Source organism: Brachyhypopomus gauderio, chromosome 1 (genome assembly GCF_052324685.1).
Source record: "Brachyhypopomus gauderio isolate BG-103 chromosome 1, BGAUD_0.2, whole genome shotgun sequence".
NCBI lineage: Eukaryota > Metazoa > Chordata > Actinopteri > Gymnotiformes > Hypopomidae > Brachyhypopomus > Brachyhypopomus gauderio.
Window position 1 is genome coordinate 29,210,082 of NC_135211.1, and position 122,958 is coordinate 29,333,039.

Genomic DNA, 122,958 nt, shown 5'->3' on the forward strand with positions numbered 1-122,958 from the left:
TCGATATTCAGAGTTTATATAATCTTTGTATGGATTTAATGACAATTCAAATTGGCGCTCATATGGATTTATTTTATATTTTTAGAAATGCGTACTGGTGTGGTCGAAGCAGTCTGATTGGTGTGAAGTGTCACAGGGAGGCAGAGGTGGAGCACACTGTATGTGGACACCCTGAAAAGAGTTTCTACCATTGATGGGTATTTTCAGTCTGCTTCCATCTCTTCTTCATTTGGTGTCATTTTAGAATTCGAATCACAAACACTAGCTACTCTTTAACTGGCCTCCACGGACTGCATTTAACCATAAGGCACAAGTCTTTGTTTATGAAGGCACATTAATGACTAAATATACCATTGATCTGGACTTTAATAATTTATAAATAACTGCACATTTTTCAACTGTTGTTGCAAAACCCTTTTGTGTCTAATAGGCACTCACAATGTCTTTATTTTAGATTAGACACCCTAAGAACAAAAACAGAAAGAAAGAAATTAAGAAACTCAAAACTTTTCTTTGTAGTTTATGTCCCAGGACTGAAAGGTTCGCTATCAGGATTCAAATATCACTGTGGCTGCTTTAGTACTTAAATATAAGTCTATAAATGTTGGCCATTAAATTTTTCATCGGTGGTTTGCCTCTGAACTTACTGAAGAAAGAAACGTGGCATAACAGCTAGCACAAAAATAGACACGTAAACAAATACAGGGGACATGGGTGTGAAGCAGCTGCAATGAGCTTGGGGCTTCTGGGATATTTGGAAGTCTAGCAGAAGTTGTTTGAGTTGTTTTGCTACTATGACGCTACACATACTAACAGAATGGCATGATGAGCATGGTTCACTCTTCCCTGCTTCAGCGAGTTTGGAGTAGATTTATTTGTTACCAATAACAAGCAATTGTTGTGTATGGAAGCAATTGTCCCTGCTTTCATTGGTCTGAAGGGGGCGGTGGGGGCATATCTGCTCCGGCTATGAGAACAGTCGTAATGACAGTCTTCCAGCCAGCCAGCCTCTGGAAGGACCGAAGAGAAATCGATAACAGTTTACAATCTGGGAGTATCGTCTACTGTGCGCTAAAACACTGTACAAGCCATCACCACAAGGTTTCTGAATCCCTAGCAACCGTTTCAAATGAATCCAGAAGGAATCGTTTTCTCAAAAAGACCTCAACCACATGAGAACTTGAAAAACCCACAACCACATTAGACATCAGTTTGTAAGAGGTGCCTGTAAGCGTGTAAGGGACAAATTTGGAAATTGGCCACATATATTTGCCCAGGCCCTGGAACTACTGTCTGTAATCGGCGCCTGGAGCATCTGGGCCAGTTTACAGAGGGTGGAGCCATAGGTCTTCACGTCATAACCCACATCTTTAATTTAGGTCGCATGTGGGAGAGATATGCCACCATAACCATGGCCCCACGTCTACACTGATGGCCTCTCCACCCTGCCTCCCTGCATCAGCCACTACAGCTTTCCTGGTGATGAAGCTTCTCCACCCTGAGCAGGCTGGATGCTACACAGAACACAGCCATGAGGGGGACAAATACACACCATACACTATGTCAGAATGTTATCAAGTGAGGAACCTTGTTCACTAGCTGCGATTTCTAGTGACAACGTTCATCTTGATGTAGATTAGAAGCTACATGTGAATGAGAAGGTTGTATTCCATATTTACTTCATTTCAATGTTGTGAATGAAGTTATTCATGTGATGCTGAGCTGAAGGCCAAGAAAAAATATCTTCCTATGGCACTGAATCAGGGAACAGTAATAATTACCAGTCTGTGAGCTTCAAGAGCAGTAGAATGGAGCACCAGACAAAAAGAGGAAGTGGGCAGCTCCCTCGTTTCACTGTCTGCTCTCTCTGCACAGCTCAAAGCTGCTCATTTGCATCTCATTTAGACTTTCAAAGTAACAAGCAGTATCAATTTGTATTGCAGGTTTTGAAGGAGTGGGAGAGGGTGGAGAAGGTCACAGACCTCTGTATAATTGCTGGAGGCTCTTTTGAGTACACCTAATGTCTGAGATTTACACACAAGTTTGAGAAACTGCACATCTCTCCTGCATGTCCACATGGCCACCAGATCATTCTTAGATGCTATGATTCATAAGTGGTGTGCTATATATACATATATGCCATAAAGTGTGGCATTCTGGGTTTTGTAGTTCATATATTGGTCTGCAGCAAAGGGGAAGGTGCGTTTGCATTTACCACATTTGACCATGCTTTCATCTAGAGCACAGGTGTCAAACTTAAGGCCCGCGGGCCAAATGTGGCCTGTCGCGTCATTTTATGTGGCCCGTAAGAGCTTAAAAAGCCAAATGTCCAAAAAAAAAAAAAAAGAAGTAGAAGTGAGCAAAAACTATATTTCCCACAATTATGTTACCCGCGAAGTGACGGAATCTAGACACTGCAGAGTTTCCATATCGATGCAAAGTGTAATTGAGAAATACAAATAATGATCCCAAAATGTTCAGGAAGAGAAACATTGATGCAGATAGAAGTGTGTTTCAAGAAAGATGGGAAAGCGATGTTTGCGCTTCAAGGCATTTTGCGACCAAACACAAAGCTAAGTATGCCAAAATTAGCCATCAATAAAAATGACAAATTGTCAAAGAATTAAAAAGCAAACTGTGATCGCAATAGAATGTTTTCACAACCACAAACGAAACGGTAGGCTAGCTTTGTTGTGGCTAAAGAAATCGCCGTGCTTCAGTCTTTTTCAGAGGGAGCATTTTTGACGCACAATTCCTATTTTCACAGTTATTTGATATTTCAAGCTTTGAACAAAATACATGTGATATATTTGATCAATTTTTCTTTATTCACTTGGATAGTTTGATTGTTGATTGAAGGAGTAATGTGGGTTTCATAACCTAACAAATTTAAAGGATTTATGTTATAACAAAGCAACAAGCAAACTTTTTTTTTTACATTTACGCAAATATATCTGTAATATTTGTAACTTGAATAAGTAATAAATTAAGAGGTATTTAACCTTAAGGAGTAGGTACATTTATAAGTTACATATGGCCCTCCGTGGGTAACGATTAGGCTGATGTGACCCGCGGTGAAAATGAGTTTGACACCCCTGAGATCAACTTTGATAAAGGTGAAATTTAAGTGAAATCTTTCCATGTCATTCTATAGCAGGGGTGGCCAACCCGTCAGAGACCAAGAGCCACTTTTTTTACTGTGTTACAGCAAAGAACCACAACATACACATGGGCATGCTTGAACATCACTCATCCCTTCCCCACCCACCCACTCACTCACTCACTCACCCACTCACCCACTCACCCACACACCCACAATGTGGGGGCAGTCAAAGTTTGGTGGTTACGGAACCGGTTTTGTGACCAGAGGTTCCTGGGTACGATTCCCAGGCCTGAGGCCATGACTGAGGTGCCCTTGAGCAAGGCACCTAACCCCAACTGCTCCCTGGGTGCTGGGCTAGTGCTGCCTACTCTGTTAAAAACGTCCTCTGTTCATCTTCAAATTTTTGTTTTGCTGTACATTTTCCCCTGCCATTTAGAGAGTAAATTTGACACAAATTGTTTATTGGAATCATCTTGTCCTGGAAGCGGTGTTTTCATCTCACGCACATGCGCGTTTGACGAAAATACTGGGGTGAACTCAAGCTAAGCGAACAGCACATTAAAAAAACAAACACAAACTTTGATAGAAACATAAGGCGTGATATGCTTCAGGACAGAGATGGGGACTCGAGTTTGGGACTCGAGTCGCACTCAAGTCGCATATACAGTGACTTCAGACTAGACTTAGACTTGCATTCAAAAGACTTCCAACGCGATTTGGACTCATGATTTGAGACTCGTGATTTGAGACTCGTGAACAATCTTTTATTTGTAATGTTGTTTTGTGTTTCATTTGATAATCTCTTCTCCGCCTGTCTATGCTTTTCACTTCCCGCTGACGTAACATTTTCGGCAAACCTTCACGATCATGGCGGCGCTGGTGAGGACACTTACTTCTGTTCCACCATTCATAATAAGTTTTTGCGTACAAAAACTTCACACAAGTAGCAAATATAAGAGCAGCAAACTGCAGCGTGTGTGACATAAAAATACAGGACGCTGGTTCCACCACATCTAATTTTATTTGCCACCTGAAAACCCACCCGGAAAGGTTAGTCACTGCCTGAAAAGTTATTAGCATCTGCTACAAACAAACTTAGTGTCACAGTTAGTGTGTTACTTATAACAATCTAATGTTTACCCAGTTAGCTTGGTATTGACTTGCTACCAGTGCACCAGTAGAGAGGGTGTTCAGTCATGGAGGCCTCATAATGCGCCCTCACCGAGCCAGGATAAGTGCAAGTACCCTGTCAAACCTGATCTTTTTTAAAATGTAATGCGTTAGTTGCATAAACATTTTCCTTATATTGGGACACTGAAAAACACCTTGAAGTTCAAATAGATTGTGTTTGATCCAGTTCATTAGGAGACAAAAAGTTGTTGCTGCAGGGCTTTTAATGTCAGAATCATTATTATTGTTTTTAATTTTTATTTTATAATCACTCATTTGGTTGCTATTTTCTTTATATGCAGAACTTTCATATAGGCCCTATAGTAAAAAAAATGTGATCGTTAGAAAGATTTTGATTTTTTATTTCACAGCCCTTCTTTATCTTTTAGAACAAAATATAGCAGCTGTTCTACTGAAAGAGGAGAATATTGTATCCAGAAAAATGTCAGTTTTGTAAGACAAATACAGATACAAAATTTATCTGGAAAACATTTGTGTGTGCACGTGCTTTTTTAAATTGTATTTTTTCATTTACCAGTTTAAGCTTATACATCAGAAGTGTCATAAAAGACCGTTACAACTATAAAGTGATTTGCGACTGCAGTGTCACTCAAATATTTGGGACTTGACTTGGACTTGAGACCAAAGACTTGAGACTTGACTTGGACTTGAGATCAAAGACTTGAGACTTGACTTGGACTTGAGACCAAAGACTTGAGACTTGACTTGGACTTGAGATCAAAGACTTGAGACTTGACTTGGACTTGAGATCAAAGACTTGAGACTTGACATGGACTTGGCAAAAAATGACATGTGAGCATCTCTGCTTTAGGACTTTGGCACGGTTGGAGGAGGTGGGCCACAGCACGGCGAGGTTGCTCATGCAGGTGTGCAGGCACACTATAAGCTCTGTTATGTACACAACTGTTGTTTTCTAGGTGGATAAACTCCGTTATCAACACTTGTTACAATGCTACTGACCTGCGATCACTTTTAAGAAGAAGAGAACAGACAGCAGCAGTAGTTTTGAAGCCTCCCTCAGTCGTCTACGGTGCCTTTGCTGCACCTCGTATGTGGTTTATTCCAAAACGTGTGACAGAAGACCATGTCTCACTCAAAGCAGAATCACAATAGCACAGATACTTCATGCCGCTAGTCTCCCATGTTCCAGTACACCGATTTTAAAAGTGTTAGTGGCTCGCTAGGCTTGTAAACAAACTACACATCACGAAGATGTAGCAGTCTGTCGCCCTCAAAGCTGATGAGGTAACCGGGCCACGGCACAGATCGTTAGTGCAGGTGAAAGCGCGAGCCGGCTGGGGAGCCACATGAAAACAGGCAAAGAGCCGCAAAGTTGGCCACTCCTGTTCTATAGTCTTTCGTTCTATAGTCTTTCATTTCTCAAATCTCAAATTTCTCAAATACATGTCTCACAGGGTTCCACACGGTGCCACTAGGGTGCACACACCAGTGTATTTTAGTGCCGGTCCCAAGCCCGGATAAATAGGGAGGGTTGCGTCAGGAAGAGCATCCGGTTTAAAAACTGCACCAAATCAAATGATGCGGATCAAAAACAGAAATTCCATACCGGATCGGTCGAGGCCCGGGTTAACAACGACCGCCACTGGTGCTGTTGTCCAACAGGGCATTAGCGGAAATCGGACTACTGTTGGGACAAGGAGGAGGAGGAGAGGGGGGAAGCTGAACAAGAGGAGGCATAGCAGGAAGGTGGAGGTTAGAGTTGGTATGTTGAATGTGGGCTCTATGACAAGGGAAGAGAGCTAGCTGATGCGACGGAGAGGAGGAAGATAGATACAGTGTGTGTACAGGAGACCAAGTGGAAGGGGAGCAAGGCCAGGAGCATTGGTGGTGGCTTCAAACTCTTCTATCATGGTGTAGACAGGAAGAGAAATGGAGTAGGGGTAATCCTGAAGGATGAGTTTAGTAAGAGTGTAGTGGAGGTAAAGCGAGTAAGTGACAGGGTGATCTGTGTAAAGTTAGAGATTGATGGGAGTGATCATTAATGTCATCAGTGCTTATGCTCCTCAGGTAGGTTGTGATGTGGAGGAGAAAGAAGAATTCTGGAGAGAGTTAGATGAAGTTGTTTTGCAGGTTCCTAAAGAAGAGAGAGTGGTTATTGGAGCAGATTTAAATGGACATGTTGGTGGAGGGAACAGTGGTGATGAAGAGGTGTTGGGTAGATATGGTGTTAAAGAAAAGAATACAGAAGGACAAATGGTGGTAGATTTTGCTAAAAGGATAAAGATGGCTGTAGTTAACACTTACTTTAAGAAAAAGAAAGAGCACAGGGTAACATATAAGAGTGGGGGAAGATGCACACAGGTTGACTATATCCTCTGTAGGATACAAAATCTGAAAGAGGTTAGTGATTGCAAGGTGTTACCAGGGGAGAGTGTAGCTAAACAGCATAGGATAGTGATATGTAGGATGGTTTTGGAGCTGAAGAAGAGGAAGAGAGTGAGAGTGGAACCTAAGATCAGGTGGTGGAAGTTAAAGGATGAGGACTGTGGTTTCAGGGATGAGGTGAGGCAGGTACTGGGTAATAGTGGTGGTGGTGTTCTGGATACCTGAGATGAGACTTCAAATGCAGTGAGGGATGTGGCTAGGAAGGTACTTGGTGTGACCTCAGGACAGGGCCGGCGCCAGGATATATACAGTGGGAGGGCATCAGAAAATGTCGGGGTGGCGAACGTAAATTGTTGACGGGGGGGGGGGGGGGGGGGGGATCGATCGCCAGTGGTTGGCCCCACAGCGAACTAGTAACTCATTGAATCATAAATATAGATCAGAGGTAAATAAGCCCTGAACCCTGAATAATTGGGTCTTATTATTAAGGGGGTGGAACACTTCGCCTGAGGGCCCTTTCGCCCCCCGTGGCGCCGGCCCTGCCTCAGGACAGAGGAAGATAGACAAGGAGTTTATCAAGGAGGTGGTGGAATGAGGAAGTTCAGGAAAAGTTGAGAGGAAAGCAGTTGGCTAAAAAGAATTGGGATTTTCAGCGAGATGAAGAAAGTAGACAGAGGTACAAAGAGATGAGTCGTAAGGCAAAGAGAGCAGTGGCAGAAGCTAAAGAGAAGGCATATAGCAAGCTATATGAGAAGTTGGACACTAAGGAAGGGGAAAAGGATCTATACAGATTGGACACAGACAGAGAAACCATGATGGGCAGGATGTGCAGCGGGTTAGGATGATAAAGGATAAAGATGGAAATGTGTTGTCTAGTGAGGAGAGTGTCTTGGGAATGTGGAAGGTGTATTTTGAGGAACTGATGAATCAAGAGAATGAAATGGAAAGAAAGTTAGAAGAGGTAGAGGTTGTGAATCAGGAAGTGCCTCAGGTGAGCAAGGAGGAAGTAAGGGCTGCAATTCGAAAAATGAAGTGTGGTAAGGCAGTTGGACCAGATGATATTCCAGTGGAGGCATGGAAATGTTTGGGAGAGACAGCAGTGGAGTTTTTGACTGGGTTATTTAACAGAATCTTGGAAGGTCAGAAGTAGGGCTGCGAATCTTTGGGAATCCCACAATTCGATTCAGAATCGATTCTCAATTTTTCCCGATTCTTTCAGATCCCAACAATTATTTTCCGATTCAAAAATTTTATTATACAAAAATACTGCTCTTTCTGTAAAAACAACAAATTGCTTCGTACAAGAATTAGGTTTAGGCTGACTGCCTATTTCTGAGAACATGCAACTTCCAGAAACAAGATTACACGTTTTTCCTTAACAAATCACAAAAATAAAAAATATATAAGTGCTTCCAAAAATAAAAGTGCTGTTACATTAATAAAATCGGTAGGCTTACGTTAGCTGCCAGAACTTCCACTTCACAGATGAAAAAAAAATATATATATACCGTATTTTCTAAAAGCCGCATATATCTACTGAACTGAACACATTTAACTGAACTGATCAGTTTCTGAACGGTGTCTGTAGCATTTCATGTGCGACAGATTTTGCTTGTGTGTTGTGGCGAATTCAGACTCCCCTCGTTTATCCACATAAAGACGCTACAGAATATATTGCTGATTTATGTTTCTATGTGTGACGGGTAGGGTGAGCGAAAATAAATGGAAGCGATCACGCCAAGTCTCAGGGAAAATGGATGGTTTAATATGTAAAGTGCGCAAACCAAAACCCGTGAACTGATCCGAATTAAGGATATAATAACCAGCGGTCAACTGGTACAAAGACAAGACATATATAGACAAACAAACGACCCTCAGGTGAGACGGATCGCGGGCTCCGCACACCTGAGGGACGAACACAACACCACACCCACAGGACAAGCTGCTGCTGTAGATGGGGGCGACCAGTAGGGGGGCGCCGTACCGTGACAGATCCCCCCTCCAAGCCGCACTCCCCTCCACTGGCTGTGCGGCCTACAGCGGCAGCACACAAAACAAAGGGGCAGGAAGGCAGGGACAAGGGACACACCACCTGTAGTCCCGGAGCTGAAACACAAACAAACACACATTAGCTCACCTACCTGGGCAGGACCCTGGACCAATTGGGCCGTCAACAAGACAAAACCACGCCTCGGTCGGTCACAGGCCCCTCACGCCCTAAACGGCATTAAGCCGCTTAGCCCCACAGGTGCGAGGACGACGGGCTACAGCTCCTTGTCCATCCGGGGTGTATGTGTGCAGGTTACCTCCCTGGGGCGTGGCTACGTCACCCCCAGGACCCCGTGGAAGGGTCTCCGTCTTGTGCAGGAGCTCTTCAGACCGGAGCCCCATGGTCCCCAAACATCCGGGGGCCCCAACCCTCTAGGGAGGGGCTCTAAGACCGGGCTCTGGTCACCCCACAACATAAGGGGGCTCCTGCCAGGTGGAGACCTTCACAAGGCCCAGGAATGCCACGATCCACCGCCAGGAAGAAGCACCTGCACATAAAACACAAATGCACACACACACCAACACAAAACACATACGCGCACTACCCTGATCCCCCCTAAAAAGGGGGGGAAGGGTCTCCCCCAAATCAAGAGAACCCCCCACTTATCTGGTCAGGGCCGCCCTCAGGAGCGACGCCCTCCATGCCACTCCCCACACACTTAAGGGGAGGAGCATGCGTGGAATTACATACAACATTCCACAGGCACGCGAGGACAACACACACGCAAAGACTAGACAAACAAAAAACAGTGTACGAACAATGAACGAACGGGACTCTTACATGCGCGCTCTGTAATATTGTGATGTGCCACTCAGGTTCGCAGTCGCTCCCCCACAAAAAACACAAGACGACAGGGGAGCGAGGCGACAGTGACGAGCGGCACCCGCGTCACACACGAAACACTAAACATATAACACCACGAGCACGCACACTGATCCACATGCCCATTCACATGTACACTTTACCCACACAACATGAAGAGTACTCCAGGGAAGACACCCTGGTCCTCGCCGTGCCACACACAACACTAACGCACGGCGAAACTCTTCAGACAAACAAACAATGGACATGAAGAGCTCTCCCAGGGCAGACTGCCCTGGTCCTCGCTGTGCTACACAAACACACACAAAACACATAAGTACGGCGGAGCTCTTCACACAAAACACCACGCAGACAAACACATACCACGAGACATGACCACGAACGAAGGAGAAAGAAAAAGAGACTGGCGGCTTCCGAAGGGTGGCTGGTTATTCTGTAACGGGTAGGGTGAGTGAAAATAAATGGAAGCGATCACGCCAAGTCTCGCCCACCTGAGGGATGAACACAACACCACACCCACAGGACAAGCTGCTGCTGTAGACGGGGGCGACCAGTAGGGGGCCGCCGTACCGTGACACTATGCATAAATAAAAGCTAAACTTTCATTATCCTTCACAGCAAACTGCATTATCTATGTCCAAAGTGTCACATCAGACAACCAAGCGGACTCTAATACCCAGAATTCCTCACTCTCCCCAGCCCGAAAAGCCATAATAAGATCATCATCACCGGATTATTGATTTCACCTGCATGTCTGTTATTTAAGCCCATTTCCCTTTCTGTTTGTTGCAAAGTATTGCCTCATTATTATGTGTGCTTACCAAGCGTTTCCACAGCTACAATTCTGGTTCCGACTTCTGCTTCTGTCCTGGTTTTTCGTCCCTAGCCTGCTCCCATGGGTTTGGTTACCTGATTACACCTGCCATTTACTCCTGCCTGCTCCCGGAGTTCTCTGTCTTCAGCTCTTCTCTACATTTCTGTGTTCCGATTAAAGACCCTTTAATCTGCACGCGTCTCTCTGACTCTGTATCGTTACACAAAGACACAGTGGCTCAATGGTGTTAATTATTTTAAATAAAATACACACCCACTATACCGAAGTTCACCTTTGACCATGACTTCGCAGTATTACAGCAATATTATGTCTGAATATCTAGTTAGGACAAAACTAGAGTGAACTAAGTTATTTTTATTTTTTATTTTAACTTTATTTTACCAGGAGTTATAATCATTGTAACTCCTGAATATCATCTGTAGCGTCTTTATGCGTGTGCAAACGATCAAGCCCATTCTAACCCGGGCCAGGTTGACGGTAAAATCTAAAGTGTTTCCAAATGGTTGCTTTCAAAGACCGCGTAGCCAATTGGACTTCATACTTTAGTGGCGCAACAACAAATACCGTATACTACACAACCCTCTGTAGCTTTACTAGCATGCCTGCACATAGTCAAAGCTGTTTCCTTGTTTTGCCTAGCACTACGGTGGCTGAGAAGGCACACACGCACCCAAAAAAAAAGAAAAACAATTAAAAAAAAATGAGAATCGATTCTCAATCGTTCAATGTTAGAAACGAATCGATTTTTTCCTGCACCCCTAGTCAGAAGATGCCTGAGGAGTGGAGATGAAAATGGTGCCAATTTTCAAGAATAAGGCTGACGTTCAGAGCTGTTGTAATTACAGGGGAATAAAGTTGATCAGTCACAGCCTGAAAATCTGGGAAAGAGTAGTGGAAGCTAGGCTTAGAGGAGAGGTAGAGATCTGTGAGCAGCAGGATGGTTTCATGCCAGCTAAGTGCACCACAGATGCAGTGTTTGCTTTGAGAGTGTTAATGGAGAAGTATAGGAAAGGACAGAAGGAGTTACATTGTGTGTTTGTTGACTTAGAGAAAGCTTATGATAGAGTACCGAGACAGGAGCTGTGGTATTGTATGAGGAAGTCAGGAGTAGCAGAAAAGTATGTGAGGGTAGTGCAGGATATGTATGAGAACAGTGTGACAGCAGTGAGATGTGCAGTAGGAATGACAGATGGGTTTAAAGTTGGGGTAGGACTACATCAGGGATCAGCCCTGAGTCCCTTCCTGTTCGCAATTGTCATGGACAGACTGACGGACGAGGTTAGGCAGGAGTCCCCTTGGACTAAGATGTTTGCTGATGACATCGTGATCTGTAGTGAGAGTAGGGAGCAGGTGGAGGTGAGCTTGGAAAGATGGAGATATGCTTTAGAGAGCATGGGAATCAAAGTGAGCAGGAGTAAAACAGAGTACATGTGTGTGAATAAGAGGGCAGATGGTGGACAGGTCCAGTTACAAGGAGTTGATTTGGTGAAGGTTGACGAGTTTGCCTACTCAAGGGTACAGAGTAATGGAGGAAGTGAAAGAGAGGTAAAGAAGAGAGTGCAGACAGGGTGGTGTGGATGGCATAAAGTGTCTGGGGTGATATGTGATAGAAGAGTGTTGGCTAGAATAAAAGGAAAGATCTATAGGACAGTGGTGAGACCTGCTATGTTGTATGGACTGGAGCAGGGCCGGCGCCAGAACATATACAGTAAGGGGGCGTCAGTAAATTTCGGGGTGGCGAACGTAAGTTGTTGAGGGGGGGGGGACGTAAGTTGTTGAGCGGGGGGGGGGGGGGGGGGGGGGGGGCGCGAACGTAAGTTGTTTGTTGAACGGGGGGTGGCGTGTAACGATTGATGAGCGGCCGAGGGGGTGCCATGTAGTGATTGCTGTAAAATAAATGGGTCTTATTATTTACATTGAGGGGGCGGGACACCTCGCCTGAGGGGGCGACGCCCCCATTCGCCCCCCCGTGGCGCCGGCCCTGGACTGGAGACAGTGGCACTGACAATGACACAGGTGAGAGAGATGGAGGTGTCTGAGATGAAGATGTTCTGATTCTCATTTGGAGCGACGAGGAAGGATAGGATCAGAAATTAGTTTATTAGAGGATCAGCACATGTAGCATGTTTTGGAGATAAAGTTAAAGAAGCGAGATTGAGATGGTTTGGACATATACAGAGGAGGGAGGAGAGGTATATTGGTAGGAGGGTCTTGAGGATGGAACTTCCAGGCAAGAGGAGGAGAGGTAGACCTAAGAGGAGGTTTATGGATGCAGTGGTAGAGGATATGAGAGTGGCTGGTGTATCAGTGGAGGACACTCAGGACAGGGCCAGATGGAGAAGTTTGATCCGCTGTGGCGACCCCTAAACGGGAATTGCCGAAAGAAGAAGAAAACGATGTCTCACAGGGTTATCCACATGTTTTTCTGTGACTTAAGATTCAAGGTGTCAGTTCTTTTTATCCATTTGTATCCAAGGCCTAGCTGTGGTAAAATGCAGTGCTGAATCAGGTGGACCGACAAGAGCTTGAGTCTGAGTTGTAGCCAACTGCTCACGGAAGCCATCAAACCATATCAGTTTCCCCACATCCATCCATCCTTATCCTACTCACAAGAGTGAATTATCCAAAGAAATAATTAAATAAATACTAAATACTGAGCTGTCTACCATTTGATCAGCAAAGCAGGTGAAAGGAGGGTGTGTTGTTAGTTCAGAAGTGAGGGTGGATTTATCCAGGAGTTTAGAAGTGAGGGTGGATTTATCCAGGAATTTTGAAGTGAAGGCGGATTTATCCATTTTAAAAGTGGTATTAAAGGTAAAAAGACAAAGGTCTGAGGTGTGCTAAATGGGTACAGCTCACAAGAATATTTTACATTTAAAATGATTGTTAATGTAAATAATTTCAATTATTTAAAATTTTTTATTGATTTTAGACATGAAAAGTCTGTAAAAATAAGATATTGCATTTGTCGCCATTTAAATGTAAGTATTATTATAAAGAGCTCATCTGATTGAAATTACTTATGATAATACAATCTTCAGTGCTGTGCTCTTATACAACAGTTTTGCAAAGTAAGAAAAGCAACTGAATATTGCATTAGGTATGTACAGCAGAGACCTCACCTGAAGCCCTCGATGACTCCATAGGGACCCACATTGGATGACACAAGTTAACATTATAGTAATTGTGCTCCAAATGTGTGATGCAAGCTGACATTCTAGTGAGTGATGGGCTGATATTTGGGCCCCCTTTGCATAACCCATATGGGCCCTATAAAGATTTTCCCATGGGCCCCTAATGGGGCTGAAGCGGGTGTCTGCTGTTAACCATGAGGGCCCTACTTGTTGCCCACACTGGCCCCGTCATTATCTCACACAAACAAGGGGCCCATGTAGGGCCAGTGAATCATTGCTCATACGGGGCCCACCTGAGGGCCACATTGACCCCAATATTGGCCCACATGGGCTAACACACATGGTGCCCATGTGGAGCCGATGGACAAATCTTTGTGGGCCCCAGCTGGGTTGCCCAAAAAGGGCCCATGTGCCAGCCCATTTCAAACCCATGTGGGGCCCGCATGGACATGTTGACTGGGTTAAAGCCTGGTTTAATGCGTTTATACTTTCCGCGTGCAGTGTTCTCCAAAACGATATGTATAAAAGAATATATAAAATATATGGTAGTATAAAAGAAACACCCCTCAACAACAGGGGAAGGAACATTTACCTGACAAACTTTAATGTTGCTTGTAACTGTCACGTTGAGGACCCCGGCCCCTCCCTTTTGGGCGTGTGTATACGTAGTCCACGTGCTTTGTCTGCGTCAGTGTATATTCGGGGTTGGGGGTTATGTCGTGTGATTAATAAGTATCACCTGTGACTTGTCTCGTAATCACATGGGGTTAGTGTGGTTTGTCTATTTAATGTGCGCTCGCGCAGTGTCCTGTGCTCGTCGTTGTCTAAGTCTACACGTTGTGTGTATCTGTTTAGTGTTCGTGCGCCTATTGCGCATTAATTGTAAAATAAAAGTGACGTCTGTTCCGAAACGCAAGGATCCCGTGTCTCATCCTTCGCCACGAGCCGCGCGTCACAGAACGACGAGCCGACAAGAGACACCGAAATGCCAGGCTACGCCACCAGGCCAAAGAAGGCACTTCGCTCCAGCAAGCGACACCACCGCTCTTCCTCCTCTCCCCCGCGCCGCGTAACCTCGCCAACGCAGGAACAGTTGGAGAGGGACCCGGTATGCGCTCTCCAGCTGGCCTCAGCCCAGAGGGTCGAGGAGAGAGACCCCGAGCTGGCGGAGATCTTCCGCCAGGGAGCGGTCAGGATTTGGAGGGAGCGACACTGCCCTCCATCCCACGCCCTCGCGCCGACGGAGAATCCCGGTGTGATTTGCGTCGCGGACTCAACCCCGGAGGCAGAGTTTGGGGAGGGAGACTCCGAGGAGGAGGAGGAGCAGGTCGAAGAGGAGGGGGCATATCCTCCTTCGTTGTGTGATGCCTCCACCGTGAACTACGGTGAGGAAGAGGAGGAGGAGCAGGACGAAGAGGAGGGGGCATACCCTCCTTCGTTGTGTGATGCCTCCACCGTGAACTACGGTGAGGAAGAGGAGGAGGTCTACCCCCCCTCGCTGGACGACGCGTCCACCATATACTACGGGGAGGAGGAGGAGGAGTCAGAGGAAGAGGACTACCTCCCACCGCCCGTAGGTCCCTCTTCTGTAGTAGAGGAGGGGGAGGTGGAGGACGAGGAGGACTACCCGCCGTCAGAGCGCTCCACATACCCCTCCGATTATGGTGAGGACGAGGAAGATCGTCCCCTGTCCGTGCACTCGGGCATTTCGGAGTGCACGGACAGCGAGCGTTACTCGGGGGAGGAGGGTAGTCCCCCCCCCTCTGAGTGTTCGGCTGGGACTGTGAAGGGGAGGTGGAGACCAGAGGCGGGCCCATCCTTCGTTCACTCTGGAGAGGAGAAGATGGAGTGCTCCCGGGGTGGCAGCCCGGAGCAGTCCATGGAGTGGAACCAGAGCGAGGAAGAGGAGGACATGGAGACCGAAGAGGTTTCCCCAAGTGGCCCGTATAGGGAGTCCGCCGACCGCGCTGCTCCGGGCGCCCACGCCGACCGCGCTGCTCCGGGCGCCCACGCCGACCGCGCTGCTCCGGGCGCCCACGCCGACCGCGCTGCTCCGGGTGCCCACGCCGACCGCGCTGCTCCGGGCGCCCACGCCAGACGCGCTGCTCCGGGCGCCCACGCCGGACGCGCGGCTCCGGGCGCCCACGCCGGACGCGCTGCTCCGGGCGCCCACGCCGGGCGTCCTGCACCTGGCACGTCCGCCGCAGCCCCGGCGGCCCCCGGTCTTCCTCCACTCCTAGCTCTTCTCCTGGCGCGTAGTCTGGCGCCCGTTACGTGTATGTTTGTTCCAGTGTTTGTAAGTCTACCCGTATGTTTACCAAACCCCTTTTTCCCTCTCGTTCCTCTCTGTGTTAATGTGCCCGTGTGTGTGTTCGTGTCCGTTCTGTTTAATGTGTCAAACGTTTTTTCCCCGGTCTTCCCAGGGGGGGTGTGCTAGGCGATTCGGGACGGACGCTTCACCAAGGGCAGTCACCTCCCAGACGCAGGACTGAGCGCGTCGGATCCGCCCATCGTCGTGGGTTCGGGGCACTCGGTCCTGTTGGCACCCCGGGACGGGTAGTGCCCTTGGAGGGGGCGTCTGTCACGTTGAGGACCCCGGCCCCTCCCTTTTGGGCGTGTGTATACGTAGTCCACGTGCTTTGTCTGCGTCAGTGTATATTCGGGGTTGGGGGTTATGTCGTGTGATTAATAAGTATCACCTGTGACTTGTCTCGTAATCACATGGGGTTAGTGTGGTTTGTCTATTTAATGTGCGCTCGCGCAGTGTCCTATGCTCGTCGTTGTCTAAGTCTACACGTTGTGTGTATCTGTTTAGTGTTCGTGCGCCTATTGCGCATTAATTGTAAAATAAAAGTGACGTCTGTTCCGAAACGCAAGGATCCCGTGTCTCATCCTTCGCCACGAGCCGCGCGTCACAGTAACTCGTTTCCCAACACATATCTGTCTGACTGAACAGTTCTCTTGTATTACGTTAACAAATACGAGCCTCTTGTAATTCCAGGATGAAACATGAGAGAACGTGAAGACGTTAAGATTGGGCATTTTGAAAATAAATAACCATTAAATAATGTGATAAAAAGCGAATTATTTCGAATTATTTCGAGTATATGTATAAAGTTACAAAATTCGAGAGGTGCACGACCTCGCAAATCGACAGCGCGCGAGGCCCTCACGCACGGGCGGAGCCACAGCGATTGCGTCATTTTTGCCGCCCGGACCCTCAAGTATAAACCAGGCTTAATAAACGAGGCTGTAGTAGTGATGGGATTTTCGGCTCTATTTTGAGATGCGGCTCTAATGGCTCTTCTTACTGTGGAGAGCCGGCTATTTCAGCTCCCAAACGGCTCCCCATATATATATTTTTACATTATGATTTAATTAATAGCTTAAACCTAATTTTATAACATTTTGTTTTATTATTGACATTAAGCACTTGTGATGAGTAAAAATGCTGCATAACAATCCTTTATAAATAAAACTTTTATTATAACCAATTATTAAATTACCACAAAATAGCACCAAAATAGAACGCAATAGTGGAGATAACCTTTTTTCTCAGTGTTTTCCCACCACATTATTAATTGAAAGCTGCGTGTGATTGGTCAGATGTGTGGAGCACACGCTTGACATGCGGGCAGTGGAGACATTCTTTGCAGTGTTCTTCGAAACGATATGTGGTAGTATAAAAGAAACACCCTCTAAAAACAGGGGAAGGAACATTTACCTGACGAATTTTAATGTTGCATTGTGTTCCTGGTTTGAAAAGTGCTAAAGTGGGCTAATGTACTTGAAAATGCTTGAAAATGTAACTGTATATCGTTTCACAACAAATAACTATCTGACTGAATCGATGTGATAAAAAAGCGAATTATTTCGAATCATTTTGAGTATATGTATAAATGTTTAACACTGGGGTGGCCATACCTTAGCCAAAAGGCTATCATCCCTGCCACGTACCAGAGCTTAGCCAGAAGGCTAGGGTTGGGAGGTGTGATAAGCCCTTCTTACCTCCAGTGTTATGTAAATGAGGCGTGTCTCAGGTGTAGCTGGTGGCTGCTTCAATACACACCTTTGGCTGCCTGCCACAATAGACTGCAAGCTCTCTTGCAAGTCACAAAGTGAGAAGAAGTCAGAAGTCACAAACATAATATTTGAATTATAGTGACATATAAGTGGCATTTTGATTATTCTAAATGGCACAGATTTTTTTTTACCTTATTTTCAGTAGTTTTAGTCTTTTGAAAAACTGCCAATAGGTAAAGATATTTTTACAAAAATTTATACAAAAAACCCTCAGCTACTTGAAATAGAATAATAATCTTGAGTAATTTTAACTTATCAAGATGGTACTTTTTAGTGTGTCTCTTCCAAAAACACAACAACAATCTTACCAGAAGAGATTTCAGAGTCACTACTCTCTTTTTTTTGCCCCCCCATCTTTGAAGGACAACTTTATTTTTATGTAAGAATCAAAAGAAAACAATTCTGTAAAATACAGTACAATAGTAATAAAAATAATTGGGGTTAGGTGGGCCATACAGAGAAAAGAGGAGGAGAGAAAAGAGGGTCAGTGTTCAGTGTTCATGGTCAGCCACTGGTCAGTGTTCATCCACACCGTCCCCTCAAAAGCCCTCAATGTCTAAAATACAGTAAAGAGTACAGGAGGAGGTGCCTTACACAATCACCGACTATAAGAGCCTAAAATGTGGTGCCCCACCACCCCCACTGCAGAGAGTAACCTGTTCTGCCAACCACCACCCCCCCCAAAAAAGTCAACATTGCCAGAAATTTAGATTAAAGTTAGATTTATTGATATATGCACAGTAAAGAAATGTAACTCTGTAATAAAATAATAAAGATGATAAAGTAATAATAAAGTTAAAATGTAATAAAATATAAAATAGGCATGCAACAATATAACAAGAAACATAACAATATAACAGAAACAAACTACAGACTCAGCATCAGCATCAGCACATTTATAATTGCTCTGCACACACCTGGCACTGCCATATCATCTCATTTCTACATTTGCCACATGTGAACTTACAACAAGAAATACAACGCTTAGTGGCATGGTTGTTCTTGCACCCACACTTGACTTGGCAAAATGCCCTTTTCCCTGTGTCAGGTGTGGGTGGTTGCTGCTGCTGAATCAGTTTCTGTTCTTTGGCCACCTCCTTGGCTGCCAAATGAGCCTGTGACAGTTCTCCTGCAAGCTTCATCAAGAAGTCTGCCCGTCTTTCTTTTACACCTGTGCATGCCTGAAAAAGCACATAGGCATTCAGGCATGAAATGTCAATCATGTTGTAAAACACAGCGACTGGCCAACGCCGTGTTCCTGATCGTACGGTGTACTTTCATACCATCTGGTCCATGATATCAACACCACATTTTAGGCTGTTGTAGTCTGTGACTGTGTTGGGCTTTTTTTTCGCGTGTCCGCAGTCTCCACCATACTGTGCATGCTGCTAAGGATACATACAGTCTTTCTCCGTTTTGGCGCGTAGACCGTCAGTGTGGCATCAGAGGATGAATACACCTGGGTGCTGAATTCTTCACGGTCCAAATTCTTTTTGGCAGAGTCTGGAAGCTCACGACGAATCCTGTTTACTGTGCCAAGGAGGGTGGTCTTCCGGCCCAGCAATCGTTTTGCTGGTGACAGTGAGGTGAAAAAATTGTCTGTGGTAACAGTTCTTCCTTGGTCCATAAATGGTTCCATGAGCTTCATCACCACATTTTCTGACAGTCTTTCCCCTGTGGGACGACTGGAGTCTTTACCAAGGTATGGGATTATGTTGGACACATACTTAGATTTCAGGTCACATGCCACCCAGAACTTTATCCCAAACTTGTCAGGTGTAGTTGCATGATGTCCTGGAACTGGTATCGCTGCATAATCTTCATGATGGAGGGCTGCTGCATTGCTGGATGGGGATGGCAATGAAAGCCATTAGTTCAGGGAGGGCCATGAACCAGTTTTCATGCTGTGTCGTCTGGTGTGCATGCTGAACAGTCCACTCCTGTGTGGTCCGAAGCATTTCCAGAGAGATGAAACAGAGGAAACTCTGTAAGCGACTCAACACTTTACTTCTGGCAAAAGTTTAAGTCTAAGTTTAAGGTGCTGGGAAATATTGAAAATGGACCTTGAAAGTGACATACAATTGATTGAATTCCACCTAATAAAGGTGTGAACCCTGGCTGCATACATAACTTTGTTCATTGTGCTGGAGAGGCAGAGACAGCGAGGCACCGAAGGACAAATAAAAACGACGTTGGAAAAAAACTGGCACTGTGGCACTTGCAGAGCACAAGCGCAACAACAGGGAGGTGGAGAGACAGTGAGATACCGAAGGAAAAAAACGGCTCCCATTGTGGAGCCGGTTCCAATCGTTCAATTCAAAGAGCTGGCTCTTAGAGCCGGATCGTTCGCGAACGACACGTCACTAGGCTGTAGCGCCCTTCGTTGAAATGTTCCGAAAGCACCGCTTGCAAACTGGCTTGTTCATGTCCTTCGGTTTTCCATCTGTATCTGCTTCGAATCCAAAGTATTTACACACAGCACTTCTGATGCTTTTCTTGTTTATTAAGACGAGCTGCGAACACACTGTGTTTGATTTAGCTGCCATTAGCATTACAAATTGTTCTGTGCATTACGGCAGCTTGGGTGGGTCAAACGAAAGCGCATTTTATGTAAAAAAAAATCGATTGGCTCCTTTGGTTGGTACAGCTTTAAAGCACCGTTTGCAGACCAGTTTTGATGTGACTGTCTGAAATGTATGCAAAATAATTCCATATTTCGCTTCGTGTGTGTATTTTTTAAACAAGCTGAGGACGGTTCGCAATATTGCTTGTATTAGCAGATGTGACTACCCGATCCGTACACCCTGCCCGATCCGTACCGAGCATGCGCGAGAAAATGTGCGCATGCGCGTTGCGATTGGCCCAGGCACGTATCGGGCAGATATTTTGCGCATGCGTTAACACTTTACGACACTACCGTTACATTTTACGACACCTTTGTAAACAGTTAAAAATAATAATAGTAGTAATAATAATGAAATAATAATAGTAATAAAATAATAATAAATTATATTTATTATAATTGTAAGTGCGGATATATACATACACATATATTATAATATGTATATATATGAGAGATAGATTTATACATTGGTTACATTGGGGAGAACATTCGTTTGGGGTGCAAGAAGTGTAATAAAATAATGAAGGATTTCAGATTTTATGGCGAGTTAAAGGAGTAGATCTCCCACGGTTTATTCAAACCGACTTGTGACAAAAATATGCGATGCGAAATTCGTCGTGTATCTGAAAACTTTATAGTTAAAGGTAAGTTAAATTCAAACCATGTTCCTAAGAACAGTCGGTCCTGTCGTGGAATATAAAGTTAATAACTATGGTGGAATGTTTTCTTTTTATGTTTAGATAACCGAATGTTTTACATCGGACCAAACAAAAGGTAGGCCAAAAGTAACCGGCAATAACCCTGTCTCTAGTGCGTCGTACACCATGATGGTTACCGGTGCCAGGGTTATTATGACACTCGATCAGAGCAGACCTCTTTTCCTCTTCAGTCAACATAACCAAACGCATATAATTTTTGTTTGGTCCGATGTAAAACATTCGGTTATCTTAACATAAAAAGAAAATGTTCCACCATTGTTATTTATAAACATATTTATAAGAACTTTATATTCCACGACAGGACCGTTACCTAGGAACTTACCTTCAACTATAAAGTTTTCAGATACACGACGAATTTCACGTCGCATATTTTTATCACAAGTCGATTTGAATAAACCGTGGGAGATTTACTCCTTTAACTCGCCATAAAATCTGAAATCCTTCATTTATTACAACGCTTCTCGTACGATCACACACTCCGTTCACTACTTCGCATCTAGTAGTGTCGTAAAGTGTTAACGCATGCGCAAAATATCTGCCCGATACGTGCCTGGGCCAATCGCAACGCGCATGCGCACATTTTCTCGTGCATGCTCGGTACGGATCGGGCAGGGTGTACGGATCGGGTAGTCACAGCAGACATCCTACACGGTTTCTTCTTATTCTGCAGTGTAGGCAAGCGCTGCACTGCTGTACACGCACACTGCCCCCGTGTGGCACTCTTTGGAAATACTGCTCTTTAAATAAAAAAACGCACTCAGCCCTATAGCACTGATACTAAGCAAATTGGGTATTGTACCGTTTTTAATGACGAAGTATCGCGATACTACTCTAGTATCGGTATACCGTGCAACACTAGTACACATGCGCACATACACATTGGCATTGGTCACATTAATCATTATGAAAGCAGGGACCCCCCACCCCCATGCCATCGTCTTTGAGGGTGCTTTACAGACTGTAGCTGGGTTATTCTCCAGAGTCAAAACTTCACCTCCTGTTTCTAGACACTGTGAGGAAATGACAGCTGGTGTGGCCAGTGAGACCGGACACGTCGGGGAACCACGGGTATTAAAGAAGTAGCCAGCAAACCAGTGACGTAATGCCCACAGCTTGCCACTCTCCCTCTCTCTGGGGAAGACAAGAGAGCGGGAGAAACAGAGAGAGAGAGAGAGAGAGAGAGAGAGAGAAAGGGAGAGTGTTGGGGGGGGGGGGGTGCAACAGCTGCAGGTTCCCAGTTCTCAAGCTCTTATTCTTAGAATGAAGCGCTTAGTTCCTCCCCAGCCCAGCACCTGTGAGCTGTGACTGCTAGCTTTACAAATCCGCATGGACAAGCTGTGCTTTTAGTTGGCAAGCACAGTCAATGACTAACCATTACTAGTCATTACTAACCTTCAGAAGAAGTTAAATATACGGGGTGCTAATGCTATTGGTGAGGACATGGGGTCAGTGACACTGATGTATGCATCTTTTCTATTAGTCACAGGGAATATACACACATTTAAACAAATATATATGTAATATACAAAACTGTAATATATATATATAGTCTCAAAAATGTCTTTTGCTTTTGTGTGATGGCACAAACCCAAAGGTGTCAAAGGGTTTCTTTGAAGTGCTGAAACACATTTTGATTCAAAATTGCATCAGGAGATGAATCTTTTGTGGCAGAGCTGAGTGGAAGTAGACATCGCTGTTATGACAACTAGAGTGTAACGATCTGCGCTGGGCAGAACATGGAGACGGACACAAACGCGGAGGAGAGCGAGATTTAATACAGGAAATTCCAAAAGCAGAGTCGTAGTGGCAGGCAGGGGTCATAACGGGAAGGCAGTCCATACAAGAAATAACAACAGACATACTCGGACAGATAAACCAAACACGACGGGGATACACGGAACAGGCAGGAATGCAGGCAGCGGAAACAATACTCACAACCAACAGGCAACAAAGCACAAGGCACGAAGTAGACAAAATCACGGATCACACGACTGGGGAATGACGGGACTTTATACATAGAAACTAACTAGGGACAGGTGATGGCAATGACACTGGGCGTGGTAACAAACAAGGAAACACGAAGACAAACGAGCAGGGCGGGACAAACAGGCAGGGAACACGGACATGAGGGAACCCAGAGTGACAGCTACGAGAGGGGGCGTTGCCCTACGTGACAGAACCCCCCCTCAAAGCGTGCCACTCCGGGGCACGCAAGGGCAGACAGGACAGGGACAGCGGACACAGGACAGACCGGAGGGACAGGACCAGACAAAATAGGACGGGGGACCTGGGACACGGCAGGGACTGGAGACAGGGAGACAGGCCAAGAGCTGGGCCGGGACACGGCATGACACGGGACACAGGGGGGCAGGACAGGGCCAGGGCGAGGCACAGGAGCAGGACTGGACCGGACAGGACTGGGGACAGACACTGGAGCGGGGCCAGGGGACAGGGCAGAGGTAAACACTGAGGCAAACACGGCTTGGACGATGGCGACGGGGACAGGAACAAGGTGGGTAACAACTTGGGGAACAGACACGGGGACCGGGACAGAGACGACACCACAGGAAACAGACACAGGAACAGGAACATGGACACGAACAGACACAACCACGGGGACAGGGACCAAAACAAAACCAGGGACGGGACCAGGGAGCAAGGGGAACACGGGCAACGGAACATAGGAGGTACATGGCGGAGCAGGGGGAACACAAAGTCCATGCCCAACAGGGGGCAGCACAGTCTCTTGGGGCACAGGCGCGGCCGGGCGGCGGGCAGCGGGCACAGGCGCGGCCGGGCGGCGGGCAGCGGGCACAGGCGCGGCCGGGCGGCGGGCAGCGGGCACAGGCGCGGCCGGGCGGCGGGCAGCGGGCACAGGCGCGGCCGGGCGGCGGGCAGCGGGCACAGGCGGAGCCGGGCGGCGGGCAGCGGGCACAGGCGGAGCCGGGCGGCGGGCAGCGGGCACAGGCAGGGTCCGCTGGCGGGCAGCGGGAACAGGCAGGGTCCGCTGGCGGGCAGCGGGAACAGGCAGGGTCCGCTGGCGGGCAGCGGGAACAGGAACCGGCGTGGACGACCCCTCCTGGGTCGCGGGGACAGGAACCGGCGTGGACGACCCCTCCTGGGTCGCGGGGACAGGAACCGGCGTGGACGACCCCTCCTGGGTCGCGGGGACAGGAACCGGCGTGAACGACCCCTCCTGGGTCGCGGGGACAGGAACCGGCGTGAACGACCTCTCCTGGGTCGCGGGGTCAGGAACAGGCACGGACTGCCGACGGGCAGCAGGGACAGGAACCGGCGTGGACGACCTCTCCTGGGTCGCAGGGACAGGAACCGGCGTGGACGACCTCTCCTGGGTTGCGGGGACAGGAACAGGCACGAACTGCCTACGGGCAGCGGGGACAGGAATCCGAGGTGAGGAGATGCACTCGGGGGGCGGAGCCACCAAGCCGACGTTCTCGGGGGGCGGAACCGCCATGCTGACGTCCTCGGGGGGCGGAACCGCCATGCTGACGTCCTCGGGGGGCGGAACCGCCAAGCCGACGTCCTCGGGGGGCGGAACCGCCAAGCCGACGTCCTCGGGGGGCGGAACCGCCAAGCCGACGTCCTCGGGGGGCGGAACCGCCAAGCCGACGTCCTCGGGGGGCGGAACCGCCAAGCCGACGTCCTCGGGGGGCGGAACCGCCAAGCCGACGTCCTCGGGGGGCGGAGCCACTATACTGACGTCATCGGGGGGCGTGTCCGCCAAGCCGACGTCCTCGGGGGGCGGAGCCACCATACTGACGTCATCGGGGGGCGTGTCCGCCAAGCCGACGTGGCTTGTACTCCCCCCCAAAAAATACTTGGGGGTGTCGTGATGTATAGCTGGCGGGGTCAGCGGCGGTAGGTCCTCCTCCTCAGGGTCCTGGGTGAGCCTGGAAGAATACACAGACACAGAAGCCCCTCGGCGGCTCTCTCTGCGACGGCTCCGCCTCCTCTGAGGCGTCGGGAGCTCGCAGACGCCATCGAGAGCCAACCGAGGGTTAAGCAAATGCCAGTCTGTGCACTCAATCCGTCTGCCTGCGACTTGTACTATAGGTTTCTCCTCCCTATAGTGATCAAGCCGGGCAGACACGTAGCGCTCAACAGGAGTCTCGACGCGAAAGCCAGTCGAAACCGAAAGTGACTGGGCTTTCGTTGGTGCGCGTCGAGACTTCCGTGTTCCCACAGCGCCAGGGGAATTTCTGTCTCTGGTTCGTTCACGCTGCGATATCGGAGAGTTGAACTGGACCGAACCAGTCAACATCTCATCACCGCGATTAAACTCACCAGAGTCTCGCTCCCTCGCTGTGTCCTTGTAAGATCCGTGATTATGTAACGATCTGCGCTGGGCAGAACATGGAGACGGACACAAACGCGGAGGAGAGCGAGATTTAATACAGGAAATTCCAAAAGCAGAGTCGTAGTGGCAGGCAGGGGTCATAACGGGAAGGCAGTCCATACAAGAAATAACAACAGACATACTCGGACAGATAAACCAAACACGACGGGGATACACGGAACAGGCAGGAATGCAGGCAGCGGAAACAATACTCACAACCAACAGGCAACAAAGCACAAGGCACGAAGTAGACAAAATCACGGATCACACGACTGGGGAATGACGGGACTTTATACATAGAAACTAACTAGGGACAGGTGATGGCAATGACACTGGGCGTGGTAACAAACAAGGAAACACGAAGACAAACGAGCAGGGCGGGACAAACAGGCAGGGAACACGGACATGAGGGAACCCAGAGTGACAGCTACGAGAGGGGGCGTTGCCCTACGTGACATAGAGAGTATCATGATACTGAAAGTATTTCACCATACGCATCGTATATGACCATACGCATCCTTTTTAGTACAACAGCAAGTACATTAGCAAATCATATCAACTACCTGTGTCCATACTGACTTACTTTGCAGTGTAAATTTGCACTGATCAGTTTGGAAAGGGATCCAACTCTTCAATTGAAACAAAGTCTGAGGCCTTTACACACAGCAATGGGATAAAAGGTTTTTATAACGCATCATGGTGATGTGGGCGTAAGTAGAACTGCTGGTCTCCTTGTGTAGGTCAGGGGAGCAGCTGATTCAGTAATGCATATGCAGTACGGGAAAAAGGATTTCAAGTCTGTTCAACATTTGACCTACTCATATAGCATTATAATTCATCTGGGACCTCTTTATTGAAATAGTGGCTTGTGAAAGCACTCAGAATGCAGCTGTAATGAGCAGGTGCCTCAAAAGTCATTAAGAATAACACATAGCATATACCACACAAAATCACACACAACAGATTTCACAAAACAGCATTTCATTTTATGGAGCTGGGGACCAAAATCTGGTTATTATTTCCAAAGCAGTAATAAAAACATAAAAAAAAACATTTATGAACAAAAAAGTAAAAAAAAAACAAGCAATCACTATGGTTTACACGTGTCTTTCTTGGGCTCTGTACAATCGGCTCTCTCAGAGAGGCTATGATACTTAGGTTAGCTTTGCCCAACAAAATTCAACTTTAACCTACAAATCTTACTTGGAGATTACATACTACATATGAAACAGAACTGTTCAGCGAGTTCGTTATAAACCTCAGACTGGCTTGTTTTGGAATTTAACAGTTTTGGACATGTTTGTGTCATGATTTCTAACACTTTGTGTTTGACTACAAAATCCATCATTGCCATCATTACTTTAGCTGCAAACAAGCAGAACCCACTCAAATATTTTGGTGAACGTTCTGAAATGATATGCATTCGTGATACAAACCAAAGATACCATTTTGAAGAATATGATTAATTATAGCCATTTTTGTATTATCATGTTACCTCTGCTGACTGAGAAGTAAAGACTAACCTAATATTCACTAGACTGTCGGCTATTAGGATAGAAAATATATATAATGTATGATTATAGTGTCATCAGGTGTTATGTTGTTGTGAAATGGTTCATAATCTGTTTTTAGACAGATTACAGTAAATCACAGGCTTTCTTCACAGCATAAATGCTGTTAAGATTGGTTTTGCTGATTTGCAGGATCATGTGGTCTAATGTAAGATCACTTCTGCTTCCTCCTCTGTCCTTATCATCGCGTGCGCCCGTGGCATGACAAAGATAGCATTTACCGTCAATTAAGAGGTGGTTTGACAGCCTCTCTTGGAGCCTTCAGGTACTGAAGGCAAAGACTTGTAAACTCGTGAAGACAGATGTTGCTGAAATGTCTCTCTTTCTCACCACAGTGTGCGCTGCAACCTCAGGAAACAGACCTAACGTGAGGCAAACGTGAGCCCAGCAGTTTTATGGTCCTAGCCAGAAGTAACTTCTTACAATATCAAGACCTCTGTACTTAATTTTCAGAGAGATAACAATGGTGGTAAGACAAGAAACAGAAAACACCATGTTGTTGAAGATCAGCTAAATACTAAGTTCAACCTGTAGTGGAGAGAAAAAACTAGGTCAGGTGATTATGAATTAGAGAAAGAAAATCAAAGCAAACAACTGGAAACGATAACTCAACGAGTGCTAGGTGTTTGCATTCTCACTTTTTTCCCTGTGTTTTCCCCCCATGTTCAACTCGTGTCTGCAACACAGGTCTGCATCATGGGTCTGACCTCTGTCACACGACTGTGACACCAAGCGGTTATTCTGCGATCAGCCATTTTCACACAGACCCAGTAGTGCCACTGCATTGTGTTTTTTCTCCTGTCTTGCTATGACTGTCACACAGCCTATAACTCTGTTGTTCTGATAGGGCTGCCTCCTCCTTCATAACAGCTGGGCTTCCTAGAACTGCAGTGCATTTGTGTGTGACCAGTCACGGGAACATTGGCACACTGTAGCACCATGTGCATTAAAATCAACTTGTGTATTCAGCAGTTTCTGCCAGTTTTAAGCCAATTTGGATAATAGCATATGCCAAATGTATAAATGTAAATGTAATTTCTTTTAAAACACAATCAAGTTACATTTAAACGTTACATTTAAATATGATTCTTGAAAAAAATCTTGAATAGACTAGCTACAAAGCCAGCCTGCAGAATTAACAATAACCGTTGCCAGTGATCAAATTACATTAGCCATGTAGCTAACCCCAGGTCCCACATGGCTTTGTGCCCAGATCATAGACTCTTTCATAACAACTCTTTTACACCAGTGATTGGGTCAGTTTTACAGGATTATTCATGACAAAGCCTCCGTTTAACTTAGGTTGCAAACCTGACATAAAAGGGCTAATAGTTAAATTACTTAAATAGTAATTACTTAATAATTACTTCCTATTAGTTAAAATATACAAACAGTTGGTATCCATGAGAGGAAGAACTACTTTCACACCCTGAGAGCTCTATCAGATTGTCAGGTATAAATTTCAAATTAAAATTTGATCTTCACACAATCTTTAGCCATTTTTCAATGCTCGAGATTAGCCACGCCAGTGGTTCTCAAACTTCTTAGACAAAGTACCACCAACTGTCAAACGAAAAACCTCCACGTACCACCTACTACCCCCCCCCCCCCCCCCCCCCCCCCCCCCCCAAAAAAAAAAAAAGAAAAAGCTGTTTGGCAAGTTTAAGTTGTTGACGGGGGGGCGGGGGGGGCGAATGTAAATTGTTACCGGGAGGATGTAAAATAGACACGAATTAAGTATTAGGCTATATCACGATGGTTGGCGCCAGAGCGAACTAGTAACTCATTGAATCATAGATGTGGATCAGAGGTTTATAAACTAGATTTTTTTTGTCGACGTGAGAAATCGGATGTGTGGCGTGTGAAGACGGTCAAATGCGTGTGTCTCACGCATTTGGCAACCCTGCTCATTACACACATATGTTATAATGTAGTTCTCCTGTAGTTCGTGTTGGTAGTGGTTGGTACAGCACAAAAATTCTTCGTGCGACATGCCCTCATACGCATATCGCACGTAAACGAGCAAGTTGTCTAAATCTGCGACATCTAGGGATTTATCTAACTGCAGTGAGAAGCATTTACTCATTTTAATTATCTCGGTCAATGTTTGTCTGACGTTGTCCACCATTTCATCAATTCTGCGAGTGACCGTGTCGTTTGAAAGATGCACCAGGTCGAACTGTTTAGCGACATTTTCTCCGCACATAATACGAGTAATCCCTTTTAGTTTCTGAATTTCAGGACTTGTCATAATTCTGTTTTAATAAAAAAAAATGTGTTGTGTAAAAAAAAAAAAACCTCAAAGCATCTTTTATTTTCCGAGTTCATCTGGCGTACCACCGCGGGGTGCTTTGCGTACCACCAGTGGTACGCGTACCACAGTTTGAGAACCACTGAGCCACGCTAATCCCAAACAGCTGTGTTATAGTCAAACATAGGCTGGACCTTTTCCACAGATTCTCCAAGTTTACCATCTATGAAAAGCTCTAAGAAGCGTGTTTTCTCATCTGGTGGCTGAGGGAAGGTGCTGCCCTTTGCTTGCTCATGCCCTGACCAGAACGGCAAGTAGAAGCCGCCCTTTGTCTTGGCTGCTTTCTTGGGACGTTTGAAGAGCTCTGCCTCTCGTTTGTGGCCTGGTGACATCCAGCCTGTTTTCTCCTTCAGCAGTTTCTCCCGATCGGGCCTCACGCTACGCAGCAGTTTCTTGAAGAGGTTCCCAGTCAGCGAGAACCTCCTGCTGGCCTCCTGCAGTTGGCCCGAGTGGAGAGAGCAAGTCGAACCCTCTGATTCGCAGAGTCCAAACCTGCCTTCTTTCTCCAGGTCGGGGAGGTCCAGCCAGTTTCCCACAAGGTCAGCAAGCACGTTGTCTCCCAGCACCAGAGGCTGCCGATTACGGCTGTGGCTCATGAGGGTAGAGGTCCAGTCACCGGACTCGTCGAAGCTGTCCTCTGTGTAATCACTGTCCAGCGACGGGCCCTCTCGGGACAGGCTGTGCAGGATGCTGGGCAGATCAGCTTGTGATAGTTGTGATGGTGGGGTTGAGCGCTGTCCTTCAGGCTGCTGGCCCATGAGAGGTTGGTGTAGGTTGAGGCTGCAGGTTTCCTCCCGTTGACGGACATTTCCTGAGACTCGACGGCGTAAAACCGCGCTTTCACTCTCCATGCTGGACGAGGAAGATGAACATCCAGTGCTGGAGCTGAGAGAATCCTGTGATGGCCCCTGCTTCTCTTGGCCCGCAGGGGCCCTCAGTAACTTACACCACTGCTCCCTAGGATAAGGGGGAGGGTTTGGGAGCTCGGGCTGTGGGTGAGACGCTGCTCTAGATTTTCCCGAGATCTCCAGTTGCTCGAGCGCAGTTTGCACTTGGAGAAGTTTGAGTTCTTGCAGAGCACCCATCATGGAGTTCATCTGAGCATGAAGCCCTTCACCAGCCTCCTGCATAGAGAGCTACAGAAGGCAGAAGCGAGTGAAAAAATCAGACATGATTGGTTAGCATGAAAAGAGCTCTGTGAAAACATCTGCTTTGTAAGCACGCGATTACTAACCCTTTGAAAAGACGCATCCCAAAAACAATTTAAATGTCTCTGGATGCTGAATAAAGTTTGTTTTTGCTGGTTCAATAAGAATAAAACTGCATCACAACACTAATGCAAATAAAAACCTTCCTTGCTGATGATGTAATGATGTAAGTCACATGTGACAATATATTCCCCCACAGACTGACATAATGCAACATTATTGATTGCTTTTCATTACACTCCAGACATATATCAGTAATTCAAACACGAGCTATTATCTTACCCTGCATCAGCTTTCAATTAGGGGTTTCTCTCTTACTTCTGGGAATGTCATCAGTCTCTTGTGCTCTTATCTTCCCAAGGCTAAGGCTAAGTCTGCTACCCCTATATGTAGCTTTTTGCCAATTGGAGACCTGGTTCCACCCTGGCACCCAATAAGAATGTCTAGACTGTAATCCCCAACAGAGGGGCTGGTTCACCCAAGCATGATCAATAGACAAAAACGAGTGAGAGTTTCAGCAGTGGGGAGGGGGAGTATGCCATATGTTAGATGGTTGTGTTTCAGTCTCTCTCTGCATACAATTAAAGGATTCGCTCAAAAGGGGGAAAAAAAAAGGATTCGCTCAAAAGTTTGTCATAGCCATGTCTACGGATAGGAACACAGGCCCTCAGAGTCATCATTTGATGACAATCCTGTCACAATATCATCTTGGGAGTCATTTCAGTGCTCAGAAGAGAGTGGCTTGGACAGTCACAGTACAAACGTTCCAGTCCGGGAGCTATAATGCTTCGTGCGGCTTAACTGACGTGGTTTAATTAACCAGCAGAGCCTAGCCAGCCTAGCGAGGATGTCGTATCCCAGGAGGAGAAAAGCCACATCACATAATAGCCAAATCCAGCATCATATGAAAACAATTCTGGATTTCCCCAGTAAATCTGCAGCTGTGAAGCACTGAGGCTTTTGTTCAGGATATAAAAAGCCTTTGGTCCCATGTTAGCTTTATAGAAACAGAATATGCAGCAATGACTGTCTGCTCATCTCCATCTAGTGTATCTACACCCCACACATATGGCTCACGTCATTAGAGATAATTGCCCGTCTTTATGAGGATAACGTCCCATAATTGCTGTTTCTTGGGTAATCCCATGTGCATTATTACATGGACTATGGTGCTCTGCCTTAGCAAATGCCTACTGCAGAGCTTCCAGAGACAATGATCCTCAATCTTTGAGTACCACATTCAGTCCAGGAATAAAGTCCAGGAATACAGTTCAGGAATATCACCACATACCGTTTTAAATATGAACCCAGCACATGAACCCAGACTTCCATTTTCTCATCCACTGATTCAGTGTTTCTTTAGCCTCAGACTTTAGTCAGACTATTACACAGAAGTCAAACAACACTGCTGAACTCGCCTCACAAGACGGCCTAATAGGGCGTGTCACTTAAATAACCCACTTTGCTTAATGAAAGTAATTCTTAGCTTGTGGCCTACATAATTCACTTATGTGTAAGGCTGGTGCACATGCGCTTTGTAGCATGTCGTGGGAGCAGCGATTACACCCAGACACAGCGGCACTAGGATGACCACCACCGTTCCATCCAATCGTGCACGTTTTACTGATTAAATCAGCTTTTACTATCACTCCCTCTAGGGCCTTGGCATTTCCCAGCATCAGCCGGCATGTTTACTCTAGTACAGTGCATATGTCCCCCTGGTAACATGCAGAGGATTGAGACTTGGACTCCTAATGGCCTCCATTTGATTAAACTGGAGAAAGTGTTTCACATGCCTCATTAATGAACATGCAAATGTCAGTGTCAGCTCCATAGGAAAACAGCAGGTTTTAAATCAGAGCAACAAAATCCTTCATGTGGTGACAGAGGGTGTGTTCAAACATGCATGCATAGGCTGCATGTAAACACAAATGCATAAGCACATTTAAACACAAATGCATAAGCACATTTAAACACAAATGCATATGCATATTTAAACACGCATGCATATGCACAATTAAACACGCATGAATATGCATAGGGTGCATTGAAACATACATTCATGCTTGGCAGAACTGAAAAGCATCTTTTACTATATCAAAGAAATAGCAACACAGAGCACAAACACCCCCCCCCCCCCCCCCCCCACACACACACACACACAAGCACATATGAAGGAGGCAGTCACAGAGACTAATAAGATCATTTACAGGAGACTGTGTGGTAAGTCATAAGAGTCAACAGAGCCATTCAGCGTGACTATTCTGGATGCAGGAAATGAATCCCCTGAGGTGACCAGTGCCAGAGCCCTCAAAGCTACAGCACGAATTTCAGAGTCTCGCTCATTAAAAATGAATGTTGTGTTGTTTGGTGTTCGGGTTGTGAGTGAAAATGAGATCTGACCCTAGGGGATACACAATGTCTCTGAACTAATCTATGTGTGTGTGTGTGTGTGTGTGTGTGTGTGTGTGTGTGTGTGTGTGTGTGTGTGTGTGTGTGTGTGTGTGTGTGTGTGATTTTGATAGTGAAGCAGTCAGAGGTCCGGATTGGAGCCATCGACACTGGGAGGTGCACTAATTGATGGTTTCCTGGAGGACCTCATTTTGGGAGCAGTAATTTAGACATGGGCAACTTGCACTGCTGCTAACCTTCAGTGATACCCAGTGACATGGAGCTATGCACAAATACATAAACTGAACATTCAACAACAAACTGACTGGCTAAAATATCTGATTAAATACAAATTATGATAACCTGCAGGTCTGTTTGGATACTATCAACAACATATTAAAATTGGCTGTGTGTGAACTCTGTGTCATCTTGTAAATTGCAGTTGATGATAACTGGCATGTGTGAGATACAGTAAACATACCTGCTACCTGTTGCATCCTAGAATCATTGCAGAAAGTTGAAAAAAGATCAGATTTTAAGAAAGATTCTTCATTCTTTATATTTTTTTCCTGTTCTATCTTAGCCACTCCATCCTAAAGATCTTTAGGTTCACCATGGGCACACTAACATAAACAAATTAACACATTTATGAAACGACACCGGTACTGTTGCATATTTCTATCCTTTGAAGGGGCAGCTGGTCTGTCTAAATCCACCCGGACGGACCCGGACGGTCCGGACCTTTGTGCAGCGCTGGTCCTACGCCATCATTTCAACTGTGACAAAGGCCGGTGTTGGCAGATGCCAGAGTGCGCCTGCGTGTGCATGAGATGTGGGCGTCTGTGGTCTAGGCTGCTACCTCTGCATGACATAAAGCATGCCGAATATCAGGAGGTCAGATGAGTCGAGTTACAAAAAGAACCCACATTTGCTGCTCCTGCTCCTTATGGGACTGAAAAAGTTTGACCTGAGATGTTCTGGGATCTCCCAAGGAGAAGTATGGTTAGTATGGTTAGTATGTAGGTATGGTTAGCCTACAGGTTGCACTAACATGCGAAATTAGAATGAGTTGTATTTAGAGAGGGCTTAATTCATGTTGGCTATTTAGAGAAACATTGATAACGGTAATCCTAGCTTAGTTTATTTATTCATCCAAGTCAACCCTCCAGGAGGAGATTCCCCCCTCGTAGACTGAAATAGCCGTGTGTTTTGGACAGGTCAGAGGTCATGTCTTTGTGTGACACTCCCCCCCACTGTCCCCATCAGCCACTGCTTGACTTCACACATGTGCCACACAGACAGTATTGAATCAGCTGGTCAGCAAGGCTAAAGCTGGTAAGCAAGACTAACCAGCACTCAATCAGATTCCTGCACAATCACAATCCTCAGCAAAAACTATCATAGTGAAACGACACAACAGAGTACAGTAATATAGATCGGTGAAAACCACGCTTCTATATTAAGAACGTTAATGCTCAGATCTTAACAGTTGCACTAATCCTCTTCTGCCTGAGTGGCAGGTACCCGGCAGGGTGGCATCTAGGCAGCCTGGTGGCATTGCTGGCAGCGTTGTGCTGTCTGAAGCCCCAGCGCCAGACTGCTCTCCCTGGGCAGCAGGGGCGGGGGGGTGCCACTCCCTTCTAACCGCATCCGCAGCCATACGCACTGTTATGAACGCAGATACGGCAGCTGTGCCAGAGCCCGGTGCATGCACGCTTGCCACGGGCCTGCCTGGGCTGGGCCAGCGGCCAGATGGCACATGTGTGGCTAATTTAGCACCGCCGTCTCCAGAAACTGGAAACATCATTGCCTTGGGTTGTGCCATGCTCGTGGTTCTGAGGGTAATATCTCTAGTCCTTTTGATAGATGCTTTTAAACAGCCTAAGCCAGTTTGCAACTTCTAAAGTGATTTCTTTACATTGCTGCCAAGGAATTTGTATATGAGCTGTCTAAATACTGGCTGTGAGTGCCAAACACACTCTTAGACAGCTCAGCTCTGTCTTATCAAGTAGAACCGAGTCTCAGAGCTGTTGGAGGGATATGAAGCGTTCAAGTATGGAGGGAGATTATCGCAGGCCCAGACATGGACAACGGGAAATCATCTGTTCAGAGAACTTCACGTTCTCTTCATTTACAGGCTGGTATGTCAGCCAGTGATCTACATCCATATCTGGTATTTCAGTCAGTGATCTACATCTATATCTGGTATTTCAGTCAGTGATCTACATCCATATCTGGTATTTCAGTCAGTGATCTACATCCATATCTGGTATTTCAGTCAGTGATCTACATCCATATCTGGTATTTCAGTCAGTGATCTACATCTACTTCTATCACAGCTTTTGTCTCCCGGCCTCATAAAGGGTTATCAAGATGCTGGTATGCATGACCGGAATACAGTTGAGCTGCAAATTACAACCTGGTCTCTGACCTCTGACCTCTACCCCAGCTAGACCATGGAGGGATTGAACAGTTGACCTTTTGATTATTGCTGCTTCCACCAGTTTTATGGCCCTTGCAAGTTCATGAGGATTTAAATATCATTGTTAATAAAGACGCAGTTTAAGATTATGATTAATGGTATCTCTGAATAGATTTTCATACCAACTCAAATCAATAAACAAAGGCTACCTCGAATCATTAAATATCCTTGTACATTTTCCTGTTAATGGTTTAGTGTCAGACTTTCATAGAATCAAAACAGAATATGCAAGAATGATTTAAGAATGCTTAACAGTTTAACAACAGCTTAACAAAAATGTAAACAATAACAAATCACGTAATCTTGCAATTTCAGAAACAGAAACAAACTAAAAGAATTTAAACATGGATTGAACTGTCAGACGAGCATGTAAATCATTCAATTTTGATATAGTCAATGCTATTAAAAACTCGCTTGGATAAGAGTCTATTGAAAACGCAGTAATAGGCTCTTTCAGTGAACAAATGTGAATTTGTGATTCAATCTTATCAAAGTGGCATAAAATTGCACCCGCATAAATTGCACCCTTTAAAACATTTACAACGACTCTTCTTTAAACATTCAATTTTAAACATTTATAACTCTTCTTTAACCAGACTGCAACGCGACCATGCGAGAAATTCAAAATGAAAGAAAACCTAGTGGCAAATTACTCGGCATAATTATCCGTTAGAATTAATGCGCTTTCATTTATACATACCAGTTCTTGTCTGAGTCGCCTCAGACATGTGTCCATTACTCTGCGCTCTTTGCAAACCAACCCCTTCCCTTACAGGGAAAACAACTCGTCGACTACTTTTCCTTCATCAAGTTATCCTGAATTCTCTGGCAATTTCTTTTCGGCTTCTCTACTAATGATCATACAAGGCGAATCATCTCGATGAATGCGTCTCTTCAAATGTGGTCTGCGCGGTCTTCGGTGTCCAGGAAAAATATGCATGTAGAGCACATGTCCAAAAGTTGCCCAAAAAAGGCTGGTATGGGTAGGACGACAGACATTTGATGGCCTTTTCTCTTAAGTCATGCACTCCTTAAGTCAGCTGTCCGTTATTTCCGAGCTGAACCGAACTGAATGACTCCTAACGGCAAAAGGTTCGCTCTCCACGAGGACCCCCTCCACAGTATAACAGTCACCACCTCCCAGTACGACAGACATAAGGTGATTTGCTGATTATTCTTTTGTGTGTGTGTGTGTGTGTGTGTGTGGTGTGTAGTATAATTGCACATTTTGTTGAAAAAAAGCTACATGTATAAACACGTATATGGACAGATCACATTTCAGAGGTGTTCACTATGATTCAGTGTGATTTCGAGTGTGACTTTGTGTTAAGTACTAGAGCACTTGTTTAAGTGCATTTATAAAATTTGGAATTTTAGGTATGCATGCAATTACCTCTATGTGTCTGTCTTTATGCACATAAATCAGACACAGTCCTTGACTTGTACTATACTAGTCCAGAGAACAGACATGGTATACCACCTGATAGGAAAGAAAAACAGTTAATCAGTGGAAAGGCCTGCTCCAGACCCACTCTGCAGTCTGAGTCCCTGCTCCAGTGCCGTCTGCAACTGGGCACGTATGGCTGTTTATGCTTCTGGGACAAACAGCATTCTGGAACTAGAACATTCTGGAACTAGAACATTGTGGAACCAAAACGTTCTGGAACCAGAGCATTTTGGAGCCAAAACATTGTGGAACTAGAGCATTCTGGAACCGCTTCTGTCACTAATCAGACATCTTCATTAAGATTTGTCCAGAGTGAAGTCAATTATTGCACTATATACTATACACTTTATATACAACAAACTGATTAAGAGCAAACAGAACTCTCGCATACTGTAAGGACCTGTAAATTAATGGCCATTCTAACTTATGCCATTATAGATAGCACATGCATGCAGAGCAGAAGTAGTTTTCATATTTCAGAGTCTCTAAATGCTAATAAGAGAAAATTAAACAAAATAGCTTGTAGAGATCTGTGATTATTGCCGTTGTTCTGGTTCTTAAACGATTTGTGAAGTTTGGGGGAAACTCCTCCACACTGAACAGGGCAGAAGGCTCCTGTTTACTGATCTGATTCCATCTAAATGAACTCTGTTATCATTGGAGCTCATGTGTGTATAGAGCTGAGGGTAGTCAGAAAATGGAGCTCAACTAGAAGCTTCAAACCAAAAAAGCTGGATATATGAATAAATCATAGTTTCTGTAGATCACAATAGCTGTTTCAGCTGTTTGGCTTTTATCTTGCTGTTGCTTTTGAAGGGGTCCATATGTAGCATTTATATGGGAAAGGGGTTTTAATGTTGAATCAAAGAAGCACTAAGAAGGGTATTATGAAAACTTGGCAACCATTCTTCATACTACAGAGATTTGTGAGATGTACTTTGGAGTGAGTATGTGTTTTGTGTTTTACGTGTAGTATAATGTTTTGAAAAGTAAAATATGGCTGTTAAAAATGAAGTTCAGCACAAGCGTTTAAATGCAGGTGATCCAAAACTCAACATTATTTTTCTTGTGCTGTTAACTACATGAAAATTTGAGCAGCAACAGGGTGTTTTGACAGGACAGAGGTCTTGGGGGCAGGGCTTGTGTGAATGTGCGGAGATGCATAATCCCAACAGGATCTTCATCCTGTCCGGCAGCTGTCCGCTCTTCCTCCCAGCTGTCTCTGTGCCCTAGACAAGGGACGAGAGGAAACCGTCAGGCTGGTCTCCTGTCTTAGAGGAAGAGTCAGGCTGGTCTCCAGTCTTAGAGAAAGAGTCAGGCCGGGCTCGCTGTCTTAGAGAAAGAGTCAGGCTGGTCTCCGATCTTAGAGAAAGAGTCAGGCTGGACTCCGGTCTTAGAGGAAAAGTCAGGCTGGTCTCCTGTCTTAGAGGAAGAGTCAGGCTGGTCTCCGGTCTTAGAGAAAGAGTCAGGCTGGTCTCCTGTCTTAGAGAAAGAGTCAGGCTGGTCTCCGGTCTTAGAGAAAGAGTCAGGCTGGACTCCGGTCTTAGAGGAAAAGTCAGGCTGGTCTCCTGTCTTAGAGGAAGAGTCAGGCTGGTCTCCGGTCTTAGAGAAAGAGTCAGGCTGGTCTCCAGTCTTAGACAAAGAGTCAGGCTGTCTTAGTGAAAGTATCAGCCTGGTGTCTGGTCTTAGATAAATTAGTCCCTGTCCACCCTGTAAATGTATCACCATGCTTTGAAGTTGTAATATAATGTTTGCATTAGTCCTGTCTTCTATAAAGTCTGCCCACCATACAGCTGTAGGCATTAGTCCCACCCACCATGTAGCCATTTACATTAGTCCCATACATTACATACATTAGAATAATTATGATAAGGGTTGAAGGCTTGAATACTAAAGTTTAGCATTCAGGTTTAAAGGATGGTTCCCTGAGCCAGTTTGGATTAAAAAATCCTGATAGATGATGATGATCGTGCTTCCATGTCAGTATGGGACTCGTGACCTGTACTGCTATGACTGCATGGGCATGCCATAACTGTGCTTTGTGGGATGTGAAACATAAAACAATTACTGAGCAATTGATCCAGGTGGAATGAAGGGAAAAGCAGAGCCCTCAGGGAATTAACCAGACTGGGTAAGGTGTAGAAAAAGGTCCTTGACTAAAGCAATGATCCTGGTGGGAATTCATGGGGACCTCACATAAATGCTTTGGAGCTCTTACAGATTTTACAGATAATGGCATGCTATGTATACTATTGACTACAGTATACAAAGTATATAAAGTACAGTATATGCATAAAAGCATTTAAGAATGGGAAGAATGATAAAAATGACTGATATGATATTGATTAGATAATTATTTGTTGATGTTTCTCATGTGATATACTAAGCCCCCCAACACACACACACACACACACACACACACACACACACACACACACACACACACCCATTTAACAGTTTAAGTATAGTTTAAGTGACTTCATCATTGCTCTATAGATGTATGCATCTGTTTCTACATTACTACAGTGCATGTACCTTAACCGTTAACCCTTTATCTCCTTCATCCTGGAAAGAACAACTCTTCTAGTTTTTCCATGTTAAAGCCTAATGTAGTGTAAGAAAACATTCTCTCTGATGGAGAGCAGGCAAATGTTTTAAGGTCATTTTAAGTAAGTAGTTAAAACACAGAGACAAAATTATCCAAAGGGAAGAATATCTAATTGGCACATCAAACACACACACACACACACACTCACACACACACACACACACACACACACACACACACACACACACACACACACACACACACACACACACACACACACACACACACACACACACACACACACACACACACATCAATTATCTAAAGGGAAGAATATCTAATTGGCACATCACAGACACAGGAACAAAGTCAAAGCAGAGTTGAGACTAAGAGGAGTTATGTGACGACAAAGATGATGTTACAGGCTCAAGTTAAAATATAAAACAGTGAATTGTGTTCTTCATTACATATAAGATATCGTTACAAATCTGCATTTAGAGCACCAATGGGTCTAATTTCATTAAAATATTAATTGCATGCTTTAGGCAATGTACATTTATTAGTTTGTGTACTTTTACCATACAAGCCAAACAGTTGTAAAAATAAAAGCCCGTTTTAGCAAGATGTATTAACTGACTGTAAATATATTTCTGTTCTCAGATTTTTAACATATTAACAATACTGGCTGTTAAAGTCAAACAATATTTGCAAATAAATAAATTGTTAAATCGTTTACGTCTGCCAATATGGAATCTTGGAATTTAGGTCGGACTTAAGGGCTTTGTTCTTTTAGGAACGGTTTAGAACAATGACGCCATCTGCTGGTTTAAGTGCACAAGCAAAAAACGCGAAATTTAAGGAACTATTTAGAACAACATAACTCTCGATATTAGCTATGTAAATGATTGTAGTAAATTAGTACCTACACTAATGTACATGGTCGTTTCAAAGAGGCTGTGCATAATTCATGTAAACGTTATAGTTGAGAAACACAGATGTCATCATGTCCTATATTGTCTAGTTTTGCAGTGGAGATGTGGCAGTACTATGTGCTCTATCAGATCTACTGTATGTGTGCTCTATCAGCTCTACTGTATGTGTGCTCTATCAGATCTACTGTATGTGTGCTCTATCAGATCTACTGCATTCAAAACCCACATGACAGCGTAATTTCATCATGAACCAGTTTAATCTCGACACCAGTCAGGCTTGGCTGCAAACCAAAAAGCATTTCCTATAAAGAGCAATTTAATTAAAGTCTAGACCACTGTAAGAAAAATCACATGTCTAATTACTATGAAGTGGCCAAATGTTTCCAGAGGCCCTTCCAAACTTATATTTGTCTGCATATCTGCAGATGCTTGTCTTATTTAATTAAATTTCATTCATTGCGGTCAATTTAAATAAATTCTGAGAAAAGAACAAACACAACATATTTTGTGAATGAAATGAAAGCATGGCTCCATGGGTTTGGCTCTGTCAATTTTGGAAACTCTTTGATGGATTAAACCATGTTTGCAGCGTGGCTTTTAGTTATATTGACACCAACCCACTTTTAATGGGTAGAGAGGATCACAGAAGACAGAGCCACAGATGAATTCTTTTCAGCTGTTATGAGGAAAATTAAATTTGGAATCTGTTGTAGCAGCCAGCCAAAGCCTAGAAACCATTGTGCAGAAATAATTTGAGACGTGTTAGTCGCAGTTTGAAGGGTTTTTTTTTTCAGACGCTTCTTAGATCTTTTCACAGGACAAAGTCATAAATTAGGAACAACATCTTACAGAATATACACAAGACATCAACAGTTTCAACGAAAAAGACAAAACAAAAGAAAAAAACATAGACGTTGTAATCTAATGAAATAAAAGACATTTCAACAAATACAGCGTTTGATCACCTCCGTGTTTCTCTTTATGATCCTCTTGTCTTTTCCTCAGTCTTCTTGCAAGAGAAAATACACTTCAAACAAAGCACTTTACCTCTAACACCGACCTGAAAATGAACTGATTGATAATAGAATTTAAACATAGTTATACCAGGTTGGCATGAAGATATGAAAGTGCTTTTTTTTAAATCAAACCATCACTGAACTTCTGGATGGCAATGACACCATAGCATGCTACTGCATGCACAAAATAATATTTATACACATTTTGACCATTAAACAATATTAGGTCACCAATATGGAAATCAGAGGTGTAACTGTTCAAAATGAGTGAAGTGACGGTTTTAGAATCCAGGTCCTCCTATTAGTCCCCGATAGTCATGAGCGGTTGAATCAGTAGTCACCTACACAGTCACACTGAACAGACAAATACACTCACATTAGACACAGCTATGAAGAGCTCAGAGCTCCTACCAGGGCGTTTTCTTTATTACTCCATGCGATTGACTTATCGCAGAGCAAAGCCTATTGATGGTGTGGTACAGGGATCCTGACAAGAAGGCAGGGAAACTAATCGAAACCAGAGTGAGAGATATAGAGAGAAAAGAGACAGCATCATTGGGCAAAAAAAAAAGCACAATAACGATGAAACGAAACTGTAAAGACAGGCCTGTAAAAGGACATAGCAAACTTTCTGGCTAGAGCAATCAGAAGCCTTTCTGTGCTGATGTGAAATGCTGGCCTCTCTCTGTCCAGTGACATCTGACTGAACGTTGGGTGAGACAGGGCAGCGTAACTTTGTCCAAATGAACTGTTTTAGATAAGTAGACTTCTAATTAACACCCCATTGGAGCTTGTGAATGTCACACAATATCAAACCACTTTGATTTCAGTTTGTACTGGGTATGCCTATCAGGGCAGATGAAAACAGGCCAAAACGAAATACTTCACACCAGTGTCATTGCGCCCCCTTCTGGTTAAAACACGAACCGCCCTCCCTCCCTCCTGTCCACACGTCTTTTGACCAAAGTTCCAGAATACTCCTACCAGCTCAGAAGAACAAGAAAATCCAGGAACGTTCTCGTGAAACGCGCACGAGGTCGCGATCCAGCCGCCACGCTCAGCAACCAGCAACAGCTTCACAGTCCCCTACACTCTGTGCCCTCCACAGTGCACACAGCTCCCTGCACGTCGGTACCAGGAACGGCTTGGTCGTCTCTCGCATCTCCTCCTCCCCCGCTCCGCCCTTGTCCACGGAGGGGGCGTGATCACAAGGCCGACACCTTGACGACGTTGGAGCTGGAGGTGGTGGTGATGGGCGGGGCAAAGGAGGAGGGCGTGGCTGGCACGTGGCCGTCCCCGTCTGGGGGGAAGATGGCCGAGGAGGGGAGGCTGATGATGGCCGTGGTGATGTGCTGGTCCTTGCAGTTGATCCCGGTCCGCTCGCAGGGCTTTAGGTTGAGACTAGAACGGGCACTGGAACCAGAGACGCACAGAGCAGAGCTACAACAGAGCCTCATCCCCCACCAGAGCAGAGCTACAACAGAGCCTCATCCCCCACCAGAGCAGCCACTCACTTGGTAACTGTCGCCAAGCTTGTGGTCAGGTTCCTCGAAACATTTTAAAGCATTATTATAGAAATCCATTCGGACATGAGTCTGCAAATATTCATTCTGAGCTGAGTTTCAGGTAACCATCTAAGTTGGTTAAGGGAAAACTGAAATTAATAAATCTGACCCGAGTACTGGTGATTACAGTCATGTATTTTGAATGCTAGATACTAACCTCAAAAGCATTTCTTCAAAAGAGTCAAAAGGAACAGCATCAATTAGCATAACACTTAAACTAGGACATTTCTAGCAACAAGCACACTTCATAGCGACGAGTACACTTTACAGTTCACTTTTTGCTTCATATGCTCTCAACCCACTGCAAGACTCTCTCTGCCCTCTAGTGTGCAATATGAGTATTACAACAATCTGACCTGGTGCCAAGACTGGGTTCATCCCCGTACTGAATGCGGATGGCGCTGAGCTCCTGCAGGCCTTGTGTGTGCGTGTGTGTAGTGGAGAGGCTGGCGTTGGGCAGTGGGATCCTCTTGCCGGAGCGGCGTGTGCAGCACGTCCCTGTGAAGCCTTCATGGCTGGAGAGGGAGGGGCTCCGGGAGGGCGGGCTCTGTAGCTGCCCCACCCCCTCCACACAGTTTTGCTCATACAACTGCTCATCTACAAACTCATGAGCCTCAATGGAGGAAAGTGAAAGACAGAGAGAGAGAGAGAGAGGAGAGAGAGAGAGAGAGAGAGAGAGAGAGAGAGAGAGAGAGAAGAGAGAAGAGTTCACAGTTCTTTCTTTACCTATTCAGAGAAGAGAGTTCACAGTTCTTTCTTTACCTATTCAGAGAAGAGAGTTCACAGTTCTTTCTTTACCTATTCAGAATAATTTGCCATCGACCCTATTATACAACTATTGCCATGATCACAATTTGATATGTACATTGTTATCATCTGAACTGAAACTCATCATGTCAGTGCTGTAGAGAGCATTTCTTCACTGGATCAGGGCAGCAGTATTCAGGGATGTGGACTGCAGTATGTGGATAGCTCTGTGTGGATGGGGTAGTTTGCTCCGATGTTGCTGGCTCTGTATGGATGCAGAAATCTCTCTGTCGATGGCTCTGTTCAGATGGCCCTTTGTGGATCGGAGTGGCACTGTGTGGATGTTGACGGCTCTGTGCAGATGGCTTCTGAGTGTGTGTGTGTGTGTGTGTGTGTGTGTGTGTGTGTGTGTGTATGTGTGTGTGTGTGTGTGTGAGTGTGTGTGTGTGTGTGTGTGTGTGAGTGTGAGTGTGTGTGTGTGTGTGAGTGTGTGTGTGTGTGTGTGTGTGTGTGTGTGTACAGACGTACGGTGGTCTTCTCTAGACAGTGCAGTAGGTGGTGGTGTTGGCTCTCCAGTAATGATGTGGTTTTATTCATGTGTTGCTCCTCCTCCTCTGAGCCCTAAGACACACACACACACACACACACACACACACACACACACATACACACGCACAAACCCATAAAGTGTGGAGTGTGGTAATACTGTACTAATACACACCCACCACGTAACGCTGGCGTTCTCACTCAGTGGCCGTTTCATTAAGTAAATCAAGCTTTGAGGTGCTATTATGAACTACAGATATTAATTTAGCACTGTAAAATTACAGCCTGTAGCTCATCTGCTGTCGTGCATAATTCATCAGCACAGGAACTCTGCCCACCAGATTTCTTTTGGGCTGGAGACCCAGTACTACCATAGTAGTGATGTGGGACAGGTTAACAGGGTGCGGGCCATTCTCCGTTCTCGCGTCCTGAAACTGTGGTCTGTTGATGATGGGTGTGGGTTCTGTAGACTAACTGTATCACTACAAGGTGATTCACATAAAGTTTCATTTCTACAAGTGGATGGAGAGTGTAGATCTAACAAATTGATTTAAAACGGATTCTTTCTGTGCAGTTATGTGGCTAACAGGTTTTATTAGAATTGTATATGTTGTACACAGTGTATATGCAGTTTGGAAGTTCAGTCAATAAAAGAGCAGTTAGTTGCATTTTAAATACATTCACTTTTGACACTGTTGACAGGGGCTTGTGACAGCCTTGAATTCCACCATGTGATTCAATTCAAAGTCTCAGTCCATGAGCGTATTACTGAGTCACTCCCTAATTTGAAGGTTGCCTTGGGCATTTGTGTTTGCGTGCATGTCATGCAGAGAACAGCAAAGGGCTTCTCAGGCACTGTCAGAACATTTGGGGAGCGGATCTCTAGACATGTACGAGGGCTGTTCCAGAACCTTCTCTCTGAACAGATTTCAGCCGCCTCCCAGCCCCTCCGCCCACTCCGAGGGAGCACTGCGCTCCCGGGAATGACATGCCTGTAATTCCACCTGCCAGAATCCCTGACAACTTCATCACAAACCCCCTCGCACCAAATCACCCACAAAACGGAGACACGATCCTCACACAAATGGAACCACTGCCTCCTGTCATCTCATGCCCAGACCCCCCCCCCCCCCCCCCCAACTCCCACTCCCACCCCTTCCTCTCAGGGTTTCTTGCCCCATTCCATAGCCCTCTCCTACCAAACACTTCTTCCACAGGCCTTCCCCCTGCCAGCCAATCTCCACCCCAACACCTCTGCTAGCCAGTCCCCCCTCTACACCCCAGTTCATTAGCCCCCATCCCCTGTATCCCAGTTTGTTTTGTCCACAGACCCAGTGTAGTCATGAGGGAACAAAGGAAACACTGAAACCTCAAGAACCCTTACAATGCTCGCGGGTGGAGGGGTTGGAGGGGCTGTGGGGGGGTGGGGGGGTGGGTGGCATTCAAACGTTCGCTAATGAGCTTTAATTGGTGGTATTATTTTCAGCGGGCTTTAATCTTGAGCGACGCTCTTGGAGAATAAAGCCAGGAGTGGGTCAGGTAGAATGGCTGATTGTGAGACCTTTCCGCTTAGACGCTGAAGCACTTTTTAAATCAGCACCACTTCTAATTAGGATGGAGGCGAGCGTGAGTTAAATCTGACCTGATTTCATTAGCTTTCACCGCGGCACGGCTGCACTGTGGATGGGAGCAACTGAAGCAGTGAGGAGTGCGTGCAACTGAATGATGTCACAGGCAGGGGGCGCTAGATCAACCTCTGAAGGTGAGAAGCAGGACAGGAAATCTAATTACTGTTGAACAAGTAACCAAAGTTTTGTTACCCTGTTGTGTACGTTTGTAACCCTTTATGTGATGTTACTTTGCTGTTCTTCTTTTTCTGCACAAAGGCATACTGAAGTGTAACGTGTTAACACACCCAAACGCAACAAGTGAGCAGTGAACTTGAACTTTGTTCTTCAAATCCAAAGAGAGAGAACTTTAACCCTGGAGGAAGTTCTTCAACTCCAGAGAGAAAACTTTAACCCCTGAGGAAGTTCTTCAACTCCAGACAGAGAACTTTAACCCTGGAGGAAATTCTTCAACTTCAGGAAGTTCTTCAACTCCAGAGAGAGCGCTTTAACCCGGGAGGACGTTTTTCAACCTCAGAGGGAGAGCTTTAGCCCTGGAGGAAGCACTTTAATATAGAGGCACTCACCGTCAGGTCCAGCAGCTCATTGAGAAGGCCATTTCGCTTGCTTTGTAGGTAGGCATTGGAGCTGCCCTTCTTGGCTATTCTTATCCGGGCCAATCGGGCTTTCTGTGTGGGCAGAGAGGTCCAGGGTCAGGCATCCATCGGGAAGAGTAATAAACCCACTGTGTTTCAATCTGGCCCCACATCCATCCATCCATCCATCCATCCATCCATCCATCCATCACAGCTAGGCTGATGCTCACAGTCACAAACCGCACATCACACATGGACGGCAAGATTTACAGACTAATAGCAAGACACCTTGTTTACATTTTCTATTCAGTGACAGACTGGACAGGGTAAATATTTGTTGCATGTCTGCAGGTGTTATTAATAAGACTCATATGGAAAATTACAGGTCTGAATAAAATGACAGTAGAAGACCCATGGGGACATACGGGTAAGACAAAGGCTAAGATAGATTTTTAGTGGTGTTCTTACATCCTAATCTCAAACTGGGGTGACTACAGTGGGGTAGTTGCAATTTCTATGAATGAGAACATAACAGAAGACCTTACTCCTAATTGTAATGTGCACCAAATGTGACTTTTAAAGTAACTTTTGCACATTTCTACACATTTGAACCCCTGGAACCTTCTGGCTCTCATCTGTAACAATTGTCTTTTTAGATGAACATGAGAAATGGACATGTCTGGACCAGAGACAGGTGTTACTGCATTTCCAATATAGTACAAAAAGATTCCATCTGACTTTGGTTTTAAGCAGCATCATTGAGAGAGCTGGACGCCCTCAGAGCTCCATTACCCAGCGGTTTTGGGACAGGGACACGAGGAAGACCGAAACAAGTGGAAAATGAGCTGAGATGGGGGGAATGGATGGAGAAATGAGAGATGATGGAGAATGGATGGAGAAATGAGAGACAATGCGCAAGAAAGGGGCTCAAAATGAGTCTGAAGAGCTTTTATTTCACGCAAGGCGAGATTCACGTCTGAAAGTCTGTCAGGCGTGCCGACAGCTACACACACACGCCTCTCTGAAACAGAGGAGGAGCTTCCCTTTGGAGGGACGGCTGATATTAGGGAAGCTGTTTAGTGTGTTTGCTTCACAAAGATATTGAGTAACACCTGCTCTCTGGGAGGAAGAGGAGGTGTACAAACACAGGGAGGAAGAGGTCTCCCGTTTCTTGATACCCAACACACAAACAGCATACAGAGAGCAGAATGGATGAGCAGGACACACCGTAATGCTCATTATATTATCTACACTAAGTAATCTATACTTATAGCAACACAGAACTGGACACAGAGGTGAACGACATTGAAATGGTAGCCAAGACTCAGCAAAGAGTTTTCTGTTTGTTACATAGTGGTGGGAATTGATCAGCTGACCAGAAACCCAGCGGTGCGGAACAAGGCCGAGCTGGATCATGTGGTGCAGCTGTGGGCGGGGCATGATGACATCACTTCACAGCAATGACAATAAACAGTAATATAGTTAATATAAACTGATTTATACTGCTGTGATTGGAACAGTTGGAATAGTTACAAGAAGCGAAGAGCAGGAATGGCAGTAGATATGTAACATAGCATTAACCATTTCTATGGCCAATATTGTCTGCAGGTATTTATATCTCTACACAAAAAGACTGTACAACCACCCTCTGTGTTGATATTCTCACATTCTCACCCTGTTCCTCTCATTTGATTCTTCTGAAAATGTAGAATTTGACCAATGAATAACATGAACTTAATGTGCCTAGATGTTCCTTACAAAAAGCTGTGTCCATTGTTTTAATTATTAATTAATAATCTTTTATTAATTTGGATTAATATAACCTTTAATGTACATCTAGCGGTGGTGTGTGTTAATGTACATGTAGCAGTGGGGGTGATAATGTACATGAAGCAGTGGGGGTGTTAATGTGGTACCACTAGGCTTGTCTACCTTACAGGCCTCTGTAAGTGGTTCAAGTTCACATGTTCACTCCTGTCTGTCTGTTTGCTGCCAGTCTCTCACCCTAGCACCTGCCCTCACACACACACACACACACACACACACACACACACACACACACACACACACACACACCTACCCTCACACACACACACACCTGCCCTCACGCCTGAGCATGCACACACACACACACACACACCTACCCTCACACACACACACACACACACACCTGCCCTCATGCCTGAACATGCACACACACACACACACACACACACACACACACCTGCACACCCCCACCTGCACCCACACACACATCTGCGCCTGCATACCCCCACACACACACACCTGCGCCCACACATCTGCACACACACCTGCGCCTGCACCCACACCTGCATCCACACACACATACACCATCGCACCTGCGCCCCCCCACACACACCCACACCTGCACCCGCACCCCGGGCCCTCTCACACCCGCAATTGGACCTCACCCTCCTGTACTGATGTGACCCTGGTCCATTTAGAGGAAGTGGCACACTCTGCTCTCAGGGAATGTACTCTGAATCAGCTTCCTCATTGGCCCAGCAAAATTGGCTCTGCGATTTGTGCGATTAAAAAAATGAAATGAAAGTCGAACACTCCAGCAATGAAATAGAGCAACAGTCAGAGTCTAAAAAAAAAAACCCCTGGAATCTGGAATAAGTACTTTGCTTAGGATAGGTGGTCTGTCAGATCAGTCCCCGAGTGAAGCAGATCTAGAGGACACAGGAGATTAAGGCAGTAGGAAATTGGATGGCTTCACCCCAGACCAGGTTTATCCGTCGTGGCATATATCCGCAAACGCTGCTGATTCTGCTGTGATTTGTTTGGGTGTGAGAGCAGGGACTATGGCAGAAGTCTCAGACGTCCTGCTAACTGGAGTCTGGAGTGGTGCATCATTTGAGAGGAATGAAGAAAGATTACAGACAGAACTAAGAGCAGATCTTACGCCAACAGCTTCTCTGTAACTCAGCCTCATCACTACCCCTAACACTCCCCCCCCCCCCCCCCCCGCTACCCACAATGCACCGCTAATTTTTGTTCAGGAGCCACACATTGGTTGAGTTCCAGTGGAATGACGAGGAAGGACATTAATAATTTATCCATTGGGGATAAAGGAAATGACACATGAAATCCATTCTATTAATAGCGTGAGAGGGAAACTTCTGTTCCTTAACAGTGTATTGTCATTCACAAAAGCCCAATCGCTTATTGCAGACATACACTAGAAGCTGGACTTATGTATGAATTAATGTATGACTTAAACGTGTGTGTGTGCTGGCCTTGTCTAAGATAATGAGGCATGAGGTTGTGCAGAGAGCCCCAGATGTGTTGCTTTCTCAGGATGGCTCTGCATCTGTCCTGGGGACCACGCCGTTGTGAAGGAGACCTTATTCTCAATGACTTTCACTTCTGATTCACCAGCAAAGGCTTGTAGGGGGGCAGCTATTTGTGGCAATAGAACCCCATTAAGGGCAAGAACCTCCCTGAGCTCCTGCCTCTGCCCACTCACTTATATTCTCTCTCCTTCCTTTCTCTCTCTCTTCCTCCCTCTTTCCCCTCTCTTCCCGCTTCTCTTCCTCCCTCTCTTCTTCCATCTCCTCCTCTCTCCTTTCTCTCTTCCTCCCTCTATCACTCTCTCTCTCCCTCCCTCTCTCTCTCTCTCTCTCTGCCCCTAACCACCTCTCTATTGCTTTTTTGACTTTCTCTCATCCTCTGTGTGCAAACCCCAGGTGCCTTTAGGTCAAATCTCTGTTCCAGCTCTGAAAGGTCGACTGTGTTGTCGCCAGACTCAGTATTGTTAGTGGTTATTTAAGCGTAAGGCAAACCAGATTCTGTAACTATGCAGTCAGTAGAGAGAACAAGGTTTACTAATTCTCGTGGACAAACGATATGGTAGCTCTAGACTCAGTCTGGAGGCTAGCTCCCAGCTGGGTTTTAACTGAATGTTAGCAGACTGTCTTACTGAAATAATTACATTCCATTGCAAGCGTAACAAAACATTCAATAAACAATCTAGCCTCCAACTGATGCAAATTGTTGCATTATGCAACAATGATTTTTAATGACTAATGAAGTGAACGCCACTGAGAACACATTAATCTAAAGGAATAGGATAAATGTGGGTTTCTTTTGTTTAACACATGGGTAAATATGATGGTTCTGTTGGTTGGGATGCTGCACTCTTTCAGTCCTCATTCGTTCTGGTTTTTTTCGGCTCATGCAGCTCTATCTGCTCCAGTACATCAGTACAACCGCAACGCACATCACCAAATCTACCTTCTAAATGCTGCAGTCATACGGCAACCCGCTGTCATGGTAAAGATATTATTTAAATACCAGTTAAAGAGTTCTAGAGAATTTGTGTCAACAGGTGTGTAGCATTTCAGTAAAATGAATTAAAAGAATTAAAAACCAAAATGTTGTATTAGCAATGAAGAGTTATATTACAACATCTATGCTTTATATTGTACGTCTCATACAGCAAAAAAAAAAAGAAAAAAGAAAAAAAAAGGAAGCACAAAATGACAGTCATGCAGGCTTTGAAATTAGTGGATTAGTGAATGAGGAAGCACTAGCTCGGCCCCCATTCCCTGTCTGGGTGAGCGAAGGCCAGACTCATGCAAATGACCAACAGTTCCCTGCCACCCTTCTGACTCCTCCCCCCACCCGCCCTCCATCACAGGAGGCTATTACTCGTCACGTCTTTGCTGCTGCCGTTAAGCTAATGATCCCTTGCATGAACGGCCATTCGCTCGTGGGGGTGTGGATGGGGGTGGAGGGAGGGGCTACTCCAAGGGCACACAGCCCACCATGGTCCCCTGTGCTCATCACAGCCCTGCAATGCATGCTGGGTGTTAGTCGCTCGCTTGAGGCCAATGGGGGATCAAAGGTGCACCATTCTCTCTCTTGCTCTTTCTCTCTCTCTCTCTCTCTCTCACACACACACACACACACACACACACACACACACACACACACACACACATACACACACACACACACACACACACACACACACACACACACACACACATACACACACACACACACACATACATACACACACACACACACACACACACACACACACACACACACACACACATTCTATTAAGTACATGTACACACACAGACTTACAGGTCAGCCTTTGTCCCCCTCCGTTAGTGTGACAAAGCTCAGCAACGTGCTAAAGGTGTTCACCTGTACCTTCTGAGCACGCCGCTTGTCTGCTCTCTGGTTCTGGTGATAGATTCGGCTAAAGTTGGACACGATGACAGGCACAGGCAAGGCTATTACCAACACCCCGCTCAGGGAGCAGATGGAGCCGAAGATCTTCCCCGCAATTGTCTTAGGCACCATGTCTCCATAACTGGAGGGAAGGGAATGGAAAAAGAGACACAGTGAGAACGAGGGAGGAGTGGAGGAGGATAGCCAAAGAGAGAGAGAGAGAAAGCAGGCATTAGCTACAGTCAAAATACAGAACATTCAAGGTTAATTGTTATTATTTTTTCCATTTGTTGAACACAGAACATGATTAAATGGTGACATGTTTCAGGTCTTTGTACCAACAGCCTGACACACTTCCTTTTGTCGCCTTCCTGTGCCTAAAATGTTATTGTAATTCAGGTTGGCAGAGCCAAGGAGCACTGCAAGACAGCAACGCAGGAGGGTGGAGGAGTAGGAGCCCAGGAGGAGCAGGGGCCCAGGAGGAGCAGGGGCCCAGGAGTAGCAGGGGCCCAGGAGGAGCAGGGGCCCAGGAGGAGCAGGGGCCCAGGAGGAGCAGGGGCCCAGGAGTAGCAGGGGCCCAGGAGCAGACTTTAGGCAGGAAGGTAAGATACATGCATCAGATTTCATATGCATTTAAACATATTATTGGAAATGATCTTTACCTTGACCACATCGTTTTAAACACATCAGAATGGCAATGACGCCACCGTCTCTTGTTTTCTGACCGTGTCTGGTTGGGGAAGTTTGCCTGGGTGGTGCTGAACTGCTCCACCTGTTGTAGCTGTGTCAAATGAACTACAACAGATTGCCATGTTGCGCGAACAAAGACCCACCCTCCACTCTACACCCCCATCACCTTGCTTCAAACGGTCAGTCGCCCAACCAACTCTGAGCGTTCCACGAACTCTGTCAGGTTTTAATGAGCACGAGGGCCAGGCACTGGGCCACCGGACCTCTCCTGAACCCTCTATAGTGAAGGCAAAGGAATCATTAGCAAGCCCTTTGCACTTGGACTCTACAGTGCTTTCCTCACACTGCACTGAAGTGATGGCATCCCATTACTCTGAAAGGAACCGTCGGAATCTCAAAACATCCCCGATTATTTGAGAGAGAAGACGCGTAGATGTGGCGTGATTAATTATGGACTCGCATCGGCGCCTCGGTTCCATTGCAGCCGCGGAAAATATAAACGGCTCCATTCAAACCGAGAAATATGTGCACCATTGACCCCTGGAGTAAGCTAGACAAAGATAAGCACAAGGCATCCATCAATTTCAACTTATGCAATGCAGAGAGGGTGAGTGGAAGAGACTTAATGAGTTATTTTTCCTCTGTGCAACGCTTTCGAATTTGAGCCATGTTCCACTTTTCTATTTAAGCTTGATCTGTTTTTAAAGTTCCACCACAGAGGACTCTTATTCTGAAATCTCTTCCTGTGCTGGACTCTCTGCCTCCTATGTTTTACTCTTCATTGATTTCCTGGCCTGTGTGTGGGATAGCGCTCTGACAGGCTGGCCATATGCTGCTGGCTGTGGGGCCCAAGGGAATAGTGTGAGCTTTTAACCACCCTCTCTGACTCATTCACCTACATACATATTCCTTTTGAGTAATGGTCCCATATAAACATGCTGCCAGTTCTAACCTCACGCTGTCACTGGCTGTCAGATGCTGTCTGTTGGCACGGTTCTTCTCCCAGACGTCGAGTTCTGGTTGCCCACCATATATTTGCTCTTTCTGTGTGAAGAGAAGATGCCTGACCAAAGCTCCCAAAGCCCACGACCACTAATCTCACTCAAGACACCGGGAACGGGGTGACAAAGACGATACAGGAACTTTTAAAACACCTAGATTTACCTATCACTGGAAGTGTGTTCTAATACCTTTAAAGAAAAGGTTGCGCAAGCCAGATCTGCTTCTGAACGAGAAGCAATTTTGGTTTCCAATGGAGATATTCAAACAGAAGGAGCTGGGATGTGGCCTATTGAAGGACACAGAGCAGTACTTTTCAACCAATCTGAATAATAACTGTCACACTGAGAGTGAACAATGTTTTGCAATGAGATGCAGCCCGGCAATTTTAGCCAGTTATGCTGACTTAAGAGTTTGATGCTCACTGGGGTTGCATAGCACACTGTATATTAGTCGTGATCCAAACACTGGCTTTAGCTTTGCTGACATCACAACGCTACCAGACGCAGTGAAGTGAATGTTTATACCATGTCAGGGGTATCACAATGGTTATACCAGTGACTCAGTAACAAAGTTATAATATTCATAATGTTTTATGTAATGAGGTGCAGGACTTGAGAACTCGTAATGCATCTGCACACAGGACAGTACAGGACACTTTAGCATGGCTGGAAATCCTTGTGATTGAATGCATTGGAAATCAAGGCCGCTCTGTGAGCATGACTCCTCAGTGGTGATAGAGGATCAGAGCCCTGGTCTATCCAGATGCAGCCAGACGACTCCACTGTGTCCGTCTGCTGAGCAGGCCCCATCCCTCAGCCCATGCTGCCTGTCATCGCCTTAATGATGTCATCCCTTCGGCTCCTGCTCTCCTGACTTATGGGCCCTTTGCCAAGGAGAGGCTGAGATGGAAAAAATATGACTCTGTGAATTGGGCCCTCTATTCTGCCTGCGGTTTATAATAATAATACTTAAAAAGTTCCTGGCTGATATGGATCTAAGGCAGCAACTGGATATTTCAGACAGTTCAAAATGGACCATAGGGAGAATGAAATCTCTGAATGAGAATTATGACCATGACCTGGGTCTGATTATGACTATGACCTGGGTCTGATTGTGACCATGACCTGGGTCTGATTGTGACCATGACCTGGGTCTGACTGTGACCATGACCTGGGTCTGATTGTGACCATGACCTGGGTCTGATTGTGACCATGACCTGGGTCTGATTGTGACCATGACCTGGGTCTGATATAGAGGAGAAGGCAGGAGGAGAAGGAGGTCACGTGCTTCCACATTTAGGGCCTTTGGGAGTCAAATCCAAAACACGGAGCTGTGCAGCTTTAAGGAATAATTTAATTAATTGATTGATTACATTTAATTTACCTACATGCTTCTTCATGTTCATCGGTAATCCAAATATTGATTTCATTAACCATTTCAAGATTGCATTAATGAAGAAAGAAAGTCAAAATGTTCCAATCCAAAAAAATGTAAAATAAAATAGTGACATGGCCTTTTGTATTTGTTTAATACACGTGATTTCTGAGACAGAACTGCTACATGGAACAGAAGCACATAAATCCACTAGATTCCAGACTGCTTGGTAATTGGGCAGACACACACACACACAAAAACACAAACACACACACAAAAAATCCCCCACAATATTGAATAGTTTCTGAAATGACCAATGGACCTGCCACAAGCCACGTAACATCTCTGAAGGAAAATAATCCTACGTCAGTCAGAGACATCTCCCTCCTGTAACAAGCTGTTCTGCAGCCTATGTGGGCTGCTCCACTGGGTTAGGTACGTCTGTTAGGAGACCGCAGTGGATGAGGAAGGAGCAAAAAAATCAATTTTGAGGAGATTTCTTCTCTTGGATTTATCCGCTCAATGTGGCACTGGCTTGGGTCTTCATTAGAAGAGTTTCCGCACTTGTTTCTCAAAACATGGGTGAGGTCCTCTGGAGTGGGATCTTCTTGATAGCTTCCTGATGGGCATCAATTGGAAATAAATCAGACAGACCACAGTGAGATTTGGCCAGTGTTGGAAAACAATCACAAGCTGTTTAAATCAAAGGTAGAAAGACATCCTGGAAAGCAGTCTGGTGCTTTAATGACAAGTCACACCTTTGCAGCGTTTAACAATCAACCATCATCTTTCCATCAAGAACTAATAAACAATAACAGTACACTGTACTGTATGTACAGACAGATTCACGTGCAATATTGTAGAGCATCAGGGATCTAATAATCATGTGAACATGTATCTCACAAGTTTTTTCACATTGGGCTATGACTCAACAGACTTGCGATTAGTTCTACTGAAACATCTGCCGTCACCATGAATTGACACAGACACACGAAAGACGTTAAAGAAGTTATGAGGCTCTTTGAACTTCCCACGGGCTCCACAGACCGGCAAGAGGGTAGGATAATGAGCGATGTGAAATCAAAGTGGAACTATTCATGGTGAGATAGAACCAAGGGAGATGGCTAATTTCTGCCTATACCCTCAGGGGGTGAGGAAGATCTCAGCTTCCCAAGCACAAAAACGCATCAGACAGAGATGAGATATGAAAAGGGAACTATGAGCCTGAACAAGACATTCAGAAGTACATCCCAGCCCATTTCTATGAATGCAACTTTACAAGCTTAGTTGGCTTTACAACTTAAAATCTAATGTACTATAATCTAATCTAATTTAATCTAATCTAATATCTAACATTAAGGGCAGTTAATGCACATTACACGTTTTCAGCACTAGCCAATCTCTCTTAGTACTTATCTACTAAAAATTGTTGCATCCATCTCAAGAGAGATATTTATTTATTGTTCAATCCAGACTATATAGAAAACAGTAATCAAGAAACCAAATTCTGTGATGTGGCAGAATTTTGAGCTCTGTGGCAGCATCACAAGCGTCATTGTTCAATTCCGATTTCCTCATCAGACCAGATTTTCTTGTATTGGCAGTTCACGTGCATCATTGTAAGTGTATCTGTCTCAAATGTCCTCTGAAACAGCGTATACGGGACACTTGCAATTATGAAAGTGAACCACCAAGATAGGCAGATATGATCTGAGCAAAAAAAAAAAATGTATTTAACCCTTTGAGCCCCCCCCCCCCCCCTTTTTTTTTAAAGATAAGACAAATGAGTCTGATCTATTTTTTAGGTTTTATCAGTGGAGCACCCTCCTTTGAATTCTGATGCTTGATTTCAAACCAGAAGCTACTGAGTTCAAATCAGTTAAAATATTGTAAATGTTTGAGAATAACAACACACGTGCTTTAGTTTCACTATCATCACTTTATGACACAAACGTCTACATCGTTATCAGTCAGGATTAAAATGAAATGAGGGTATGATTACAGTTCTGATTCCAGTTCTGACTCGACAGACTGCCACTTTTAATGACATTCTCCTGCCCCGTGTCTACCCCAACATCCATCCTTTCCTTTACCCCACATTAAAAAAAACGGATCCATAAAGCCACAGTCTGATGCAGAATCATTTATGAAAGAATCACGATGCACACAGAAACACCTCACCCTCTAAACCCCAGAGCCCATTTCAGATTTATAACTGAATAACCAAATAATCACCAAATTTTTGAAAATGAAAGTGACATATACAAATACTGTCACAGACCCTCCATTGAGATGTTTTAGGTGTTTTTAACTCAATGTAATTCTCAAAAAGAAAGCTTACTGTTCAACTACTGTAATTCTTAGAATAAGATACTAATATATATTATTCATGTCATAGTGTAAAAAATCTTTATGGAGACCAAGCCTCTGCAAGGCTAAGACTGGCATGTCTAAATAATCACTGAGTCTGACAAGGCCATAAGACCCACTGATGGAAACACTGTCTTCATTGTCTTAGGGACACTTTCCTAATACTGATCAATAAATAATGTCCTCCAAACCTCCATTACACTTGCTGGGTGTGCTAAAAACTGATTGAGTCTACAAGTCAATTGATTTGAAATCAATTCTAAAAATGCAGATGGGTTTTTTCCTCAGAAAAATACATATATTATTTCAAAAGAATGACAATGAATGGATGTGTTGTGTCCTGGTGCAAAAAAGCTCTTTAAAAACAGCAAGGCTGAGATATATGTCTACAAAAAGCTCAACTGCCTCATATAAAATTTTATGTAGCGCATTAAATACCCACAGAAGGGACCAATGGGAGCATTAACCATACAGTTTTACATTTCAATACACATTTACAAACTTAAACGCTTTCGGTTTTGCAGTACTCTGTTGAAACAGTTACACCCTTGGTGATCAGAACAAGAACGCAGCGTAGACGCGCTTGTCAGTGAGACAACAAGGAAAGAGCATCATATTTCTAGCCTCAAACAGGGAGAGATCAGATCAGAATGCTGTACTGTTAGGCCTCGCTGTGCCTTTAAATGCTTTTACTTCAACATGTTGTTTTCTTTGGCTTTAACTACACAAGTCCTGGGCAAGAAACGAAACCGTACGCACTGAAAGCTGGAGCCATTGAAAAGCCCGTAGATGAGGACGGACAGCCCAGTCTGAAGCCTAACGCAGCCTGTTCACATCATCTGTTTGGATATCCTAGAAGCTTTTCTAACTAAGGATGAAAACAAGGTGAGAGATAAACACAGCTGTGGGCAGAGCAGGACCCAAACATATTACTGTGACAGCTAATGAGGAACCACGGTATCGGAGGATTATAATGATCTATGACACTCTCCCCTTTAGAATCTGAGCTAATCCCCATTAGAAATCATATGCACTCAAGCACTGAACAGTTCTGCTCATAATCACTGCCATCCCTTGAACCCAGTTTGGGATGAGGTTGTCTGGTCATAATAGATTGGTTTAACCTTTCAAGTCATTTAAGAAGAGAGTCAGGGCAAAGGTAATGGCCAAGTTGCCATTTAAAACCTGGTGATCAATGTCTTTGTTTAAATGAGAATCTGTACATCTGTGATCCAAATGTTTCATTGGGGCTATCAGCATTTTTTTTAAAGCATTCAAATAACATTCAAAACAAAAAGTGAATGTTTTGACAAGCAACCTGTGGACAAAATATTAAAATGTCTTGTGCATTTCTAATTGCCCATAAGGTCTCCAACCTTATTTGCACAAACTTCACTTCCATTATTGTTCAATTTCTGTTGCCTTTAATACCACTGCTATTTAAAACCACTGTCTGGGTGCCAGGGGCAGGCGTATTGTGACTGCATTTCCCTCAACTATTTCCGAGCCCTGATCACTCGCAATAATGAACTGTAGTCCTCCGAATGAAAACAACTGCTTCTTCCCTCTGAATTGTTATACAGCGATGTCTGGGAAGTGCTGAGAAGGTGATAGATGGTGAAACCGTTGAAAGGCACATTCCCAGCATACTGGCTCTGCTCTTCTGTTTGTTATTAATATTAATGCCTGAGGTTGAGGTAAATGAGATCAGGTATGCTGTGGCAGAAAATACAAATTTGCACAATAACATTCAGTGCTGAGAACAGAATCATTGAAGACTCCTTTCATTCATCTGACACCTCCCTGCATGGGCCCGTGCCAATTCAGTAGCGCGCTGTCACTAAGATTCACACTTCCCTAACATGAAAATGAATGAATACAGATTCAGCCCTGTTATGAGCACTCTCTGGGGCATTCGGGGTATTTCAGCACATGGGATGCACATCTGCAAGCATTTGAATTTAGATTTTTGGATAGTCAGGTTTATTGTTACACTGTATTCCACATTCTGCCTAGTTCAAGGTCAGTGAGACATCTGAAGCACACAGACTGCCCATCTTATCTGATCTTATTTCCTGAGAGGTACCTGTCAGTTGTAAAATACGATAAGAAACATTACAACTGTACCTCCCTTTATCCTGTGATAACTTACATTTACATTTACGGCATTTAGCAGACGCTCTTATCCAGAGCGACTTACAAAAGTGCTAAGTGTTTAGTCAGAATATGCATCTCTATCTAGTATAAACAGGTTTAAGTCCAAACTACTCGAGCTCAAGCACTGCCATAAACAGTTGCCAGTGCTGATACCTAGAAAGAAGACAACAAAATATAAGATTAGACACAGAGCAATACTTAGCAAGACTGAAATACCTACAAGACTACATGCAGTATGAGTGCAATCATTAGCAAGTGTTCCCAGAGATAAAGTGCAATTACGATTTATACCAATGCTTTAGTAGATTAGTGCTTATAAGTGCTTTACAAAGAGATGGATCTTCAGTCTGCGTTTGAAAACCGCGAGAGAGTTCGCTGTTCGGATAGCCAGTGGAAGTTCGTTCCACCATCTGGGAGCCAGGACAGAGAAGCATCTTGTCGCGTGTCTTCCATGAATCTTGAGGGATGGTGGGTCAAGCCTGCGAAGGACCTGTAGCTCCAGGGATGAACAGCAGCTCAGTCTTGCTGGGATTGAGCTTCACGAAGTCAGGCGACAGCTATTATACACATTATTTAAAGTACATTAAGACAAAAGGCAATAAGGTATATACTGTGGGGCTATTTGAAAACAACACTGGTCATACTGTTAATGTGACAGTTCTTGGTCCACAAGTTTCTCCGCCCTGGCATATCAGACCTCTGTGTGAACAGCGAAAAAATTTTCACAGGGTTGCCAACTTTTTTGTGAGATTTGAGCTTTTGCGGGGTGGTGGTGGCGAGAGTAAATTGTTAGCGGGGGGGGTTCTCAGCGTGAGAAATCAGATGTATGGCGTGTGAGCGTGTGAAGAGTGAGAGTTGGCAACCCTGCATTCACTGCACAGTCACCACAATCTGAGTTTGTTAAAGACCTGATAAAATTGTGAACTTAAAGGATCCAGAATTAAAGTTTGAGAGTTGGGTAAGATGCAGCCATTTACCTGCATCAGACATGGTGTCTTGATTTGTTTTCATTCTGATTTCTACAACCATGGCAACTGACAACACAATAAAGATAAAACACTGAAGCGGTTGTCTAAGAGCACATTTCTTTGATACATAGGTGGAAACACTTTGTACTTGGAAAAAAATACAGTTCAATTTATGTTGTAAGTGCTGAGTACAATATTTCAATCTTTATATCACTGAACATAATGAAGTAAAAAAAAAATTAATAACCTGTAGCTGTTCGGTTGTTACACTGAGAAATATTAGATAGCCTCCTTGGGTTAGGAAGAGCTCTCCACAGAGATACTGTCTTATAATTGCAGTGACTGGGTTTAATTGGTTTTGGTTAGCTTGGGCTGTGTTGTCATGCTCTCTGAAGTAGTAGAGCTGGAATCACTTCAAACCAGGGCTATATAAATCTCCAGTTTGGGAACATTGTGGTTTCCCACAGCGACGGCCAAAGAGCAAACCGCAGAACAGTGACGATGCGTCAACAGTTTCTGCTAACACCACAGATTTGTTTACTCATTTGCGATGACATCATCCAAATATGAGAAGTTGCTCTGTAATGCTCGAGACACTCTAGGAAATATGTCCTCTTTGCAAGTGACAGCTCCACTGGTGGACTTCAGGTTCAAGAGACTTTGTCACGCTGAAAATGGCACAATGCTCAGTTTGCTGAGTTTTATAGCCATCATCAATTTCCTTTTGTTTACTCATTTACACTTAAATGTGTTGTTAAGTTGATTAGCCTTCTACGTAATGGCGACAGAGACGTATTTGTGTTGATTATGCTTTCACCAGACACAAGTTTTGTTTTGGCAGTTAGGACCAAATAAATACTATACTGACTTTCAGCTGCATTCTTCTTGGTGGAAAATTGTACCGAATCATAATAAAAACCCACAATCCATATTATATCATTTACAGATTGTTATCCACTTATTCTGATATTTATACAACTTCCCTCATATTGCGATGCTGACTAATAACAGACACAGTGCCTTAGCTGGGCTCTCTAGTGGTACATCTGTCCACATCCTGAGCAAGATCAAGCTAGGAACCCTCTCTGTGCTCTGTGCACAGGTGAGCAGCCCTTCCCAGACTCCCATGGCCTATCCCGCCGGCTCTCTGCGGACCTGCCAGCTCTATTTCGGGAGTGGATCGCTGCTATTTAATTAAGCGCGACCTGACCCCCCCCCCCCCCCCCCCCCCCCCCCTCCAATACCCTCACCCACCCTCTGTAGTGGAGGTTGAGAAATGAACGGCCTCCCTGGGATCGCACCCTGGCTGTTTTTAAACAGCCTCTAAGTAGGCTACAGACAAAAAAGAGAGAGGAGAAGAAAAAAGAGAAGTAGGCTAGCAGTGATGCTCAGGAGAGCTCAGTGAGATGCTGCTTCCTGCTTCAGAGGGTCCTTCAGACTGAGGGTGATCTATATTTCTGCTCTCCAAGTGCGTCTGAAGCAAGAAAAAGACAAACACACCCCAGCCCTGTATGGAAGAGGAATGCTGTCGCCAACGATACGGTCGATATGGAGGAGGTTTCGTGCTTAACTTGTTTACCTCGTGCAAACGCACAAGCGCTTGCATTTTCGTCTGTTTAAGACCGGATGGCTTTTCTCAAACGTGTGCTTCTAATTAGACTGCAAACACCCGACCGAAAATATGTGAAATCCAGGCTTTTACGGATAGTCCGAGGACAAAGCCACAAGCCGACAGTACTCCAGCGCCAACAGCATGACATCCCTGGGATTTACGTTAGATAATGATGAAAAGTGAATCAAAGCTGTGTGTGTTTCTCCCCATCAGGCCTTTTCAGAGCAGAGGACAAATGAGATGAATGAACCAGCTAGCAGAGATAATGAATTCAGTTCCTACAGAAATTCCCTCAGCATGTACTAATATTTACCATCTTCCCTGCATATACATTCTGACCATGGTTTTCTTAATAGGGCTTGTTATGTCCATGTTCCTGTATTCCTCAAATGTGGCAGTCATTATCAGACTTTCTTCAGTGGTTATCAGACTTCCTTCTGTTTTTTCTAGGTAGAATTTGCAACAAAACCTTATTCACACATATCAAAGCAGCAAACCTTTTTACATCATTTTTAGAATGCTTTAGTCAGAAACACACTGCAAAATTGCATTACAAAGCAAACTAGACAGACACTACAAAAAGTTTCAAGATCTAGCCTTGACTCTTGGCTTCAATACAAACTGAGAAACTTCAGACAAGTTCTTGAACGTAATGAAAAAGCATGTTTTCTCCTCTCGTTTATCTTCACTGTCAAACCTCACTGTCAAACCTTGTTTTCTTCAGAAGTTTGAAAGAGGCTCTAGAAAAGAAATGTTTCAGTATGCAACAATAACTGAACGCATGGTTAGAATGCTAAGCATTATGGTATTACAGTCATTGCAGTTACTGTGAATGTGTAGGTCTAACGTAAAGCTGTGGTAGAGTTCTTGGGAGATCTTCTACAAGCTTATGTACACACAGGTAGGAACATCAAAGGTTGTCCTCAAGGATTGATGTACACAGATGTGACACAGAAGACTATTTTCTGTATGCGTGGCAATATTATCGTCAGCCTAAAATCTTAAGTTCTTGGCGCTGACTACTGAGTACAGATTGCTAAACAAAGAACATGGGACAAATCAGTGTACGAAAAAACTCCACAAATAACTCTGAAAATACAACCTGTTCTCTGGAAATATAAATAAGCCAACCATTCACCACTTGATTTATGTGTTAGAAAGACAATGACAGGAAACAATGTAGCATAATGCCTCTGACTAACAGATCTGGATCAACACAACACGGTCCAACAGGAGCAGTATACATGCCACAATACAATGGTAGTAAACTGAACCAAGCTGTTCACAGCTCCTAAGCCAACGTCACATATTTAAGAAGATCCAACACTTGCATGCAAGTATCCAGTAAATGCCTCCGGGCACTGATCTAATGCCCTCACCCCAGCTGCCTCACTGGACACTGTGAGGGGGACAGTCATACCAGTCTGACATGAGCTCCATGTGCTAGGAGCCCTGAGCCAGGCACAGGGTGATTCTGCTAACCGGCTGGTGGCACAAGAAGCCGGATCAGACGTGCTAGCCACCGTCCCACTCAGCAGGTGGCATCTACCATTGGGCAGGAGGTTATGGACAGACTGCACAGCACAACTAGATGGCCTCAGGCTTTGCCTTTTGAGAATATGGATGGTAAATCACACCTGCTATTTATTTATGGTTCACTTCCCAAAACCTGGGAGACATGAGTAAAGGAAAGAGTGACATTTATGCTGAAATAAAGTGTAAAGTGTGGTACCAGGGAGTATAAAATAAATGAACACATGCTTAATCTTGAAGCTGCAGCTTTAGCTCATTGGCGTAAGGTCAAAGTTCAAAGGGTGTGACCTGCAGTTCAATCATTTAGTTGGAGATGTCTGCGCTGGGTACACATTTTAGTACAAATAGCAGATGGACTGGGTGTCATCCAGTGTCTAAGCGATGCTGATCATCTAATCAGGAAGAACAATGCTGAAGCGGAGACACCCCTATCACCATTAACAGAGAGAGAAGGAAAACCATCCCACATTCACACCAGACTCATACATTATGAAGGCACCTTCTCTCTCTCTCCCTCTCTATGTGTGTGAGGACATCAAAAGAAATTGCACTGCTCACAGCTAGAGTTCAGGGAGTTTTACTTTACAACAAAGTCCTTGTAGTTTGTCAGGATTTTAAAAATTAAGAAACAATTAACAGTGCCAATTATTAGACAGATCAATGGAATTAATAATAAATTAATATAATACAAATGGGCAAGTTAAATCAGTCTACTTGTCACGGAGGAGCCGTGACGCTTACGCACACGCACCACATCCACCCATTCACGCAAGCGCACAGGCGCAGAGGCAGCTATCTGCCGGCATTTTTAAAAACTTGGGCTAACCTACTGCGTGTGTCGCACTACATTTACACTCCTGTTTGCTGTCCCTGTTTACCTGGTTTAAGCATTCCACATCTCACCATTTTCCATAGCATTTAATTCACATTTGTTACATTGTGCCGGGAGGCCTACCGCCATTTTGTACCATTTGTTTTCACTTCACCACCCAGATTTTCAATAGTCCTAAACATTCATCCATCTGACTTAAATCCTAGTACAGTAATAAACACACTTACACACAGGTCCGTTTGAAGTTTAATGGTTTTAAGCAATCTTTACAAACATCACAGGTTCAATAGACTCACCAACACACCAAACATTTTCTTCTCTGTGGGCGAAACCGAGGGATCAGTCCATGTTGAAATTTATTAGGGGGGTCAGTGCGCTATGGGCGGCACAGACCATTTTAGCAGGGGTGTTTTAATGAGTTTGGGGGAAAATGTATTTTATAAAGTGTAGTGGGGATTTTTCTTTAGTGAAACTTATATTGGGTGTTGATGTATTTTGTGTTTATTCTTTTCTGTTGTCATTTTTCATTTAAAATGATGTTATTTAAATTGATTGATTTATTGGGGCAAATGGGCCCATCTGTGGGAGGGGCTATGGGTATAGAAGCCCAGGAGAGGCTCCAGAACAGGGGAGTTGTGTCGAGTGGTGTTTGGTACGGTGACTTGGCTGTGTATAAAGAATTGTTCAGGATCATTAGTTTTGATTTAGCCTGGCAATCCTGAAGCCTGTTTATTTTTGTATTTCAGAGATATTTAGTTTGGTCTGCATTTTGTTTTTGACTTTATTTTTGGGGGACACTGTAAATACTTTTGTTTGAAGAAAAGTGGTCAAAAAGAAAAAAAAAAAAATAAAATACGCATTACTTTGGGGACAAAAGCTTCCTCGCATCTCTGTCCACTCCACCGCCGTCCGTCCTTGCAACATGTGGTGTCAGAAGTGGGATTTGGAGTGACAGAGATGACGACAAAGATGGCAACAAGGAAGGCAACCAGCAAAACCAATGTGGAGGCAGCAGCAGAGCCAGCAGCAGTCGGGGGTGATGCAGAGGCGACGGCAGCAGCAAGAGCCACGGCCAATGCAGAGATGAGGGATGAGTCTTCCCTGGACCGGCTGGCAAGAATGTTTGAGTCCTTCATGGTGGTGCAGCGAGCCAGAGATGAGAAACTGGAGAAAGAGGCTGCACGGCAAGCCCAGCAGTATTCAGTCCTTACCCACCAGGTGACCCAGCTTCAGCTGGATGTGGAGAACGTGAGAGAGAGAGGGAACACCCCTGCTCCTTCTCGCAGTACAACACCAGAACCAGCTGCAGACGCCACCAGAGGGAGTAGGACGCCGTACGAGCTAAGGATGCCAAAGCTGGAAGAGGCTGACAACATCGACCATTATCTGATGACATTCGAGAAGCTGGCGGAAGCCTGTATGTGGCCAAAGGAGGACTGGGCAATCCACTTGATACCGCTTTTAACAGGCAAAGCCAGGAGCGCCTTTATAGCAATGGACCCTGAACATAATATGGATTATGAGAAACTGAAGGAAGTAATTCTGAAAAAATATGAAATAAACGCAGATACTTACCGCTCACAGTTCAGAGCAATGGCCACCAGCCCAGATGAAACGCCACAGGAACTGTACATTCGCCTGAAAGAACTGTTTTGTAAATGGGTGAAGTATGACACCAGCAGCAAAGAGGCCCTCATGGAGACCATGGTGCTGGAACAATACCTGCGTGTTCTCTATCCGGAGGTGAGGACCTGGGTCAAAGAACGCAATCCGACGACAGCAGCAGAGGCCGCCACCCTGGCGGAGAACTTTGTCGCTGCACACAAAGGCTCCAAGAGGTTCCGCTACGCTGGAGTGCTGGACCGTCAACCCTGGGGTAAGTCTGATGGTGCTGGTAGTGGAAATGGTTCTGGTGTGCCCCCTAACTACAGTAGGAACACTCCACCTCCTCCCCAAAGCAATGTTAAGCTCCAAGGTGTTTCATGCTTTAACTGTGGTAGGGAAGGTCACAAGAGCCCCGCTTGCCCCCTCAGAAAGCCCAAGCATTCCCACCTATGCTATGTTCCCAACCCTAGCTCACCTATTAAGACCCAGCAGAGCAGAGATCCTGTCATTACCATAGAGCTTAATGGTAAACCCACCACGGCCCTAGTTGATACAGGATGCATGCAGACATTGGTTCAGGCCGACTTAGTCCCCCTTGAGTTCAGAAATGACAATGACAAGTTGACTATCTGTTGTGTTCATGGTGATACAAGTGAGCATAGTACAGCAGAGGTATATGTCGGAGTAGATGGTCAGACGTATTTGCTCAAGGTGGGGCTGGTCCCCAAACTGCCATACCCAGTGCTGTTAGGTCAAGACCTCCCTGTATTGTTAGACCTGGTAGGGAAAACTGCTTTAAGCTGTGTGGTGACGAGAGCTATGGCTAAGGCTAAACCCATTGACATGGCTGATTTTCCTTTTTATGGTGAGGATGTCCTAGGGGAGACAGCCTGCACCCGTGAGCAGAGATGTGCTAAGCGTAGACAGACCGTGCTAGACCTTGTAGACCAGTCAGGCCTACAGAACGATCCTGATGTTGGTCCTCCTATCCTGTCTGAGGCTGATGTGCATGTTTCGGGTGATGTTGCCAAATTGCAGCAGGCGGACCCAACACTAGCTAGACTGTTTAAGAAGGCAGAGGAGGGTTCTTGTTTTGTTCCAAACCTTGGTAATGAAGTTTATACCTTGCAAAATGACATCCTGTACAGACAGAGTGATGATGGTTTGCAGCTTGTTGTGCCGGAGCAGTGCAGACAGCAAGTTTTGGAGCTAGGCCACTCGATCCCATGGGCAGGTCACCTAGCTCACATGAAAACACTGCAACGCATTAGCAGACACTTTTACTGGCCTGGAATGTTTTTACAAGTGAAAGACTACTGCAGATCATGTCCCCAATGTCAGCTAGCAGGAGGGAAAGGTTTTGTACGTGCCCCATTAGTGCCACTCCCTGTAGTTGACACTCCATTTGAGAGGATAGGGGTAGATGTCGTTGGACCCCTGGAAAAGAGTAGGTCAGGGAACCGCTTCATCTTGGTCATCTGTGACTACGCTACCAGGTACCCCGAGGCCTTCCCCTTAAAAGTCGTAACTGCCAAACAAGTTGCTTCTTGCCTGCTCCAGCTATTCTCTAGAGTAGGGATTCCCCGTGAAGTGTTAACTGACCAAGGCCCCAACTTTATGAGTAGAACACTGAAGCAAGTTTATGACCTGTTAGGGATAAAGCGCATCAGAACCACTCCCTATCACCCACAGACGGATGGACTTGTTGAGCGGTTCAATCAGACCCTCTTGAACATGCTCAGACGGTTTGTGGATGACAGCGGAAAGGAGTGGGACCAGTGGCTACCCTACCTGTTGTTCGCATACAGAGAGGTCCCCCAAGAGTCAACAGGGTTCTCTCCTTTCGAACTGCTCTATGGACGCCAGGTGCGGGGCCCGCTGGAAGTGCTGAAGGAGACCTGGGCAGGAGAGACAACGGAGCAGACTGACATCATCTCCTATGTCTTGAAGATGAGAGAGAAGCTGACTGCGGTGACTGTCATGGCCCAAGAAAACCTTCGCAAGTCCCAAGATCGACAAAAGGCATGGTACGACCGGTCTTCCCGCACACGGAGCTTCCAGCCTGGTGACCGGGTCCTGCTGTTGTTGCCCAGCTCACACAACAAGCTGTTGGCAAAATGGCAGGGGCCCTACACCGTGACACGCAAGATGGGAGAGGTGACCTATGAGATCCATATGCCAGACCGCCGAAAGAAGCATCAAGTCTTCCATGTCAACATGTTGAAGCAGTGGACAGAGCAAGCGGAGCCAGAACGACCGTCAGAGCCACAGCAGGAGGCATCAGCGTTGTTCATCCGAGCCGTCGAAGAGGAGGAAGAGTACAGCGAACAGTATCTGCCAGGCCAAGAGGAGGAGAGCCAGCTGGACTTCAGCCATCTGCCAGAGGAGCGCCAGCGTGACCTCTCAAACATCCTGCCAGAGGGCCTCTTCACTCAGCGACCTGGGCGGACCGAGCTGGTGGAGCACCGGGTGGTGCTCAAGGATAATAACCCTGTGCGGCAGCCTTGCTACAGGGTGCCAGAGCGACTGCTGCCTGTCATGAAGGAGGAGCTGGACATGATGCTTCAGCTGGGGGTCATCGAGCCGTCCTTCAGCGAGTGGAGCAGCCCAGTCATCTTGATTCCCAAGAAAGACGGCAGCCTGAGATTTTGCTTGGACTTCCGAAAGGTCAACATGCAGGCAAAGTTTGACCCGTACCCCATGCCAAGGGTGGACGACCTCATTGAACGCCTGGGCAAGGCCAGATACCTTAGCACCCTTGACTTGTGCAAAGGTTATTGGCAGGTGCCACTGGCAGAGGAGAGTAAAGAGCTCACTGCCTTCAGAACACCATTTGGGCACTTCCAGTTCACGGTTCTTCCCTTCGGCCTGCATGGGGCACCAGTGAGTTTCCAGCGGCTCATGGACAGAATTCTCAGAGGAGCGGAGGGCTTTGCCGCCGCCTACCTTGATGACATTGTAATCTACAGCGCCACCTGGGAGGAGCACCTTCGACATCTGCGGCAGGTCCTCTCCTTGGTTAAGGAGGCGGGCCTCACCATCCACCCAGACAAGTGTGCCTTGGCCAGGGAGGAGATCTCCTACCTGGGCTACATTTTGGGCAGAGGGGTCATCCGTCCTCAGGTGGGGAAGGTGGAAGCCATCATGTCTGCTGCGCGACCCACCACCAAGAAGCAGGTGCGGTCGTTCCTGGGTCTTGTGGGGTGGTACAGGCGCTTCATACCAAACTTTTCAGAGAAAGCGTCTGTGCTGACGGAGCTGACCCGCAAGAACCAACTCAACAAGGTTCAGTGGTCTGAGGAGTGCGAGAGGGCATTCCAGGACTTGAAGGACTCTTTGTGTCAAGAGCCGGTGCTCCTCAGTCCAGACTTTGATAGACCATTCACGGTTCAGACGGATGCATCTGAGCGAGGCCTGGGTGCGGTCCTCCTGCAAATGGACGATGGACAACTGCGGCCAGTGGCTTACATCAGCCGTAAGCTGTTACCCAGGGAGCAGAATTACTCCACTGTGGAGAAAGAGTGCCTGGCTATAAAATGGGCACTGGACTCTTTCAAGTACTATTTGTTGGGGCGTAAATTTATACTAGAGACTGACCACAGAGCTTTGTCCTGGTTGGGGAGTATGCGGGACACCAATGCCAGGATCACTAGGTGGTTCTTGGCAATGCAGCCGTTTGACTTTGATGTTTTATACAGAGCAGGGAAAATGAACTGTACTGCTGACTTTTTGTCTAGGATGCCACGGGGGGCATTCTCAGAAGGGGGGGGTAATGTCACGGAGGAGCCGTGACGCTTACGCACACGCACCACATCCACCCATTCACGCAAGCGCACAGGCGCAGAGGCAGCTATCTGCCGGCATTTTTAAAAACTTGGGCTAACCTACTGCGTGTGTCGCACTACATTTACACTCCTGTTTGCTGTCCCTGTTTACCTGGTTTAAGCATTCCACATCTCACCATTTTCCATAGCATTTAATTCACATTTGTTACATTGTGCCGGGAGGCCTACCGCCATTTTGTACCATTTGTTTTCACTTCACCACTCAGATTTTCAATAGTCCTAAACATTCATCCATCTGACTTAAATCCTAGTACAGTAATAAACACACTTACACACAGGTCCGTTTGAAGTTTAATGGTTTTAAGCAATCTTTACAAACATCACAGGTTCAATAGACTCACCAACACACCAAACATTTTCTTCTCTGTGGGCGAAACCGAGGGATCAGTCCATGTTGAAATTTATTAGGGGGGTCAGTGCGCTATGGGCGGCACAGACCATTTTAGCAGGGGTGTTTTAATGAGTTTGGGGGAAAATGTATTTTATAAAGTGTAGTGGGGATTTTTCTTTAGTGAAACTTATATTGGGTGTTGATGTATTTTGTGTTTATTCTTTTCTGTTGTCATTTTTCATTTAAAATGATGTTATTTAAATTGATTGATTTATTGGGGCAAATGGGCCCATCTGTGGGAGGGGCTATGGGTATAGAAGCCCAGGAGAGGCTCCAGAACAGGGGAGTTGTGTCGAGTGGTGTTTGGTACGGTGACTTGGCTGTGTATAAAGAATTGTTCAGGATCATTAGTTTTGATTTAGCCTGGCAATCCTGAAGCCTGTTTATTTTTGTATTTCAGAGATATTTAGTTTGGTCTGCATTTTGTTTTTGACTTTATTTTTGGGGGACACTGTAAATACTTTTGTTTGAAGAAAAGTGGTCAAAAAGAAAAAAAAAATAATAAAATACGCATTACTTTGGGGACAAAAGCTTCCTCGCATCTCTGTCCACTCCACCGCCGTCCGTCCTTGCAACACTACTTTTTATACAGAAAGGAATATCAATGAATTCCAGCTGCTTGAAGAATGCGTCTTCAAGTTAATAAGAACATGATTTACAATGTCAAATATTTACGTGTCCCAGAGATCAATAATCTAAAAATCCCAGTCTTAAGGTTGAGCATCTGGTGGGTTCTAATCCAACATGCAGCAATCTCACATTTCACACCATTAAAACAGGGATTACAGAGCTCAGTGTCTTCAGCACACCATTCACACTGTTATGAATATTTCTTAGGGCAGCATAATCCATTAGAGCTTGTCTCAACATGCTGTTTTAAGCTTTAAACAAATATAATTTACTCGCATGTTTCTTGGAAAGCAGCTGCTCGGTGGAGATATGGCTGAGGAATTACAGCGGAAACTCGCCACAGCTGCTCAGTATTCCATGAATGAATCACACCTGACATTTTGCAGAAGGTGATGACACACACACGTCCGCGCCGTGTCTGCGCTGTGGCATATGTCTGCCTAAAAGATGTTTGCTGCCTTTGATATTTCCATTTTCAGGAAAAGGCTTTTCCCTCTAAGCGTGAACTACTGCTGTGCTATCTCAAACACATGCATACACACACACACACACACACACACACACACACACACACACACACACACTGTATGGCTTTAAAGGGATTTTTCTATGGAAGGTCTTTGTGGAGAGTATTTTCATCATGTTTAACGAAGACGCTTTTTGCGTAAGAGAGATATGTTAATGTGTGAGCATTTATTAGTACTGGTGTTTTATTTCTCTTGGTGGTACGATGTTACAATCATTTTATGGTGTGCAGGTTCTAATAGGATTTGTGTATATAGTAATAAGGCAATCTAGATTATTAAATGACATGTAAATTTCATTTTTCACTGAACAGATTTTTCTATTATACAAGGCATAATAATCATGCTGCAGACTTCCTGATGAGAACTGATTCTTTGGCAGATATGAAACTGGAGGCAAGAATTTCGTAACCACTGGTTTTGTTGGATGTCAAAAGCAAGATGATGATGCAAAACCCTCTTCATTCTTGCAATAAAAGATGAGAGACGGAGAGATGATCTGGACTTGATCAAACGCCGTGTCAGGAACCTGTTCCTCAGTGTCATTACTCTAGAAGTGGAGGGAAAGTGGAGGGAAACAGATTGCGGAGTTGCGGAGAACACGGCAGCGACAGGTAACACATGAATGGCATCCACGGTCTTCCCAGCCGCGTTTACGTAAGACGGCGGTGGAGGGAGCAGATCGTGGTGTACAGGGGGGGACAAGATGGCTAAGGGGTAGCATGCACCACTGAGTTCATACCAAAAGAAGGGCACAAGGTAGTGGGCACGACTGCTGTGGGAATCAGGATCCACAATGTAATAAGGATCTTCTGACGGGGCCCCTGCTGCTCAGAGCCGAGCAAGGCCCCTCTCAGCCCTGACGTATATCCTTGGGGGGGGGTGGCACGGCTGACTCTGTCTCCATGGCAAGCTGATGAGCCTGAGAGCATGAAGAATGGAGATATGGCGCGAATCACTTCTCCGGGGCGGAGGGTGAAGGAGCAGGGCAGGGAGGGGATATAGGAGAAGGAGAGGAAGATGGAGGAGACCTGTCTCCTGCTTCCCGGAGGGAACGGCCTCCAATCACATGTCTATATGAAGCTCTAAATCATCTCTGAATCCGAGACGCATCACCAGTTGGAGTTGGATCCATTTATTCGCATGTATTCCAAAACTTGAAAAAGGTTCAAAGGCGTCATCTCCTTCGGGAGGTGGACGTGTGCTGGGGGGTAGCACTGGGCAAAAACATGGAACTGCCCATCCCTGTATGTATAAATATAGAAGACCAAGTTCCTTCTGTCAAAAAACTGATTCTGAAGCCAATTTCTATGCCTGGGCCAAACACGTACAGCCATATTTCTGCCCCTCCTCACAGCTGTGGCCCGTAGAAGACATCTTATTGATTTTCTGTTTTTTTTTTTCCCTTAATGCACATGCTAGCAAAGTAGCATTGGATGCTGAAGTGTAGAGACCCGACACTTGCAGTCCGCTAACAGGGGCCTTGGCTAATGAGAACTCTTCCCTGGGCTTAACTGAAAACCTTCCTTTATCGATTTCTACAACAATGAAAACATTATTCATTCCACTAGAGCAAGGAGCCTTCAGATGCTTGTGCATTTCCCGTAAAAGCGATGATAATTCTAGTGATAACTGATCATTTTTCACAACAACAACAAAAAAAAGCCCTCTAAAGCCAGTAACACAGAAACAGATACCACCTGTGACTCCTATGGCAGGTCACGATAAAGAACTGAGCTGCTAAGCCGAAGTGGGCAGACGCGTCCCGGAGTCAGAGCGAGTCTGCATTCTTATGGGCTGTTCAAGTGGGCTGCTAACTGGGCCATGTCTCAGCAGGGGGTGCCGGCTGCCCGTCCAACTGTCACACCGCACCCTGCTCCGAGCTCTCCTGTCATCGGTCTGATTTGTTCATTTTTTTATGTGCTTCTGGTCCTCGTGCATGGTAGACATGACGCAGGCTGCTTCTCTGGACTCAGCTCTTTCTGCTCATTAGGCTATATTTAGCAACGACCACAATTTGATATGAATCACTAAATACCGCAGGTCTGTTTTTGAATACGAAGAGTCCTCAAAAGGTAAAAAAAAACCCAATGTGAAATAAAGTGCTAGTGTTGCTTTCAGCATGCACATTAGATCAAATGCAAAATGATCCTCCAACATAAGGCTGCAATGTTGCATTTACCCAGGAACTCACTCATATTGTACTTAAAAATAATCCCCACGGTGGGCGCCGGTTGTCTGTGAGTTTCTACCTGCTCGTGTGCCTCACAGTAGGAAGCTGCGTGAGCTGTACGTTAGCCGCGTGTGCCCTAGGCCCGGCTTCCCTGCGGAGTCCAGCTGTTGCATACTAAAACTCTGTGATTTGTTTACAGCACTTTACAGCAGGTGATCAGAAAACAAACAATCAGGGCGCTCCGCCAGGAGGGGGTGGGGGACGATGCCAGAGGCGTGACTCTCGTTGATGGAACCCGAACAGACCTCTCCATTTCCACTGCCGCCTTTTGACCGCCAGCGTAAAACATAACGAGCTGTGTAATTAACAAAACAAGCCGTCCAAAACTTCCATTCATCCACCTTGTAAAACACAAGCCAGCAGCGTGAATGTGGCATTATTAATCAGGAGGCTCCAGGCTTTCCCCCTGCTTCCAGAACACAGATTTTTTTGTCCCCGTTTTTTCCTGTGACTTCATTCTTATTCATGTGGGGCAAAGGACGCTGTAAAAACAAGGCTCAGAGGGAAATATCTGTGTGCCAGTAGTAGTGCTGATAAGTGTTCGATTTCTCCACTTACCGCATGCTGTCAACGACAACAACGATCAGCAGCTCAGAGCATCATGATCTCTTACTTTTTACCACAAAACCCATGAGAAGGTAGTTCTTCTTAATAAATGTCCGACCGAGATATTTTAAGAACCACACAACCCCATAAACACATCATGCACAGGGTGCTAAACCACTCCCGGCATGATGGTGGTAGTTGCATAGATGCAACTCACTCCGACTCAATCACACAGCTGTCAGGCCAAATGTGCACGGCAATGGAGCCAGTCTGGCTAAACTGGTGTATAAGCAAACAATGGAAGGGAGCTGATTATGCAAAAAGAAGACATTCACATGCAGAGGAAGACATTTAGGCAGACGTGACTGATATCTTACCAGTTCTTCTGCTTATTCTAATACACCACAGTGCTGTGTTATAGTGAAGGGAAAACTGGAAGAGAAGGTTTGGTTTTAGAAAACCATTGTCAGCTTGTGTTTATAATGCATGGAGCTGTTCCAAAGGACCACCCAAAAGAACTGAGGAAAAACTCAGCAGAAAAATTCAGAGACTTCTAGCAGCACATGATAAATAAATCTCTTAAGAGTGAAGGAGAAAGGAAAGCAATGCACCTTTCAGACTGGAAATGAAGTAAAATGTAAAATAGTGATGCAAAATAGAGGCAGCAACCCTAGACAGGTTGTGAAAAACAGAGGCTGTAATGTATGCAGAGGCTGTAACGTATGCAGAGGCTGTAACACATGCAGAGGCTGTAATGTATGCAGAGGCTGTAACACTTTATTGTTTCCTCTGGGATCAATAAAGTGTGTGTGTGTGTGTGTGTGTGTGTGTGTGTCTGTCTGTCTGTCTGTCTGTCTATCTATCTATCTATGCAGAGACTGTAACATATGCAGAGGCTGTAACGTATGCAGAGGCTGTAACATACAGAGGCTGTAACATACAGAGGCTGTAACATAGAGGCTGTAATATGCACAGGCTAAAGCATATGCTGAAGCTGTAATGTATGTACTTGCAGTAAGGTATGCAAAGGTCGTAATGTAGCAGAGGCAGTAGTCTGCGCAAAGGAGGCAACATGCTGAGACTAGAGAGGTTGTAACGCATTCTGAGACTGCAATATATGCGGAATCATTATCAATTTGCAGAGGTTGTTACATATTCAGATGCTGTTATGCATGCAATATATGCACATATTCTAACATATACAGAGTCTATAACGTGACATAATATATCCAAATGCTTTAACCTATGCAGGCTGTAGCAAATGCAAAGGTTGTTAAGTATGTAAAGGCTGTAGCAAATGCTAAAGTTATAAGATATGCAGAGTTTATAAAATATGCCAGAGATCTCATCTTAGTCCACATTAGGCATTCCACCTCAATTCTCACTGTAGCACTGATGTAGAAATATTAATATAAATTGGGGGGGGGGGGGGGGGGGGGGGGGGGGGGGTATGTTTTTTGCTCCCCCACAAAAAATAGTGAAAGCTAACCACTGAGACTGAATTAAGGCCACATGTTCTTCAGCACTGTGAAGTGTGAGCAGAAACAAGGGCATTGAAAACCCATTAAAATCCAGGTTCATGGGACACCCTGTCAAAGCCGGTCAGGGGAACGTTAAACATGCCTGCACTGCTTTCAGATCAGTGTGAGCCTGGCCAAGTTTGGAAGGAACAGACCATTTGATTTAAGGACCATGTTTTATGACTTCTAACTGAGCCTTTGCCTAGAAGTAAATTCCTGCACTGAAATAAAAGCAGTGGTTAAACATATAACTGCTCTAGATGTTCATGCTTAATGAAAGGATATCAAGAAAACAAACCTATTTGATCCATCCATATATAATTTTTTTTTTTTGCTTTTCGCTTTTTGACAGAGGTACTTAGCAGATTTTTAGCTCTTTCCCCCTTATTTTAGATGTAAATGTGTTGCTTTTCTTTAAGCATGACCACGTCACCATATCCTCCCCATTGTTTGCTCGCACACGTTTAAGAGAGACCTACATAAATATGTAAATGTTACATGAACAGTTGCAATTCTCTCTTCATATCTCTGGCGGGCTGATTAATGAGTTAATTAAGAATCGCAGCTAGATTACCAAGCCGCAGCCCATGGTTGTGTGTACATGCCTACAGTACATGCTGTATGGCTGTCATTTGACTGAATGAACTGGAGACTGGTTGAAATTGACATCACAGAAGCTCCTTGTGCACGTTTGCACCTCATTCCTCAGATCTCCACGGCCTTATCACACTGTTCCTCTACTGTCTTACCACACTGTTCCTCTACTGTCTTACCACACTGTGTCTCTACTGCCTTACCACACGTTTCCTCTACTGTCTTACCACACTGTGTCTCTACTGCCTTACCACACGTTTCCTCTACTGTCTTACCACACTGTTCCTCTACTGTCTTACCACATGGTTCCTCTACTGTCTTACCACATGGTTCCTCTACTGTCTTACCACACTGTTCCTCTACTGTCTTACCACACTGTCCCTCTACTGTCTTACCACACTGTTCCTCTACTGCCTTACCACACGTTTCCTCTACTGTCTTACCACATGGTTCCTCTACTGTCTTACCACATGGTTCCTCTACTGTCTTACCACAGTTCCTCTACTGTCTTACCACACTGTTCCTCTACTGTCTTACCACACTGTTCCTCTACTGTCTTACCACATGGTTCCTCTACTGCCTTACCACACTGTTCCTCTACTGTCTTACCACATGGTTCCTCTACTGCCTTACCACACTGTTCCTCAACTGTCTTACCACACTGTGTCTCTACTGTCTTACCACACTGTTCCTCTACTGTCTTACCATACTGTTCCTCTACTGTCTTACCACATGGTTCCTCTACTGCCTTACCACACTGTTCCTCTACTGTCTTACCACATGGTTCCTCTACTGCCTTACCACACTGTTCCTCTACTGTCTTACCACACTGTTCCTCTACTGTCTTACCACACTGTTCCTCTACTGTCTTACCACATGGTTCCTCTACTGTCTTCCCACATGGTTCCTCTACTGCCTTACCACACTGTTCCTCAACTGTCTTACCACATGGTTCCTCTACTGTCTTACCACTGTCAGGGTTCGACCCAGGCACGTGACTCCTGCTGCCACTAGGCGGAGCCCGCGAGCTGTAACCAGGGGCAATCAAGCCTGATAGGTTGCACCTGTTCTACAGCCTATTTAAGACAAGCGACTTCAGCAACTCATTGCTGAAGTTGTTTGTTGTTCTATGCACACACAGCCCAAGCCAGTTTTCTCTCGTCTCCGGACTACCTCTCATTTCTCTAGTTCTCCTGTTTCTACTCTGAGTGTTCTCAGGTTGTTTTTTTTGTTTCCTTCCGTCTTCTCCCTCTCTGTTCTTCGTTGGTTTGTTCTCCAGTGTTCTGGTTTACAGACTGGCAGGTAACCAGGTAGAAGCTATAGATCTTGTTACCATAGCTTCCTCTTTTGTTTCTTATTTTTTCCCTTCCCCTCTGACACGTCGAGTTTGCCTCCGTGTACTTTTCGTTTTTTCCCATTTTTCTTTTGTGGACGCGTTGTATTTCTTTCCGCGTGCTTTTTGTTTGTTTTACTTACCTGGTCTTTACACACGTCGAGCTTCTCCGTGTTGTCTTTCTGTTGTTTCCCTCTGGGGTTTTTGTTTTCATTTTTTCCCGCATTCGCGGAGGTTTCATTTGGCTGTTTTTCGCCATTTGTTTTATCGGGTCGCGTTTGAGTCCTCACCACGTTTAAACCAACGCGTCACCGCCGAGATCGGCGGCGAGGCGTAACAGAACAACTTCAGCCATTTATGGACTCAGCTGACCCGTCAGCCGACGAGGTGCGGAATGCCCTCGCTATGCAAGGGCAGGCTATCGGCAGGCACGAGCAATCACTTCGGGAAATACTCACCCAGCTCCAGGCTATCTCTCTCGCGGTTCAAAAGCCCGATCCGCCCGTGACAGCTGCCAGTCCTCCGGTTTTCTCCGGAGCTGTGGGGTTGCTTGCCGATTCCCGTACGGAACCTGCATTGCCCGCTCCGGCACGTTATAGTGGTGATCCCAATGAGTGTAGGGGGTTTTTATTACAGTGCTCTCTGATTTTCGAGCAGCAACCATCCCGTTTTCCCACCGAGCGTGCTAAAGTGGCTTATGTGATGGCGTTGCTTTCAGGGAAAGCACTGCGGTGGGCTACACCCGTGTGGGAGAATCAACCCGAACTCTGTTCCTCTTTCGAACGGTTTTCTAGGGCTATGCGGCAGACGTTTTTCCACCCGGCTTCTGGAGGTATTGTCGCGTCTAAACTGTTACGTTTGCGACAGGGTAGATCGACTGTGGCAGAATACTCATTAGAGTTCCGCACTCTGGCGGCAGAGAGCGACTGGGGTGCAGAAGCATTAGGGGCTATATACATAGAAGGTCTAAGTGAAGAGATAAAGGACGAACTGTCCCTCAGAGAGCCACCCAGCGGGTTAGACAACGCCATAGAACTCACAGTTAGGTTGGATAATCGGCTACGGGATCGTAAACACCGCCGTTTGTTCGCACCGTCCAGTGTTAAACCGGTTTCTCCCGTACATAAGACTACCCAAGGGGACAGTGAAGCATCAGAACAGCCCATGCAGTTAGGACACACTCGCCTCTCTCCCCAGGAAAGACAAACCCGCTTACGGGAGGGCAAGTGTCTCTATTGCGGTCGGGCTGGCCATAGAATCGCCGAGTGCCCCGAACTACAGGGAAAAGGGCAGACCCGTCGGTGAATGGGGTTGCATCGACGGGTCATGGCGCTTACGTACCCAACTGCGGTCTTATGCCCCACGTAGTAGTCTCATGGAGGGGTTCTGACGAACACCGGGTGGTGGCTCTCGTTGACTCGGGGGCCACCGGTAATTTCATCGAGTCCAACCTCGTAGCTTCCCTCTCCATACCTCTGGTTCCCTTAGAGAAACCTCTCTCAGTGTCCGCCGTAGACGGCAAGATGCTCACTTCAGGTGATGTTACCCACCAGACTGTTCCTCTAACGGTTACTATAGGGAACCATCACGAAACACTCACCCCTTATGTCATCGCTGCTCCTAAACTGCAGCTGATTTTGGGGTTTCCCTGGCTTCAACGCCACAACCCTGATATTGACTGGCTCAACCTTTCTATCAACCGATGGAGTAAAGTATGCGAACAGTCGTGCTTGGTGCCACGCTGCAGTAAACCCGGGGAGAGACCAGAGGAAATAGCAGGTTTAGAAAAAGTCCCTGCTGTTTACCACGACTTAAAAGAAGTATTTAGCAAGCGCAAGGCGGGTTCCCTACCCCCGCATAGGGCCTGCGACATAGCTATCAATCTCTTACCTGGCACTACTCCTCCTAGGGGGCGTTTATTTTCTTTGGCACTACCTGAACGCAAGGCTATGGAAACCTACATTCAGGAAGCGCTCGCTGCGGGTACTATCCGTCCCTCTACCTCTCCCGCTGGTGCTGGTTTCTTCTTTGTAGGAAAAAAAGATGGGGGTCTCCGTCCTTGTATCGACTACAGGGGACTTAACAAGATCACCATCAAAGACCGTCACCCTTTGCCTCTTATGTCTTCCGCCCTCGAGGCCCTTCAACGGGCAACGGTTTATACTAAGTTAGATCTCAGGAGCGCGTATAATCTGTTGCGAGTCAGAGAAGGCGACGAGTGGAAAACCGCCTTCAATACACCCTCTGGTCATTACGAATATTTAGTCATGCCGTTTGGACTCATGAACGCACCTGCGGCTTTTCAGAGGTTCGTTAATGGTGTTCTTAGGGAGGCTCTGGACGAGTACGCCTATGTTTATCTCGACGACATCCTGATATATAGCCGTACCATCACAGAGCATCAGCAACATGTTCGCCGCGTTCTCCAGTTGTTATTAGAGAATCACCTCTACGTTAAACTGGAAAAATCATTGTTCCACGTCTCCGAGGTGGCCTTCTTGGGGTTCATAGTTGCTAAGGGTCACCTGGCTATGGACCCCGCAAAAATCAAAGCCGTTACTCAGTGGCCCGTGCCCACGTCCGTTCGTTTGGTTCAACGCTTTCTGGGTTTTGCCAACTTCTATAGACGATTTATCAGAAATTTTGGTTCCCTTGCTGCTCCGCTTTCTGCCCTTACTAGTAAGAAGTTGGGGAAATTCACGTGGACCCCTGAAGCCCAGAAGGCGTTCGAGACGCTTAAGGGTCTTTTTACCAGTGCTCCGGTGTTGCGGGTTCCTGACCCTGAGCTCCCTTTCATTGTTGAAACCGATGCCTCTGATTTGGGCGTTGGGGCGGTTCTCTCTCAGAGTCGGGGAACCGCCTAAGCTGTACCCCTGCGCCTACTTTTCACACCGGTTCACCCCCACGGAAAGGCGGTATGACGTAGGGGACAAAGAACTCCTGGCCGTTAAAATGGCCTTAGAGGAGTGGCGGCACTGGCTGGAGGGAGCTCGTCACCCTTTTCTGGTCTGGTCTGACCATAAAAACCTGACGTACCTCCAGCAGGCCAAGCGTCTCAACGCTAGACAGGCAAGGTGGGCCCTGTTTTTTAGCCGTTTCAATTTCACGTTGTCATATCGTCCGGGTTCTAAAAACACTAAGCCCGACGCTTTGTCTCGGCAGTGGGAACCTCCTCATGTTGACAGTTCCCCGGAAACCGTGCTTCCCCCGGGGGTTGTAGTGGCACCCATCAGGTGGGGTATAGAAAAAACCGTGCAGGACGAACTCGCCAATGAACCCGGGCCTAGTAGTGTTCCTCCTGGCTGTCTTTACGTCCCCTCGACCGTCCGGCGCAAGGTCCTCTTGTGGGGACACACTGAACGTTACGCAGCGCACCCTGGCGCTAGGCGGACCGCTGAGCTCATAAGAAGAAGGTTTTGGTGGCCAGCTATGGATCAGGAGATCCGCGACTTTGTAGCCTCCTGCGAGGTGTGTAACCGAAGTAAGGCGCCACGCAACAAGCCTAGGGGGTTGTTGCACCCGTTACCCACACCCTCCAGACCGTGGTCTCATATCTCCCTTGACTTCGTCACCGGGCTTCCGTCCTCTAAAGGACTTACCACCATTCTCGTGGTCGTGGACAGGTTTTCCAAGTTTAGTAAGTTTATCGGCCTGCCCAAACTGCCCTCCGCCCGGGAGACCGCGTCTCTCTTGCTCATCCATGTTGTCCGCAATTACGGGTTCCCTCAGGACGTGGTGTCCGATAGAGGTCCCCAGTTCGCCAGCAGCTTTTGGAAGGCGTTCCTGTCCCTTCTCGGCGCCTCCGCTAGCCTGTCTTCGGGTTTCCATCCCCAGTCCAATGGCCAGACCGAGCGTGTGAACCAGGACCTGGAGCAGACCCTCAGGTGCCTGGCTTCCACTAACCCTGCGTCCTGGGCTGACCACTTGTTGTGGGCCGAGTACGCCCACAACACGCTGTGGCATTCGGCCCTGGGCATGTCACCCTTCGAGTGCTTGTTTGGATACGCCCCTCCGCTGTTTGCAGCCCACGAACAAGCCGTGGCTGTGCCTTCCGCTGTGGCTCAGTTTCGGCGCTGCCGCAAGGCATGGTCACGGGCCCGTTCGGCCTTGTTGAAGGCATCCTCCGCCTATTGCCGCAGCGCCAACAAGCACCGTCTCCCTGCGCTGTCCTTCCGTCCTGGGCAGCGTGTGTGGTTGGCGGCTGGAAACTTACCGGTTCGGGGTGGTACTAAGAAACTGGCTCCTCGCTTCCTGGGTCCATTTAAGATAGACCGTCGCATCAACCCGGTTACCTACCGTCTGGTTCTCCCTCCGTCCATGCGTGTCCACCCGGTGTTCCACGTGTCCCACCTCCGACCGTACTTGTGTGGTTCTTCTCCCGCCCCGGCTCCTCCTGCGCCGCGTATGGTTGGTGGGGGTCCGGTTTACACTGTGCGACGTCTTTTGGACGTTCGTCGGGTTAGGGGGCGGGACCAGTTTCTGGTGGATTGGGAGGGTTATGGGCCTGAAGAGCGGTCTTGGGTCCCCAGGGCGCGCATCCTGGATCGTTCCCTGATCACCTCCTTTTATCGCGACAGGGCTGTAGCCCTGGGCCCGCGGGGACTCGGGCCCAGAGGGGGGGGGGGTTCTGTCAGGGTTCGACCCAGGCACGTGACTCCTGCTGCCACTAGGCGGAGCCCGCGAGCTGTAACCAGGGGCAATCAAGCCCGATAGGTTGCACCTGTTCTACAGCCTATTTAAGACAAGCGACTTCAGCAACTCATTGCTGAAGTTGTTTGTTGTTCTATGCACACACAGCCCAAGCCAGTTTTCTCTCGTCTCCGGACTACCTCTCATTTCTCTAGTTCTCCTGTTTCTACTCTGAGTGTTCTCAGGTTGTTTTTTTTGTTTCCTTCCGTCTTCTCCCTCTCTGTTCTTCGTTGGTTTGTTCTCCAGTGTTCTGGTTTACAGACTGGCAAGTAACCAGGTAGAAGCTATAGGTCTTGTTACCATAGCTTCCTCTTTTGTTTCTTATTTTTTCCCTTCCCCTCTGACACGTCGAGTTTGCCTCCGTGTACTTTTCGTTTTTTCCCATTTTTCTTTTGTGGACGCGTTGTATTTCTTTCCGCGTGCTTTTTGTTTGTTTTACTTACCTGGTCTTTACACACGTCGAGCTTCTCCGTGTTGTCTTTCTGTTGTTTCCCTCTGGGGTTTTTGTTTTCATTTTTTCCCGCATTCACGGAGGTTTCATTTGGCTGTTTTTCGCCATTTGTTTTATCGGGTCGCGTTTGAGTCCTCACCACGTTTAAACCAACGCGTCACCGCCGAGATCGGCGGCGAGGCGTAACAACCACACTGTTCCTCTACTGTCTTACCACACTGTTCCTCTACTGTCTTACCACATGGTTCCTCTACTGTCTTACCACACTGTTCCTCTACTGTCTTACCACATGGTTCCTCTACTGTCTTACCACATGGTTCCTCTACTGTCTTACCACATGGTTCCTCTACTGTCTTACCACACTGTTCCTCTACTGTCTTACCACACTGTTCCTCTACTGTCTTACTACATGGTTCCTCTACTGTCTTACCACATGGTTCCTCTACTGTCTTACCACATGGTTCCTCTACTGTCTTACCACACTGTTCCTCTACTGTCGTACCACACTGTTCCTCTACTGTCTTACCACATGGTTCCTCTACTGTCTTACCACATGGTTCCTCTACTGTCTTACCACACTGTTCCTCTACTGTCTTACCACACTGTTCCTCTACTGTCTTACCACATGGTTCCTCTACTGTCTTACCACACGTTTCCTCTACTGTCTTACCACACGGTTCCTCTACTGTCTTACCACACGGTTCCTCTACTGTCTTACCACACGGTTCCTCTACTGTCTTACCACACTGTTCCTCTACTGTCTTACCACACTGTTCCTCTACTGTCTTACCACACGGTTCCTCTACTGCCTTACCACACGGTTCCTCTACTGCCTTACCACACGGTTCCTCTACTGCCTTACCACACGGTTCCTCTACTGCCTTACCACACTGTATCTTTACTGTCTTACCACACTGTATCTTTACTGTCTTACCACACTGTTCCTCTACTGCAGGGGTGCTCATTACGTCGAAGGAAGTGTCGGTCGATCGCGAAGGAATGTGCGTAGATCGCGTCACATAAAATAGTAGTAGATGAATCGCACATCTGCACTGACGGTTGTATTTCGATTGACATTCACGGTAGCCAATCTGCAATCCACTCAACAAATTACGTTGCCCCCCCCCCCCCCCCCCCCCCCCCCTCAACATATTACGTTCGCCACCCCCCCCCCCCCCGCTCAACAAATTACGTTCGCCGCCACCCCGGTAGATCTTTCTGACTGGGTCATCTTATAAGTAGCTCGCAAGCTGAAAACTGTGGGCACCCCTGCTCTACTGTCTTACCACACTGTATCTTTACTGTCTTACCACACTGTATCTTTACTGTCTTACCACACTGTTCCTCTACTGTCTTACCACACTGTTCCTCTACTGTCTTACCACACTGTTCCTCTACTGTCTTACCACACTGTATCTTTACTGTCTTACCACACTGTTCCTCTACTGTCTTACCACACTGTTCCTCTACTGTCTTACCACACTGTTCCTCTACTGTCTTACCACACGGTTCCTCTACTGTCTTACCACACTGTTCCTCTACTGTCGTACCACACTGTTCCTCTACTGTCGTACCACACTGTTCCTCTACTGTCGTACCACACGGTTCCTCTACTGTCTTACCACACGGTTCCTCTACTGTCTTACCACACGGTTCCTCTACTGTCTTACCACACTGTTCCTCTACTGTCTTACCACACGGTTCCTCTACTGTCTTACCACACGGTTCCTCTACTGTCTTACCACACGGTTCCTCTACTGTCTTACCACACTGTTCCTCTACTGTCTTACCACACGGTTCCTCTACTGCCTTACCACACGGTTCCTCTACTGCCTTACCACACGGTTCCTCTACTGCCTTACCACACGGTTCCTCTACTGCCTTACCACACTGTTCCTCTACTGCCTTACCACACTGTTCCTCTACTGCCTTACCACACTGTTCCTCTACTGTCTTCCCACACTGTTCCTCTACTGTCTTCCCACACGGTTCCTCTACTGTCTTCCCACATGGTTCCTCTACTGTCTTCCCACATGGTTCCTCTACTGCCTTACCACACTGTTCCTCTACTGCCTTACCACACGGTTCCTCTACTGTCTTACCACACGGTTCCTCTACTGTCTTACCACACGGTTCCTCTACTGTCTTACCACACTGTTCCTCTACTGTCGTACCACACTGTTCCTCTACTGTCGTACCACACTGTTCCTCTACTGTCTTACCACACGGTTCCTCTACTGTCTTACCACACGGTTCCTCTACTGCCTTACCACACTGTATCTTTACTGTCTTACCACACTGTTCCTCTACTGTCTTACCACACTGTTCCTCTACTGTCTTACCACACTGTTCCTCTACTGTCTTCCCACATGGTTCCTCTACTGCCTTACCACACTGTTCCTCTACTGTCTTACCACACGGTTCCTCTACTGTCTTACCACACGGTTCCTCTACTGTCTTACCACACGGTTCCTCTACTGTCTTACCACACTGTTCCTCTACTGTCGTACCACATGGTTCCTCTACTGTCTTACCACACGGTTCCTCTACTGCCTTACCACACTGTTCCTCTACTGCCTTACCACACTGTTCCTCTACTGCCTTACCACACTGTTCCTCTACTGTCTTCCCACACTGTTCCTCTACTGTCTTCCCACATGGTTCCTCTACCGTCTTCCCACATGGTTCCTCTACTGCCTTACCACACTGTTCCTCTACTGCCTTACCACACGGTTCCTCTACTGCCTTACCACACGGTTCCTCTACTGTCTTACCACACGGTTCCTCTACTGTCTTACCACACGGTTCCTCTACTGTCTTACCACACTGTTCCTCTACTGTCTTACCACACTGTTCCTCTACTGTCGTACCACACTGTTCCTCTACTGTCGTACCACACTGTTCCTCTACTGTCGTACCACACTGTTCCTCTACTGTCTTACCACACGGTTCCTCTACTGTCTTACCACACGGTTCCTCTACTGCCTTACCACACTGTATCTTTACTGTCTTACCACACTGTTCCTCTACTGTCTTACCACATGGTTCCTCTACTGTCTTACCACACTGTTCCTCTACTGTCTTCCCACATGGTTCCTCTACTGTCTTCCCACATGGTTCCTCTACTGTCTTACCACACTGTTCCTCTACTGTCTTACCACACTGTTCCTCTACTGTCGTACCACATGGTTCCTCTACTGTCTTACCACACGGTTCCTCTACTGCCTTACCACACTGTTCCTCTACTGCCTTACCACACTGTTCCTCTACTGCCTTACCACACTGTTCCTCTACTGTCTTCCCACACTGTTCCTCTACTGTCTTCCCACATGGTTCCTCTACCGTCTTCCCACATGGTTCCTCTACCGCCTTACCACACGGTTCCTCTACTGCCTTACCACACGGTTCCTCTACTGTCTTACCACACGGTTCCTCTACTGTCTTACCACACGGTTCCTCTACTGTCTTACCACACTGTTCCTCTACTGTCTTACCACACTGTTCCTCTACTGTCGTACCACACTGTTCCTCTACTGTCGTACCACACTGTTCCTCTACTGTCGTACCACACTGTTCCTCTACTGTCTTACCACACGGTTCCTCTACTGTCTTACCACACGGTTCCTCTACTGCCTTACCACACTGTATCTTTACTGTCTTACCACACTGTTCCTCTACTGTCTTACCACACTGTTCCTCTACTGTCTTACCACACTGTTCCTCTACTGTCTTCCCACATGGTTCCTCTACTGTCTTCCCACATGGTTCCTCTACTGCCTTACCACACTGTTCCTCTACTGTCTTACCACACTGTTCCTCTACTGTCGTACCACACTGTTCCTCTACTGTCTTACCACACTGTTCCTCTACTGTCTTACCACACTGTTCCTCTACTGTCTTCCCACACGGTTCCTCTACTGTCTTACCACACTGTTCCTCTACTGTCTTACCACACTGTTCCTCTACTGTCTTACCACACTGTTCCTCTACTGTCTTCCCACATGGTTCCTCTACTGTCTTCCCACATGGTTCCTCTACTGCCTTACCACACTGTTCCTCTACTGTCTTACCACACGGTTCCTCTACTGTCTTACCACACGGTTCCTCTACTGTCGTACCACACGGTTCCTCTACTGTCGTACCACACTGTTCCTCTACTGTCGTACCACACTGTTCCTCTACTGTCGTACCACACTGTTCCTCTACTGTCTTACCACACGGTTCCTCTACTGTCTTACCACACGGTTCCTCTACTGTCTTACCACACGGTTCCTCTACTGTCTTACCACACGGTTCCTCTACTGTCTTACCACACGGTTCCTCTACTGTCTTACCACACGGTTCCTCCACTGTCTTACCACACGGTGTCTCCACTGTCTTACCACACGGTGTCTCTACTGTCTTACCACACTGTATCTCTACTGTCTTACCACACTGTATCTCTACTGTCTTACCACACTGTTCCTCTACTGTCTTACCACACTGGTCCTCTACTGTCTTACCACACTGTGTCTCTACTGCCTTACCACACTGTTCCTCTACTGCCTTACCACATGGTTCCTCTACTGTCTTACCACATGGTTCCTCTACTGTCTTACCACACTGTTCCTCTAATGTCTTCACGGAGTCAACCATTTCAATTTCAGTGTAGACAATTTGAGTTTTCGAGGTCCTCTCTGCGTGACCGTTCCCATCTGCATACAACAGCCATGCCAATAACAATTGGCTCTTTGGTTCATCTGAACTGAAATCTGATCTCAGATACAGTAGTTTAAAATAAAGCCACAAAGAACAGAAACACACAGAATTATAAAGAAACATACAGAATTGTAAAGAAACATACAGAAGCATAAAGAAACATTCAGAAGCATCAAGAAACATTCAGAAGTGTAAAGAAACATTCAGAAGTGTCAGGGTACATGGGACTGTTTATGTGGGCAACGGAGCTTCATCTGAGTAAATGAGCACACGAGCCAGTAACACACAGACTATTTGTGGCAGCTGAGGTTTAATTAGCATGCTGTTCTAATCTTTCACACGACAAAACAAACGCAATGAGGGGAAAATATCTTCCTGCATATGGCCTGTGAGAAATCACAGGTTTTAAGTACGAGATGAAAAAGGAAACAGGAAACTGTAAAGTGTGAACACTTTTCCACTTGCAGAAAAAAATACGAATTACTGTAATTACAATGAGAGGAGAGCATTTAAAAAACGGTCTGAAAGATGTGCGTATGCGGTCAATGGGCAGACATTTTCCTGCAGCCTGAAGAGCTCTTATGAATATATTACGATTACTAGAAAAGACAGAGGCGTTCATTACATCCAAAAAGACATACATTACATTGGAAGCTAATGGTAGGAAAAAATACACGCTAAATACAAAGCCCAGATGTGTTAGCCATACTGAACTCATAATGCTTGATTTGCTTAGAGCCTTCATTAGCATTAGCACTTTAAAAGCTAGTGAAGACTAACCAGCCACTGGGTCTTTTAAAATCCTGAGAAAAGAGACTCGGAGAGGGCTTGAAAATACAGTTGCGTTAAGAGAAGTCAGCGCACAGCAGCCAGGGAAAAGGAGCTTCGCAAACATGCCTGTGAGACAAGGGGAAAAGGCCAAGACAATTTAGGGCCGCACCTGATGTCACCATGAGGAGTCTTCACTGAGGGTCTGCTGACTTTCCATGCATGTCTAGAAAGGCTGTTTTGGAGGCAACAGGTACCTCATTTGTCATCACTCCATACGTCTCATTTTCAGGCCACCTAATGGATCGGTCACCTTCAGAGCGTCTATATATAGGTTTCTTCTTCTTAAATGGCCTCATAAAAGGGTTCTCTTTCTGCGCACACACTTGCTCCTACAGACCTTGCTTTAAGCTTAGAAACAAGCTCGCTGGTCTCTTGTGAGCGGTGTGTATCTCTTTGTTGTGAGAGACATAATGGGCCTATTTTGCATGCAGGAAAAGAGAAACCCTGCACTAATAATGCAAGAGGCAAAGTCTGATGAGATTAACGAAAGAGTCTACTCAAGAACGAAACGGGCTCAGGTAATCAGACGGGTCGGTGCTCAGAACACTGTCAGTCTCCCTGATTAGCAGAGCTTTTAATGAGAGACTGATAGCAACATGAAAAGGTGTCGCTCTGTCCTGCCTTCAATTACCAGAAGAATGTCAGCAAACCACATGCTTGCAATCCAGATCTAGGCGTTCGTGGCTCACACATATTTTTCAGTCGGACAATAATTATTATTGGCATCAGTTGGCACGTTTTACATTCACATTGTGGAGATCAGATGATGTTGCAAATTCTGCTTCTTCCTTTTCAGCCAGAGCACATCACTCAATCGTTCATCAAAAGTTACCATAGGAGCGCCTTTTTGCCATGGTGGGGGAATGAGGGGATTTGGATTGGGAGGGGTGAGAAGGAAAATCTAATTTGGACTCTCTGCTAATACCATTCCACTTAGATGAAGAATATCCAGGATATTAACAATTGGAGTGTAATGGATTTGAACACAAGGACTTCTAATATTATACTGTATCTCAAAGGACAGAGTATTTGCAGGATAGAACATAGAGTGATCTCTTGTGTGTGTGTGTGTGTGTGTGTGTGTGTGTGTGTGTGTGTGTGTAAACACGTGTGTGTTTGTCCTCTGTCCAGATAAGCACTGTGTGCTTTGTGTGTGTGTGTATGTGTGTGCATATAGGTGTGTGATTGTATCTGCACAGATAAGAACTCTAATGTGTGTGTGTGTGCATTGTCCTCTACACCATTACAGACATTAGCTTCTGGTGCTCTGGACATGATTCACACACTTTAATTAATCTGCATTCAGCTGTAGTTTCCCACTCCTGGTATCTGATTCTACCTGATGCTTTGTGATGCTTCATTGAGCTCCTGGGTTTGAAATGATGCCATTCTCGTAACCTTCATAGACTGATGTTGCACAATTAACGATCATCGCTGCAGTTCTTAGTACATTATTGAAAGGCTTGGACAAAGGCCTCCCATTCCATATTTATTTTTCCTTGCCGAATTACATGGAGGAAAATAATTTAAAATGTATGAATGCATTATATGTTGCTTAGATTTCATTCAGATTCTCAGATTAGTTACGATATGCAAATGTATCATCACGAGTACATTCTGATTAATCTTTGTGAAAGCAAAACACTTTCTGGCACCGCGTGACTAAGCCGTCACAGCTGAAGATCACATGACCGCTGTCCTTAGTGTGTCTGATGGAGGCAGCTCATCCTGGGGACCCTGCAGCCGGCGCTGCCCCTGAACCCCCGGCAGAGCAGCTAATGAAGGAGCCTGAACACCAGGCAGGAGGGTGGAGCACAGAAGGAGCAGGACGCCCTCCATCACAGCGAGCACAGAGTGTTTCATTTCACACACACACACACACACACACACGTCCACACACACACACACACACACACACACACACACACACACACGTGCGCGCACATACATGCACACATGTTTGTGCACACACACACACACACACAATCTGTCGTTCTTTTCACCTTAATGTTTCAAATTTAAACACATTCATCTGCTCCAAGCAAACTGAGAGGACGTGAGAAGGGATGCCGTTGAGATAAGGTGCCTGAGGAGCAGTGTTGCCAGGTGTACGATAATTATCATATTTGTACGATAATTTTGCAATCTGCACGATGTACCATCAATAATACCCAAAAAGGTCAAATATACAATAATTTAACCATTCCTGGAATGTGTGGTTGTAAGCGGGTGGTTGTAAAAGTTTTTTGTGAAGCCTGAAAGGTGTCCACCATTGTTTATGTGTTTATGAGGGACACATTAGCCTAACACAACTGTAGCTGCTGATGAATCCATACTGCCGGATGTACGATAATTTACCACAAAATACGATATTTTTATGTCTCTGGTACAATAATCTTACATTTCTCACCTGGCAACACTGCTGAGGAGTAAACTCGGGAAGAAGGTGAAGTTCCAGTTTTCAACCAAGTGAAGGTTACCTTCAGCACAGCTACAACAAGCAAATAACTGCCAAGATTAAAGAATTACCCATCATTCCTCTGCCCAATGGCGGATTTATGTTTTGTTGGAGTTCGTTTTTTACAGTAAGGGACAACGTTATAAACAGCACAGTGAGACATGCCGCACCTTTTCTCAAGCCAGCAAAAAATACTGGAGAAAAACATCATGATGGAAACCATTTGTGAAGGACATTACAAGAAGAATGCAAATGGTAATGTTACAGCTGGGGTCTTTTCAAAAGAGGATTATATTAATAATAGTAATAAAAAAACCCTTTTTGATAAGATGCATTAGCAACGAATATGCTAAGTTTAGCCTTTCATCAGTGGTCTTTTTCTGAGCACAGTGAGCTTTTAAACAAATGCTCTTATGGAGTGAGATTACTGTCTTTAATATGAGAGCACAAAGATAAGGTTAAATCAAGCAAGTCAGACACACTCAGCAAAATCAAGAAAACCGAGCAAAACCAGTAACAGTGAGAACACGGAAACAAGACTCGCACAGTTAAGTGTGTTTTCAGCGCGCCTCAGTTTTTTGCTCGCTTCTAAACTTTCTGCTCGCTTAATGATTACAAGAATAAATACGTCACAGTTCAAGGCTTGGTACACGATTACCTGAATCATCGATTGCATTTTTTTAACAATATGATGTCAGGGTTACCTAAAGTGCCACAGACAAAATAATTTACCACCCAAAGCCAACTAAACGGTGAATGTTTGTGTCAACCGCAATTGTGCAACAAAAATCAGCATTCCAATACACTGCATTAATCTACATCAAGTTACCTACGTAATGATAGCTATGATGAAACCTCATCCTAAAGTAAAAGAAACTATAGGCCTACTGTAAATATCAGTATAATTTCATTTTGATATAGTGGAGTCTGCTAGCTATAACCAGAGGTGGGCAGTAACGAAGTACATTTACTTAAGTACTGTACTTAAGTACAGTTCTTGAGTATTTGTATTTTACTTAAGTTGATCTTTTTTTTAACTTATGACTTTCACTTCACTACAGTTGAATAACAAATACAGTACTTATCACTCCACTACATTTCTGTCCAGCTCTCGTTACTCGTTACTTCCACACACAACTCTCCTCCGGTGACAGCCTATCAGCAATCAAGGATGTGTCTGTGAGGTGTAAAATCAAGTTCGGTGTCGCTAGTCGTTCTTTTCCTAAATAACAGCAACATGAGCGGAGACGGCGGTGATGGAGCATGCCAGGGTTGCCAACTTTTCAAGATCGCTTGGATGGAGATTTGAACCTGGACTTGGTGGCGAGTGTAAATTGTTAATCGGGGGGTGGCGAACGTTACCGGGGCGGTGAAAAATGGACACAAATTAAGTATTATATCGCGATCGCCGGTGGTTGATAGATATAGATCAGAGGTAAATAAACTAGATTTTTTTTCGCCGTGAGATATCGGAAGTGTGGCGTGAGAGCGTGTGAAAACGGTCAAATGCGTGTGTCTCACGCTCAATGCGTGAGAGCTGGCAACCCTGGCATGCTCTTTTGCACCCATGGCCGTATCTCGACAAAATGTTCCAGTTTTCTGAACGGATGAATCATTCCTATCGTTTTAAATGCATGCTTTGTTTGCCAAAAACAAACTATAGGCCCTATCACTGCATACCAAAATTCACCGTCCCACCTGAGGAAGTATATTACGGTATGCAGCCTAAATGTTTTGTTAAGTGACTATGTAGTCAGAGGAGCTTTGCAGTAAGGCTAGTGAAATGACTTTGCCTGCTCACTCTACTGCTAGGATCACTATAAATAATGTTAACATTATATTGGCAAGTAATTCAAACTACGGAAACATCAATAAGGGAAACCGCGTGGGTTAATCGAATCTTGTCAAATAATGTTTCCATTCTAATGTCAGTGTAGAATTAATGTCAATAATTCTAATGTGGCTGTGATTTCTAGTTTGAAAAGAGTTTGTTAGCATGTTGAGTGGCATGGAGTTGGTGGGCTTTAGCCATACTGCAAAAGGTTGTAGCAAGGTTAGACTACCAAGATGCCACACTGCTAATTTTACTTTGTCTTTGTTTATATTGACTGTAGCATAATGTTGTATTGGATGACTGAATACCTAACTAGCAAAGAGAGAAAACCGTCATTTTATTATTGACTTTTAATATGGTAACATAATTTGCTTAAACATGTCAGGCTAGGCTAATCAGTGAATTGTGGTTTTAGAAAATGTTTTTGTTCCTTAAACTAAAGTGTAGGTTAAACTTTTCTGCTACCACTACCTGAATGATGTACATCATTGGAATATGCCTTATGGATTATTATCAAAGACTGTATGAATATTATGCCCAAAGAGGATTTGGTAGGATGTATAATACTTTTAAACTATAACTTTTTTACGAATGTGACGGAAGGTGTACTTTAATACTTAAGTATTTTTTAAAAGCAAGTACTTCAGTACTTTCACTTAAGTAAGATTTTGAACATGCAACTTTCACTTGTATCGGAGTAGCATTTGACCAGTGGTATCTGTACTTTGACTCAAGTAATGAAATTGAGTACTTCGTCCGCCTCTGGCTATAACATTAGCTAGTTAATAGCTACTTAAGGTAAATTAGACAGTTAGCTACTTAACAATCCTAGGTGGATGCATCACCCATAAAACCAAGCCGAAATCAGCAAAACATCCAAAACTGTTTAGGATGCGCCTTCACCGTAGCTATGGCTACGTAGGTAACTAGCTAGATGTAGATTTATGCACTGTTTTCATTAATCTAGATGTAGATTTATGCAGTGTTTTCATTCAGCTAGATAGATACGTCTGGATTCCAAGAATTGTACAAGCAATTAGTTTTGTTTGTTTTGTACATTAGCCTAAGCATTAGCATTACCTTTCTGTAACTTCACATTCAATGACAATGAAGTCAAAATTTGGAATGCTGATTTATAATCAATACAAACATTCAACATTTCGTTGGCCTTGTTCTGTGACATATTTGCTCTTGCAATCATAAAGCGAGCAGAAATATTAGAAGCGAGCAAAAAACTGAAACGTGCTGAAAACAGTGAAACGAGCGCACTTAACAGTGCAAGTCTTGTTTCTCTGCTCTCACTGTCACTGTATCTGCTTGGTTTTCTAGATTTTGCTCAGTGTGTATGACTTTCTCGATTTAACCTTATCTTTGTGCTGATATTAAAGACAGTAATCTCACTTCATACCAGAGGTGGGCATTCCTGGTTCAGAAAGTAAAAGTCCTCACCAAGATTTTACTTCCATTAATTGTACCTGGCTTGCACTAATTAGAAAATCTAGCAAGCTTGAGTAAAATCCTGCGAAGGAGTTTAACTTTCTGAACCTGGAATGTCCACCTCTGTTTCATACAATTTATACAATTCATACTGACCTTTCTTTTTTCCTGTCCCTTCAAATGTTTTTTTCTTTATTGTTTCTATTTAAATTGTATTGTCTTTAGTACAATGTTTCTTTCTAAAGCACCTTGTCTTGCCTTGATTTGTCTTATTTATTTTCAAACTGTTATTAATCAAGAGTGAGGGTTATGCATGCATCAACGCAGGATTGACCCTAAGCATATCTGTTTAAGATGAACACTGGGGCCAAAGCACTGTGATAAGGGGCCAAAGTACAAAATGTTGCTGTATTTCCTTCATTCAGTCATCACAGTAACTGAGCCTCTGTAACAAATATGTATTGCAAAAAATCGAATCAAAAGTCAACATTTAAGCAGTTGAAAACAGAGTATATACCTTAAGTCCAATAAAAGTATTTTTGAGATGATTTCCCAAAAAAAAAAAACATTTTAAAATATATTTTTAAACGATAAATAGGCCTATATATTTTAAACATTTGTACTGTACATAAACACAGACTGTAAGACAGATTTTTCCAGTCTGCCATTTTCCTTGCAACTTTTTCCTCAAATAAATCTCTAAACCTACATTTGCTTTCCTTGTCAGTGTGCTATGATATAATAAATCACTATGGGGGGATACTGTTATTAATGGGCAGACGAGGTTACATGTACACTTCTGTCAGTGTCCTTCAATCAGTGTTGTATAAAGTATTCGAGACCGATACTTGAGTAAAAGTACAAGTACACTATCAAAAAATTGACTTGAGTAGAAGTTGAAGTGTTCTTTAAAAACTTTACTATATTCAGCATTTTTTGTACTTAAGTATTGCTAGTAGTTTAGTCTAAAATTTATTACTCAAGTACTGAAAGTAAAAAGTACAAGTATTGTGTTTTGAATTAATTGAATTAATCAAAGTTTGATTATCAATTGTTTTTATATATCACTTACAAATCAAAGATGTCAAATATCACAAATACAAGTGTTCTGTATGTACTTTAAAAACTGAGGTTAACACTTTGTACACAAAAAACAGATAACCTATGTCCCGCTACGTCGTAGGTTTGACACAGAAGTACAAACTCGCCTTCATTTAGCTGAGAAAACGAGGTGTATTTTGGACATAAAATCCGTTCGTCGGATTCTAAGGGTGAGCCTACTGCCCTGCATTTACCCTCATTAAATGTCCTTACCCTTTAAAAACACTACACTATAAAAATGGGCACATGATTAGTCAGCACGTCGCCTTTATTGCCAGCTAATGTTAAGTGAATTCTGCAGCATGCCATGAACATAATTAAGTTAGTTAGCTAAGATATCTAACCTAACTAGTGCTTACTGCGCTCTTCTGCTGTTACCAAACACGGTACCATCTATTTTAAGGAGATAGGCTAAAAAGTGAATTATTTGGAATAATTTTGAATATATGTGTATTTGTATAAATATGTAAATCAAGCTGAAGGTGTTGGAAAATACTGAAAATGGACCTTCAAAGTGCAGTACAAGTGCATGAATTCCACCTTGTAACTTCGCACGCACAAAAATCGAGAGGCGCACGACCTCGCGACGCAACCGCGCGCATGGCTACTCTTTCAACCCCCTTCATAAGTGCTGCTCGGAGTGCAACTGCTAAATTGAACACTTCCTGCCGTGCTTCTGTGAGACGTTATCCGCGTGTAGGTAGCCACGCCCACACTCGCGCGCCCGAGGTGGGGGGGGTATAATGACAAAACCTAATAGACAGCCTGATCGCTTGACCCGGTGACAGCGCCAGCTAACATGTTTATAATTGTAACAACTATACAGCACGTAAAAAATGTATCGGAGTAAAAGTATTAAACTGATGGAAAATATGTAGTGAAGTAAAAGTGGAAGTAGGAGAAAAAAATTATACTCCAGTAAAATACAGATACAGCATTTTAGTACTTACGTAACAGTAGTGAAGTAGTTCTACTTCGTACTATACAACTCTGCCTTCAATCTAGTTAGATTGTCAATGAAAACAATGACGCATTTTAGGCTACTGTACAGGGAAACGCTTGCTCTCTGCACTGGTCTCCCATAATCTCACTTGATGTTTAGAAATCTTTGTTCCAGAACTCCTTTGTTCCAGGCTTCTAGTTAGTAATCTGCCGTTTATCCTGATACTATTCATAATTCTGCTTTTGACGTCTTCTGCAAACAGTAGATTGCACCTGAACTCAGGACATTAGTGATTTCCCTGGCAGTGGCTTCCGAGCTTTACTTTAAACTTTAATCACAGCCAATCAGGATTTGCCTCTAGCTCAATACCTCAGCGACTTTTCTTCTTTAAAACACATTGCAAATTATTATTTTTATCCAGTTTCTCAGTTTTGACAGTGAGTTTTCTTTAAGTGTTTGCTTTTAAGTCTTGATGTTTTATTTATGCTCAACTCCAAAAAGACTAGTATAATAGAAATGGAAAACAATAATAGTTTTTTTTCTATACTCCTTAAGCTCACTACCATTAAAAAGAAGTGAAAACCAAAAACAAAACTAACAAACAAAATATTAACTATTATAATCAATTTTACAGTGTATCAGAGGGCACTGAGTCACTGGCAATAAACATAATTACCCATGAAACACCTGCAAAAATAATGTATAACACCTGCAGTGCACCAAAAATTTATTTCATTTCCTTTGGCATTACTGTGAAAACCTGATATGGGCACACATATAAAAAACAAATCACTTTAGAAGAGGTGAATAGTCATCGAAGAATGCAATCCTGCATGTAAGTGTTGATATAGTACTGTACTTCTTCTTTCCATCAAGCGAGTGAGCCCCCAGATGGAAATCACACCCGTGTGCTACAGCAGTGGTCACGTTTGGCTAGTCAGAAGTAAGTCAGTGGAGCGCATGCATATACGGGTGCACGTTTCCCCCAGTGAACGGCTCGGAGACTATTTATGGAGCGGGCAGCTGTAGAGACAATGATCGCACGGTGAAGAGGTGAACGCAGTGTCCCGTCTGCAGCTTTGCAGCAAGCAAACGTCACCCCTTCCATGGCGAAACAGCACTCTGTGCAAACACAAGTGCTACTGGAAGGACCTGCCTTGTATTCGTTGGCCACATTATTGCAGTGTTCCAGTGGGGGTTTTGTCAGCTTCCCTGTATTACATTTGCCAGTGGTCAGTTTATGACCCAAGGACTACTGCTGAGCGGATATTATTGGGACGTTAACACAGAGCTAACAATGACACGGAGGCATTGTGGTCGTCTGTGTCGATGTGGTATGAATGTGACAAACACAGTAGAACTGGTGGATTTCTCAGGCTTGAGTGTTCCTGCTGGGGTTACACTGGCCTGACACCCAAAAACATTCAGCCAGAGACAGCTGTCCTGCAGTCCAACAAAGAAAGAGAGATGAAGAGTTGGAGAATGACAGTGGCAGATGGACAATAGCCTCTTAGTCTGCTCATCCAAAGGGTTTATAGTAAATAAATGTCTCATTTTCGCCATTTTCCGATTTGACCAAATGCAGCATGGAAAATACTACAAACCTTCCAACTCTCTGAACTGGCATGCAACAGGACCACCAGGACGAGGCATGTGGACTGAACAGATCACTCTCTCCACGCAACACAGTAGAGAAAAGATCATAACTCGCGTCACTGCAGGCGACTGTCCATCTACCTGTTGATTGGTCTGATGTTTCCTCCAATGGTTGTACTGTTTATTGCACATTGAGGAAACCGATCCAAGAAAGAAGGTGGCTCACCAGCTGAGAATTTACGCCATTCATGTTTTGTGAAAAGAATGTAAGGAGGATCACAATTGAACCCGACGTTTTTACACAAAGGGAGATGCAAATTGACACTTGAACAGTGACTAATTCCTGCGCTTGCTTCATTCCCGGTTCACGTTCACCTGAGTCTGACAGAGCACATGGAGGGAAAGTCTGATCAGTTTCTGCACAAATTACAAATACATTACCTGTTTATATTACAAGAGTTAGTAATTACTCGCTCACAGCAGGTTCCCTCCGCCCCGCTCAGTGCTTGTGTCCCTGTGCTGCAGAGGGGATGCTCCTTCTTCAAGTAAGTCATAACTGTTGATATTTATCTTGCCTCTGGCAGTGGGGGGCGTAATGGAGATCAGAGCGACCAGCAGCATCGTGCCTATTCCTTTAAAGCAGCAAAAAAATGACAGACCAGCGATTCATATCGAAAACCAATTTACATTATGGAGAATGGGCCAAGTGCCAGCACAGGCCACTGTCATACTATTTGATGGATAAGATCCAAAAGCTAGTGTCTATTACAGCTGGTTCAAAAGATCTGGGCTCAGTAACACAATAATCAAACAGCCCCATTCCCAAATCCTAGTACTATTAGATGTTTGTATACACAGAACATGTTGAGAGAGGGGAGGGGGGCAATTAATCATTAAATTCAAGCAAAAGACAAATATGACAGATGGGTGTGGTCAGTCCTTCTCTCCCAATCTTCCCATCAGACTGCCCTGCCTAACTGGATTACCCGCCAGGCTTTTGTACTTGTGCTTCTGGTAAAATCAGATCCATTTTTGTAGCCAGATCTTTGCAGAGGTTTTACCACAGCCCCCGTATACCTAACATAATAAAGCGAGCCAAGCAACTTCACGTCAGCTTGAATGATACATTGCATTACACCCCTGTATGTTTAATCCCCTAGACATCGCCACATTTGATCCCTGCCACATCTCACCGTGGACAAATTTTGATGTAAGTGTTTCCTGTCAGCCATCACAGAGATATTGGGTGAGGAATTTGATTGAATTTAGTCATCTACATAAATAGACTGTGATTAATAGACGCAATTGCCTGCAAATGTCAGCATGCTGTCTGAGCTCCGTCACTGTCATCCACCACCCTTTCCACATGCCACTGATCCTTCCACGTGATTAGCACACGCTAGTTAAGAATGATGCCCACCCCACTGATCCTTCCATGTGATTAGCACATGCTAGTTAAGAATGATGCCCATCCCACTGATCCTTCCACGTGATTATGTGCACAAATATTCATTTACGCAATAGCCAGCATCACTGTAACAGTTTCACACAGCAGTAATGAAGAATGATGTGCATCCTAAACAAAGTCTAAGAGCACTTCCTCTTCCTGTCATATGCAGAACATCTACCGTTCAGCTTAAAAATAAATATTCCCTTGGCTATGGTGAAAAAAGCAGTGATTTAATTCACTACTGAAGCACAACTAGTATATTCTAACAACAAAAACATGGAGTAGTAGAGTGCACAGAAAATAGCTTCCACGCTGAATCTGAAAGTCAGCTTACAACAACATCCAGCATATTATTTTGATTAAATGGAGACAGTTCAGTGGAGATGATAATTTGGAGCTGAATGGTAAACTCGTTGTTGATTGATGGACACCGACCACCTGACTGCCGTAGTCTCTATAGCCTCAGTGGTACAGTGGTTTCACTAATCAGACCTCGCAAACACATGGGACAACCGGAGTGTGGAGATGCCTCCCTGAACATCTAAGCTCTCATGTGAACCAGTGAGCAGATAGCTGATCCAGAAAGTTCCTAAGAATAGCATTCCAGACCAGGCACAAAATCATGATCTAGTGTCTCATCTGTCATTCAATGATCTGACATTTCTCAGACGCTCTCATCCCCATGTTGTAAACATTACATTAGGAGGAGGAGGGTGATGAATAGTGGATTGTATCCACTTCAGTGAGTAGTGACGTTTTATGTAACACACAGCTCATTTTCCTCGTCTTCCATTGTTTTTCAGTGAGGAGTTAATGTGCTGTTCTGGGCACATTATGCTTTGGCATTGCCAGAACTTGCTAGTTTTAATGCAGAACCGTTGGAGAGTTTTTAGAGCATATGTGTTTCCTTTGTAATCCACAGAGTGTATGAGTAATAGGGCAAATGTGGGTTTTTTGTGATAGTCAGATGTATCCATCAGGGGAGTAAATATGCTTGGGCATTATTACTAATCAAATCCTAGGAGTAATGACCATGAACAATAATTCTTCATTACTTACGGAGAGCTTAACCAGACGAAATTTCAGAGCATCTGAAATTTTGGGTCCTGTCATAATTCAACCAAGCTATTAACACTTAAATCGCAATGGCTGCAGGTTAATTTGTTAACAGGTGACAGGTCCCTGGAAGAATTATTAGGTGGTGCGACTCTGAGAATTTGAAGAACAGGCTCGACGCCAGCTGACGGAGAGCGTAATTTGTGGCACACATTTATTACTGGGCCAATGAATTTTAATGAGTAAGCACAAAGCACGAGAGGGTCAGCCTGTAGAATAATGACAGTCCGCCTGTTCCTTCACTGATCCAGTCCAAAGACCTGTTTGTTGATTGCTAAAAGGTCTTACAGCCTAACAGTGTCAGAACAGGCAACTGTTTCATGTCTCAAGGAGTCTGAAACCAGTAGAGCGGCTATAAATTAGAACGTGTTCACATCATTTCATGCTCAGGGAGGAATATAAATCACCATTTGAGCCAGGCTTTGCTCCGGACGATGGCTGATGAATTCAGGCCAGAGCCACGAGACCGAAAGGACCCCTGTCCACTGGGACCAAACAACTGCTGAGGCCCATGGGAATGTTTTGCTGGCCTGTGCCCAGTCAGTGGCAGTAGAGAATGTGCAAGCAAGGTCTAGCACACAAATTCAACAAGCAACTGCTCCACCTCTATCTTCTGCTTTCCCTCGTACCCCTATCCACTGAGGCAGTGGCACACTGACACTTTACCTTAACAACATGTTTGATAACCCTTAAATGAATATTTAATCATGCTTTAATGGTCAATAAAACATGAATTCAACATCCATTCATTCTTGACAATGCTTCACTGATGCAGGATCTTGTCTTTGTCACATTCATTCAAAATAAAACTATCCAATTAGATGTTCACAAGGATGAAGGGTTCTCAAGCACATATTACCATATTATACCACAGGCTGGTTTCACATGAAAGTAATTTCTCTGCTGAAGGACTGGGGATGCTAAGCTTTTCTGGAAATCCACTTACATCTTGTGAGGATCAGCTCAACATGTTTTTGATGAATATATCATTTTGTTATACAGCCTGGAAGATAAGTGTCCAACTGTGACCATTAAGACATTACTTTGTGTGGCAACATGGGAGCTGTAAATTAAATCGCATACAGAAATAAGTCTGATTATGTCCTAAATCTTTCACAATCTCAATCATAATCTACTGGGCTATACAATTTGGAATGATCCGCTTATAAAACAATCCAATAAAAATGATTCAGTTCTACCAGTTGACAGTTCCACCATCGCATAAAATTACTCACATCATGGTATTAGGTACTGTGGCTTTTCTTTGAGTGTTATTTTAGTGTTCTGATTGAACTGACTTTAAAACTTCGTGGCTCTGAAACAACAAAACACAGAACTTTTCCAGACAGCAGATAAGAAGGATTAGAAAAATTCTGGTTTGTTTTGAACTAGATCAAAACTCTACTTGACCCAAGCAAGCTGTTCACAAAGATAAGCAGCACCTCATAAACACTGTGTCTGTTTGGCCATTCGTTGCTCACCAAAACACTTCTCTGTTCTGCCAATGGCAATCTGACTATCTCTCAGACCACGGAAAAGCACCGTGTCATTGTCTTGCTAACACAGCGAGCCATGTGGTCAGTGATAATCTGAAGGTCCCAACAGCTCGCTGTGGTTAAGACAAGATAGGGCTGTCTTGACCTCAACCCGCATCTCCACAGTGTACACACACAACCTCCATATCCTCACTTTATGAGTATTTACTGTGATCCTCCATGTCTACAACCCCTGTCAACTGCAGCTCCAGTGACAATTCAAGGCTGATGCACTCTTTAATGACAGGGTCGTTTTTTTTATATATATTTTTTGTGACAAATCTGCCTTTCATGATATATGATGAAACCACAAAAATAGAAAACAATCTATTTCGTCTATAGATTTTGCTATATATTTGTGTAATCTATTCAAGAGTTACAGAGATATGATACAATTACATGCACACAATACAGGTAATGTTTGTCATTACTTTTCTGTTAATTACACTTGGGCTTCAAGTCAAAGTTTTGGTGGGATGAGGTCAAAAATTAACACTATGAGACAGCATGAGAAACGAAGGCCAGTACAAATGTCCAGTGAAGGCACTGGTGTGGGGGAGGAGCACGCACTGCAGGGGTGGGCCAACCAAGCAGGGCCCCAAGGACTGGAAATTTAAATAAAGGAAGAAAGAAATCTTAAGATCAGATGTGATGTTAGTCACTGGTCTAATAACCACTGGTATTTAAAAACACAAACAAACACAAAAAAAAAAACATACAATGTTGTCTAATCACCTTCATGGATGATGTTATGGTTGTTGTACTAAGCGTATATCTCGCTTAAGATGAGCAAAGGAAAATACAAAAGTGAAACTCAGGAAGGAAGAATTGAATGCCAAACTGCCAAAAATGATGCCATTATACACGCTGTGAGTGTTAGTAAAGAGGGCGAGGGTGCAGGTGACACTGTTAGCACAGAGACACACAATCTGCAGCAGCTAGCGTTAGCATTAGCACTAGCATTGGCACTAGCATTAACATTAGTTTTGTCCGCATTACTACACGCCAGTTGCGTCAGGGCTATTTTTAGTTATGCTCACACAGCACCTCCACCCTGCCTCTTGCAGGGGGCCCCAGAATATTCCGCTACTCCACTGAGTGAAGGGCTGTATAGGTTTAAAGATCAGCGCGTGAATTGGTGTACAGGTGAAGGCTAGTACAGGTGAAGGCTAGTACAGGTGTACTGGTGAAGGCTAGTACAGGTGTACAGGTGAAGGCTAGTACAGGTGTACTGGTGAAGGCTAGTACAGGTGTACAGGTGAAGGCTAGTACAGGTGTACTGGTGAAGGCTAGTACAGGTGTACTGGTGAAGGCTAATGATCAGTACAGGTGCAGACGTGAAGTCCAGCAGAGGTGTTGAAGCATTTCAGACACAGAAAACGTCAGTAATTGTTTAAACGAGTTGTTTAAACAAACTGTTAGTAAATGAAGCTCTGATACAGCTGAGCACAACTCCTCAGATGTGATTATAAAAGTTCCCATTAGTGGAGCCTGAGCTGGGAAATTTGCTCCAAGATCACCCACCGATAAGAAGGATATTTAAAATTTTCGGAAATAGCTTGCTCTGTCTGATCTGCAGGCCTGTAGGCTGTCAAAATGCACCGTTAATTCCATATGCAGCCAAGCTAGCAGTCAGACTTAGTGGGCTCACATTGTCTCCTTCCTGATTATTCCTGTAAAAATGCCTTGTTCTTATAAAACATTTAAAGCCCAGTTTCACATGCATGCAGTCAAGCTGTGTTTCATCTGTGCAGAAGACACTCTAAATAATTAACACCATATGTAGTGTACGTAAGATTAGATAAAAGATGAATGAACACTTTTTGACCCAGTCTTGCCTTTGATGCTCAAACATCCTGCATAAAAAATGAAGAAACAACACAATGGAGAAAGCAAATTAAAAGTGCTTTTGGACACAAGAAAATCTCTTGCTGAAATCCTTTTTTCTAGTTAATGCTCTGTCAACCTGGTGTTGTCACCAATAAAAGTTAATGACGGTCTGTGGACTACACAAGGTTTTTTAATGGACTGAGAATGTTAGAAAGATATGGAGGTATGGGCAGTAACTTTGCTCTCTACTGACACCTGCAGTGGTTTGAGGCCTCCTCCTGGCCAACGGTCTCCACTTCCTCACAGGGCGGCTTTCAGCTGTCTCTAAGAGTAGCGCTCATGCAATGACAATTAGCCTCATTTGCATGTTGGACTGCTTCTCTGCCAGTGACCCAGCAGAGGTGCGAGGCGTCAGGGAAACGTGGCGTGGCTGCCTTCCCCCGAGAGCCAGCAGCACTCTCACTCTCCACAGGTATAACGCTGAAGTGGATGGAAGCATCCTTGATATTCTTCCTTTCCCTGAACAATAGAAGAAGTTGATATATTTTAGTGATGGAGAAACCAAAATGCAGCCTGTCCAACTGTCTCTGGGTGGAAGACAAAGTGTGTTTTTGTCCACCCTTCACAATTAGACCTCCCAAAGAATGGCAGTTCCATCATTGGATGCTTTTCATAATGTAATTATTTGACCCCTGGTAACAGGCCAGGCCTACATTCACATGACTGAAATGTCTTCTTCCATCTTTTACATCTCCAAATTATAGATTAGTGCACAGGAGAGACGGAGTGCCAAACGCCGGGCTGAAGCAGATTAAATATAGTTACTGATTAAGGCAGACAAGAACATGACCTACATAAAGAACATTTCTCTGGCGTTGTGCTCTGCTAAGGAATACGTTCAGGGCTTTACAGCTGGGAAAATTGCTCTAATTATAAGGCAGTGCCATACTTCACCGTGTGGAGGGAACACTTCTATATTCCCTGTAATTGGGCAAATACTTTGTGGAACTCATAACAAAGACTCTAGACATCTGTTGGGTAAGATCCCCTGATGGGAGGTAAAGCCAGAAAGGACAAACACCACCCCCACGTCCCCTCAGTGTTCCCCCAACTCCCCAACGTAAATCACACAACTGATAAGCCTGAAACACCCAGGCTTCTAGCAAGCAGGTCTGCTCAATGACTACAGCTTCGCATACTCACTGGTCTTATGGTTACTGTCATGGCGACCGGACGCTTGGCCACTGTGAACGCCACGTCGCCGACATGACATAGCATGCATGGCCCGAGCTGCACACAGCTGGAGGTGTGGCCATGTTGCTGACCTGTCTATTACCTCCACCTCTGCATGGTGTCTGCATAGTCACAAGGCTGCAGGAGAAGCTGCAGGCTCCAGAAAGCACAGAGCACAAATCTAAAAGTTTCAGCTTCGATCTTAAAAGACCCGGGTTGTGACCAGAAGGGTGTTAAGGTAGCTACTCTGACTACTGATATTGAGGTGAAAACAGTGAAGAATGACATTAGCGTCTATATCTGCTGCAAGGAGTGATATGTCTGTTGGGCTGATCTGAGGTGTGATGTGAGTGTGTTGGGCTGATCTGAGGTGTGATATCAGCTCTGAGGAACGACAGAAGAAACTATGCCCCAGCAAAAGAGCGTCTCAACACATGTCTGAGAATCGGAGGATCGAAGCCTAACCTTCACATCACAGAAACCTGTGTGAGGCTCGAGAGAAAAAAACACAGCAGAAAACTGGGTGACAAGCACAGATCTGATGAAACCTGCAACCAAACCGTTGCAAAACGTCTAATAGGAAAGCTCTCCTTTCTGTGAGACACACATACACAGCATTACGTGTGCAGAAAACCAGTACAGATGCAAATGTCAAGCACTGAGTAAATGTTCCACACAATAGCACAGTTTAATGGAATTTAGTTATATATATAAGGCACAGTGGAACCATTCTGGTGATTGGTAGCAAACACGGATCAATGGGAGAAGGAGGAGGTGGGAGGGAAATGAATGAGCAACATGGCTGATGTGAAGACCAGCTGATGTAGTTCAGCTCCCTTGAGCTACATTAATGCCATCAGGAAAATCCTGAAGCAACCTATTATCAATTGCTGGGCAACAGCACGTTTGTTTGAGGTATTTGTGACTGGCTGAAAATGAAAAACATAATTTTATCATAACTGGCCTGTCAGTAACAATACAAGCTTTGAATATATATGCATTAAGAAACACACACACACACACACACACGCACACACACAATACACAAATACTTTAAAGTACTTATATTAAAAAAGGACATATAAAAGTACATTACGTTTTTACTTATTTCAATAAGATACATGTACAGAATTCACTATGACCAACTAAATGTAAGTATAGCAATACAATATAAAATTTGTCATGTGACCACTGTTTAAAGTTGTTATGTTTCTACATATGTATTGTCCACATACTTGACAGAACCTGTCGCTCTAGAGGACTAATGTGTGCGCTGTCAGAGACGGACGGTGTGACATGGCCTCGCTGGTTCTCATGGAAACAGATTGGAGTTAGATGACCTCATCACCTCAACATACGCTCCTTCAGCAGGTGACTATGGGGTTGGTGCCCTGCTGGACTCCGATGAGTTCACACTGCCGCTCTGTTCCGACTCTGCAGAAATGGAAACGTGCCACCCTTTCCCTCGCTACCTGATTGATCGAGTGCCTTAATTAACTCTACACTATTTCAATCACATTAAAATGGATCACTGGCAAAAATCAGGGATCTAAATGTGTCTGTGTTAATAAACTAATAATTAAGGTACAGTGTGAGGACGCTGGTGGTTGCTTTAGTGGGGACCAAACACAGCTTTTACTATGACCTTCAGGGCAACAGGCTTCATTAAAAATCCACTTTAAACGCAAATCCTGAATTACTCATAATTTTTTTCCCATCTACACAATGTTAAATAGTGATGTGATGTGCATTAAGAAGTGATTGTAGCTCAACCAACTGTACTCTGAGAGCAGCTTGAAGTGAGAATGCCCTGATTCGAGTAGCCTCGAGTTGTAACTGGTCTGCATGAGTAATGGCAACTCTCACATCCTGCTAAATGAGACCTGCATATCAATACTCTCTCAAAGACAGTACGAAATCCTGAGAGAGTAGCCATTCATTAGTTATGCTCTCCATACATGATCCAGAATGGCCCCCTATGGCCTTAATATCATGATGTTAAGGTAGGCTCTTCCAGAATGATGTTCCCAAGGAAATTGAAAAAAAAGCACAGCACTCTTGATCAATATACAATGTTTTCTTTATCTGATTAAGAGCAAATTTTATCACAAACAAATGCAGCGATAAAAGAACCTGTTCTTTTCAAAGTGCCTGTCAATCCATTCAACAAGTTTATCATACTGAGTTTGGGCTGATGACACCGGCACAATTCTTCAGTGGAGGCCTACATATTTCTACACCCCCCGTTTCACAGCACCACTGTCTTATACAGGCTAAAACACCACTGTTTCACAACTCTACTGTCTTATACATGCTAAAACACCACTCTTTCACAACACCACTGTCTTATACAGACTAAAACACCACTGTTTCACAACTCTACTGTCTTATACATGCTAAAACACCACTCTTTCACAACACCACTGTCTTATACTGACTAAAACACCACTGTTTCACAACAACACTGTGGTATACAGGCTAAAACACCACTGTTTCACAACTCTACTGTCTTATACAGGCTAAAATACCACTGTTTCACAACACCACTGTCTTATACAGGCTAAAACAACACTGTTTCACAACACCACTGTCTTTTACAGACTTAATCAACTGTTTCAACGTGTAAAGATGATGCATAACGTGCTGGGCAATATATACATTTAATTTACAATAACACTATAAGCACTGACAACTTTCATTGGTTGTCACTGGTAACTTTCATATGTAATATCATTAGTAATTTCATAACTTTTTTTCAATGTTAACCACTTTTTTTTTTTAGTTTAAATCTTTTCTATTACTGTGTATGATTATTACATTATTTCAATAACAATCCCACGAGTACCACCACTCCCTTGGCTGTAATAATGTTACATCCCTGGCTTATATATGTGTATTCGTGTCCCGTTCCCTCTGTTTGTTTCAGGATTTGCTCCGGTCTCCTAAAATCCATGTATTTCCCTGTACTGCTATTGACGTAATTCAAACTGCGATGCCAATTCTGAAGTGGCTAACGATATAAGGACCTTTAAGGATGCAATTCGGATGAGATGCTGTTGCATTGGTTAATATGAAAAGCACCAACACTGTCTCTCAGGAGCATTCTGAGTTTAAACAAAGCAGAAGAACAGGAGGATCCTGAAGATATTTGAAGCATTTACAAAAAAAGATAAAAGCCTCATGACTCCCAGTCCGTCTACACCTGACCATGGGTTTTGAGGATCATGATTATATCCTGATAGATATCAACATTCTACAACATGTTCTGGGATGCCCAGTGCCTTGCTATAATGTCTAGTTCAAATTTTCTGATAAATCTGTTGCCCAGTCCCTTTTCTAGTTAATCCGATCCTGGTTTTCTGCAGACGTAATGTCTAGTTCCATTTCCTAGTGAATCCATTCCTGGTTTTCAGTAGTTTTCTATAGCATACAGTTGTGGTGTTGAACTAGTTACAACCCTTGTTGCCGCACCTTCTCTTCTAGCTTTTCAGCTGTTAGATTAGGGATATATTATTTGAGTATCCTCATTCTGGTTGGGGGCTATTGTTGGACTGAGTTCTACGTCCTGGTGGAGATCTGATTCTTTGTAGTTCTTACGTGCATAGCTATGTCTTCCTTTTGTGCTTTTTATGAAGTGCCTGGTTCATGTTGTATTTGAATTTACAGAGTTATACAAGTTGTCACTTGTTCTGTTGTGTGCTTCCTTATTCAACTCCACCTCTAGCAAGTGTTCATGGCTAATCTATCTGTTCCTGAGTCAGAGAGCCTCTCCTTATTGTGTACTGGGTCAATCTTAATGAGTATATAGTAGTCTTAAGTGTTTAGCCTATTGGTAGAAGATATTTAATAGGGTGATGTGTTCTGTTGTGGTTCTCCTTACCCATTTACCTCCTCTAGTGGGTGTTCATTACCAATCAATCTGGTTCTGAGTGAGAGATTCTCTCCTTAGTGTATTCTCAGTCAATTCTACTCTAGCCCCTCTAGTAATATTCCTGGTTTGTTTTCTGGTAGAATCAGTGTTAGTTGCCTGTGTCTAACGTTCGCTTTGGTTATGGTCATGTTCTTGTATCTTGGTACAGACTGTTGTGAGTTTCCTATCAGGCTTCCAGTGGACCACCAACCTTTTAAGAATAAATATTTTCCTTACCTGCAATTGTGTTCGCTTATTGCTGACTAAGCTTTACATTTGCAAAAGTTTTCACTCCCTTTGGCATTTTTTGTGACTTGCTACCTCACAACCTGGAATTAAAATGGATGGTTTTGTATTTTCATTACAGTAGATGCCTACAACTTTGAAGATTTGATTTTTATTGTGAAGCAAACACGTATGACAATTTAAAGTGTGCATAACACCCCCCTAAAGTCAGTACTTTGTAGAGACACCTTTTCCAGCAATTACTCCTGCAAGACTCTTTGGATAAGTTTCTATGAGCTTGCAACAGCTTGCCACTGGGATTTTTGCTCATTCATCAAGGCAAAACCACTCTAGTTCCATCAGGATAGATGGTTTCTGATGGTGAACAGCAATTGTCCAAGTCTGACCACAGATTCCCAATTGGATTAGGGTCTGGGCTTTCACTAGGCTATTCCAATACACATTTGCCCTTAAATCACTTAAGTGTTGCTTTAGCAGTATGCTTTCGGTAATTGTCCTGTTGGAAGGAAACCTCCATCCCAGTCTCAAATTACCGATAGACTGGCCAATTTTGCTCAAGAATATCCATGCATTCATCCATTTTCTCTACTCTGACCAGTTTCTCAGTCCCTGCTGCTGAAAAACATCCCCATGGCATGATGCTGCCACTTCACTGTAGGGATGGTATTCTTGGAGTGATGAGATGTCTGGCACAAAACCTACACATAGCATTTTCCTTGGTGGCTAAAGAGGTCAATTTTGGTCTCATCTGACCTGAGCACCTTCCTCCATACATGTGGGGAGTCTCAAACATGCAGTTTGGCAAACTCAAAACAAACCTTCCTATTTGTCTGCAAATGAAGGCTTTTGTCTGGCCATTCTTTCATAAAGCCCAGCTCTATGGAGTGGACACTTCATATCATGGTCATATGGACAGATACTCCAGTCTCTGCTTGGAAACTCTCCAGCTCCCTCAGGGTTACCTTTGGTCTCTGTACTCTGGTCCTGATGCCCTCCTTGCCTGGTCTGAGAGTTTTTGTGGGCAGGCCTCTCTTGGCAGGTTTATTGCGGTACCAAGTTTTTTCCATTTGATGACACCGACTTGTACTTTTCAAAAACTTTGTTCCTGATGTGTTTGGTCTTCATGGTGTTGTTTGGTTAGTAGCACCTCTTGCTTAATGGTGTTGCAGCCTCTGGGATCTTTCAGAAAAGGTGTATATATATACTGCCAGATCATGTAACTCTTAGATTGCACACAGGTGGCCTTCATTTCAATAAGCATGTGACTTCTGAACGTAATTGTTTGCATAAGAACATTTTAGGGTCTTAACTGCAAAGGGGGTTAATACATATGCGTATGCCAAATTTGGGGTTTTTACTTCCAATTTTGTATATTGATATTTTTTCCTCATTTCACTTTACCAACTTTGATGCAGATGCATCACATTCAATTTAGATTAAAAAACATTTAAATGCAGGTTTAAATGTAACAAAAAATGTTAAAAGCCAAGGGGGTGAATACTGTATATCCACCACATGCTACGTTATCACAATTGGATCTGTCTCTCCAAGCAGCATTCAACAACCAGAACTCTCCCACCCAATACAGTATGTCACATCACATGATCCATTACCCTGAGGAGGCTAATCATGGTGGACACACCCAGACGAGACTAAGCACTTACTAGCCAAAATTGATCTGTGGTCCATAGTGGCATTTTCTACAGCTGCAATCAGGGTCACTGTTGCATCAATTAGCCTTAATTTACCAGAATGTCTTTAGACTACCATGTGTAAAGTCTATACTTAAAAGCATACCAGGCTGAACCATATACCTACCAGTCTGAAATTACCAGGTCTCATAGGTATATGTAGTGCTCCAAGTTGGACTTAATTATTTTATAGGTACTCTAGACCAAATTAGATTTTGCCATGACAGCTAATCTTTTTGTGTTAGCATGGTTGTGCTAGTTGGCTGCACTTTTATGCAAAAATGTGTGGAAATATGGCAGGTTTGTGTTTTGTTTGCTTTTTCCAAAACACACCGGTGTTAACAGCTGCTCAGGACAGAAGGGTCTATAGCCTCCATACTCAAATAGCGGCCCACATGTGGCTATCTATTTCTGGCCCGCGAGCTGTTTTGAAAAGTGTTTTTTTTTTCTTTAGGAATCTTTTTTTTTTCAATCACGCTATCCGCTCTTATTTTGAAATCGCGCACCGCGATCTCAAGACGATGCTGGGGATTGCCTTTATGGCAACAACAAACACGTTGCAGACGCCTAAATGCGTTGGCCACCCCCCCCCCCCCCCCCCCCCCCCCCTGTCGACAGTTTACGTTCGCTAACCCCCCCCACCCCCCACCCCACCCGTAACCGGCCCCCTCAGTGATTGAAAAAATATAATGTGGCCCGTCATCATTTCTATCTGAGTACCCCTGGTCTATAGACTGTAAGAATGTGTAGAGGAGAACAGGTATGGTGGTTGACCAATCAGAACAGAGTGGATGAGCTAACCAATCAGAACAGACTGGCTCATCAAAGGAGGTTTGGCTTAAAGACACAGGAGCTCTCTAACTTAGTATGTCTCATGGTGAAATCAAGAGATCTTACTCTATTGTTTTTTTTCTCCAATGAATCAATGTGAATCATGTCAACAAACCCACAGTGCCATACACCGTACACATCCTTTTCAAAGTGTCACTAAATGAAAGCAAAATTAACCCAAGCACTTAGCAAAGAAAGAAATGTGTGAATCCCTGACATAAATTTCTGATCTGTTGCCCTTCTTGGTCAACTCTAAATAGGGCTGCATGATACAGACAAAATAATACATCATGATTACACTGCTGCATATTATAAAAGCAGCATGCACTGCAATATATTAAAAACACATTAGTGAACACGATGTTAAATGAACTTGCCAAGCATTATTTTGATGTTATCACGCATTATTTACAGTTGCCGTATCATTTGAATGTTGTGAACTCACTCTGTCTCTCACTCTCTCTGCAATATAAGTGTTTAGAGTGATACTAGGCATAAAATGTTATTTCTCTGGTGCTCTTTGGTTAGGGAGCCTCTTGAATAAGTATTTTGAATAAAGACACTTGAGAGATAAATTTATTCAAATGCCTTTAATATCACTTGGAAATTAGTTATAAAAACATAGCATCATGACCATCATCATGAAAAGTCAAAACCATATCCGTCGGCATTTCCTTTTAATATGTGATTTTGATTACATGACTTTCTTCCTGTTGATAATGTCACAACTTTGTAACCTCTTAAAGGAATGAGTTTGTTGTTCATATGATGACTATGTGATGTCTTAAAGGTAAACTCACAATTGAAGGAACAAGCAAACTAAATGCAGCTACTTTCCAGATCAACCACAATACATCAGACAAAATAGAGACAACTGGACACTAAATCATATGACACATGCAAAAAAAAAAAAAAAACAGGAAAACAAGGAGGTTTACCATCAGATGAATGAGGAAAACAAGGAGGTTTACCGTCAGATGAAGGAGGAAAACAAGGAGGTTTACCGTCAGATGAAGGAGGAAAACAAGGAGGTTTACCGTCAGATGAATGAGGAAAACAAGGAGGTTTACCGTCAGATGAATGAGGAAAACAAGGAGGTTTACCATCAGATGAATGAGGAAAGCTTCCCTGTAGTCAGTGATCTGTGCATTCAGCGTATGAATCCTAGAAGGTTCAGACAGTCTTACACTCGGTTCATGCTCTGTTCTGCCCACTGAAGCTGCCCACAGACATGGTTTCATCTTGCCCTGATGAACGCCATAATGGCCGAAATCTGTAGGCATGTTTTATGACTAAATAGCGGTGTGACATTAAAGGCTTTTGGATATATTTATATCTTGGATTTATTCAAAATTTATTCAAAATCTGTTTTTGAAACCTCTGTAATTGGTCAGGATGGTAAAAAAGTGCAAAATAATATTTTAAAAAACATCCAATTGTTTTTTTGCATATTGTTAATCTTAGAAGCGCAAAGGCCAGTTAGTAGCGCAAAGGCTAGTACTGCAATAAATATGAAAAAACTATATATTCAGCAGCCTTAGTCTGTCACAGATTAGTCTACTGGGTTTAATGACCAGAGACAGGGTGAGCCCATATCTTCTCCAGCTCAAGGACACTAAAGGTGTCTTACTGGATTTCGTCTAGCCCCACATCAGTCCTCTAACCTGGACACACATAAATGTTTTTCACTGTGTCTTTCAGGCCTCAGGAACAGCATCGCTAGCAGTGGCTAGAAGATAAAAGGCAGCGTGTCTTCAAAGTCATTTCATCCCCATCAGTCATTTGTTCATATGGAGGAAAAAATGGCGTTTCTTGCCAGCGTGTCATTTCATGCCATTGTCTCTTCCGTTTGAGTTCTCTCTGAGAGCTGGGGGAGCAACGTGAGAGTCTGTCAGGAAAACAAAGAGCTTCACAGTCAGAAGAATGAGGAGATTTACCATACAGTCAGGGGTCTGCACTTCATCATTAAAAGCCTGAAGAAGTGCAATCAATTTAGAATTTCTTCACTCTCTGTCTCCCCTTTTGCACATCTTGTAATATTCATCCTTAAAACAAATTGAAATCATTTTATTTTGCCTGTAGAGACCAGAGGATTCCTGGATCTAACCCTTTACAAGCTGCATCAGATGACTCTCGACACATCAAGCCCTGTTGAATAGTGTGTTGTGCAAAAATCCCAATTGCAAACCCAAGGCCTCAAGTAGCATGAGACTGTCTTCCATTTGTTAGCTAGTGGATCTTATCTGGATTTAATTCTGAGGTGTGACCGCAGACAGAGGTTTGAGAGAGCAAACTTGAGAAAAGGACACACTCTCTCTCACCAGCCACAAATGCAGATAGAAACGAGGTATGTGTGTCATTTAAAGACCGGACACATGAGCTGATTTACACACCTGCGCCATTGTGAATGCCAAGCCACTGACAGCCCCCGAACAAAGCAATGTCTTCACAGCACTGCTCACAAAGGGGCATGAGAAGACAACAGCTGAAATAGCACCAGGCATGGAGAGAAGCTTTCTCCTGCCGGCAGATAAGGCATCTCGTCAGTGAAGAACACAGAATCCATTACGCCCCTGGAGATACACCTATCCCACACAGCTGTCTCCTTGGCTTGTGTGGTTTACCTCCCTTTGATTCTATTTATAGCTCGTACGTACAGTTGCATAGACTAGGAGTCAGCCACTGTGATCAGAGTCAGATTACGTGACAAAACTGTGGAATTATGGTTCTTACTACAGCGATATCTGCCATGCTGTAACCTTCAGTGTAATGTCTGTCATCTACTGAGCTTTACAGGACTGTCACATACAGAATCTGCTGAACAACAAATGATGCAAACATCCATTTGTGTCAGGCAAATTCAGAACTTTGCACTGAACACTCAACGTAAGACGAATCCATAGCACTTACATGACATCTAGTAAAACAGCTTGTTATTTACTATGCATCATTTACAACAACCTTGCAATTTGGGATCTCTTCAAAACATCTCAGGACATCTCTCACCACCGCAGCCAGTAAAGACAAAATTGCTTGTTTGGTTTGATAACCTGAAATTTTACCCTGACTATGATATTACTGTGTAAAAAAAATTGGGGGAAAGGTCTGAGTCTTCCGGTCCTTTCAAACATTCCTTTACCTCACCTTCTATAGATGTTACCTCACCTTCTATACACTTTACCTCCCATTTCAAACCTTCCTAACTGAAACACTTTGAGGTTTCAGTCCAGCAAAACACCATTCATGGCCTAATCCACTTGTGCTGTAATAAGAATAATGAATGTAATGTAATGAGGTAAATAGCCTGAAAATGCTCATGAGCGTAATTGTAGAAATGAAACTAAATGAACGAGAACGTTAATGTCTGCATATGAGTTCATCCCTGCACATAAAGTAAACTGAAGTAAACATACACCACCAGCATTGAGAGTTTCAGAGAAGGTGCTCAGAGCATGAAGCACTGCAAACATGTGACCCTGTTGGAGAGGACCAAAGATAAAATAAAATGGAGGGTCTGCTTATGATGTGCGGGTAGCTAGAATAACAAGTACCACACCAGGGAGATGAATAAAATATGAATTCATAATTATTTGAATTGTGTTGTGCTGTTATACGCTTAGCGGATGGCTTCCCTGTGATCTCGAGAGGAAGTAAAAACACACCCTGGGTGGCACCACTCATCATGCTGCCAATTTTGGCTTAGCTCAGAGATAGTGTGTGTGTGTGTGTGTGTGTGTGTGTGTGTGTGTGTGTGTGTGTGTGTGTGTGTGTGTGTGTGTGTGTGTGTGTGTGTGTGTGTATTCTTTAGGATGCCTCTTAACCACAGATGGCATGTCTCCTCACCCATCTTTCCAATTCAAACAGCTGCCCCCAGCAACTAGACAGAGATGCGGAGAGGCTGTGTAGGACAGAGCAAGTGCTGAAGTGCAAATCGCTGCTATTGGTGCAGATGGAAATTGATGCAATTTTGGCGGCCTTTGTTATCCATATGCAAATTAGGCTGGTTTTCTACCTTCAGTCAAGTAGTTCTGAGGGACTTTACCTCTGTATCCTGAGAAAAATCATAACCGTTTCCTGAATGGAGGAAGAATATGTTAGAATCCATTTTTTAAAAAGCATGTAAAATTTTCAATCACACAAAAGCATTTAAATTCAGCACAGGTGCCAAAAAACTCAAAATACTCTACACCATTCCATTAAGGTTGAGTAGCTGATGAATTTTAATAAGGCGGGCTTTCTCTGAGTGGCAGCAGAGGGGACAAATGAGAAATATTAGTCTAATCAAACCTCTGGAACACTCCTGTCTGCACTTAATGGATCCCTTGGGTGCTCATGTTTGTTGAGCTACCAGTGGCCTGATTAAAGCTCTTGCGGAGCAGCACCACTGACGGATCACGCCACACGCAGCACTCAGGCCTGCCAGCAGGGGTGTGAAAGTACTGGGTCAGTAGAACACTGGGCCTCACAGCAGGACAGACGGTCTCCGAAAGCAGAAATGGACGAGTGGCCACCTCTGTTTCCTTCAATCATACGACCCACTGTGCAAAGTTAATGAGGTCGCACTCCTTTCAGTGGCCTGTGAACAGAGGAACGGAAACCTGGCAGCAAAACCTTCACAGCGCAGAAATACTGTTTTGGCATTTCAATGAATGACCCCGAGAGTTTAATGAGCAGGAGATGCATGTCCATAGCCGTGTGTACATGTCCAACAGACTGCCAAGGTGTTTTCGACTCTACCTGGATGCTTAAAGCCATCTTAGACATCCATCCATCAATCAAGCATGGCCACCAAGTATGCCAAAATAACTCTCCACAACAGCAGTGATCTACGGAGCCCGTAAGGTGACATCATGTAAAAAAATAATAACGCGTGGCCACGACTTACTAACGCGTGCGAACGCCTTACCAACGCGTGCGAATGCCTTATTAACGCGTGCGAACGAGATAATTAACGCGTGCGAATGAGATAATTAACGCATGCGAACGAGATAATTAAGTATTACTTTATATAAAGCCAGGTTTATCTTCCTTGGGCAGTCAGTTAGTGTACATCCCCTCCTTGGCAGTCAGTTCACGAACAACCCTGGGATCTGCTTGTTTTGCTGTGAAAAATTAACTTTGTTGCCGCGCGTGAAAGGCAACATTAGTATCTCGTTCCCACGCCTTAATGATCTCGTTCCCACGTGTTAATTATCTCGTTCCCACGCCTTAAATATCTCGTTCGCACGCATTCGTAAGTCGTGGCCACGCGTTAGTAAGGCGTTCGCACGCGTTAGTAAGTCGTGGCCACACGTTTTTTTTTTTTTTTTATATGATGTCACCTTACGGGCTCCGTAGTGATCTGTGTTGCTGAGGGCCTGACCTCAATCGAAGAGTCAGAACAGAACTGGTAGTTAACTGAGGTCATTTAAAATACAACACTTCCTACTGCATACACTTTACCAACCTGCCAGTGTGGGTATTAATTATTTCAGTAACAGCAAAACAAAGACAGCAGTGTGATGGCCAGATTCAGCTAAAAGAAGCTCCCACTAATGGTCTGGATGAAAGATGTTTTGAAAAACTTTGTAAAATTTTAATGGCCTCCTGCTGGTTTACAATAATTCAATTGGAGACTGCAGTCTGTTTTGTGCTTGCTTTCTTTCCGGAGGCTACCAGAAGCTCACCGTTCATATCAGAGTGTTCGTGTCAATTAGAGTCACCCACCCACAGAAACTTCTTCAGACTATACATTATCCTTTTGAGACTTGTCAACCCCACCTTAATCCATGACTTAATTATGAGTTCATTAGGAGTGATCTAGTTCATTGCCCATACATAGCTATACCAGCATCTCCAACAACATGATACTGTTGTCCAAAACAACAACAGCATTTTATTAACTGATTTCAGAGGTTTCTCTTGAACCTGATAACTGCTCTCGGTACTGTTGCTGAATGACTTTGAGTTACATGACCTCACTTTTCTGCGGTAGTAAATGACTAAGTTATTTTTCTTTTACTCTTATTGTACTGCATTTCGTGTTAGTTAGCAGTTGAAATACTTCAATCATGAGATTAAAGATTCTCATGAATCTCATGAATCTTTACTGACAGATTTTTTAAAAACCATTTTCAAGTGCAATCCATCTAAAATGTTGCAACTTATCTTTGTGGCAAGTCGCTTTTTCATGTCTGTTCAAGCAAACCCAATTAGTATAAGCCCCAGTGGAATAATAAATTAAATGACTAAACTGTGAATTTACAAGTGACAATGAAATTAAAACTCCATGAGTCATGTAAACAGAATTTACATCTGGGTTAAACACTGATTCTAGGATAAGCTGTCTGTTACAGGCCATTAGCTCTGGAGGCACCACACAATACTACCTTTTGCAGTGATGTCAACAAACAAACTGAATCTGCCTGAAATCATTTTTCAGTTCAATGTGCTGATTTCATAATATACTGCTGCAGTCAATCAAGAAGAAATATCTCATCTAAAACATAAATCCTTAATCCTGTTAAAAACATTGTGATTTGCGAGGTTATCCATTACCAGAAGCCATTCACATAGGCATGACAGAATTAACACACCACTGAAAACATCAAACCAGATAATCAAGAGTATTAAATTCACCCTTTTAACAAGTGCTCGTCTTTTAAAACATGTGCTTTTCTTATACCTTCCTTAATTGGAAACCTATTACAGACTTTAGATAACTTCTTGACAAAGTGTTGCTTCAGAGCCAGTCCAGGGTCAGATAAAACTCAGAGGGCTTTGCCCTGACGAATTCACCTGAGTCATGACTGTCCCATAAATTTTATGCAAGCTCACCGGGGTTCTCTTATATGGCTCTTGAGTGTGTTCCCATCTGACCATGCTTCCAGACACAGCTGAGGCAAAGCTGGACGCCCTGCAGCTCTCGTGGCCTTATTCGGCCTCTTCCCAGCCCGGTAAACGGCACATATCAGGAAGGTTTATAAATGTTAGCAGATGTAGCAGCACACTCTATTACTCACCCTGACAGTTACTTATACCCACTGGGGCTTTGTGAAGTCACAGCGTCTGTCTTTGATACAACACTCGGTTACTCACAGCCATTATGGCTCTGGTCCACTTTTCCACTTGTGCATCACATAACGATAAAAGGCATTTACCACTTGGTAGGTAAATGTGTGACGAAGTGATCAAATTAATGAAATCTTTCATCATGTCCAAGTGAACCTTGTTTGAGTTATTTTTGTTAGTAACTTATTCATGGTGCGCTGTGCTATTAGCCTTCATGGTGCAAATCAACCCATGAAATCCCTGCTATGTGTTTTTACTTGCAAACCTGACATACTTCCCTATTCTCTGACTCTAAACAAATCTTAGAAGAGTATGATCACTGGATTGGCAATCCAAGGTTATGTTTTTACCATTTTGTTTATTGCACATTAGCAATTAACAGGCTGCTAAACATGTGTTAAAGCCCTCATTTGGCTAAAGAGCTTCCACTGTGTATAGCTGAAACCCACAGAGCTGGAATCTGCCTCTTAACCTTAGCTGGGGGTTCCTGACAGCATAACCGTCCACTCCTTCACTCTGGGGGAAGTCTCTCGCTCAACATAAAATTATGGATCAGCCTCTCTCAGGACATCCTGGCATCTGCGTATCCACACAGAGGGAAACTGAAGCACATAAGTTCTCCTCCGAGTGCAGTCAGTCACCTGACAGTGCAGGCTCACTCTAGCCTGAATGGAACTGAATGGGAATGCGTTCACCTCTCAGATAGAGGCGCGGTTAAAGGTTAGGGGGAGGTTCAAGGACAAAAAACAATTACAATTTTTTAGTTTTTAAATGAGTAATCAAACATTCAGACATAACTAAATCAGAGTAGAGACAGAGCATAATTCTTTGAAATTCACCACCAGTGAATGGAGGGTAAATTGTTGAAAATTTGCCATCTGCACTTACCCCAGCGTGGTCATTGTAACGATGGTGTACCAGAAGGAGGCGGGAATACTGGTGAACTTGCTCGAGCTGGAGCCTTTCTCGGCGTAGAACATGACAGTGGCGAAGATGATGATGGCCATGGTGAGGGAGAAGAGCAGGAAGCCCAGCTCGGAGGCGCAGCTCTTCAGCGTGTAGCCCAGGATGCGCAAGCCCTGCGAGTGGCGTGAGAACTTGAAGATGCGGAAGACGCGAAAGACGCGCAGCGTGACGAAAGCCCCGCTCACATCCTCGTTGTCCGTCATGACCAGGCCGATGTAGTAGGGCAGGATGGCCACCACGTCGATGATGCTCATCACCGATCGCATGAATCGGTAGCGGCTGGGCGCGGCGAACAGCCGCAGAAGGTACTCCACGGTGAAGATCATCACACACGCCGTGTCCATGCAGAAGAAGGCCACCGTGTAGCGCTCACCGCACGGCACGTCCTTCTGGTTGGGTGTGGAGCCGCACGGCACCGTCTCCACCACGTTGGTGATGACGGACACGGCGATGAAGAAGCCAGTGACGTAGTAGAACACCAGCGCCATGGTGCTGGTGTGTGGGTTCTCGAAGGCCCTCCACATGGTCTCTCGGAAGTTCATATTGGGCAGCCGGCTGTCTTTGTTCTCCTCCTGGTCGTCCATCAGGCGCTCGGCGTTCTCCCGCTTGCGGTCCTTGTACTCTTCGTAACAGCAGTCGCCAATGATCTCCGGGATGATCCCAAAGAAGGCGAGCTCCTCATCGTAGGCCGAGATACACTCGTAGCGAGGATAATGAAGCTTCCCCGTGCGATAGAAGTTCAGCACGCTACGGAAGGCATCCGGGTCGCGGTCAAAGAAGTACTCCTTCGTCTCCTCGTTGTAAAAGAACTCCTTCTCTGTGCTGCCGAGGAGGGTGTCTGGGTAACGGTCAAGTGTGGTCCTCCAGGTCTGAAAGCGACGCCCGCTGACATTCAGAATTATCAGCTCATCCTGCTTCTTGCTGTGATCCTTGGGGGCAACTGGCATGGGGCAGTTTGCCACCGGCATCCAGCCGATGGCAGCTGCCCGCGCGAAAGGGAGCCATGCGGCGACTCCAGTGGCCATGCTGACTCCAACGCAGGGTCCTGGGGACAGGGGGGCACCCTTCAAATGATGCCAGCTCAAAAATTGGCCATTAGCTTTGAAAAAGGGGACAAAAAGAAAAAGCATGTGTGGCTATAGATATGGACAAATGATCAGTTTGCGTTTGCTTTCTAACAATTCAATTCAATTCAATTATTTATTTACATCAGACACAAGGTACATGGTTCATATCAAAAAAGAAAAACAAAACAAAACAAGATAAAGTAAGAAAATAAAAATAATAAACAAGACAGGTACACACCCCTCAGACATGAGTGGGAATACTATATTATAAAACTATAAGAATAACTATAATACTATAAGAATTACTACTATAAGAATACTATGAGCTATAACTTGCGACATTGTGACAAATTGATTCAAAAGTATTACTGAAGCCCATACAGTATACTCTGTAGTATCACTCAGATGACGAGAAGCGAATACTATCACGAACCGTAGCAAACACTATCCTTTCTTTGCAAGGACTTCATAGAGCAATATAACTAAAATACACTTTGCAGAGAAAGCTGGTCAGTGTTTGTTTAAATCTGATACCTGTTGAGTCATGACGCACACCGGTGCTTAGTTCAATATGTATTACAGTTAAAAAAGCACTGTCCACACGTTACTACCCAGCTTGGTGTATCAGACGAAGCAAAATCTCAAATGCCTCCAACGCTGTAACAGAGCTAAACAGTGTCAGGCGTCAAATATCTCCGCTTTGTAGAAGTGTACACAGGAAGGAAAGCGGGTTGAATAAAGTGTAAGCAGATTTTAACGCGCGATCGCATCAGGCATATGATAAAACCGCCAGTAACCTACAAGTCGTATGTTTGTTATAAATACTATCAATAACGCGACAAATCAAAATGTAGCCATACGTTAAAACGCTATAGTTGTCGTACTTACCTAAAGTAAAAGACGAACGATTCACTCGTAGAAAAACGAGATGACCCTTGCGAAAACAACTCTTCTTGACAGATGATGTCCTTGCTCACACATGAAGCAGTTCTGTAACGCTGATTTGAGCAAACAACAGAAAAAGGAAACCCGATGTTTTAATACTTTTCCAAGTCGTAGCTTGCAGAAACCCACCACCTCAGTGTTACCCTACATCACTCCCGCCACCCATGTACCTCCATCAAGGCGGACTTGCGCTTTCTGAAACTCAAAGGCACACGTGATAACGTTTAGTCTCTCTCTCTCTCTCTCTCTCTCTCTCTCTCTCTCTCTCTCTCTCTCTCTCTCTCTCTATCGCCCTCTCTTTCGCTCTCTCTCTCTCTCTCTCTCACACACACACACATACACACAAAATCTGAAACACTTTTCCGCTGACTGCATTACGATCGACTTTCATTTTTGCTCATTGCCACCTTGTGCCGTTTTCACGTTTCGTATGTTATCTACCAGGTATTCCGTATGAATAAAATTTGAAGTTGTTGGATTAAAGAATTCAAGGAAACTGTAAGTGAAAAGTAATAGCAGCCTACCAGAATGGATATAGCGGCTGCCACGAGCGAGGGCTTAGCACGAGCATTAGATGACGTTTAGATTTCCCGAAGCTATCCCCAGTGTTTTTTTCGTTTTCTTTCATATGAAAGCATATTTTTTTCTATTTTTCTATGCCTCTATTTATACCAACATTTTGAATATATTGTTCATTTCATGACTTTCAGATGAAAGCAAATGAAACCTTGTTTAAAAGGTATGCATATAAATAGCTTACATTTTAAAACTAATTTCATCACGGTTCTTTGTTTAGAGCCATTGTAATACAGAGCAGATGGTCCAACCAAGCTTCTGCCCCTAGCATACAACCAGTCACAATCGATGTGTTGCTCGGTTAAAGCGGCATCACACTACGTGCACATTGAAGTACTTGTCACTGCAAATGGCTGAACTCTTGTCTACCAAGGGCTGTTCATAGATAGTCAGTTTAGTAAAGGCTAGCATCATCTTGATGTGTTTCATTAGAAACAAGTGTTCTGAAAGAGTTCACAAGAGCCACCGCTTAACTGACTGCATTCTGTATTCAGGGTTCAACAACGGAATTATAGACCAGCATTCAGCAAATGCGTTTCAGTATTCAACACCAAACCCTTTAGTACATCATACACACAATCTTCATTTTTCCCATAAGCAAAACTTACATTCCTTTAGTGGTGTGTGTGTGTGTGTGTGTGTGTGTGTGTGTGTGTGTGTGTGTGTGTGTGTGTGTGTGTGTGTGTAAAATAAAAGTTCATTTACCCACACTCCCTAACAAGCAAAAGGGGCAGAGGTTGAAGAGAACACTCATGTCGACTCGTTATTTAAACAACTCAAATTTGTGCTGCCTCAACATTAATGAAATATTGACCCCTTATAAAGGATCCACTTAGTGAGGGTGTGCGTTAAGGGCTTTATTAAGCATTGGGCTCAGTGGTAAATTTGTGGTTCATACCTGGAGAGTCCTCTCCCAGCAGAAGCCTTGGTCTGTCTCTCCTAGAGCCCAGCACACAATGGCCATTCAGAAAACAACTCGGGCAGTGTGTGACGGGGGGCCCTCGGAACACAGAGTGGTACTGAGTAGCTCAGTAAAAGATATGATCCATGTCCCTCGGCTAGAAAAATTGTGTAAATTATACACGAGCAATTAGATAAAGAAATATATGTTATGTATGCGCGTGATGTGCTTCTGGGATCATGTCTAACTGCACAGTGAGGATATTAATGAGAAGTCATGAGTCATTTCACAGAGGAAGCAAATTCTTCCATTTTACATCGGTGAAGGCTCTCTTGTCGTGTTTTCCCTCCAAGTGTGTCTTAGATTTTGAGG

The 122,958-nt window shown here is 44.7% G+C and overlaps 2 protein-coding genes across 3 annotated transcripts; both read right to left on the reverse strand.

Moving 5' to 3' along the window:
- Positions 1-28,496: 28,496 nt before the first annotated feature.
- LOC143516322 (PAK4-inhibitor INKA2-like) lies at positions 28,497-36,362 on the reverse strand. Its single transcript, XM_077007880.1, has 2 exons — positions 35,927-36,362; positions 28,497-30,281 (listed from the first exon to the last, which is right to left on the reverse strand). Exons 1-2 carry the CDS (start codon positions 35,960-35,962, stop codon positions 29,238-29,240), a joined length of 1,080 nt encoding a protein of 359 aa, XP_076863995.1. The 5' UTR covers positions 35,963-36,362; the 3' UTR covers positions 28,497-29,237.
- A 3,654-nt stretch (positions 36,363-40,016) lies between these two features.
- Positions 40,017-121,301, reverse strand: LOC143516304 (A-type voltage-gated potassium channel KCND3-like). 2 transcript variants are annotated; one of them, XM_077007873.1, is made up of 7 exons: positions 121,053-121,301; positions 119,020-120,196; positions 51,422-51,584; positions 46,222-46,323; positions 44,010-44,102; positions 43,091-43,347; positions 40,017-42,582 (listed from the first exon to the last, which is right to left on the reverse strand). In XM_077007873.1, the coding sequence occupies exons 2-7, from the start codon at positions 120,120-120,122 to the stop codon at positions 42,375-42,377; spliced, it is 1,926 nt and encodes a 641-aa protein (XP_076863988.1). In that variant the 5' UTR covers positions 120,123-120,196; positions 121,053-121,301; the 3' UTR covers positions 40,017-42,374. The 2 variants fall into 2 exon arrangements, with proteins under 2 accessions (XP_076863988.1, XP_076863980.1); XM_077007865.1 differs by having other exon boundaries at positions 51,416-51,584.
- Between the last annotated feature and the right edge of the window lie 1,657 nt (positions 121,302-122,958).

What these genes read in the sequence shown, in the direction of transcription:
- LOC143516322 (XM_077007880.1), bottom strand. Translation starts at nt 35,962, where the DNA reads ATGGACACATGTCTGAGGCGACTCAGACAAGAACTG. An exon ending in GGCGACTCAGACAAGAACTG is followed by an intron (nt 30,282 to 35,926) that starts GTATGTATAAAT and finishes TGCCTTCTGTAG; the next exon opens with CTCTCTATGCAGGAGGCTGG.
- LOC143516304 (XM_077007865.1), bottom strand. Translation starts at nt 120,122, where the DNA reads ATGGCCACTGGAGTCGCCGCATGGCTCCCTTTCGCGCGGGCAGCTGCC. An exon ending in ATGAGCTGCTGGACCTGACG is followed by an intron (nt 44,103 to 46,221) that starts GTGAGTGCCTCT and finishes TGTGTGTCTTAG; the next exon opens with GGCTCAGAGGAGGAGGAGCA. An exon ending in GAACCCAGTCTTGGCACCAG is followed by an intron (nt 42,583 to 43,090) that starts GTCAGATTGTTG and finishes CTCTGGTTCCAG; the next exon opens with TGCCCGTTCTAGTCTCAACC.